Raw genomic sequence first — 144,179 nt, 5'->3', positions numbered from 1 at the left:
TTCGTCAGACTCTGATAAAGAAATTCCACAACCTGTGGCTAAAACTGCACTTGCACTGATAAGTCCAACAGAACCACAGGGGGTTTGGAAAAAAGTTGAGAAGAAAAAGGGGCGAAAACTATGATTTTCCCCCACATGTACATAATCATATCTGCATAACATGATATTTTCTTGTATTCGTACACCCTGCGCGGTGTTGACGGATCACTGCATCTTTTAAAAGCACCATTTTTGACATCTGTTTACAGCATATGCCGAAGGCATCTACAACATGTAATTTTTCAATAGTAATGAAAGATTACGATTTTTCCAGTGGAAAAAAAGGTTAGGGACATCATTTTTCCGTTGCATTATGCATACTAGCCTCCATTTGCCGATACATCTGCCATAGGGTCGATCCTATTGTGTTATGGTTCGTAAGCCATCTTCACTTGCCGATTCTTTAAATCATGACACGATGGTAGAGCCATCCTTTACATGGGCATCCTAGTTAGCACCTCACTGACATTTGTTGCCCATGCTGCTCCGATTTGAGTAGGCTCGGGAGTCCTCTGTAGTCCCGCCATGACTTATGCGTTGAAGACTCATTCCTCTTAGCTTCTCCACTTTGTTCTGGCCTTATACCCTAGAGGCTCCTTTGTGTTGAGTTGTACTACTGCATTGCATGTTGACCACTTGCACCTTTTGGCCTAGAGCCGGCTTCACTTAGACTCGTGTTTAAGCCAACTTTTGACCATGACGTCTGCAAAATCAACCTTGCATACCTTTGACTTCTGCAGCCTGACACACCTTGACCCGTGGAAGGAACATACCTTTGACTGTCACTGACCAGTTTTCACCTCCCTGCATTGAGCATAGGAACTTTCCTTTCCCAGCAACTAGATCATCTGTTTCACCGACACTCGTTCTTTCCACTGTACCATAGCATTCTTTTATTCTTTTTCCATCTTAACAGAAAAAGACAAAAAAATTAAATATTCCAAAAAGAGTGGGAATGGGACAGTATTTCCATTTATTGTTGGCAGCTAGAGTGAGTCGTGTCGCCCTTGAACAAAGCACTCAAAACAAAGTCTCCTCCGCATGGGTGGGATTTAGTTTGACTTAGGTATGCCATAACCTTGTTATTGAGTCAGTTCTCCCCCAATTGGTTATCTCTTCCAATCATATGGAGGATTCGTTCATGCCTCCTGAATGGTGAACTTATACAGAGTCATCATATGCTGCCACATAGTCACATTGAGTCGTGCTTTTATTCAAGGGAAGTTAGCCTGAGTCGGCTTCTCTGCGGTGTCTCTTGACTCATTTTTCAGTCAGCCATCCCTGGTTGTCAGTGTCATGTCTATTATCACATCAGTTATATTGGTCCTTTACTCGTGCCGGTTTGAGAAGGTCCCCATTGAATTTTTGCTGGCGGGTCTTGTCCTTATCGACGACGACATCTTGCTCTGAGGACAGGCCTAGAGTCGCACCCTGGCCCTATTTTCATTATTGATAGGTCACCTTATGCTCAGCATCGATCAGTATCATGGGTCTTTGACTGAGTGGTTTCCCTTATGTTCGACGTCAGCTTACATTATCACACATTGGGATTCGTGCAGTGCCTTGGTTTCCATTTGACCCTATTGGTGGATACCTCGCCTCTGTGTCAGCTTTCATTATTGGTTGGTTCAGAGGGTTTCTACCGTGCGCTAGCCACATCTTGTGTATGCCGAAAACATACTTCAGTTTGGTTACTACATCCTTTTTCATCCAATTCCTTCCACATTATTGCCCTATGGGTTACACTCGCGCTAGATTGATGGAGGATGCCTTAATGCCTTCCTTCTAGCGGATCTTTCCCTATCGACTCCGACTCATTGCTCTGGGGCAAAGATCTAGAGTCCATTTGGTAGTACCTTGGGGTTTGTAGTCATTAGTGGCAGATCCTTCGCTATCGACAGTGGGAAACCATCATTTCCTCCTGATCGATAGATTCTTATAGGTGTTCGACTCCAGCTCATCTATTCACACTTGTTAGATTGTACTGGGTACCTTGACGCTCATTATCATTATCGGTGAGTAGTCTCGCATTTGTTAACAGTATACATCAATGACCAGTAATCAAATTATTTCTCACATGGTCGATTTCAGATCATTTATTCCCATGGTGTAGAAATGTACCACGACGGTCGGTGAAGACCTCAAGTTGTATCAGCATTCATTGGTTCACTTGACAGTTGCTCCTGTTGCTGCTAGTTGATACCACTCCACTTTATATGTTGCAGTCAGTCATGGCGACATTTTATATGCTGGCACCTGAGTTTGCAGTGTAGTACCATCCTATTCCATCATGTTCAGTTAGTACCTTTTGGGATTAGTCTCTGATATCAGTGATCCGTTGTATCTTTCAGCATCATTAATAGTCTTATATGTGATATTCAGACATGTACTTGTTCATTATGATCAGATGATCCATTATGTATCTTTCAGTCATTTATACTTGTATACTTAGTGGATCCACTTGTACTTGATATGCGGACAAGCTTTACTTTTTTTGAGCATGGGTATGCCCGCCTTAGACAGTGTTTCTTTCTGATCCCCTTTCGTGGCTTGGCAGGCTGCATTCTGGTGAAGTCCTCCTCGGTTTTTGATAGACTTCCTTTCCATGTAGTCGCATAATATATTTCGGCCATCATGTACCCCTTCTGACCTCATATATTAGGGGGCATCTGTTATAGCTCCAAATATCACTCTGATGGTTTGTGATGTTGTACTCATGGCCTAGGGCAACCCTTCCTTCTAGACCTGGTCCTAAAATTTAAAAAACAGTGTTTTATCCCTTATACGCGACATTGCCCTGAGTTAAACGCGTGTATACACAGGTCTGTGTATATCCAACCCGCGTGTATGTATTAAAGCACTTAAAAAAATATAAAACTCCTTATTTTGGGGCGGAGATCGCGGGTTTTACCTGCTGATCACCTGTTAGTGCCCGTGGCCCAACTGTTCCCAACCAACTCCTAACTAAAAAACTACTTTGGAGATGGTATAAAAAGACCTCAAAGGGAAGGCCTAAAGGAGGAGAGAAGAGAGAGAAAGGTTATTATGCTGAGATTTTTCCCTTGACCAGGTCTGAAGTCCCTTGTGCCTTCTGCACTTCCCCCATTTTGTACAGGAAACCTTTGTTTCCTTGTGTGTTGATGTTCATCCACCATTTATGACATCATGGAGAGAGTCATGGAAGGAGTTTGTTAGAGGCTTGAGGCTGGAACGAATCCGGAAGGAAGCTTTGCTTGGAGCCTGCTGAAGGTGACTCAAGTGAAAATATTCCTTTTTATGTACTTTATTTGTCTATAATAAAAGAAACACATGTCTTGGTTCCCGAAATGAATCTTCTTTATCTTAATGATATTCATGTTTGGAACACTTAAAACACTTTGAAGCACCTGTTTGTGAAAAGCAGACACTACAACATTATTCGAAAAGGGGGACCTTTGAGCATTAAAATATCCTAAAAATGACTTAGCTGAGTAATTACCAATGATATTATTGGTGAAGGCAACAACTTCATTGCTTCCCTCAAGATCAGTGACTTTGTATTTCATGAACGTTTCTCGGTCTACTCTGATCTGGTTTGGTTTATCGTTGTATGGAAGCCACATGTGAGGCCAATCAGTTGCGAAGTATCCGTGCAACATTTCAGACCAATCCCTACTTAGAATTAAACCATAAAATTCAGGGATGTTAGCCACTAGAATATCAATTATTTGTGAAACTTTTGGATTAGAGGAAAGCTTAACTGAAACTAATGCTATTTCTCCAAGTACGTCTACTTTTTCCCTGTCCAACTAAACTATGTGTACTCGAGATTTTTGAGGTGTAATATTCAATTTGGTGCACACGGTCCTTGGCATAATATTTGAAGATGTTTCTAAATCAACAAGGAAATTATGGACATTTCTATTGAAAATCTCACAAGTAAGAAGAAATGGAGGTGTATGATAGATAGACCTATCACCTATCAAGACTAAATCTGTAGGATTTACTTTGTTTTAAGATGAGGGAGGTTCTCCCATATTGTAAGGAGCTTGAGTAACTATAGCAGATGGTAGAGGGGATACAAGAACTTCTTTTAACTCAATAGAATTTTATGTTGTTGCTTGAGTTTAGTGAGTTCGTGTAAAGAAATGTTTTCTCTCATCTTTTTCATATCTTAGACTATGTTATATTCCACTGTATCTAAGATCACCAATGTTTTGGAAGAATTTGGAGGATCTAGTGGAATAGGATCAGTTTGACTAGTCTTAGACTTCTTACTTACCATTTTCTCGTTTCCAGGAGTAGCGGTTTTTTGTTCTGATTTGTGATAGACATATCAGGAGAGCTTTTACTTCTTGTAGTTACTGGCATAGCTTTTGCTTCTTCTTTAGTTTGAAGAATGAAATCCCACATTCCATTTAATTCAACTTCTTCTTCCATTTTGGCTTCCTCTTCGGTTGGTGAGTCTTCTTCTCTTTCTGGATCAGATTCAACATTTGAAATAATATTCGGTGGTTAATATGCAGAAGAAGGGTTTCGTTTAAACGAGAGAAAAGGTTTCTTTGGAGCAGAGGATTTTGAAACCTGCTTCTTGATTTCAAAAATTTCATTGGACATGGTTTTTAATACTTTCTGAAGGCCTTCAATATTAAAAGGGTCCTTTGAAGTTTTGTTAGGCCCCTATACTACTAGTGTAACCCCTTATTGTTATTAGTATAACCCACTTATTATATTGATGTACCCATGTAGTGCCCATATTGTTACTATTGTGCCCCATAGAAGCCCACTATTTTTATTATTGTGTCGTTACATTATTATTGTTATGTCGGCTCTGATTATGTTATGACCCCTTAGACTCCTATATATAGAAAGGAGGTCTTTTCATTTGTATCATCCAAGAATTGTTCATTTATGTAATGTAAAGGAGGTTTTACCCTCGAAGAGGCTGAATTCTAAGGCGTTGATCTATCTTTTCTATCTTTTCTTGAGCTCGTTTCATAACATTTGGTATCAGAGCTTTGGATTCTAGGGTTTCGCTGCTCCAAGCAGGTCATTGTGGCATTTTCGCTATAACTTTTTTCTGTGACGTTTCAGAAGTCGCAAAAAAACCCATTTTAGAAGAAATCGCGTTGAACCTTGGGTCCGAATTTCAGAGATTTTCGCGCAATATTTGCGGAGATATGATCTGAGGAAGTTGGTTTTTTTTCAGACTCCTGAATTACATTCAAAACAGGTGACCTGGGGAAAATCGTCATAACTTTCTCTCTGGGAATCAGATTGAACTTTCGTAAGAAGGTACAGAAAGAGGACAGACTATAGTTTCTTGTATGTCTTTTTTAGAACCAAAGATCAAAAATTGTAGACGTGGCACTTCATACAAATTCGCTCTTCTGGAAAGGTCTATAATCAGGTCATCTTGGGAGATTGTGCATAACTCTTCCTTAGAGAATCCAATTTGGATCACACTGGTGGCATTGGAAAGAGGACACAGAGGGCTACTATAGGTCGCAATTTTAGAACTTAAAGATCCGAAAGTATATAGTTACAGTCGTTTCAAGGTCAAGCTCCTAAAATCAAGAAAAAGCAAGATGAGGAAGTTTGATGGCAAGGATCTGGTAAATTGGATACTTCAGATGGAGCAATATTTTGATCTACATGGTGTACAACTGTTACAAAAGCTATGTATTGCATCTTCATACTTAGAACCAGATCAATTTTTATGGTACAAAGGGCTTTGTTCTCGTAAACAACTTGTTACGTGGTCAATTCTCACGGAGGCATTATGAGGATACAAAGGGCAACACCTTCTTTAGAGCAACACCACAACAATCAGAAAGAGTAAAAGGGCTTTGTGACATAGTGGAAAGCAAAATTATGGAAACCGAGAAGCGTACCCCTCACAACTATAAAGATGGAAGTGTTGTTTCTCCTAGCCTTCCACAACCTACAAGGGTTACACCACAACAATTGGAAGAAAAAAGAGAAAAAGGGCTTTGTTACAATTGTGATAGCAAATGCACTAAAGGTCATAAGTGTGCTGAGAAGAAGTTATTTTACATAGAATATGAAGAGGAGGAAGAAAAGGATCAAGAAACATCAAAAGAAGAAGATATACGCCAGGACCCCACCCTAGAGAAAGAAGAAATGAATCAAACCATATCTTGTAAAGCATTGGCAAGAATTATCACTCCTCAAACTCTCAAGATAGAAGGACATATCAAGAAGAAAAAGGTGCAAGAAGTGAAAGATCACATTGAGAAAGAAGAAATGAATCCAACCATATCTTGTAATTCATTGTTCGAAATTACCACTCCTCAAACTATCAAGACAGAAGGAGATATCAAGAAGAAAAATGTTCAAGAAGTGAAAGATCACATCAAGCATCAAGAAATGAATCTGACCATATCTTGTAAAGGATTGGAAGAAATTACCACTCCTCAAACTCTAGAGATAGAAGGACATATCAAGAAGAAAAAGGTTCAAGCAGTGAAAGATCACATCGAGCATCAACAACAAGTTCTCCAACTTTTAAAGGATAACGCCACTTCGATGCAAAATCAAACGAAACAACAGGGAGATCAACATCGTAGTGAAATTTTTTTTGATGTAGGTGATTGGGTATTTTTACTGCTACATCTAAAGCAAGCTATTTATGAGAAGGAAATGTTGGCAATACTACATGCACTTAAAAAATGGCTAGCTTACCGAATTGGAAGACTCTTCAAGGATGAGGATGTGGAAGCATTGTTTTGTGCTATTTATATTATCCAAATAGATTGGATAAACGAAGAAAGGGATGAATGGAAGAAGGACGAAGAAGTATGGCCACTTATTCAAAGTTGCAAAAGATCCCAATTCAAACAATATTTCCAGAAATTGAAGAGGAAGGAAAAATCATATTGGAACCTGGAGCAGTCACAAAAAGAAGAACCCGCCAGCTACAAAATTGATCAATTTCAGAGTATCTCATCAAGTGGAAGAACTTACCCGCTGAATATTCCAAATGGGAGGACAGGAATTTTATACAGAATCATCAAGAACTACTCAAGCGTTGAGGGCAATGCTCTTTGAAGGAGAGGGGCATGTTAGGCCCCTATACTACTAGTGTAACCCCTTATTGTTATTAGTATAACCGACTTATTATATTGATGTACCCATGTAGTGCCCATATTGTTATTATTGTGCCCCATAGAAGCCCACTATTGTTATTATTGTGCCCTTACATTATTATTGTTATGTCGGCTTTGATTATGTTATGACCCCTTAGACTGCTATATATAGAAAGGAGGTCTTTTCATTTGTATCATCCAAGAATTTTTCATTTATGTAATGTAAAGGAGGTTGCCCCCTCGAAGAGGCTGAATTCTAAGGCGTTGATCTATCTTTTCTTTCTTTTCTTGAGCTGGTTTCATAACAAGTTTTCTTTTTCGAATCATCCTTAAATGTTACTTTCTTTGACTTCCCTTCGTCTGTCTGTGATCTCTTTTATAAAGAAATAATCCTTATTTCTATAGATAGGGCTTCTTTCATGTTTTCTACAAGGGTAGCCTTATTGGCTCTATCTACAAAAATTTCAACATTAGAAGGAAGAGAGGATATGTACCATTCTATTTGTACATCTACTGCAGGTTTTGAAGCAGCTGGGATTTTGTTTAGTAACTTGTTAAATCTGGAGTTGAAGTTTTTGATACTTTCATCTGAATTTGCTTTTAAGTTAGAAAGATCATTGATTAAGGAATGCATTGGTCTTGTCATCACCAAATTTTGCAAGAAATACTTCTCGAAAAGAATCCTAGTCTCTTATTGAACCTGCTGGAAGGGAAAATTACCAAGACCCAGCAAATCCTTGGAAAGTATAAGGGAATAGTCTGATCACAACATCTTCATGTGCAACTCCATTAAGATTCATGGCTAACATAAGGTTATTTAGATGTTCTTCACCTGGAATACCATCATCAGGATTGTACTTAGGTAACCATTTTTCTGGGTTTGTTGGGAGAGAATTTGGATTAGCAACTAGAACAACACCAGAATTTGTCCAAGGTTGAGTGGTTTGATTGGCCATATCATGAGTTGGAGACTAAAAAGATGGGAAGGCCAGTCCAAAAGTAGTTATAGATGGCGAATAACTTATTACTGAGCTAGTACTACTAGTAGCAGTACTAGTTAGAGAAGTGGATAGTTGGGAAGGAGCGGATTGAGTAGAAATGGATGGAGAAGTGAATGGATGGAGGGGTGATGTGATCTCGCTAGTATCTAATTCAAATATTGATGTAATAACTTTCCTACTTCGTGGAGGGATGGGAAACTCAAATGGAGTTACTCCAAGATTTTCACTTTGCAATCTAGTTAATACACCAGTTTATTGTAATAAGGAAGTAACACTTTCTTGAGAAGGTTCAAGCCTCTCTAGTTTCTCGGTAGAAATGGAACAGTGTTCCAATTTCTGTATCAAAGAATGGACTTCGGGAGATGAGAGAGTGTAATCTAGAGAAGGTTGTTGTCTTACTACTTCAGGAGATGAGGGAGATGTTTCTACAACTTCAGATTTCTGATCCAGAGATTTTGAATGAGATCTAGAAGGTGTAGAAGTGGCGGAGGGGTTTTGACTCTTATGAATGTTTGTTGATTGATATTTAGATTTATATGCCATTCATAGTCGGAGGCCTGCCTTCTAGCACCAAAATTTTGAGGCCTCAAATTTTTGCTGCTCCAACATGGGGGATAACCACCTAGTCCGGACCTTAAGACAACTCCTTTTCCATTTAAAGTGGTGACTCCGACTGGGGATAATGGGACCAGTTTCCCAATTTGGGTTTTAAAATGAGAGTGCCTGGTTTACAAGTGATTTCAATAGAATAATGATAACTCGAATGACCTATTCTATCATGCAAATCTTTAGCTAACTTAATCTAATATAAACCTGGGTATTTCTGTATAATATGCGATCTACAAAGATATATGCCTGACATTCGATAATAAAGATCAATCACGCATAATACTGAGATGATGATGTGTAAAGATAATATCTTTGACTAAATATTTAGTCAAATAAATGTATAAACTATATCGCATATGTGACGATATATATATATATATCTATATATATATATATATATATATATATATATATATATATATATATATATATATATATATGAAAATAAATAATCTCAGCTAGGCATCATACAATAGTGCAATTAATGCTTTAACACAAAAAACATATCTCATATTCATGAAAATAAAGTGTTGCAACTAATTAAACAAAAACATGGCTAATCATATAAGATAGAAGTACCATATATGTGAAGTAATTCTCATTTGACTAATGACATAGATCAACTCCTTTCTTCAAATCAAATTATCTTCGAAGTATACAAAAGTGCATCAACAAAGGAGAGTAGTATGATATTTAAAATAAATGATCATGTTCCATAATTTCACAAAAGCATTCACAAACTTACAATAGTTTAGTCTTTGCAATTTTTTTTGATAAAATTCTGGACCCTTCTCTAAATGCATGAGAAGGGTATAAATACTATTCTAACTAATGTTCAAAAATAGATTATACAAAAAATTGAGGAGGTTTCAAACAACATTCCTCCTAACTAGTTAACTAACTCTAAAAATAAATAGTGGCTTCATTAGTAGAGGCTATGATGATGATTTGTTGTCTGCTAGCTTGTCCTTCAAATCACATATATCGACAATCGGTTTGACTTGAGGAGGTCCCCCAAACTGTGTTCTGACCTGTCCTGCGAAATTTCCGTCTGTGAGAGGTGTCAGCATCCACTGAGTTGAATGGAGAGAGTAGTTAAGGTTCATGATGTGACTATGTGGCTTGATGAGGTATTGCCAATATGACTCCCAATCTATCTTTGCTAATTTTGCGATTACTTCCCTTTAAGTTTCCGCTCTTCCCTTCCATCTGTTATGCAAGTCATTAAGATCGAGAAGTTCTTTCGGGTTTCCTTCTTTCACCAAGTTGGTGGTAAACAAAGTATGGTTTAGTGCCTTTACTATATTCTTCGACACCACAGCCACTCTTGCCATTGCTAGTTTGGCTTGTTTAATCCTTGTGTCCCAATCCGTGAAAAGAATGTCCTTGTGTGTCTCCTCGATCTCGGGCATATTTATTTTCCTCCCCTCTTCTATTTCTTGCCATTCGATGAACTCTAAGATTCTTCTGTTCAGATCAGTAAACATAGTTTTCTAGTCAATTGCTTTATCCGTTAGTTGGTCACTAGTGATCAAATAAGGAGAGATATGTGACATCTTTTGGAAAAATTGTTCTTGTTGTTTAATTAAGAGAGAATTAAGCTCTAGCACCTCTTTGATGAATTCCTCGACAGTAGGAACATCCTTATATCTTTCTGTGGCTTGCTACAAGTCTTAGAGTTGCATGTTTTTGGCCAATATGTCTGCTTTGTGGCTTATTTTAGGCACCTCCATGCTCTGTTGCAATTGGGCCAGCTGCTCAACAACCTGTCTGTTCACACTTTCTCTCTCCATTTCGAGTTGCTGCTCAAGTTGTGCAATCTTTTCTTCTTTTTCCTTCAACAAACAAAAATTTTGGTAGCTTTGTCCATGGTAGCAATTGTGTATTCTCCTCTAAACTGTGACAATCTAGTCAAGTTTTCAGCTAGGCTGGAAGGGACGTCCTTCCAAGCTATGTCCATTTTCTCATTCCCAGGTGGAAGTTCAGGTGCTTCTATCCTTCTCCTTTTCCTCTATCTCCTTAATACAACCTTGTGCAGTGGCCTATAGAGCACGTCAAGAGGAGGGATTTTAGTCACCTTCAAGACAATTTCTAATGTGGGCAGAGCAACGATGATTTCAGTCTGCTGAGACCATGGCTGAGACTTCGTCACTTTCTCATCCATCAATTCGGACTCTGTATTCTTCTAAACATGAAAAGGAATTTGATACTCTGTATTTTCCTGGGCATATTTTGTCTTGGGAGTGTCTTGTATTTTTGTATTGAACTGATCCCACTCCCACTCGAAACTACTCCTTTTGATCTCTCGAACAATATCTTTGGGTGGGGTACTCATACCTTGCTTTTTGCTGATTTCCTACTAGATTCTACAGTAGTCTCGATGTCTTGGGATTTCTCTATATTCAATGCTTTCCTTGTATCTGCATGAGACTCTATGTGAGAATCAGGTCCCTCGCTGTTTACAGTCACACTAGGGGTAGGCTTGTCCTCGATTTTCAACAGATGTAGTGGGATTACCTCGATCCTTTTGTTTCTAAACTCCTAAAAGTTCTCAAAATCTCCAAGAATCCAATTTGTCCTCGCCCATTCGAATGATTATTCGAAGGATTGAGACGATTGTAAAAGGTCTTCAAAATTATTAGCCTCATGGTTGTAAGGCTTGATCTTTATTGCAGTGGTGATGTTATATGTTATCTTGTTTGGATCAAATTTCCTTTTGGGCAAAGTATGGAGCCTGAGACTTTCCAGGCTTACTAACTCCTTTATCGCATGATTAAAATTTGTTAATGAAAAGGAACCATGCCTAATAGGAAAAGATGGCCATAATATATTCTTGCTTTCTTTCAGAACTTTGGTCAGGCCTTTTCCCATTGTCTGGTGGGCTATTTCTCTTACTAACAATTTATCATAGAAATACAAAGGGAGGACGCGTGGGTCTACCATGCTACGAAAAACCCTAATGTAGGTGAACCATTCTTCAACAAAATATTCGCCTACAGCCAGTATGTCTATAGCGCCTTCTTGGGAAAACTCGGGGGCTTTCTTATTCAAAATTAATTGATGCAATGGCAAAATAACAACATGTCATATTTTATAGAAATGGGGTATATAATGGGATTCACAAATTTTCTTATGGCTAATATCGATAGGGTAGGGGTCCTGCAAGGTCCATTTCCAACCCATGATTGGAAATTTAGTGTAGAAACAAATGGTGTCCATAATGTAGGAACTAAAATAGAATGGAGAAAGGTTCTCTGGAGAGGACGATCTCTTCTGTCGATATTTGGTGATGATGGTGGCTAGGTTATCAGATAGGATGGTGGCCCAATTCATAATGTGGGATTTAACACAGGCATTAATCAGAGGAATCCATTCTATGGAAAACTTAGCATTATTAGGTAACCCGTATAGTCTACATAACATAGTAGCTGCATATTTGTAGGGGTTTGCCAAAGAGGCTATAGGATACATACCCGTTTTATCAAATTTGAACTTGTTCTCCAATACTCTCCAATCCTGAATCATCTTGAGGGGTTCTTCATTCTTCTTTGCGAAGTTGGCCACATACGTTTTATCATAGATATCTTGAGGGTTAGGTATATGGTACATTTGCTTCAGGTCTTCTTCTCTGAATGACCCCATGAATTCCATTCTTGAGTTATAGAATTGCATATCTTCAATGGTAAGGTTTTCCACCACCCACCTAATCATATCAGTGTGTCTCGCTCTTATTCTATGAAGGAAAGAATAGGCAACATCCTTGAATTGGAGTCCTGCTAGTATTATTGAGTCAGTTGTTGCTCTTGTGACAGTGATCTTGGGACACTTGTCCTCAAGCCTATTGTATATGACCTCCCAAGCTGTTTTTCTGCCATCAGTGCTGCAGACTGTATCAAAGAATATAGGAGACATTTATGCTAGCTCAGACTCTGCAATGCTCTTCTTTTTCTATTTTTGCTTCACCTTCCATGATAACATGCCTTTTGTAGCTTGCCTGAAATGGATGAGATATATCAGCGTAGAAAGTCTTGGGCAATTAAGGCTGAAAGATTTGTGAAAAGACTATGAATCGTGGGAGGATTTCAAATGAGATACTCAATGTTAACTAGCCATAACTTGGAAAATGATTACCTCTCCTCGGGCCACTAAACATTAATTACCCTGTCAAATTGCTCATTATTATATTAAAACATTGTTACTTCCCACGCATCACATTTTTTAAAACAATGTTATATAGTGTTACCTACTCATAATGCGAAATGCAATTGTGATTACTGCAATATCTCATTTTGCAAATCGTTGGCGGATGATATAGTGGCAGATCTTATTTACTTGTGACCCCTGCGAAATGCGATTGTGATTTCTTAAGGGGTTTTGATTGGTATGTCACAACAGGAGGTTTGATCACATATCCAAATTTATTTAATGTGTTTATGATCATCACATGGAAAAATGTGATTTGCGATTTATGATGGGGATCCTAAACTTGGGTGGTTCTAAGAGTTTTCAAGGCAATTTATTAGAGTTAGGATTTATTTTTTAAAGACTAAATTTTTTTAAAAAGGGTCCCCATTTATATGTCTAACATTAGCTATTACTATATATAAATGGGGGGGTTGTTTCATAGTACAACAGAACTCGAAGTAGACAAGCAAGATGGATTTTAGGAGATTGGACCTCCCTCCTTAACTCCTCAATCAATCGAAGATTCCTCCACCAAATCTCATCAACTTGGAGCTATAAGAAACCAAGCTCACCAAGGTCATTTGCAACCAAGCTAGTGATAGTTGAAGACAAGTTAATCTCGAGTTTGGGAGCCAAGCCTCCCTAATTTTAAGGAATTTGTTGGTAGCTTCAGTTGTATAAATAAGAATACCTAGGGCCTTATGAGGATTCGACTTTTTTTGTTTTAGCCAAGAGGCATTTTTGAGCTAAGACATTGTGACTGATTACTCTTATGTCTTTTGACTTTTTATTGAGAATGAGAAGCATTCACTTGATCCAGCACCGAGTTGACTCATAGGGTTGAAGCTCTTGGGTTAGGTCCCAACCCTAGCAACTGAGGTTCCTCTTTTTGTACATATGTATGCTTAGATTATGTTCATAGTTAGTTGCTAAAGTGACTTCTACTTTGGTTAATCTGCAAGTATTTGGATGATTACTTAGTTTTCTTCCATTTGTGGATAGATAGATCAGTGGTACAATAGTGAAATTAAATACTTCAAAAAACCTTGTTGTAGTGGCCTCTGCCTCATCTCCCTTATCATGGTTTGAGGGTTCCATTCTCACTGCCCAAAAACAGATTTATTGTTTGGTCATTGCATAACTTAGGATTTCTTGTTGCATAGACCACCATTTCTCAATTCCTTAGAAGTACCTACAATTTTCATTTTGTTTTGTTGAGTTTTCTATGGTTTAAAATCACTTCCATTCATAGACATAGCCATTAGCTATTAATAACTCTATTTTTCCTAAATTCAACTCATCTTTTCCATATATAAATGAAGTTGTGAATAAATGAATAAAATAATGTATGTTGTTGGAAGACTTTATGATCTACATGGGTACCTCATCTCACCAACCTCATCCAAGTCTTCTCCACCTACGCTGCCAAAGTCCATCAAACCCTAATCCGAATTTCGGTTTTGTAGCAAAGTGGACATTTTCCTTCAGCAAGTATAAACATCTTGAAGACTTGGGTTGAGCCTTGGGTGGTGTGCACATCCTTTGGGCCTTATTCCCCCATCAGACACCTTTCCCACACTTTATTCTACCTTTCCTACCTCCCTATAAGCTTTCAACCTATTTTCTGTATTAAGATAGGGCATCTTGTAGTAGAACTAGGACATTCTGTAGCACTACAAGAAACCCTGTAGTAGCATGTTCTAAGCCCGAATTGAGAGGAAATGGTCATCTGAGCTTAGGTTAGGCCTCCACTTGGATTCCATACCCTCAACACCATTCTAGCCTTGTTTCCCCATAATTTTCTCCCCTGCCGAGGATCAAATTGGTTAAATTAGCATTTACATTCATTAAATTGAAAATCAAAAAGGTTTTTCTACAATTTCTAGTTAGTACATGCATGCAACAGTCACAATAGTTTTAGGATAATTTCCATGCTTATTTAGTCCAGATAACTAGATGTTAGATGCAAAGTTAAGTTAGGTCTCCTTTGCAAGAAATATGTGTAGATACTTAGCTAGATTATTTCATGTCAGTTTCTAGCATTTTTCTAATTCAGCACTTTCATTTCTTAGAGTAGGCAGCATTTCCTTTCTGCATTAAGAATAGTATTCCCTTTGCTATTTAGTAGTCAGACACCTTCTAGTCAATAGAAAATTGGTTTGAAAAACCCTAGTCATCTACTGTCCTAGTTGAAAAGTGACAAGAGTAAACCATTGCATCTATTTTGTATACAACACTATCACCTACAAGTTTGTATGAACCCTAGGTTGATGAAGTAAAGTTGGTAGCCCTAGGAGTTTCAACATCCTTGCTGCAATATTGGAGCTCATCACATGCCTTGTGGACATTCAAATGGGGATGTGCCTTGTAGAGGTAGTGTGGTATCACACATAAAGCCTCCTAATATCATGCTCTTAAATAAATAAGACGTCGTCGAGTTAGGCGTCAGAGATAGTGTTGGTCATATTAATGATGCTTACAATATGGATTATCAATTTTACTCTTCTTGAGGGAACTCTTCAGTTTGAGATATGATTCTGTACTAGTCATATAATTATGAATACCTCCCTATTTAAGAGGGAGTACTGAGAAATGTAACTAGTTTCGGTCTTCATAATTTTTGTACTCATTTTAATATGTATCCTATGTAACAAACAAAAATATGAAAGAAAATTATCTTTATTAAAGCATGGGTTTCATTCTCATTATGATGGTATTTAAGGTAAAATCATGTTCTTCATACTTCTAGTGTTTCTTAGGTCTTAGGGTTTATTGTCATGAGTCAAAGGAGTTAACATCATGCTTATAAGACCCTTTCGGGCAATTTGTAATTATAAAAAGAATTATTTCTAATTCTAGAAAGTCTTGGAATATCCAAGAGTACGAGTTGGCCCTAAGAACATTATGTTTCCCTAAAGGAGGGAATTCAACCCCTTGAGAAGGTTATATAAAGAGAAATTCAACCTCATTTGGAGAAACACTCACTCAAAAGTTTTATCTATTAAGAAAGAGTTTAATTTGTAGCTGGGAAGATGAAAGAAGGAGAGAGAAGGTTAAGAAGAACAAAGAAGGATAAAATTGGGTGTTTTTTGGGTTCTATCTCTCTCACAAAAGTGAAATTCTAGGGTTTTTGGGCTTTAGTAAGAGGGAAAAAGTTGCAGATCGAGTTGCAGTAGGCTGAGGTGTAGCATCTTGTAGCCAGGAGGAAGGAAAATTTGTCTAGACCTCGTTGAACTTAGGAAGTGTCAAATTTCTTTTGGAAGGTATTAGGAAGAGGTTGAATTAGGGTTTCCTCATATGCTGCAAGGCTAAAATTACAAGGTTGAAGTTGTAGATCGAGTTGCAGTATTGAAGTAGGCAGGTTGAAGTTACATTGTGTAGTAGTATTGTACATAATAGAGGAAAGACAAAAGGAAGTGTTGACTTTGTACTAGGAGAAGGAATTGGTCTAGGGATTGAGGCTTTGTATCTCATTGGAAGCAGATTCTAAGAAGAGAAGAGTTTTTGTGTTTCCCATTGGAGGCATTTTTCCCTCGTTGAGAGGTGATATTTGTGTCCTATGTTGTTATTGTTGTTCTTGATATTGTTTGATGAAAATATCTAGCTAAAGAACAAAACAAGATAATAGATATTCACAACAAAATATCAAGGTCAAAGAAAATAAGAGTAATAAGTTGCCACTTTATATTTTCTAACACAATATTGATGACAGATGCATGTATGTGTTTGTTGCTACTAAGTGTTGATAGTCATAATGTGTAAACATTGGTGTCATGATGGTCGAGATAGAGTGTTGTTGATTAGATCATGTATGTATGTTGTTTCTATGATTTGCTAGTGATATGTATTGAGCAACGTATTGGGAAGAGCTATGGTTTGGTCTATTTAATTAGATGAGAGAGTGATTGGTGTGCTATTAAGTGTGCTTGTGAGTATAGATTTATTGTTCTCCTGTTGATATTGAATAGATGTGGATCTAGTATGATAATGTATGAAATAAGGTCCACAAGGGTTTGAAGGTTGGGCCTTAAGGGAAAGTGGCCGCTTTCTAGTTAAGGAGTAACGGGTTCCTCCTGGTGGTGGCATGAGAAACTATTTGGGGGTTCATTCCTCCAGCACACGGGTGTCAGAATATAGCTATAGAAGTGGATGCTTCAATCAGGTAGTGGCTTAGAGCGAGTGGGTTATTGCATATCACAAGTTTGTGATTGCACACTAGTGGTTGTTTATGCATTATAAGGAAGATTTAAAATTAAGAAGAAGAAGATATCAATCATTCAATGGTTTTTCTATCAAAAGGGTTTCCACCTAATATCTAGTGCCTTCCTATGTTTAATGATGTTTAAGGTGTAATGTGTTTTATATGCTTCTCATGTGTATTTCTACTCATTGATTTATAGTGCATGTGTTTTCTACTTGGTGATTAATTGCTGATTCAACTAAATGTTGTAAAGAGCTGGTAAATCTTTTTTAATACGATCCATATGGTACAATATTGGTTCACCGTGAGCCTATGAAAATGTAAATTAAATGTAAGTACAAGGTTTTGTTTTCTAATCCCTACCTCATTTGTCGATTCTTATAGTTGTCAATATATATTAAAATATAATATATAAAGCAATAACTTATGAATAATATTTAAAAATCTATTCAAACACTATGTTGAAAGAAGAACCATTCTTCAAGAAACATTTCATCCATTTTTTCACAATTCTTACAATCTTTGTTGATTTTTACTTGGAAATTCTCTCTTATTCAATTTAGACAAATCCTATTAGATTTGATAACATTTCTATGACACGAACATCAAATGTATTTTTTCAGATTAAATGGTATTTTCTTTCTATTGGTTTTACATCTACAAAGCCATAAATATGAGTTGCATATTCAAAATTATTGCAAAAAAAATTAATTTCAACATTAAAAATTTTTTCGTATGAGGGAAACTCAATTGGTGTTCGAAGTAATGTCAAATATGTGAAAACTAAGATATCCAAGGTTCAAATCCCTCTATTTATGACTTAGTTTAAATAGAGGAGGATAGGTCGTAGAGCCCTAGAGGTTTACTAGTATCTACATGTCTAGCGGGCTATTGGATTCCTCCACGATACAAAAAAAACATTACAATATTTTTATAATGTACACTAGAGATAACTTATTGAATTTGGTATTCAAAGAAAATTAACTATGCAATAATATTTTCAAATTCGCATGATAAGTAAAAGGTGATAATGTACAAAGTGAATTCTGGAAATGAAATTTCTTACTAAGTGAATGACTTAAAGACAAATAGTTTTACTTCTAGTTTGTTGTAACAAAATAGGGATGCAATGAGGTAAAAAATACTTATAATTATGTAACCTATAAGGAACTAATTCTCATTGTTTATGTGATCAAGGAAGGTTGACTGGTGATTGTAGAAATTTTGCATGTAGACCCTCCTCTGTTTCAAGTTCAATGATTCGTTAACAAGTCTAATGCCCAACCCACATTTAATATGTTGTTGTCATAAACATGAATAGTTTCACAAATTTTCTCAAATATAATCTAATTCTACTTTTTCACCTTTATTGAGAAAAAACAAGAGCATACACACAAAAATTTGACACAAACTTTTTTTATCAAATGACCCTCGAAAAAAGCCTAATGGAAAAATAATCAGAGAGAGGAGGAGGTTTTATTTCTGAAAGAATAATTTATAGTAGTAAAATTTCCTTCAAAATCACACAAATGTATTTGAATTTTCGTGCCAAACTCCTTAGAAATAGTGTTGTACTTTTCGCCCTTGATTTTCGTGCCCTTATGTACCCAAAATTTCATGCGTTAGCCTCCTCAAAAATTTTACCAGCTACTATTATACATCCATATAAATAATGATTGGAAACTACCTTGAAGTGTGTGCCCAATTTATCCGCTAAATATCTTGGGATTTGTACTCTCTCTGGCCTCTCCTCTTCCTCCTTTCTCCTCAAAGAATGTGCCTATTCCTCTCCTATTTGTGTCTATACTTTTATTATACATCCATATAAATAATGATTGGAAACTACCTTGAAGTGTGTGCCCAATTTATCCACTAAATACCTTGGGATTTGTACTCTCTCTGGCCTCTCCTCTTCCTCCTTTCTCCTCAAAGAATGTGTCTATTCCTCTCCTATTTGTGTCTATACTTTTATTTCTTATTAATGACTAAAATCTCTAACACCAATTATCAATGGTCGTGGCTTAGTCTCCCATTGGACTCAAAATCCATTCACTTTATAAAAAATCACTTTTTAATAATTAATTAAAAAATGTACACTTGTCAACTTTGTTAAGTAAAGTGTGCAAGGGAGTGAAATGTGTTTAGTCACTTCTATATGCTAGGCACCCTAATGCAAAAGAACTTGTAAGCCACCAAAAACTAACATTAATGAATTCAATTTTCTAGGTGAAAACACTTTAAACTTTATTGGATTGGAATCCAATAAAGTGGTAATGTAATATAAAAAATGACGAACATGTAATATAATGTGGTAACAAATAAAAGTGCATTACCACTTTTAAATTTATACAGTAGCTAATACTATTAAACGCGGATCCTTTTCCTGATTTATTTTCATTTACTCTTCATTTCCATATTATGTTCTTATGTTCCCACAAAATTTTAATTAAGTCAAGGTTATAATCCATTCTCAAAATTAGAGACCTATGCAGATGGGAATTTCCCTTACAATTATAAATTGTCTCTATGCAGATGGGAATTTCCATTAGAATTATAAATTAATTTATCCTTGTTGTATGTTTGTAACCTGATGATAATAACTACCCTTAATTGCAAAAACCGTGAACCCTTTGATTCATCGTACACTCATGTTCATGTGAAACAGTATGCAACTTAAGATCCGATATCATTTAGTATGTGAAACAGTATGCAACTTAAGTTCCGATATCATTTAGTAGTCATTAGATTATGGGAACACGTAATCATTTAGTAGGCAATAGAGGGAGCTTCATCTAATTCTCAAGCTTGTTAGAAATAGTAAATTACTCCGGTAGGTATGTATGTAATACATGGAGAGTTGGAATTTTGTTGAGTAGAGTTCAATATTAGAATTCAAGTGTGAGTTTGTCCAGTGTGAGTTAGTTAAAGAAAAAGAAAACGTAAGTTAAATTTTATATGATTTCATATTTAGTAAATGTGGTTTTTTTATATTCATGATTAGATCATTATGAAAAACAAAAAAATAAGAAAAAAGATAAGTTACAACTTGATAGTTGTGAATGTGAAAGTTTTATGAATAGAATTTGTGTGTAATTTTTTTTTCTGTTTTCCTCCCCTTCCTTTCTATAGAATTGGTAATAGAGTTGAAGTTGAGTTTTAGGTTCTGAGGGAAAGCTAAAGTCACAGAGCTGAGGAAGAATCAGCAGATCTAACAAACCAGAAAAGAATGTTTTCTGCAGAGCTATCAAAAGAGAGAAGAAGACCTGTGATTTTTGCAAATCATGAAGAGGTTATTGTCACAGCGTTCAAATTTAAACAATGCATCAATGTTTTCGCACACAGTAGCAGCTCTCAAGCCAATAAAAGTGTGACGTATGGTGAAACTTACTCTCGAAAAGTGCATTTTCGTCGGAGGAACTCCCTATCAAAGTGTGTCGGTTTTCACTTAATTGAAAAGGGAGCGCAGGAAGTCCATGAAGACACGTTGAAGTCAATGAAGGCAAGTTTAAAGGTTTCAAAAAGTTTATAATTTTTTTTAAGGTTAACGCATATTGAAACATAGTTTTTGAAAGGCGCGTTGCATGAAGAGTTTTTCAACTACGTTGGCATAAAATACAAAGAAAATCTTATTCTAAAGGGCCAAGTCTATACAAGGACAAGTTATTTTTAAGGTTAACGCATATTGAAACATAGTTTTTGAAAGGCGCGTTGCATGAAGAGTTTTTCAACTACGTTGGCATAAAATAAAAAGAAAATCTTATTCTAAAGGGCCAAGTCTATACAAGGACAAGTTATAAAGTGCGTGCTGGCTGGCTGGCTAACTAGCTAGCTAATTAAGGGGCTTTTATTAGAAAGAAAGTTTAGGGCTTTGCACAAGTGAATTTCTTTATAAAAAAATTTGTTTTTGTCAAGAATGACAATGTTTTGGGTTTATAACAATTTTTTTTTGTGTGATAAGGATATATGAATCTAATGAAATTTGTGCTTTACAGGGGTGCGTATTAAAAACTGTATTTTTTTTCAAGTGGAAGGAAGCCTCATGCAATAATGAAAGAAGACATAAGACAAAAGAAATATATCAATCATGGGTCACAAAGCGAGATTGAAGATGTTAGAGAGGTTCTCACCGCAACTCATGAATCTAAAAGACAAGCAGATGAAGTAGAACAAGTCGAGGATGCATGGATGGGGATGGATCTAGCAACACTGCCATAGTTTACTGGTCAAAATTTAGATTTTTTTGGTTTTCAAAATGAAACTTTTGTTCGATGTAAAGAGTTAATTGAGTACCCATATAATAACCCATATGATGAAGTGTGCAATGCTTTAGTATTGGATTTTATAAAAATAGGAATTATATGAGAAGCTTTTGTTTAAGGTAGCAAAAGCTACATATCCCCAAGAAGCATGGAAGACACTCAAAGCAAAATTTGGTACAAAGGAAAGTGGCATGAAGCAATAAGTTTTGTCACAATCTATTGAAGAATGAATAGAAAATTTAGTCATAGATCTGAGAGTAGATGAGCAAGACTCTAAGAAAAAAATAGAGCTTGGAGAATCCCACTCAAAGGTGGATGATAGTCATGGAGGCTGTAAAAGGGAAACCCATTATGCAAACATGCATATGGATGAAAAAGATGCATCAAAGATTGCAAAGAGAGAAGTTGAAGCCTCTGTGCATGAAGTAAACCAAGAGAATATAAATGCTCATGAACTCCACTATAATGTGCATGATGAAGACGCTGGTGAATCCCACTGTGATGAGACAGAGAAGTTGAAGCCTCTGTGTATGAAGTAAACCAAGAGAATATAAATGCTCATGAACTCCACTGTAATGTGCATGATGAAGATGTTGGTGAATCCCACTGTGATGAGACACATGTGGATGATGACTGCAATGTGAGATGCGAATTGGTGAATCTAGCTGCAACTGATGAATTTGATGAAGATGAAATTGTTAATGGGCACATGCATGCTCGGATATACCACCATACAGTGGATGAACGTTATGTTAATGAAACTTGTGGTATATTTTTTGAAACAAGGATTAATAGTGGAAATATGGTAAGTGTCATGTTTGATGAAGAATTGAAGGTTGAAGTTGCCATTATAATAGCAAGTTATGAAGCAGCTGGAACTAATCATGAAGTTGTGCATGATCTAGTAAGAACTGATGATCGAGAAGAGGATAAAGTGATTAAAGAATTTTTAATGAAAATATCCACTTATTGCATAATAGTGAAAGATATAGTCTCAATGAAGTTGAAGAGGCAAAGAAGAAAGAGAAGAGGAGAAAGTTCTCATTGTAGAGCATAATGAAGACATTTCTAACATTGTTTTTGAATAGGCAGGTGTTCAAAATAACATGCGAGTTGAATTTGAAAATAAAGTTACTAATAAGTTTAATGCAAATCTGAAGTTCATTTAAGAATGGATTTAGAATCCAATTAAACAAATTGATGACATACTTAAAGTTGCAGCTGGAATAAAAAAATAAAGTTACTGATAAGTTTAATGCAAATCTGAAGTTCATTTAAGAATGGATTTAGAATCCAATTAAACAAATTGATGACATACTTAAAGTTGCAGCTGGAATAAAATAATTAAACGAAATGGTGCATGAGAAAAAGGAGAGTGATTATGATTTTACATGTAAGCCTAATGATGATCTTGAGCATGCAGATTATAGGCAAAAAGCAACAGTACCTGATTATGAAAGTAAAGAGAAAGACATGGAAATTTGTGGAGAGGAAGAAGAAAATGTTGAAGAAATGTTCAAATTTTCGAGTTTTGAAGAAATTAAATTTTACTATGAGTTAATGTTATGGCAGTAGTTGAGTGATCAGGTTTATGATAATGATAAATTTTATTTTGGTTATAAGCTTGGCGATAGTGTGCATAAACGATAGCAGTTCTTGAGTGAACGAATATTCTTAGAGGAACCTATAGAAGAAAGGCTCAGAACAAATACCAGAAAAGTCAAAGAAAAAGTGCAGCAGCAGAAAGTGAAGAAATATGGATCCTAACACAAGAAAGTGTAGCCAAGAATTAAGAAGTTTTGAGGGTATAGAATATCGAAGAAACGAAAAATAAAGTACAAAACTGTAAGAATTTTGTTGAGTCAATTCTTTATTATAAGCCTAGTTGAGACTTAGGCAAGCAATTATGTCTAAGTGATAATTGACTCAATTTTTATTGTAATCCTAGCACGCATAGTTGAGTCATGTTTAAGTTATGTTGAGTCATGACTGAGTTATGTTGAGTCATATAGTCATAATTAAGGGTGAGTGCTAGAAATAGTATATTACTCTTGTATGCATACAACGCATGGAGAGTCAAGTTATGTTAAGTGGAGTCCACAATTACAAGTCAAGTATGAGTTTGTCAAGTGTGAGTTAGGAGAAGAAAAAGGCAAGTCAAGTTAGAGTTTGCATGATTCCATACTTAGTAAGGATGGTCCTTATATACTCATGATTGAGTCATTGTAACATGTGAAAACCAAGTGGCAAGAAGAAATATGAGTTGCAACTCAGTAGTTGCATATGTGAAAAAGTTTTATGAATATAATTTTATTTGCTTGTGTGATTATTTTTTGTGTTTTCCTCCTCTGCCTTTCCATAAGAGCTTATAGATATTGGTGCTAACAATAGTCATATGCATCAGTGTTATGAATTCATGATGAAGTGCATGCAAGGGACAAGATACAACAATGTACTTCTAGTGAAAGATTGTTACTTAGAAGCGGAAATGAAGATCTTTTACATGACCTATTAATATGATATTAAATATAAGAATCATAAAGAAATGTAAAAATTTTCATATGCAAATGAAAATGTGTAAATCATCTCATTTTAAAGTGAGTTTACTAAAAATTAAAAAGTGGTAAGATATTAAAATGGGGTTATAAGTTTAATTTAATGATTTATAAAAGTTAAAACATTGAAGTGTTTGAAGTTTAGCTATGTAAGCCAAAAAATTATTAAGTAATTTTAAATGAAATAAAAAGGGTGGAAAGATTTCAAAACGAGGAGTTTTTTAAAAAAGGTAAGAGAACACATTACGAGTATATGAGCCAAATTTTACCTAGAATATCTAAGATCTACCAACATATTTTTCTCCAATAATGAACTTTTCATATTGTGAATGTAAAAAAAAACTTGTGTGAATTTAAAAGGATCACAATTTAATCATTAAAATAATTATTCATAGACCATGATCATATTATGATGTTTATTTGACAACATTAACCTTTTATTAATTAGTTATAAATATATACAACAATTTCCTAGTACTTTTTTATTTTTGTGCTGGGATTTGATTAATGTGTCTTTATGGAACTTCTAGATTAGTTTGGTATTCCTTATCACTAATTTGTCGTGGTGGATAAATCTGTCTAAAATTAGTTCTTACATGATTTATAATTAATTTTTAAATTATTAAAATTAGATAGGGGATTTATGGTTTCCATCCATATAATGAATTGATTAATATAAATTTAATATATTTTATACTATTCAATCGATGGTGTACTAAGATTATTTCCATACGTGTTCTTCTATGCCCTCAATACTAATGAATATGTTATTTTCATTATTCATTTCGACATCTCCTTCTTCTTAATTTATAGGCTATTCACCTTGAATTATCTATGTTATGGGAATGATCACTCATGTTGGAAATCTTTCATCTAGTATGTATTATTTCAATCATTTAGAGTCTTCACTATGTTATTAACTTATACTTTCTTTTTTTACTTTAGGCAACATCATTAAACTAGTAATCCGATAATTTAAATAATTGTTTTGAGTTAGTTTTTAAGACAATTACACTTGGTAGCATATATAAAGCTATATGTTATCCCTTCTACTCTCATAGCCAATCAACTTAAAATCTATTGGGGAAAAGCTTTCAAGACTTACATTGTATATCATAAGTTTGTCTTTTCATTAAATTAATTTTAGAAATAAAAATATATTAGTAAATTGTTGTTAGAAGTAATGTTTTTGTGTTATTTAGAGGTTGTTATGGTGAGTATGTAGGTATCAAATTAGAAGATGTTGATTCCTATGTTATGAGTCATGTTCGAGTTATAAATCCACTTTTTTAAGATCTAGATTTGTCGAAGTCAGAGATTTATATCATATATATGTGTATGAAGTGAACTGTGTGTTTTGTGTTGTGTGTAATAGCTCTAATAATTGTGATTCAAACTTTTTGCATAGTTATTGTGAGTCTGGAGGTATCAAACTAGAAGATGTTTATTTCTATGTTATGAGTCATGTTCGAGTCATAAATCCACCTTCTTAAGGTCTAGATTTGTCGAAGTCAGAGATTTATGTCCTATATATGTGTATGAAGTGAACTATGTGTTTTGTGTTGTGTGTAATAGCTCTAATAATTGTCATTCAAACTTTTTGCACAGAGAGACTCTCTGGAGTATGGTAAAGATGTTGTAATGTAATGTTTAATATTTATACTAAGTCAAATTACATAAAAATAAATTAAATAAAAGTATTAATATAATGTAAACCTTTTAAATTGGAAAAAATAAAATAAAAATAAAAATAACCTTATAAAAATAAAATAATAATGAAAATGAAAATGATTCATGTTATTGAAAACTCATAGTATTCATGTGGAATAAAGCTTATTTGAAGAGGGAAATTAAACCAACCTAAATCCATCTTAATTCTAGATTTACCAAAGGCTAAAAATGATTAAACACTTTCTAAAGTAAAAATTTGATCTCTTAATAATTGATTAAAAAAAAACTAAACTAATTAATTTATAAATTAATTTACAATCAAAATACTAAATAAAAACATAAAAAATAATAACAATAAATAAAGAAAAACAAAACATTAATATGTCATTTTAAAAATAAATAGACTTACGAGTACAAGTCATGAAAGTAAACATAGCCTTCAAAAAGACAATAGACTTACAAGTCATGAAAGTAGACATAGCCTTAGAAAAGACAATGGCATTCATAACGCATATTATAAAACTGCATATGAGGTTAATGTTGGTTAACATCCCATTTCCCCATTTTACTAAAGATAAAATTCTGGAATGTCGTTCAATAAAATCTAAACAATGGTAATAATAAATAAACCAAAACAGTAATAATAGTTGATGCATAGTGTGAAAATATAAAAATACTTAAATGCTCATCTAGGTCCATAAGAAGCCAAAGAAGTACAATTTCTGAGAACACTACAACTAAATCATAAATCGAGTTATCTTATCATAATAAAATATCTCATCTTGTGGCCGGTGTTATGTATCAAAAAGATCAGAAACAAAGCGGCGGTAATCCTGTGGTCTTGACAGTCTGATAGGCTCGGAAGTGATAAGAATGCATATTCTACTGCACACTGTAAAGCTAGGAAGCAACCCCACAGGGAGTTGTTTGCAGTGGGATTCATATTCCAACAAATGGTATGGCATTAGCAAGCGATTTTGTTCTCCTCAGAATTTGAATTTTCTTCATCCGTTCCAAGCTTAGTACACCATGGTTGTTGCCCGAAATAAAGCCTCCGCCTGATGATCCTTCAGGAGGAGAAATTGGGCCAGATGAGCGTTTACGCGGAGGAAGAGTTGATAAGTCCACTATAGATCTACTCCTTTTCCTTTGCACCGTGTAAACTAATAACACTGTCGCTGATATCAGCCCTGCAATGACGAAAATGCCCCAGAAGTGCTGAACCTGAATTTGGCTGGTATCCGACTGATCACCATGTTTTCTGCCATTACAGTCATAGTAAGGTAACCATTGTCGTTGCAATCTGAGCAGTTCGCCGCTTTCTGATAGCTCTAGTATTCTGATAGAAATGTCCCTTACCAGTTCATAGTTCGTGCGATCAAACGCCTGCCCAAATCAGCCCATCAGTATCCACAAATAAAATTAAAAGCTCAAGAATAGTTGTTACCTTGAAACTTTCGGACATGGAAATCAAATTAGAGATCCCAATAGTAATTACTACTTACAAATGCCCAGTTTTGAATTGTGAACGTTTGGCCAGCAAAGGCTAGGCGATCGCAATGTTCTGCCACAAGAGATTCCATGTATGGACGTTCGTGCACGATAGCACCAACATCACCCCTAGAAAGAGCTTCATAATAACTACCTCGGACTATAGGAACTAGTCTGTGCTTCGAGACTCCGTAGTATTCAACAAATCCTTCCGTGGCTACAGCTTCCGAATCATACCCTATTTTTACATTGCTCGCCACTACACTGGTGATGTCTTTAAGAGATGGTTCTAAACGTGGGGCAGTTAGAATAGCCGATAAATTTGCTGTATAACACGATTGCAGAATTCCAATAACAATAAACCATGCGAGAAGTACTATACGCCCCAGCACGGTCCGAATATCATCTGCTATCCCAAATCAATTTTTATATAAAAGTTCCATAAGTTTTCAAGAGAGAGTAACGGAGGACAAACAATGAATTTATGATATGGAAAGAGAACAACCTACCCTGATTACTGAACCAAGTTGTAAAGCTGAACCTGCACGCAAACAAACAATGCTAAATTTAAAATGTTTTCCAAGCCGTTCCACTGCTACCAGAGATGCTTTGTCCTGTACCATTGATAGATATATAAAATAGGGCATGGCTAAATTTGTTTCTTACCATAACATGCTTCCTAATTTCTTGCTAGGCTGCCCTCGGAACCGCCGATTGTCTCTGCGCTCCAAAATATAGACCATTATCCCTCCGAAGATCAAGAACCCCGCCACCAGTAGCCACATCTCAGCGGTGAAAGGTTTAGCAAAAACCCAACCGTAACTAATGGTATCTTGATCTTTCAATGGAACAACTGCCACTAAACCAGAATCGAAGAAAGGTTGCGTAAATAGTACTTCTTGATAACGTTTTGATGTGATGGTGAAGTCACCTACTACTGCATCCAGATTCTGAACAGCCAAAATTAAACACAACATGGAAGTTATGAGAATGCTTGAGTAATGCCTGCTGCTACCGCTATTATTGTTAAGAATGGCAAAACAATGTAAGCACGCGCACACGGACAACACCTATACCTTAAGCACAATTTGGCGAATAATATTATCGTAGCTGGAGTTGTAATACGGGATGTAATTGACTGAATAATTGAGTGTTTTAATGGATGCTTCAAACACCTTCACGCAGAATCCCTCAACAATAAAGTTTGCTCCCTTCTTTTCTACTGAAACGAATTCCGGGAACATGAACTTGTTCCAAGGCACACCAACTTTCAGTAACCTTGTGCTTGGAGAACTCATCGACGGTGTGCTGTGATTTTGTAGTGCGTGTATATTGTTAAAAAATATATGCATGCACATCATAAACACAAGGGAGGCAACAGAAGAGGCAAATCCAACACCTTCCATTGCTAGAGTTCAGATGAGCTATGGATGAACAAGAACCAAGCATATATACTCTCTTTTCTTTATTATATAATAGAAAGCGTATTTTTCTTTTGAAAAAAGAGTTCAGATGAGCTAATGCGTAACTATGTCTACAAACCAAGACATAAATGCTTCTCACGAACGGTTCCGAATGGGGATATAAATGGTAATTTAGAAGATTGTGGACTAAAAATAGAGAGCATTTTCTCGCTTTTAGCGTAGATTTATTTGAAAGGCGTTGTCTAACTAAAATAGTTGGGAGGGAATTGGGCCTAATAATTTTGTTTTCGATTTCACATTAACATCCTAAAAAATTCCATGATATTTGAATTATCATGGAAAGTTCACACCTTGTGATTCACGAGATTCAAATTCTGAACAAATTCAACACAAAATTATGACCCGGAAAAAACTCAAAACCATATAACAGGTAGGCTACAGCTCTACGAAATTAGGACAGTGCCGACCGTTTGACATAAGGACATATGCTATCAATATTCCTTTGAAAGCCCAGCAGTGTTAACGCGTCCATGCATGAGCGGACTGCTTTGAAAATTATCTGTCAAAAGTTATTCGAGTATTGTCGACTATTTCACGGTCATTTTCTCGCTCAAGATTAATCGCCTATTCAATTGGTCCCCGTCTATTCAAGTCGTCTCGATGAGTTGGTATTCTAATTTTTATAAATAGTTTTACTTTTAGGTTTTTATGTTTGTGGCTATTTTGTGTGTTTATTTTTTGTTTGTTCCGTAGTAGCTATTACGCTTGCTTTCCTCTATCCTTCAAATTCTACGAGAGTACAAACTTTTGTGAATAGATTGCCGCCATTGTCATCACGTCACTGATCTGCAGATCCATTAATTATTTGTTTGATCCCAAGAAGAACCCCGACCATCTTTCGAAACCCTAACCGTGTTCATTCGCTGATATAAAGAGGGCCGCTAGCCCTAACCTCTCTTGTTCAGGGAGAGCATTGCTGCACTGTATAGAGAAGGATGCCTCAGCATAAATTACACATTAACTACCACGAAGCAGTATGAAAGTTTACGGGTTGTAGCTCGTTCTTATGCTGTAGCACTCGTAAAAAATAATTAATAGCACTCATTGTCTAATTCGTCGTCCGGTCAATTCCTCTGACTGTTTAGACAACTCCTATTTTTGTGACAACTTGTGACTCCAAGGGAAACTGCCAAGATTAAATTGTGGGGTTATGTGTCTGGTTTCCTCCACTGCAACGACTTCTGCCAATCGCATGCTTTATTGGGACCTCATTTTCATTGGGACCTCATTTATTTCTCTGTCAATCTAGAAAGCCGCATTCGAAGAGCTGTAGCCTACCTGTTATATGGTTTTGAGTTTTTTTCGGGTCATATTTTGGGGGTTATGTGTCTGGTTTCCTCCACTGCAACGACTTCTGCCAATCGCATGCTTTATTGGGACCTCATTTTCATTGGGACCTCATTTATTTCTCTGTCAATCTAGAAAGCCGCATTCGAAGAGCCGTAGCCTACCTGTTATATGGTTTTGAGTTTTTTTCGGGTCATATTTTGTGTTGAATTTGTTCAGAATTTGGATCTCGTGAATCACAAGGTGTGAACTTTCCATGATAATTTGAATATCATTGAATTTTTTTAGGATGTTGATCTGAAATCAAAAACAAAATTATTAGTGTTGAAAATATAATTTCAACTGCGATCGCCGACGATATCGCATCGGCAAAATGAAGTGAAGGAATTATAAAGGAGCCTTTGTGTTTGCGATAAGCGATCGCCGATATCGCATCGGCAAAGTCGAAGTGAAGAAATATAAAGAAGCTTTTGTGTTTCCGACGATCGCCGATATCGCATCGGCAAGTCGGCATATCGGCAGGTTGAAGCATAGGAGGCAGGCAGTGGCAGCGATATGAAATATCGCCGATGAGCGATCGCCGATATCGCATCGGCACATCGCTATCGGCAATATCATAGGGTCGGGGTCTTTGACATGAGTAAAGTTGCGATGCGATGGTGTGGACCCGATGGCTTCCCAAAACCAAATTGCATAATGTTTGAAATTCACCCGACGGCAAATATTAAATGTTGCGTGGAGTAAATCTAAGTTTTGGTTGACCATACGTCTTAATGAAATGTCATAGTGGTAGGTAAAATATTAAAGTTTTACATAGAGTTCGTAAGTTTTTTTATGAAAAGGTATGGGCGTATGTACTTATTACATAAATTCTGTATGGGATATGTGTATGTAATTTATTACTGTGTTGACTATTGTTTCTTGAATGGCACACGGGAGGTTTTAGCGTGAGTTCACAGTAGAGCAAAAAATCAGAGTGGTGAAGCGAAAACCATGTGTGGTTTTGCACAGCAGTGCATAAAGGAAATGGTGGAGCGATTTTTGTAAACCTGTGTTATGTTTTTATTTACAGCAGTAAACTTATGTAAACTTTTAATTACAGCAGTAAGTTGTTGTTCTTCACAGCAGTGAATATGAAAATGGTTTTACAGTGGTAAATCCCTCTCAGTAAAAGAGGATGAAGTTTGTATCGTTTTTAATGAATAGAAATCTCTTATGGTGAAATACTCTAGTTCTCTGAGTGAAATTTCTTTTAAGTCTTCTATGCACAAAAGATCCTGGAGCAAAGTAAAAACAGAGCATTGCCTCAGTGTGTTTAAAATATTGGTTTTTGGTATTTTCCCCATTTAAAGAAAAATATCCAACAGTGGTATCAGAGCAGGCTTAGGCTCTTGAAGGTGTTCAAGAAGCTGAAGGGAGAAGGTTGTTGCTGCAGCAAAACTTCTCAGGCAGACAGAAGACTCAGACATCAAAGGATTCAGGTATTTCTCAAAGATTTTTCTTTGTGTTGCTGCTGAAAGAAACAGTCAGTTTTTTTTTTAAATTCACAGTCAAGGAATGGCCAGCACAAGCACTGGTATGGGTTTGTTTAACACCCAACTCCCACAGTTTAATGGGAAGAACTATGACTACTGGTCAATAACTATGACAGCCCTGCTTGCTTCTCAAGATTTATGGGAAATAGTTGAAGATGGCTTTGAAGAACCAGCAGATGAAACTGAGTTCAATGCATTAACTCAGGGAGAGAAGGATCTGCTGAAGAACAATAGGAAGAAGGACTCAAAAGCCCGTGTGTTGTTGTATCTAGCAGTAGACCAGAGTATGTTTCCAAGGTTAGCAGCAGCTAAGACAGCCAATGAAGCATGGCAAACCCTCAAGACAGCCTATCAAGGCATGGAGAGAGTGAAGACAGCAAAACTACAATTGCTGAGAAAGGATTTTGAGAACTTGAACATGAAAGAGTCAGATAATATTGACTCATTCTTCACTCATGTGATTGGTGTAATCACACAAATGAGAACTCATGGAGAAACCATTGAAGACAGAAGAATTGTGGAGAAAATATTGAGGGTCTTACCCTCAAGGTTTGATGCCATAGTCACCACCATTGAAGAGACAAAGGATCTCTCAAGCTATTCAGTTGATGAGCTACATGCATCACTGATAACACATGAGCAGAGGTTGAGTAGGAATGAAAACTCATCTCTTGAGCAAGCCTTCAAGACCCAGATGTCCTTTGGAAGAGGCAGAGGTCAAGGCAGAGGAAACAAAAGAGGAAGAGGCAGAAGCCAGAACAGAGGTGGAAGGAACAACCCATCAAATGCACAAGGAAGAGGCAGCAATCCAAATCAGAACCAAGGTCAAGGCAGCAGCCAACAAAGACATCAACATCATGCTCAAGGACAAAGGTATGATAAATCTAATGTTCAATGCTATTATTGCAAAAAGTATGGACATTATGCTAGTGATTGCAGAATGAAACAACATGATATGAACAGCAGACAAAATGCAAATGTTACAAGAGAAAACAGCAGTCAAGACAATGTTCTGTTAGCTTGTAACATGGCTGAAACACATAGTGAGGACATATGGTTTTTAGACTCAGGTTGCAGCAACCATATGACCGGAAATATAGCCTTCTTTTCTGCTCTAGATAAAAATTTGAAATCAGAGGTCACACTAGGAACTGATAGTAAAGTGTCTGTTATGGGAAAAGGGGAGATAAAAATATTTACAAAACAAGGAGAAAGGAAAACCATAGCAGATGTCTACTATGTCCCCGGAATGAGATGTAATCTCTTGAGTGTTGGACAGCTTGTCCATAAGGGGTACAATGTTTTCTTTAAAAATGATGTGTGCACCATCATGGATATACCACCCAGCAAAAGATGCATTGCTGAAGTGAAGATGACAAGGAACAGGATGTTCCCTCTCAGGATCAGGGCAGATTTGAAAAACAAAGGTGAAATTGCAGCAGTCACCCAAGAGGCCTTCCAAAGCGTGCCAAAGGATGAAAATTGGTTGTGGCATTTGAGATTTGGACATCTCAATTTTGGAGGTCTAAATTTGTTGAGTAGAAAAGGAATGGTAAGAGGATTACCATTGATAGAGAAACCGGACAGCCTATGTGAAGGCTGTATTTTGGGCAAACAACATAGAGAAAGTTTTCCATCAGGGAAAAGCATAAGGGCAAAGGCACCCTTAGAGATTATCCACTCAGATTTGTGTGGACCAATGCAAGCACCATCATTAGCTGGCAGCCTATATTTCTTGACATTCATTGATGATTGTACAAGAAAAACTTGGATATATTTCCTTAAAAACAAAAGTGAAGTGTTTGAAAAATTCCAAAATTTCAAAGCACTTGTGGAGAACCAAAGCGGGATGCATATAAAAGTTTTGAGAACTGATAGAGGAGGTGAGTATATCTCCAAGGAATTCCTAAGATTCTGTAGAGAAAATGGAATTCATAAACAGTTTACAACTCGGTACACCCCACAGCAAAATGGAGTTGCTGAAAGGAAGAACATGACCATTATGGATATGGCAAGGAGCATGTTGAAGGCAAAGCATTTGCCAAATGAGTATTGGGCTGAAGCTGTACATTGTGCAGTTTATATATTGAACAGGTGTCCTACAAAAGCAGTCATGAACAAGGTGCCAGAAGAGGCATGGAGTGGGAGAAAGCAAGGAGTCACCCACATGAGAGTTTTTGGGTGTGTGGCCTATGCACACATTCTGGATCAGCTAAGGAGGAAGTTGGACAGCAAAGGGGAGAAATGTCTTTTCATTGGATACAGTGATGAATCCAAAGCCTACAGACTGTACATTCCATCTACCAAGAAGTTCTTTGTCAGCAGGGATGTTCAATTCATTGAAGAGGAAGCTTGGGATGGAAGTATAGAGAAAACAGTGAATGTCAAGAACTGTTTGTCTCATGATGAAGATGAAGAGGAAGTGGCCGAAGTACATCCCCAAACAGCAGCGCCAACTCAAGGACAGCAAGGTACACCATTGAGGATAAATGAGAGTGCTTCTCCAAGCACACCACAAGGAGGAAATTCAAGTGCATCTTCAAGCACTTGCACACCAAGTGAAAGAGGTAAGAAATTTAGAAATCTAAGTGACATTTATGAAGAAGGAATGAATTCCTTATTTGCCTTGTATTGCCATGTTGATGATCCTATTCATTTCGAGGAAGCAATCAAAGATATGAAATGGATAGAAGCTATGGATGAGGAGATGAATGCCATAGAGAGAAACAAAACATGGGATTTGATTGAGTTACCAAAAGGCAAAGAAGTCATTGGTGTGAAATGGGTCTACAAGACCAAGAGCAATGCTGAAGGCAAGATTGAAAGGCATAAAGCAAGGCTGGTTGTTAAAGGCTACAAGCAGCAGTATGGAAGAGATTATGAGGAGACTTTCACCCCGGTTGCAAGAATGGAAACCGTGAGAGCAGTGCTGTCCATAGCAGCACAAAACAAATGGAAAGTCTACCAAATGGATGTGAAATCAGCATTCCTAAATGGAGTGTTAATGGAAGAGGTCTATGTGGAACAACCTCTCGGATATGAGAAGAAAGGTGAAGAGCACAAAGTGTGCAAATTGAAGAAAGCTCTTTATGGGCTGAAGCAAGCGCCAAGAGCATGGTACAGCAGGATAGACTCTTATCTATTAGATAATGAATTTGACAAATGTGAAGGAGAACCCACAGTCTACATCAAGGAAAAGGATGGTGAAATTTTAATTGTTGTCTTGTATGTAGATGATGTTATTTTCATTGGAAATGATATTTATCTTATTGAGAATTTTAAATCAGTCATGAAGGATGAATTTGAAATGACTGACATGGGTTTGTTGAGATACTTCTTAGGCATAGAAGTAGATCAAAATGAAAAAGGGATTTTTATATCTCAAGCAAGATATGTAAATCAAATTTTGAGCAGATTTAAGATGGAAGAATGCAAGGCAGCAATCACTCCCACAGTGATGGGATTAAAGCTCAGCAAAGAGGACAGCAGCAAGAACTTTGATCCTAGCTTGTATAAAAGCATTGTGGGCAGCCTTATGTATTTAACAGCAACTAGGCCTGATTTAATGTATGCTGTTAGTTTAATTTCCAGGTTCATGGAGAGGCCAAAGGAGGCACATTGGCAGGCAGCAAAGAGAATTTTGAGGTATGTCAAGGGTACCAAAATGTTTGGCATATTATATAGCGTCTCAGAAAGTTCAGATTTAATTGGTTACACTGATAGCGATTGGGCTGGAAGTGTAGATGATCGGAAGAGCACTTCCGGTTATGTTTTTCATATGGGTTCAGGAGCCATTTCATGGGCTTCTAAGAAGCAGTCCATTGTAGCATTGTCTACAGCAGAGGCTGAATATGTGGCAGCTACAGTAGCAGCATGTCAAGCAGTGTGGATGAGAAGAATGTTGAGAAGCTTAGGCCAAGAGCAGGCAAAAGCGACAGTCATCTTTTGTGACAATAGCTCAGCTATCGCATTGTCAAAGAATTCAGTGTTTCACAAAAGAACGAAACACATTGATACAAGGTTTCACTACATCAGAGAATTGGTAAGCAATGGAGAAATCAGTTTACAACATTGCAGTACTCAGAAACAGGTAGCAGACATTTTGACAAAGCCATTGGATCAGAAGAGCTTTGAATTTTTGAGGAAGTGTTTGGGTATGATTGAATGCCCGACAGTTGAAATTAAAGGGGAGTGTTGAAAATATAATTTCAACTGCGATCGCCGATATCGCATCGGCAAAATGAAGTGAAGGAATTATAAAGGAGCCTTTGTGTTTGCGATAAGCGATCGCCGATATCGCATCGGCAAAGTCGAAGTGAAGAAATATAAAGAAGCTTTTGTGTTTCCGACGAGCGATCGCCGATATCGCATCGGCAAGTCGGCATATCGACAGGTTGAAGCATAGGAGGCAGGCAGTGGCAGCGATATGAAATATCGCCGATGAGCGATCGCCGATATCGCATCGGCACATCGCTATCGGCAATATCATAGGGTCGGGGTCTTTGACATGAGTAAAGTTGCGATGCGATGGTGTGGACCCGATGGCTTCCCAAAACCAAATTGCATAATGTTTGAAATTCACCCGACGGCAAATATTAAATGTTGCGTGCAGTAAATCTAAGTTTTGGTTGACCATACGTCTTAATGAAATGTCATAGTGGTAGGTAAAATATTAAAGTTTTACATAGAGTTCGTAAGTTTTTTTATGAAAAGGTATGGGCGTATGTACTTATTACATAAATTCTGTATGGGATATGTGTATGTAATTTATTACTGTGTTGACTATTGTTTCTTGAATGGCACACGGGAGGTTTTAGCGTGAGTTCACAGTAGAGCAAAAAATCAGAGTGGTGAAGCGAAAACCATGTGTGGTTTTGCACAGCAGTGCATAAAGGAAATGGTGGAGCGATTTTTGTAAACCTGTGTTATGTTTTTATTTACAGCAGTAAACTTATGTAAACTTTTAATTACAGCAGTAAGTTGTTGTTCTTCACAGCAGTGAATATGAAAATGGTTTTACAGTGGTAAATCCCTCTCAGTAAAAGAGGATGAAGTTTGTATCGTTTTTAATGAATAGAAATCTCTTATGGTGAAATACTCTAGTTCTCTGAGTGAAATTTCTTTTAAGTCTTCTATGCACAAAAGATCCTGGAGCAAAGTAAAAATAGAGCATTGCCTCAGTGTGTTTAAAATATTGGTTTTTGGTATTTTCCCCATTTAAAGAAAAATATCCAACAATTAGGCCCAATTTCCTCCCAACTATTTTAGTTAGACAACGCCTTTCAAATAAATCTACGCTAAAAGCGAGAAAATGCTCTCTATTTTTAGTCCAAAATCTTCTAAATTACCATTTATACCCCGTTAGGAACCGTTTGTGAGAAGCATTTATGTCTTGGTTTGTAGACATAGTTACGCATTAGCTCATCTGAACTCTTTTTTCAAAAGAAAAATACGCTTTCTATTATATAATAAAAGAGAGTATATATGCTTGGTTTTTGTTCATGTAAGGACTCTGGACACCACATATCTCCACAATGGTATGATATTGTCCACTTTGGGCCTAAGCCCTCATGGATTTGCTTTTGGACTTACCCCAAAAGGCCTCATACCGATGGAGATATTTGTCCATCCTTATATATCGATGATCCTCCCCACCTCTAGTCAATGTGGGACTTTGGTCATATACCCAACAATCATCCCCTCGAACAAAGGACCATCGAGCCTCCCCTCAAACGATTATCCATCCGTCCACTCTCTACCAACCAGGATTCTCCGCTCCAATGCGTTGGAAGCACACACCTTACATGGAGCACCACCTACCTCGAGAGCTTGCTCTATCCCAGGTCATCTCCTCTTCACTGTGTTGAGACCAGGACACGCCCATGAAGAATCCGAAGCACACCGCCTATCTAACCGAGCTCATCCACGGATCCCATCGTGATATTACCGGGGCCCACCACCTTCGTTCGGTATTCTGAGGATTCATCCACTTGGCTAACTTTGGGGAATGGCTTTGATACCACTTGTAAGGACTCTGGACACCACATATCTCCACAATGGTATGATATTGTCCACTTTGGGCCTAAGTCCTCATGGATTTGCTTTTGGACTTACCCCAAAAGGCCTCATACCAATGGAGATATTTGTCCATCCTTATATATCCATGATCCTCCCCACCTCTAGTCAATGTGGGACTTTGGTCGTATACCCAACAGTTCATCCATAGCTCATCTGAACTCTAACGATGGAAGGTGTTGGATTTGCCTCTTCTGCTGCCTCCCTTGTGTTTATGATGTGCATGCATATATTTTTTAACAATATACACGCACTACAAAATCATAGCACACCATCGTCGATGAGTTCTCGTTATTGTGATGTGTGCTTGGTTCTTGTTCATCCATAGCTCATCTAAACTCTAACAATGGAATGTGTTGGATTTGCCTCTTCTGCTGCCTCCCTTGTGTTTATGATGTGCATGCATATATTTTTTAACAATATACATGCACTACAAAATCATAGCACATGATCGTCGATGAGTTCTCGTTATTGTGATGTGTGCTTATAGGAGTGTAATTACTCTAGATTTAGTGTTTCAGTGGCTAAATGTGGTTTGCGTCCTAGGGACTGAGGTTGTTATTAGGTATTTGAGTTTGGCTTGGCATTCAGTGTAAGGTCTATTTCTTCTTGGGTGTATGATTTGTGATTTGTTTATAGCGAAGCTCACCAATTGTTCTGGGTTGGGTTTGGTAAATGGTATCTACGCTTTGGGACAGGGTAGTGTCTTAGTTATAGGGTATAATTTGATGTACTCAATGGTAAATGGGGTTGAGTCTTTGGATGATACAAAGTTTTCTATCTCTCTGCTATGTAGGTCTTCATCCAAAATCAGTTTATTTGTTTTTGTAACAAAATCATTTGTTGGTATCCGAGTTTCCAAAAAGTAGGTTAGAGTTAGTCTTTGTGCCCTTTTGCAGGTAGAAGCAATCTTTATAGGGAAATCTAAGAACCCTCTTGTGACTCTGTGATGCCTCCTAGGCAGAGGGGGAGGAGAAGGAGGGGAGAAGAAGGTGAAGAGATACAATATCTCTTGGAATTGTTAGAAGACATGTGAGGTTGGGTACCGAACCTTGGTCACACTAGGGGAAGGTGTAAAAAATACTTGAGCTGAGTGCCTCCCATTGGAAAATGAAGACCCTTCTTTCTTAGAGACAACTAGGTGGAAACATATAACTCTATAGAATATGTGAAGGGAATGTCCCATGAACATGAGGTTTTCCATTGACAAGATAGAGGCCTAGTTGATCCATGAGGAAATCCACATAGCTTGTGATTTAGAGAGGGGATAACAACCAACATCTCATGTTCGGAGAATGATTAGTATGTGTGAAAGGCATAGGGTGAATTTTGGGTCTCTCTTGTTGGTTTTGAGGTGGTCTGTGAAAGGCCTTATGGAATTATTCTTAAGTGTTGATGATGACAACTTAGATGGTTTGTGGCCACATATTCTCAAGTTTTATTTTATGGCTTCAAGCTTCAACCTTCAGAATTGTTTTTTCTCTATGGGGCATTATAGGGAAGATGCACGTTGATTATAGCAAAGTTTTGGGTGAAGGGCAAGTAAATGGGTTGGTATGGTGGGTGACTCCTTCTATTGGTGTTGGGGGTTTTCCTCCTTACTTTCCATTGTCTTTGAGGGTTTTAGTCTTTACTTTCCATTGTCTTTTCTGCCATGGTGTGAGGACCACATTTTTTTGTTCTTTTATGTGATGGCTTTGTTGGGCCTATAATCCAGGCACTTGTCTTTGTCGTGTGAGCTTGTGTTAATGTTTGTAATGTTTATGGTGATTTTGTGGTCTATATTGGTAGTGTGGTTTATGTTCTGCTCCACTTAGTAGATACAACTTCTATAGGGTGCAAGAGGTTGAGATAGGATTTCCTCCCTCTGGAAGAAGTCATGTTGCCTATGATGTATTTATGTTTCTGAAAATAATATGAAGTTTATATATATATAGAGAGAGAGAGAGAGAGAGAGAGAGAGTTATTTTTGTTATTTAAAATACACTTTTGAATGCATAAATGGATTGAACCTAGTGAAAAAACTCTAAGAGACTCCACATTCACAAATCAAACAACTTAAACTTATAATCTTTGAAAAATTTTATTAGATTTTGAGTAAAATTGACCAAAAAAATTCGCTGGAAAAAAACTATTTCATCTATTAATTAAACTACACATTATTTTAATAATAAAATATAACATTTACTATTAAATTAAATTATTAATATCTAATTGATAATATTATTAAAAATATTATTAAAAAATATGTTTTTTAATGAGAAATTTATTTATCTCTTTTTTATTCATCATAATATAAAATTTTATTAGAATAAATTATATATATATATATATCATGGTTACCGTTTATTAAATAAAAATATTCTATAAATTTAATATTATTGTTATTTTCTTTTTTACGCGGTCTAAATTTTTTGAAGATAACATTTAATATAATGGACAGACAACTCTGCCCTACTGTGAATGACCACTTTCCCAGGAAGGAGCCCACTGTGAATGATCACTTTTCCAACTTCAGGCTTCGTAAATCTCACTCATTATGAACATCCTCTCTCCGGCCTTCCAGAATATTGAAAAGGGAAGGGGATGGGTTCATGGCAACATTCCAGGAAGGAGCCCTACTGTGAATGATCACTTTTCCAACGTCAGGCTTGGTAAATCACATGCTCTCTCCGGCCTCACATGTTCAGCGTGTGAACACAGCGTACATCTTTGTATAAATGACAAATAACATTAAAATCATTAGTTTTAAAATGGGAAAATAATCTATTAGGTTTATGCTGATTTTTAATTTGTCAATTTTCCAACTTTGACTGCGATAAGTCACAGAATATGTCGCCTTAGGAGTTTGAGAAGATTGAAGATGGAACATGAAACATATGGGTTCAGCGTATGAAGACAGGTAAATCCTAGTATATATCTTTGTACCTGGAAACCATTGGTTTAGTCCCAAAACCAAAATAATGGAAGGTTTCGAAATAGTGATCGAAAACAGTGTGACAATTTTGACTCCATCTTTATTAAAAAAAAAATCAAAATATTAATATTTCATTAATTGTGAGTTTAAACCATATATTTTTATGCTACTATTGGGCTATACAAACATTTAATAACATTTTATATAATTTATAATTTTTTTAAATTTATACTTAACTTTATTAATAATATATAAATAAAAATAATATTAACTTTAATTACTAACTAATTTTAATATGATGTAAACCCTTAGGGGTAGTTAGATAGTTGATCAGTCTCATATGAAGTCTTTGTGAAGTATGTGGCTAGAGGTTCAAACCCTTATGATTAGTTGTATGGGTTGTGTGTTGGGGCATGCATGGATTCACTTAAAGGTAGAGTGGGAATGAACTCATGGACCCATGTGAGGAGAGGACCCACTTGTCAATTCCTCTAAATCCAAAAAAAATACAATATGATATAAATATTATAACATAATATAATATATCTAATTGATTATCATCACCATAGATTCATGTTAAGCCCATATTTATCAAGCATTGAGATGGATCAAACCTCTTTTGGTGCAAAATCTCTATTAAAGTGCAAAACATGAAGAAATGTTTGCAAAAAGATTCGATACCTCTTGATACTTAATAGATCTAGCCTTGGATTAGGTTATATATATATATATATATATATATATATATATATATCAACTTCATGCCCAACATTGAATGAATTACACATCTCCTTCATTTTGAGCAACACACTAATAAAATGTTTTAATGCAAGATTTTTTTTATTTTCATTTGCTTTATATATAATATATATATAGTTGACTATTTATTTCCCACGTTGATCAAGATGAATATCAATATTCACTGAACTATTCTAGTGTGGCAACAGTTCTTTATGTTCTTGGCACTTTTTCTATGACTTTTGAGCCCCAAACTTCTCGTGTTGTTTAGAGGTCCTAAATGATTTGTTTTGGAAATTCGAGGGAATAATTTGCCCCAATCAAAAGTTGTAGTTCTTGAATAGTTATTTCCAATGAGCTATCATCCATTTTAAATGGATGTTGTATGGGAAAGTTGCACCCTCAGGAAGTTGATGTACCAACTAACCACCTCAGGGCATGCAAACCATTTAGCATTTCATGTTTTAAGGTTAGGTTTTTGGACCTATAAAATTTTCTCTTTATTCTAAAAGGTCTTTTCGCCTTTTCTAATAGATTTTTCAAATGCCTAAAGCCACCATCTCTCTCTCTATTGAGAGATAGTAGCTACCACCATTCTAGCTAGTGTTTGTTCTACAATATTCTGCTATTTCATTTGTTATTAGAAGTTGAGTTTCCACCATATTATTGTAATCTCTACTATCTTTCTTTGTGTTTGTTCCACTTACTTTCTCGCATTTCATTTCATTCATTATAAAACCCAAATCAATGGTATGAGAGCAATATGCTCCTTTTAGTTTTAGTGCATGTCTTCAATGATGTCAAGGTAGAGAGAGTTGGGTCTTGAGCTAGTTTCACTTGAGAACAATCACTCTCACCAAACCACACAACCTCCCATGGTGGAAGAAAAGAGAGATGATGGACAATTTCTCCCAAACCCTTTGATAATTGTCAACAGTGGTCAACACACCTTCAACAATAATTTTTTTTGGAGGTGTCAAACCCTTCAAGTTATAATTTAATATCGATATCCCCTTATTTGAAGGCCAAATAGATGTAGAACCTTTAGACAAGTGGTTAAATTTGTTAGAGGGATACTACTCTATCCAATTTTTTTTCTTTTTCTTCTTTTTTGAAAATTAAAAGATCACCTTCACGCTACTAAAAGTCTCTCTCCATCTCAAATATTGGTGGGAAGGTCACCTTTACCTCCCTTGTAACCCTTGGATTACCCTGATGACTCTTTGACTGCCATATGACCTTTTGACTCCTTCATAACCTTTCACATTCTATAAGTGACACTTTCACTTCCACTTTACATTACATTTATCATATATTTAAAATTACATAATCATATCCACAAATGATGTGACAAATGATGACTCATATAATATCTTGACATGACACTTTGAGAAGACATAACATGGCATTGATGACATAGACTCAATGATAATGTGGAAACATCAAGGAATTATTTATTTTGCTATCTGTGTGCCTTTTTGAAAGATGGTACATACTTCTCTTCCTCTTTCATAAGGCTTGAATATAGGGAGTTTCCATTGTGGTCTTGATCTTTAGCTACTATCACAATCTAGTGTCCCTACATCTTCTCATTCAATGATCAAATTTTTTGTACAACTGCAAATATGTCTTCTAGCAATGTCTCTTTCCTCTTCCCATTCATCATCATCCTGTCATGAAAAGATATAGTACCTACAACTGAAAAATGCTCATGAAAATATGACATCAATCTCAAAAACTCCTTGTCTAACATGCTTCATGAAAATCACTAATTAAGCTAGAACTGGGTGTTGGACTGAGATGCAGGCTCACGGATTGTGCAGTGTGCAATTCCATAGGTCAGGAGTGTAGGACTGAGGCTTGAGACTGTGCAATGCATAGTTATGGAGGCCTGGGTAGGATGACTATGCAATCGAGGAGATCAATGATAAATTCTTGAGCCTTGAAGTTTCCAAATCCACAGTATCAAAGAGAGATAAGTCTAGGGATTGTGTAATTATGTAGTTCAAGGAGGAAGGATGACAACTTAAGGCTTTCCATTGTGTATTGCATAGACAAAGATTGAATGGGAGGATGAACTGCATAGTTGTGGAGGTCAAGGGGCTAGGGTTGAGAACTGAGACTGTGCAATGCATAGTCCTTGGAAGTAGGGTTTGAGATTGAGGGTTGACACTGTGTAGTGAGTAGTTCTAGGGGGTTGAGTAAAGTAAAGTTAATTGGTTAAGAACTTTCCATAATTTGACTGAGTGTGGGATTAGTGAGGTAGAAGTGAAACTAGGAATGAACTTATGAATGATCACACACACTCAGAACAATTGATGACATAACATTGAACGCTCAATACACAAGGACAACATGATCCCTTCAATGCGATGACAATACAACAACCACCTCCAAATGCGACACTTAAGATACACTTTGTGACGACAATGGCGAGACTTTTTCAACAGTGAATAAAACTTTAGAAATGGGTATACTACATGTTTATATGATAAGTAGGACCCATCGGTATCAAAATTATTCATTGAGATGAAACATAACTCCGTGTATGCGATGTGCGACACTTCCCATCCCAAAAGAAAACACTTTCGTTTTCCTCCAAAAGGGACTTGAAAACTTACATAATACACATGGAATGGCTCTTACTACTCGAAATGACATCATGCAAGGTCAAAGTAGGCTTTGAAATATGGATATAGGCCAAATTTTGGAGGGTGTTGTAGCATCGACAATAGGGGTATTCACTACTATTCTAGCTTTTGGATGTAGGATGAGTATTATACTTTCCTTGGAAGGGTGTCACCTAGGGATACTATTATTTCCTTGTGGATAGTAGCTAGAACTAGGTGTACACTTCTCCTTATTTTTCATTGGGGAAGGTTGGAGCCTTAGAAGGAGATGTGTGGGGATACATTCCTTGGTATGAGGTCTAGAGGGTATTGGAGAGTATTGAGGGAAATTAGATCTCCTAAAGCCATATGGCTCTAAGAATTCCTATTTGGCTTGTTCTACAATCCTATATGGGTAGTATTGAGAGTAAGGGATTGTGGGTATAAAGAAGGATGTTTTGAAACCAACTCACAAAAAGATAGAAAAGATAGATGAACGCCTTAGAAATCAGCCTCTTCGAGGGGGCAACCTCCTTTACATTACACAAATGAACAATTCTTGGATGATGCAAATAACAAGACCTCCTTTCTATATATAGGAGCCTAAGGGGTCATAATATAATCAAAGTCGACATAACAATAATAATGCAAGGGCACAATAATAACACTAGTGGGCTTCTATGGGGCACAATAGTAACAATATGGGGACTACACGGGTACAACAATATAATAAGGGGGTTGTACTAATAACAATAAGGGGTTACACTAGTAGTATAGGGGCCTAACATGCCCCTGTCCTTCAAAAAGTGTTGTCCTTAATGCTTTAGTAGTTCTTGATGTTAAATATAAAATTCTTGTTACCCATGTGGAATCTTCAGCAGGTAAGTTCTTCCATTTGATGAGATACTCTAAAATTGATCGATTTTGTAGCTGTTGGGTTCTTGTTTCTATGACTGCTCTAGGTTCCAATATGATTTTCCTTCCTCTTCAAGCTTTGGCAATATTGTTTGAATTGGGGTCTTCTGCAACTTTTGAATAAGTGGCCACACTTCTTCGTCCTTCTTCCATTCATCCCTTGCTTCGTTTATCTAATCTGGTTGGATAATAGAAATACCACAAAAAAATGCTTCCACATCGTCATCCTTTCTTGAGAGTGCATCTGCAACAAAATTTTTCTTCCCTTTTCTATAAATGATATCAAAGTCATAACCCAACATATTTGTGACCCATTTTTTCTGTTCTTATAAAGATAATATTTGTTCTAAAAAGTATTTAAGACTATCATGATCCATTTTTACCTTGAAGTGTCTTCCCATTGGGTAAGGTTGCCATTTCTTTAGTGCATGTAGCATTGCCAACATTTCCTTCCCATAAATAGCTTGCTTGAGATGTAGTCGTAAAAATACGCAATCACCTACATCAAAACATTTTTCACTACGATGTTGATCTACCTGTTGTTTCATTCGATTCTGCACCAAATTGGCATTATCCTTTAAAAGTTGAACAAATTGTTGTTGATGCTCAATGTGATCTTTCACTGCTTGAACCTTTTTCTTCTTGATATGTCCTTCTATCTTTAGAGTTTGAGGAGTGGTAATTTCTTCCAATGCTTTATAAGATATGGTCAGATTCATTTCTTGATGCTCGATGTGATCTTTCACTTCTTGAACATTGATCCAAAAATGCATCCTGGATAAACCTCTAAGTCTAAAAGACTTCATATAAGAGGGAAAAGGTGCCAAATGGCATAAATCCTTTGTAAATCAAAGAAAAATGAAAGTCGCAGGCTGCTCTCAGAAATAGTCTCATTGCAGAGACCTCCTCATTTTGAATCTAACACAACTTGAATGGGTGAAAAAGGACTTTAGATGAAGGAGTTATCATAAACAGAAGTTCCCCTTTTGTTCTTTAGGAAAGAGGCTAAAAACAGGAGAAAACAACAACAAAAAGTGAGCCTATCGTAGGTCCAAGAGGCAGTGAACAGGAACCATCAGATCTAGCTGATCAACGGTCCAGGTTCAATCGACAATCGCAATTGGCGGTGGCAGTCGGTTGGCAGTAGAAAGAATAACATGCAATTGGACCAGGCCAATGCGATACCACGATTGCTGATATCGGCAGATCGTAATTGATGATACCATAAGGAAAAGGCCCCAGGCCAATGCGATAGTGCGAATGCGATCACTGATATTGTCGGATTGCTAGTGGCGATCCCAAAAGGGAAGGACCCCTGGCCATTCAACTTGCGACTGTGATTGGAATCGGACCTGAAAGGGTTCCCGAAATATAAATGAATAATATCTCAAATTTGCCATAAGGCCATTTTTGTGGGAATTTTCAATGTTTTAGTGTATTTTTAAATACAAAGGGGAAAACCATGGAGCAAGCATTGCGACATGTGATGTCAACTTACTAGCAAACCTGATAGGAAAATAAGGTGCAGTTACGAAACTTTGAAGTCCAGAACTATGTTTTCTGTGAACTTTCCTGTGTTTTACAGCGTTCTCTGTGTAAACACAGAGCGACTATTTATGAAGCATTCAAAGAGTCGGTCACTCCTTTCATTTTGAAATAGGTGGAATTCATCCTCGAGGGTGTTTAGCAATGATTTCCAACACTCAAGAAGGGATTCAAGCAGACCCAAATAGGAAGATGAAGAGCTCGAGAGGGAAATGAATCAACAACACCATTTTGGCTTAAAAGCCATGAATGTCAAAGGTAGAGGGGTTGTTGTTGAGGGATGTTGAGTTGTAGTTGGTTGCTATTTGAGGGTTTGCTGCTGAAGGAGAAGCCAAAGTAGCAAGCTAAGGCAAAAAGAGGCAGCGTAGAAGCCAAAGAGGCAGTGCAGAAGTAGAAACACAGCCAAGGGAGTCACTTGGAGTTCAAGTGAAAAACCTAGAGAGATGTAAACAACCAGAGGGTAGAAAGAAGCCAGAGCTGAAGAGCCAATGAACTAGAGCCAGAGCCAAAGAGTTAGAGCCAATAGCCAGAACTAAGATCCAAAGAGCCAGAGTCAGAGGCAAGAGCCAGAACCAAGAGCCAGAGCCAAGAGTAAGAGCTCCAAGAGCGAGGGGATGAAATGGTGTCTGAACCCATTATTTTTGTGTAAAACAATAGGAGTTGGGCCAAGAGCTTGTAAAAAAGACTTAGACCATAATCCCAGAGAGCATAGTTGAGTTAACTAGAGCTCACGGAGACGTAGCCCAAGAGTTGTGGGTGAACTCCAAATTAATATTGTTGTTCATGTGTCTGCTTTATTGCTGCATTGTCTCTGCTGCCTTATTCACTGTTATATGAATTTATATATATGTTTAAGCAGATTTACATATCAGTTGAAACAACAGATTTTAAAGCACATAAACGGCCAACAATAAATATAAGCATGTGCTTATATTTTCAAGCATTTCTTAATTTTTGCATTGGTTAATCAATAAGACTTGGGAATATTCAAGCTTTGGAAGTGGGAGAGGTTCTTGTAAGTAGGACAAGAAGCCTAAGAGCCCCATTTTCAGATCAGGTGGTATCGGTGCTTAGGATTGATTAACCCCACCTTCAAAGAAGGTAATATCAGAATGCTTGATTGACAAAGCAAAGATTACTTGTCTGAAAGGTGTTTAAACAATCAGAGGTTGATTTTGTGCTTGTTGCAGACTGAATATTTTTTGATTTTGCAGAGGTGAAGAGAAAGCTCAGTCCAGTAAAGATAAGAAGAAAGAAGAAGTCATTGGCATAATGACAACTTCTACAAGTGGGTCCTCAAATTCTGCTTGCTTCACAAGATTCTTTGATGAAGACATGAAGAAAGAATTTGATCCAGGTGGATGTTGGTGGCCACCCACCTATCCCATTTGGATCCCCACAACTGTCTCTTTCAGTCTTTTTAGTTTCCTAAATTGTAGCACAATTTACTATTTTTAGCTGTTTTTCGGGTCCTGAACTTCCGAAGCCGTTTTGAGGCCATAAACGACGTCTTTTGGGAAATCAGAGGCAACATGGGTCCATGGACTGATGTTGCCATTCCAAAGTGGTAGTGCTCGGATAGATCTTTCTAACGAGCTATTGTAACGTCAAATGGAGATCGTATGCCAAAGTTACGACCCCGGGAAATTGATGTACCAATTTACCCAAACAGGGCCCACAATTTGGCGTTTCATCTTCTAGGGTTAGATTTCGGAATGTTAAGGGTTTTACATTGTTTCTCAATAATAAATAGGCCTTTGAGCCTCATTGTAACACAATTCAGAATAGTTCAGAGGCATGTAGCCGCCACATCTCTTCTCAGAGATAAGCTACCATTGCCCTAGCTGGTTTATTTCTATTTTTGTTTGTAAGCATATTTCAGTATTTTACAGTAATGAAATGAAGTATTATTTCCACTGCATATCTGTCTTTATGGTTATCTCTGTGTTTTATTGCGTTTCTGTTTAAATCCGGATCAGAATTGTCCACCATGCTGGATATGGTGAGAGAAATGTATGAGGATTGAAGGAAGAGCAGCATGCTTAGAAAGTTGCTGAATTCCATGAAGGAAGAGAAGCATATGCTTTCTTACAAATTGCAAGAAATGGAGAGGCAACTTCGTATTGCACATATGGACCTGAAAAGGATGCATGAGTTAGAAACACAACTCTTTGTTGCCCAAGAAACCTTAGTCAAGTATCAGCTTAAAGAAGAGGTAAGCCATTCTAGTTTGTCTTCAAATTCTTCTGAGAATGCTTGTATTGGTTCTTTTGAAAAAAATACTAAAGGCATAGGTTCCAAGCTAATTTCCAAGATGGGCTATGAAGGAAAGGGCTTGGGAAAGCATGCTCAAAGTATTGAGGAACCAATAATGGTTGAGGAAAGGCCTATGTATTTGGGTCTTAGATAGTTCCAAAGTTGCATTGAATGACGTTGAAACAGTCCTAAGAAGGAGTTTCAATTCATGTCATCTACCTCAAAAATGTGAAGGTTGTATTCAAGAGGAATGCAATGGCTTGAAACATCATTTGCAGGATGTAGGTTTTCAGAAGCACACACTTGAACCAGAGAGTTGGGGAGACTCCAACAACCTTGAAGAGATTGATGGTGTTCCATAGGGAGCCATTTCTTCATTTGCTTCACCTCCTCATCAAGGCGATAAAGGTGAAAGAGAAAGGTATAAATCTGGTTCTAAACATTTTCCTTTTGATTGTGCAAAGCATGATAAATTTCCGCATATGCATGGGAAAAGAATTACATGTTCATTTTTTGGTTTGGATAACCATGATGTTTCCAGATGTTGGAAGAGAATGACCACATACAGGAAGCAGAAGAAGGAAAAGAAGCAAGAAACCAAAGGTCCATTGGACAAGGCAAATCATGATGTCAATAGGATGCATATGTAGTGCACTTACTACCATAATAAAGGACATCTCGCTACAAAATTTTGGACTCTGAATCCAGCAATGCTTCCACCAAAGCTGAAGAAAGTGGAAAGAGAAGAGGTAGAAATGGAAGTGAAGATTCCATGAATGGTGTGTCTCAGAATGATTCACATGATGATGTTGATGTGTAGATGAAGGTAGTACCTTTGAAAGGGATTGGTAAGGAAGGATTAGAGTTCTTATTCGATTGAGATTGAATGTCTATTGATGCATCTACATTACATTTCATTTCAACTTCAAAAGTACAGTGTGCTTAAGTGAAAGTTGAAGGATGAAACACATGCATAAGCATGAGATGCATGAACACAGGGATGTTGATGATTTCCTTGTTTTTGAACATGTATGTGTAAATTAACTTGCAGGGTTGATTGCTTTGACATGCATGTGATGCCATGTTGACTTGGGAGAAGTTAACTTGGTCTCCAAATGGAGATAATGGTGAAGTGTTTCATTTATTGAAAAAGAGTCCTAATGGTCTTTTTATACATGCTTGACTTGAAGGGTCATTTGTTTAAAGGCATGTTTTGTGGGCTTGCTATCTAGTCCATTATTTGTAAGTAGATGTAAGACATGGAGGTGGTCAAAAGTTGTGAAATATGTATCTTTTGTTGAAGCAGGATTTAGTCCATCTAGTTGTTGTCTGTATGCCTGTTTTTGTTAACAGTTGTTGTTGGAAGCCTTCCAAATAGGTACAAATGAAAGTTTTGTGGAGCAGATGTACTTCACATTTGTTTGAGCCACCTTGGATCAATGATCAAGGAAAAGAAGTTCAAACCACCTTCTATGACCAATTCAACAGAAGCTCTGCAGGAAGGCAAGGAGGAAGATAGTTCTTCCCAGGAAGACTAGCCCATCCAAGGGAAGTGGTCAGAAAATATTGGTGCAGAGGCACTATGCAAAGGCAAGTGTAGCGAGACTGAAAGAAGAGGGTGAGTCACTCTCATTTACTGTTCAGATAAATATATCAATCTTTTGGAGACCAAAAGTTCTCTTAGTGGGAAGGCGTGATCCAAAAATGGATCCTGGATAAACCTCTAAGTCTAAAAGACTTCATATAAGAGGTAAAAGGTGCCAAATGGCACAAACCCTTTGTAAATCAAAGGAAAATCAAAGTTGTAGGCTACTCTAAAAAATAGTCTCATTGCAAAGATCTCCTCATTCTGAATCTAACGCAACTTGAATGGGTGAAAACGAACTTCAGATGAAGGAGTTATCATAAACATAAGTTCCCCTTTCATTCTTTGGGAAAGAGACTAAAAACATGAGAAAACAACAAAAAAAGTGAGCCTATTGGAGGTCCAAGAGGCAGTGAACAGGAACCATCATATCTGGCGATCAACGGCCCAGATCCAATCGGCAATCGCAATCGGCGTGTAGTCGGAAGCATAACATGCGATGGGACCGGGCCAATGCAATACCGTGATCGCCGATAGTGGCGGATTGCAATCGGCGATACGACGAGGCAAAGGCCCCAGGCCGATGTGATAGTACAACTACAATCATTGATATCGGTGGATCACTGTCAGTAATCCCAAAAGGGAAGGACCCCGGGTTGTGCGACTTGTAACTGCAATCAGAACCGGACCCAAAAGGGTTCCAAAATATAAATGAATAATATGTCAAATATGCCATAAGGCTGTTTTTGTGGGAATTTGCAGTGTTTTAAGGTATTTTTAAATACAAGGGGTAAAACCATGGAGCAGAAATTATGACATGCGATGGCGACTTAAAAGTAGACCCGATAGGAAAATAAGGCGCATTTATGAAGCTTTGAAGTCTGGAACTGTGTTTTCTACGGACTTTCCTATGTTTTACAATGTTATTTGTGTAAACACAGAGCGACTGTCTCTGAAGGATTAAAAGTGTCGGTGGCTCCTTCCATTGTGAAATAGGTGGCCTTCATCCCCGAGGGCATTTATAAATGATTGCTAATGCTCAAAGAAGGGATTTGAGTGGACCAAAACAGGAAGACGAAGAGCCCGAGAGGGAAATGAATCAATAACACCATTTTGGCTTAAAAGCCATGAGTGTCAAACATAGCGCGGTTGTTGTTGAGTGCTACTGAGTCATAGTTGGTTGATGTTTGACGGTTTGCTACTAAAGGGGAAGCCAAAGTAGGAAGCTAAGGTAGAAAGAGGCAGCACAGAAGCCAAAGAGGCAGTGCATAAGCCAAAGAGGCAGTGTAGAAGCTAAAGAGGTGGCGTAGAAGCAGAAACACAGCCAAGGGAGTCACTTGGAGTTCAAGTGAAAAACCAAGAGAGTTGTAAACAACTAGAGGGCAGAAAGAAGCCAGAGCTAAAGAGCCAAAGAGCCAAAGAGTTAGAGCCAACAGCCACAACGAAGAGCCAAAGAGCCAGAGTTAGAGTGAAGAGCTAGAACCAAGAGCTAGAACCAAGAGCTAGAGCCAATAGCCAGAGCTTCAAGAGCCTAGGGATGAAATGGTGTCTGATCCCGCTGTTTTGTGTAAAACAGCAAGAGTTGGGCCAAGAGCTTGTAAAAAAGACTTAAACCATAATCCCAGAGAGCCTAGTTGAGTTAACTAGAGCTCACGGAGACGTAGCCCAAAAGTTGTGGCTGAACTCCAAATTAATATTATTGTTCATGTGTCTGCTTTATTGCTGCATTGTCTCTGCTGCCTTATTCACTATTATATGCATTTATATATATGTTTAAGCACATTTACATATCAGTTAAAACAACAGATTTTAAAGCACATAAACAGCCAACAATAAATATAAGGATGTGCCTATATTTTCAAGCATTTCTTAATTTCTGCATTGGTTAATCAATAAGACTTGGGAATATTCAAGCTTTGGAAGTGGGAGAGGTTCTTGTAAGTAAGACAAGAAGCCTAAGAGCCCCATTTTCAGATCAAACATTTTTCTTCTTGATATGTCCTTCTATCTTAATAGTTTGAGGAGTGGTAATTCCAGCCAATGCATTACAAGATATGGTTGGATTCATTTCTTCTTTCTCGATGTGATCTTTCACTTCTTGAACCTTTTTCTTCTTGATATGTCCTTCTATCTTGAGAGTTTGAGGAGTGGTAATTCTTGCCAATGCTTTACAATATATGGTCGGATTCATTTCTTCTTTCTTTGGGATTGGTTCCTGGTGTATATCCTCTTCTTTTGATGTTTCTTGATCCTTTTCTTCCTCCTCTTCATAATCTATGTAAAATAATTTCTTCTTAGCACACTTATGACCTTTAGTGCATTTGCTATCATAATTGTAACAAAGCCCTTTTTCTCTTTTTTCTTCCAATTGTTGTTGTGTCACCCTTGTAGGTTGTGGAAGGCTAGGAGAAACAACACTTCCATGTTTATAGTTGTGAGGGGTAGAATTCCTTGTTTCCTTAATTTTGGTTTCCACTTTTCTTGCCAACTTGAATGCCTTCTCCAATGAATCAGGTTCCCAAAGACGAACCTCATGTTGAATGTTATCCTTTAAAGTCCCTATGGAGACATCAATCCTCTACTTCTCTGGAATATCATTTTCCCTTATATTCAATTTTTGAAAGTCCTCAATGTGCTCTGCCATTAAACACTTTTGTTTGAGATTTATCAATTGGCTAAAGAAGGTGTTTCTCTTTGTATCCTCATAATGTGCTATCATTTCCTCCATGAAAATTGACCACGTGACAAGTGGTTTACGAGAACAAAGCCCTTTATACCATAAAAATTGATTCAGTTATAAATAATTAGATGCAATACATACCTTTTGTAATAGTGGTACACCATATAGATCAAAATATTTCTCCATCTGTAGTATCCAATTTACTGGATCCTTGCCATCAAGCTTCCTCATCTCGCTTTTTCTTGATTTTAGGAGCTCGATCTTGAAATGATTGCAACTCTGTAATTTCGGATCTTCTAGTTCTATAATTAATATTTGCACTATTCCTCTATGTCCTCTTCCCAATGCCACCAGTCTGATCGAAATTGGATTCTCCAAGAAAGATTTATGCACAATCTCCCAAGATGATCTGATTATACCCCTTTTCAGAATAACAAACTTGTATGATGTTCCACGTGTCACTGTTTTGACCTTTGGATCTAAAAACTACACATAAAAAACTACAGTCCATCCTTTTTCTGTAACTTCTTATGAAATTTCAATCCGATGCTCAGAGAGAAAGTTATGACGATTTTCCCAAGGTCACATGTTTAAGATGTAATTCGGGAGTCTGCAAAAACCCTAACTTCCTCAGATCATATATCCGAAAATATAGCGATACAAGATCTGAAATTCGGACCCGAGGTTCAAACCAATTTCTTCACAAATGGGTTTTTGTTTTAGCTTCTGAAACTTTGTAGCGAAAATGTTATAGCGAAAATTCCACGATGACCTATTTTAGATGAAATTATGGAGCTTGCAAAAACTATAACTTCCTCAAATCATATCTCTGAAAATAATCTGAGGCAAGCTCTGAAATTCGAACCCACGATTCAGAGAGATTTCATCTCAAATGGGTTTTATTTTTAGCTTCTGAAACATCGCAAAAAAAATTTATAGCGAAAATTCCACGATGACCTGTTTGGAGCAGCGAAAACCCTAGAATCCAAAGCTCTGATACCAAATGTTATGAAACCAACTCACAGAAAGATAGAAAAGATAGATGAACACCTTATAAATCAGCCTCTTCAAGGGGGCAACCTCGTTTACATCACACAAATGAAGAATTATTGGATGATACAAATGACGAGACCTCCTTTCTATATATAGGAGTTTAAGGGGTCATAATATAATCAAAGCTGACATAACAATAATAATGTAAGGGAAGAATAATAACAATAGTGGGCTTCTATGGGGCACAATAGTAACAATATGGGGACTACATGGGTACAACAATATAATAAGGGGGTTAGACTAATAACAGTAAGGGGTTATACTAGTAGTATAGGGTCCTAACAAAGGAGCTACTACAAAGTGTAGGTTGGAGGTTATTAGAGTTCGATACCTTGAATTATTGCCTTTTTTTGTGTTAAATACATGAACAAATTGGGTTATAAGGAAGACTTTACCTTGGTAGATTCATAGTTGTAGCTCTAGGTAACCCACTACTAATAGTTCTTGAGTTTTTTGAGATATGCCGCTAGTTGGTGACATTTATTAAAGATAAGTGTTACATCTATATCAACATTCTTTCTACTATGTTATTATGTAAATTACATACCAATATATCATATGTGTTTATGTATGTCTAGTTATGTTATCATAGTCATGGATGTGCTACATGTTATGTATATTTCATATAGGAATTCATGGTAAGCAAAATTTTTGGTACTTAATCACGACCAAGAGTATGTTAATAACTTAATGAGGATTGGTATCGTAATTTAGCCATGTTACATATAAGATAACTATAATCGAAGGTAGAATTCAATACTATCAAGGCATTATTGTTCATCATGTCACTAGTAGGAATTTGAACCTTGATGGGAAAGATAATAGTCATTCCCCAACCACCCTAGAAAAATATTTTGAATGAGATCCTTCTAAAACATTAAATCAAATGAATATATTATGAAAAACTAGGACAATATAGAGAGGGTGGGTGAACCAATATTCTGAGAATTTTAAAACATTATTTCACAAAGTAAAGAATACTAAAACAACAACAATATCTCTAACAATAATTTAAGTAATCATCAATATAAGAAGCATATATGCACCACATAAATATTTTAATATTTTCTTTAATTTCTTTTACAAAGGAAAGCTTCAATGTGATTTTACAATTATCTTTGGAACTCACCAGAAGGAAACTACTACTCCATAATTTATCAGCAGCTACTGAAAGGAGCACCAACTCTTGCTTGCTCTTTCTAGCACCCAATAGAAGGAATCACTCACTCCCTCTTTCTAGACATCCAATGAACTTACAAGAAGCATGCACTCCTTGATTTCACAAGCACGCACCTGCAGAGGCACCCACCCCAAATCTATTCTTCAGACACCTACTCAAATAGAAGCATTCACTTGTGGGGGTCTGGGGGCCAGCTGTCCCTTGGCAGGGGTTCGGGGGCAGCGCCCCCGAAGCTAAAAATAGATGTAAAATTGCCTTGTAAAAGTCAATCTAGGCCGTTCATTAGGCAGATCATCTGACGGTAGAAGTTATGTTTAATTTAGGGTTTTTTGCCCTAGAAGGCAACCCCTCACTATATATGAGGGAATTGTATTGTGTCTATATATATCTGGATTCTGAGCGAGGAAGAGAGAGGAGATTGAGAGGGAAGAGGGTGTTACAGTGGATCTGCTGTAGGTTGTATCTCTTCAGTTTGCCAGATAATAGAAAAGGAAGGACAGGTTGTTTCTCCGTGGATGTAGCCCAAACTGGGTGAACCACGTATATCTGTTTCTCTCTTGTTTTATGCATTTTCTGTGTTTATATTTATGCAATATTTTATGTGTTCCATTGCTCTGTAATATATAATTTTCTAACAGTTCATGTGATAGGCCCTCAACGTAAGCCCCTTTATTTATATAACCACAAATTTCAACTCATTTATGCCCTGCATACATATGCTTTACAAAAGGCCTAAAATCCAAAGGTGCTTAACACTATGAACGTTCAAAAAACAAACCCTTGGCATGCCTTCTATAATCTGCATGAACTATCAACTGGTGTGAATATTTCCTTTCCCATGGTTTCGTTTCCCCAGGAATTTCAAATGTGCCTCATTTTGAAATCACTGAGGTCAAATCTCTAGGGTGACACCATCTCCTCAATCCCCTGGGAAAAAAAATTGTTGTCTATTATTACTGGTTTTTCTCTCTCGCAGGCTTACCTCCCAAGCCATTTACAATAGAGCCCTTTTTGAAATTGTAGGGGAAAAATTTTGAGGTTGTGTGTAGTGGTGACCGCCAATTTCTAACTTGCATCATTCACATACTGTATCTAGCCAATTAGAAAATTGTCAATATTACCTATCCCTACCAACGTGTCCCACAGCTCCATCTAAAATTGTCGGGGTGACATCGGTGCCACCGTGACTGTCGCATGTACACAATTTCCACGTGTCATCTATTTTTGGCCCATTTTTCCACCCAAAAATTCCAAATTAGCATGCCATTTTTCAAAATCCTATTGGTGCCACATGTCTTAATACTTTTAAATGTTGACATTATGGCTTATCGTAATGTTTGTCATCCAACCAAATCATGCCAAGTGTCCTCCTATGATTTTTTTCATGTTGTCCAGGCTCCATGTCATCGTACGACGAAGAGGGGGTTCGAGGCCTTTGTTTTTCCTTAATTTTTATTTATAAAAATATAATATTCTAGGACATCAAATTAATGGCTAAGATAGGAAGTCCTCGCTACAACTGACAAAGATATTTTCGTCTCCCTAGAGTCATCTCCCCAAAGTAAAACTTGTGACTCCAATGCAAATTGTCAGGATTAAATCACTCTCGTTATGTGTCCATGGGGTCCACCTATCCAATTACTTGTTCTAATCACTCGCTTCCTCTGGCCACCTCATCTACTACTCCGTAACTCCTAAAATATATTCTTGGGCATCCTTTCAAACTTATGATGTGAAACCCATCAGGGTGATGTGTCCCAGGTGGGACCACATGCCGTGCTTCCTAATATTTCCATTGATCCACCTGCATGCCCATGTGGGTGCTATTTCCACATGTATGTTAACTATATTGTAGGGCCCATGACTAGAAAACCAAAATTTTGACTTTTGACCGAACTTTGATCTACAAAAAATTGTGATCCAGGAAGCCTTTCTAAAACTTCAACATACGAATGGAAATCTCTTTTTAAGAATTATCCAATTCCACCATTTGTAGGAGAGTTCGATCTAATCTCCCGAGAAGAAAACATATCTGATATGCTACTCCAAAAGGAACTATTGCACTAATCTGCCTGTATACGACTAATCTTGACAAATCTATGATTTCCTTTGATGTCAATGACAACACATGTCTAACATTCTCCCCCTTTGGCATTGACGGAACGCCAAAAATATTGCAAACAATCATAAAATCATGGGTTATGTTAAACATGTAAAACAAGAAAATCATATATAAGTATAAGCATAAAAATTCTTTCAACACCTGTTTCAACCCTTGTTCTTTCACCAGTTAGTTGAATTCTCCATGAAATTGTTTGTACTTTACTTCTCCTCATAATTAGGCAATGTTTTTCTTACTTCTCCCTGTTTTTTACTTCTCCCTCTCTAACATCAAAGGGAAAATAATATTCTTCCCTTCAACCAATCTCCCCGTATCTTTCTAATCCTGTGGACCTGACAACTCCCTCTTCAGTAATAGAGAGAGAAATTGAAGCTTGTGTCTTGCTCAATCATGAACAAAGGCATTCACCGAGAAAGAAAGAACCCCCACTCGTGCTTTTTCAATCATCTGCATCATCTACCTAATTATCATAAGTAAAAACAATTAGTGAGAAATCTTTACCTATAGGATACCAAATACCATAGTCCATTGTGGCTCTTAGATATTTGAGAATCCACTTTTCTGCAAGGAGATGGCTCTTTCTGGGGGCTTCTTGAAATCTTCCAACAATACCAACTACTTCCCTAATTTTTTGTCTAGAGGTTTTCATGTATAAGAGGCCACTAATAATAAATATATATAAAGTTTGATCCACCTCTGTTGATTCATTAGTCTTGCTGAGTTTGCAACCTATAACCATTGGAGTGCCTACCAAAGAACATTCCTCCATACCAAATTTCTTTGAAAATTCCTTGAGTTACTTGCTTTGTGAGATAAAAAATCCTTTTGAAGTTTGTGCAATCTATAAACCAAAAATATAGGAAAGTTCTCCAAGCATAGACATCTCAAATTCAAACTTCATATCCACTACAAACTAACAAATTGGATGATTTAAATCACTGACAAAAATAATGTCATCAATGTAGACAACCACCACTAACAATTTTCCATCATTGAATGTCACATGCAAAATGCTATTAGTTGTACCTCTTTTAAAACTACATTTAATTAAATAACTGTCTACTTTCAAGCACCAATCCCTTGGGGCTTTCTTATAACCATACAAGGCCTTTTTCAATCTACAAACATAACTCGATTTATCTTATAGTTGAAAACCATTAGGCTGCTCAATGTAGACGTCTTCTTGCAATTCCCCACTTAAAAAATAATATTTGACATCCATCTCATATATTTTAAATTTCTTGAAACTACCAAAAGCTAGGAACATGCAAATTTCTTCTAGTTGTGCAACAAGAGCAAAAGTATCATCAAAATCCAAACCTTGAATTTATGCATAACCTTTGCAAACTAAACTTTCCTTATTTCTTACCACTTCATCATTTTCATTCAACTTGTTTCTAAAGACCCACTTTGTGCCAATAGAATTCTTAATTTTTGGACTTCAAACAAGCTCCCATGTTTGATTTTTCTCGATTTGATCAAGTTCTTCGTTCATGGCCTTTAATCAATTTCCATCCTGTCTACCCTAAGAAAAGTTCTTTGGTCGCATCATACATAGAAAATCTACATGTGCTTGAATAGGGGGATTTATAAGCCTTCTTATTTTTTGAACGCCTATATTCAAGTCAACAATAATTTGGTCAATTGGGTTGTGTTTTCACACATACCTTATAGGATCTTTGGATTGTGAACCGATGAGTTCTACAAAGTCTTCATTTGTAAATGAATTATGAACCTTCTCATCATTTTTTACTAGATCATTGTTACTGACATTTGTTGGTTTTTTTCCTTCAAATTCAATGTGCTCATCAACTTTAAAATCAATGCAATCAATTGTTTTTCTTGTATTCTTGTTGTAGCATTTATAGCCCTTGTTATTATGAGTGTAACCAATAAAAATACCTTCATCAACTCTTACATCAAACTTACCATTATTTTCATCTTTCTACTTGATATAAAACTTGATTCCAAAGACTCTAGAATGATTGATTGTAGCAGGTTTGTCATACCATAGATCATAAGAGGTTTTGTCAGTGTTTGGTCTAAGAGTGTAGTGTTAAACATCACCACTATTGCGTGAATGGATTCAGCCCAAAAATATCTGTGGTATACTTGTTTTTCCCTTCATGGCTCTAGCCAACTACTAGATAGATATGTTGGCTCTCTCTGCTACTCCATTATGTTTTGGAGTCGTTGCTATGGAAAAATATTTTTTGATGCCTTGTTCTTTGGAAAATTCATCAAATTTTTTGGAGGTAAACTCTCCACTGTTATCAAAACTTATACACATTATTTTATATTTTGTCTCATTCTGTTGATAGTGCTGGACCAGCCAACATGTCAGGGGATATCCCCAGTAAGAAGTCCCAATTAGACCTCAGACTGTTTGGTGTTGGAGTCCCAGCAGTGGGTCGTACAGTAATGCCTTGACCGTGATTTCGTACAGAGGCAAGTAAGATGTCCCTGCTGGTAGGAAGGGTGTGACAGTTGCAGCGAGTCAAGGAAGTTGTATGAGAGGTTCTAACACATGGGGAGTGAGGTGAGTGCGCGCCTTGGAAATCTGTAATAGTACTCGGCTTGGAAGGGAACACATGAGCAAAGATGCATCACCGGCTAGAAAGAAAGATAGCGAGAACTCCAAAGTGATGTTCAAACCAATAACCCATCTACAACAAGATTCATACAATTGCATACAAAATAGTTCATACACAAATGCATAAGTTAAATAACATACATTGCTACAACAACCTTAATAGTCCAACTACAATAACAACATTTGCATGAAAATGTGTTGGCTATGTTATATTAAGAAGTGTAAGTTCCATTCATACAATACTTCCATGTAAACCTGCTAGTTCCAATAGTGGAATGTTATAGCCACAACTGCCTACTCCTCCAAAGAGATATACTAGCTCTGCACAGTGGAGAAGCCAAGGCGCGTTACAATACTATCCAAGCTTTCTCTAAGATACTCCTATCGAATCTTGGTTAACCAAAAGCCTCTACAATGAGATATGAGAGACTATTTATAGAAAAGGGTGGGGTGACCCTTGACATTCCCCTTTATGACAGTTCATCTACCCTCATGACTCTTCACCTACTCTATGACTGTTACATCCAACTATCGATAGTTGAACAAAAACTTGACAAGACGTTACATTACAATGCACATGTACCCATGTGAGACAAAAATGTCTTGAGCAAGCCATGAAAGACATCAATATGACTCAGACAACCATGGTAAGTCCAACTCTTCAACATCCTCGTGATGATCAACAATAGCGAACTAATGCCAAGATTGATAGTCCATGATGTTGTTTGTGTACTCCAAGGTGACATCTTTCTGGATCCTGACTCTTGCTTCCATAGCATCTGGGTACACAACTCAGGCTCCTCTGTACAACTCATCTGAAATCATGCACATCATTGTTATCAATACGACTGGACCGATAACATACTTGTGAATGGTGTCTTCACTAATTGGCAAGTCTGGGCTGGTGGCTATGCGCATCAACATGTCAAAGTATGAGTCAAGCTCTAGTAGGACCTACACCTTTATCTTCACCTGGGTGAGAGTCCCAATAGATGGGATCGCATGTGCGTGCACCACAACATCCATACTCTTGAATACACGTGCATGGGAAGCCTATAGACTAGTGATGATTTGCAAGAGCTCTTCATAGTTCCGGATCTGACTCCGGATGTGTGCCTTTAGCTCGACCGCTTTGGGCTTCATCATCTTAGGCAAGTGAAGTGGGGCTCCCTTGTATCTCATCATCCATGTTTGCATGTAATCAACAACAGCATGCACATTCGACAAGATACGTGCTCTTATAGCACATCATTGCTGCCATCCGTTGAGATGGACGACTACCTTATGCACGTTACCAAACTTGGAATACAATGCCCGCATGACTATGTCAAGGGACAACACCTCATCTAGTATTGCCTTCTTCAATTCTGCTTGGGCAGATGTTGTAACCAATTCTCCTCCCTGCTTGGCCGTCTGTAGTTCCTTCGCCATTCACTCGTTCTCAGATATCAGAAAGTGAACACTCGAGCTAGTGGCTTCAGCATAAGCTCTGGTAGCATCGGCTAATGCTGCTGGATGTTTGCGCACTTCAGACACAATCACTCATACCTCACACTGCGTAGGAGATGTGTGATATTTCGGAGTTGAAACTCTGCGAGATTTCACAACTCTATGTTGAGGTTCGTCAAATGAGATGTTGTGCATCTCTCCTTCCAGATGATCTTCAAGGATCTCAGTGTCTCCTTAGTCACTGAGGACTTGCTCACCTTCTGGATGCGGTGAAGTTGGTGGGTCGACCTCTTGGTGGCAAGGCATGAGCTTGGTGTCTTGCTCTAATTCCTGTCGCTCCATATCTATATCCATTTTTTCAAGTGCTCTCTCTATCTCCTAAGCGAAGTCCTGCTCCTGCGATTTCTCACCCTATTTGCATGATGTCAGATGTTCCAATGAGTCCACTACCTGTATGGGAGCTGTTTCATCCATCTGCATAAGATGCACCCCCTGCTATACTTGTTCTTGTTGTGCTTCCTTCTCCTATCTGCGCAGCTCCTATTCCTTTCGGAGTTTCTCCTTCAACTCATGCAACTCCTTCTCTATTTCCTCCATTCTTTGTTTCTCTCTTTGCCTTTGCACATTTCGCTTGTTGCGCTATTGCCTCTTAGCCTCTATAGCCATAACTCCTTTCTCCACAAGTGGACCTACTCGGAACTTGCTGCTTTGCTCTTCCTCCATGCGAACGACAATCTTCCTCTTCTGTTGTTGTGCACTGGTATGTTCATCTCTGCTGTTGGTGCTTCATGTTGCTTCGCTAACCATTCCACAATAAAGCCGACTCATTCATTGACTCTGGAGGACTTGTAACAATATCTCCATGGGTCCTCCTCTGCCTAATGACATGCCCTGTGGATCCAGTTGAATTTCACTCTCGTGTAGTGATCTTCCACAAGACAATGTGGGTCATACAGATTGTAACTTCGGAGGTCGAATGGATACTTCTTCATCTTCTCTGCTTCGAAATATGCATGCTTGAAACTCCAGATCTCGTATAACCCAATGCACAGCAGAAGAGCGGGCCAAGGTGCCATCTTCTTCCAATGTAGCCTGGCTGTCAATCCTGCCAAGATGTGATATGCTACTTCCTGCATGATGAGTATGTCCAAGGAAAACTTTGGTAGAACATGCAGATGCTTCTCCACGCTGTACATTCATATGAAGGTGCTGAACAGTGAGGCATACCAATCAGCAATGTCTATCAGTGCCTCCATTGCTGCCTTCGACATGCAGGGTGGATCCTATTTGAAAATCATCTTGTAAACCAGGATGACAAAATGATCAGATAGCCATGTGGTAACTCCTCTAAAGCTTCATTTAGACAACATCTTATAATAAGTGTTCACAGTAGTCTCCACCGGTGACCATGCCCACTTCAAGCCCGAGAACTCCTGTTGGGCACAAATTGCATCCAATATGTAGGCGGACATGTAGATCTCTGCTTGCATACCTTTGGGAAATTGTTGAGCCCTTATTACCTATTCCTTCAACTCATGAGCCAACATGCTGGACTAGTTACATGCTTTTCCCTCTCTGGCCAGTTGGTCCAGCACGATCGCCCAAATCTGTGGGAATGTTTTCATGCTTTCTTGGCCATACAGTCGACATGCAAATATGACCAAGTATTGATATGCCTTCCTTAGTATCTTCGTCTTGTAGACCTAGTTGGGTGTCATCCTAAATCTAGCCGGCTCCTTCACCCAGTTCTTCAAAATGAATCTCGAGTTGTTATTGTTGCTCAGTAAGCTGAAGGGTGTCTCCATGATAGTCATGGGCTCTGTCATATGATACATCTTATCATAATCCTATGCCCTAAAGGTAGAAATACCAGTCCTGCTGATACTGATCAATGTCATTATCTCAGGATCATTGTGTGAGATGATCCAATGTATCATGTCAACACATGGGTATGCGAGGTACCTACATGGTATCCAATACAAGTTGGACTTGTGGATGTTCACATAAACTTGGTGTCTTCACGGTCTTCCCAAAATGTGCCTGTGAATGCATCATTGACCTCTTGTCATTTCAGCTTGATGTCCTTGTCTAGAAATAGCTTAGTATCTTCATAGATTGGTAGACTTGTGGACACTCGCTACACTTCTACTCCAGTTGCACTTCTGTAAGTGTCCTTTGATCCTACTCTCTTGAAAGCCATTGATCCTGAACTGCAAAGAGGCAGATGAACACCTGCTAGATCTGGAGACAAAGCGACATGCATGGAAAAAAATATGTCAGCGAAAACCAAAATAAATTTCAAGAATGACATAACAAATACTTGGTGAATGACTCGCAATGATTGCGCAATTTCTTCTGGGAGGCTGGGACACTAGCTTTCAGACTTGTGCAAAAGGCAGTCTGGGATACTGGGAGGCATGACTGGCTGCTAGAATTGCGCAATGCGCAATCCAGGATGGTTGTTGACTGCTGGAATTACGTAATGTGCAATTTCAGCTCGCAATGAGTGCAGACTCAGTGACTGCATTGCGCAATTTTCTGGGCTAGCAGTCATTGTCCCTCAGAATTGCGCAATGCAAGACTGGAGGACAACTCCTAGGAAGAAATGTGAATTTCCTGAGGGCAAGACAAAGCCTTCCCTCTCAGGATTATGAAATGTTGTCTTGGTGAGGCGGAGTCTGGGGCAAGGCTGGCCAAACCTGCCGACGGGCAACTGAAAGAAAAAGTGAAAGTGAATGCATGGTGATACTGAGTGTAAGTAGAAGAAAATGATCATGCATGCAAACAGTGAATGAAATATTCAGAAAATGAAACACCATGCATGTGGGTGAAGCGAGTCACTGAATCGGTGACCGTTCGTGCAAAATAGTTTCATGCATGTGACAATAGTGAGATGCTAATGGAAACTAAAATGGCGCTAGTACAAGATAGTATGCATGTAAACGATAGCAAGCATTCAAAGAAATCAAGAAAACAACACTTACACAAGTGAACACACTAAAAGCAACAGAAATGTTGCAAAAGACAAGTTGAGACCACTTACCCGTGAATAGCTGAGTCGAATGTGTCGAAGAGTCCTGGATGTGTTGTGGGATGATAGAGCTCCAATATTGATGTGAAGAAATGAGCTCTAAAGCATCCAATAAATAAGTTTGAAGCTCATGATGTGCATGCCACAAATCTAGGAAAAAGCGACACTTGGAGCAAATATTCTAAAACGATCTTTGCATGTAACCTCCAACTACTAAAAATAGCTCACTAAATCAAGGGATGCCTTTTGCATGTTTCCTTTTTCTATTCCAAGAAAAATAAATCCATCCATGCAAGTCAAGTTTCTTTGGTCTAGGGTGGAACTGGTCAATCCAACTGCACATGCAAGAGCATGCTCAACTGCTAGGAAAAAATGTGCATTTCTGGAAGGGAGCTAGGTTGGATGCCTAGGATATTTGCACAATTTCTAGGCAGAGCAGCTGATTGCTACCCATGGTTGTGTAATTCCTGGGTTGAGCATCCCTACTGAGAGGAATTGCACAATTTTCTAGATGAAGCTTGACTGGTAGATTTGCACAATTCTAGAGTCCAACAGGCTACCAGACAGAATTGTGTGATTTTTAGAGGGAAGGTTCATTGCCTTCCAGAATTGTGCAATTTCTTGAGGGAGCTTCTCAGCCTGCAACTGGACCAAGTTCTAAGACACAACCTATGAGGGGAATGCAACAAGCTTCCATGGACAAGTTGTCTTTCTGCAAGAAAATCACTAAAGCTTGTTTACTTGACGAAGCAAGACATGCTGCTGTGAAGGGTTGGTAGGGAGGCTCCAAAACGAAGCTAAGGAAAAATTTTGGAGGGTGTTTGTAGCTTCTACAACACTTTGCGACACACTGGTATAACTCCATCTCTCTAAATGGACCTTGTTCGTGAAAAAAAGGTCTAACACCTCCAGAAGTATTGCTCAGTTCTCAGTTCATCTTGGTTTCACACTAGCTTGATTGTAAGATGTAGCATCTGCCAAGCTCGTGGTCGATTGACACACATTTCAAGCTAAGGAAACACAATTATTTTGATTAGGGTTGAGGGGTATATTGGTGCACAAGAAGTATAGTCGTCATAGTCTTAGTTTCATCTTTGGTGTTGCTTTGTTGTCAGTAGGCCTAGACAGTACCCAGGCGGAGTCATGCAGGAACACAAGCATCGTTCCATTGCCAGCGAGCCTGGCCAGTACCCCGACGGAGTTACTTGCATCACCTCTCTACATAGGAAGCCTTTCTCTTCTTTTTCCTGATTCATTTTATTTTTTATTTTTTCTATAACTGTGCATAGAACTTATTCATTTTAGAGGCGGACAAGGGATCCCCACTTATTGAGAGAAGAAGAGGTTGTTCCTTCAGAGAAGTATTTTATTATATACCTCTGACGTGCTTCTTAAGGTTTTCCCCCTCACCTTACTCTACTTGACTGAGTTGACAAGGGTTAACCTAAAAACAACTGACTAGAGTATGTGACACTAGTTAGCGTGCAAGCATTGTGTTTTCAACAAGGTTCACTTTGAACAGTGCATATTTTCGATTGGTGTATCATGGACTAAAAACAATTTCTTCATACAGAGGCAGGATGACAGATTACCAAGTAGTGATAGCTGCATAAGGCCTCTTGTACTTTACCCAGCTTGTTTCAAGAGTCAGACATGGTTTCATGTGAAACTAACCTACGAACAAAACAAGAAAACAAACAACAAAGAAAAGTGGAAGCAGAAGCAAATGTGAAAGAAAAGTAAGCAAACAAGAAGGAAAATAAACAAGTAAAGCAGGTAAGCAAACAAGCATGCAAGAAAACAAACTGAAAGCAAAGACTACTCCTACTACTAACATAATGGTGCATGGGCTTGATCACGTGAAGTGATATTTCCAATCCAGCCACCGGCCCATTGGTTGACCCATGTTGGTGAAGGCTTGGTCCGTGAGCAACCCAATTGTGCAAACCAGCAAACAAAAAAGATATAACAACAAAGAAAAACACACTTCATGTTTCAAAGTGTCCACGAGACATAAGTGAGTGCAAGTACATGATGTGTGGTTCATGGACTTGTCACGGTGTTGTGTGACACTAAGTGAAGCTTTAAAGCACACGCATACTCTTAACTGTGAGATGCAAGCAAATGAAAGAAATGGAGATAACTTGTGTCGCACATGCATGCTTGCAATGTAAGATTCATCCAACTCATGAGTGATGGGATCGTGAAGATCAAGTGGAGGAAGCATGATATTTGTGTGGGATTGATCTTCAATGCATACATATGAGTGATGAGAAGCCTCGGGTAATTGAACAACTTCCTAATTGGAAGCGAAACCAACCTCAGGACAGTGAGGGCCTGACATAACCATCAACTTGGGATAAAGTGCCTCGATAGTTTGGGGTGTTTCGACTTCATCGTCAGATAGATCATCGTAAATTGGTGGCTTCAAAAAATCAACTGCGATAGAATTATGATCGTGATCAAATATGGGAGTAAACGGACCATGAAAGCCACGACCAGAAAATAAATGATTTCATCAGCATCCTCATGATTTGATGAATCAAATAGAGGGGTAGATGAGAAGTGAAGAAATTCATCCTCTGTGTTTCCAAAAAAGGCAGATGAAAAATCAAGTGGATTTCCAATGAATAACTCATCCTATCCGTTGTTGAATGATGGACTGACATCCAATGTGTCCTACGAGTGATCAACAATGGGTGCATCCATAGATTAAGATAGACATGCGAAATCATGGATGGCAGGTTCACCAAAGGTGTTAGAAAAGAATGGAGGAGGCTCGGATGGAAGGGAGTCATCCTTCGTCGAGTGTTAATGCTCAAGCTCCTAGTCATATTCTTCATGAATGATAGCGCAAGTTGGCTATGCAACACCAACTCCGTTAGTGTCTTGATCCTCGTTCACAACAAGTGTAGAGTCCAAAATGGAATAACACAAGACAATATCATCTAGAGGAACAACCAAGTATGAAGACAAAGGTTGTGGTACAAAATTCATATGACAAGTCGATGGACTCACAACCAAATTTGTGCGAAAATTAAGCGAACCGATGTTGGGAGGATGTGACAGCTAAACAAATGTGTGAGCATGATCTCCCGCATCACTTTGCAGTGGTGGAGTTGTTTGATGAGGGGACAGTGGACAATCACTTGTGACAATGTCCGCATCCATCTGTGATTGCGTAGCTTCATCGCTGAATAATACTAAGCAAGGCTTGATTTCAAACCTCATCATGGGATGAGAAAATTTATTAAGGCAATACTTGAATCGGTCCCAAAGATATAAAAATTTCATTTGGCTCTTTGGAGCTTGAAATTACAAATCACGGAAGTGCTGCCAAAAATCCATAGGCGATTTATGCAGAGCCTTCCGTTGTTGTAACAATTTTTGTTCAAGATGTTCTAGAACAAAATGATATCATTGAAGACACCTTCAACAAGATCACAGAAGTGCTCAAGTGAGTGCACGTTATCAGTTGGTAGGCTTCACAACCATCGATGTGGAGATTCTTGAAGTGTGTATGCAAGCAGCAGACTAGCTTGTTTGTCAGAACATCCATCTTCCTCATGAAGCATGGAAAGAAAGTCATGTAAGAACTCAGGCCAGGCCAATTCACCTTCACCATCATACGTGTATGTGGACAAGAGATCGAAAAACTCCCTCGTGATGGTAACAGATTCAACATGCGAAAAACATCACGGAGGGAGAATAGTGCAAGACTCCATGATAGATATGAAAAGTTTCAAAACAGGATGAGAGGAAAAATTTTGTCATCTGGCCCTCCTTCTAGTGCCATAAATTTTGACGGTTTGGGACCCACCAACATGTCAGGGGATCTCCCCGGTAAGAGGTCCCAATTAGACCTTAGACCATTTGGTGTAGGAGTCCCAGCTGTGGGTCATACAGTAATGCCTTGACTGTGATTTTGCACAAAGGCAAGATATCCTTGTTGGTAGCAAGGGTGTGATAGCTGCATCGAGTCAAGGAAGGTGCATGAGAGGTTCTAACACATGGGGAGTGAGGTGACTACACCCCATAGAAACCTGTAATAGTACTCAGCTTGGAAGGAAACACACGAGCAAAGATGCATCACCGGCTGGAAAGAAAGATAACAAGCAATCCAAAGTGATGTTCAAACCAGCAACACACCTGCAACAAGATTCATACAATTTCATACAAAATAGTTCATACACAAATGCGTAAGTTAAATAACATACATTGCTACAGCAACCAGAATAGTCCAGCTACAATAACAACATATACATGAAAATGTGTTGGCTGTGTTATATTAAGAAGTGTAAGTTCTAGTCATATAATACATCCATGTACACTCGCTAGTTCCAATAGTGAAACTTTACAACCACAATAGCCTGCTCCTCCCAAGAGATATACTAGCTCTCCACATTGGAGAAGCTAAGGCGTGTTACAATATTGTCCAAGATTTCTCTAAGATACTCCTATCGAAGCTTGGCTAACCAAAAACCTCTACAATGACTTATGAGGGACTATTTATAGCAATGGGTGGGGTAACCCTTGACATTCCCCTTTGTGACAGTTCATCTACCCTCATGACTCTTCACCTACTTTATGACTATTACATCCAACTACCAAAACTTGAACTTACACTTGACAAGACGTTACATTAAAATGCACATGTACCCATGTGAGACAAAAATGGCTTGAGAAAGCCATGCAAGACATCACTATGACTTGGACAACCGTGGGAAGTCCAACTCTTCAAAATCCTCATGATGATCAACAATAGTGAACTAATGCCAAGATTGGTAGTCTGTGATGATGTCCGTGTACTCCAAGGTGACATCTTTCTCGAACCTAACTCTTGCCTCCATAACATCCAGGTACACTGCTTGGGCTCCTCTGTTCAACTTGTCTGAAAGCATGCACTTCATTGTCATCAATACGGTTGGACCAACAACATACTTGTGCATGGTGTCAGCACTCATTGGCAAGTCTGGGCTAGTGTTATGCGCTTCAACGCATCAAAGTACGAGTCAATCTCTCATCGAACCTGTGCCTTTTTCTTTGCCTAGGTGAGAGTCCCAATAGATGGAATCGCATGTGCGCACACCAAAACATCCATACTCTTGAATACATGTGCATGGGAAGCCTGTAGACTAGTGATGAGCTGCAGGAGCTCTTCATAGTTTCAGATCTGACTCCAGATGCATGCCTTTAGTTTGACCACTCTGGGCTTCATCATCTTAGGCAAGTGAAGTGGGGCTACCTTATATCTCATCGTCCATGTTTTCATGTAATCAACCACATCATGCACGTTTGACAAGATACGTTCTCTCCTAGCACATCATTGCTGCCATCCGTTGAGATGGATGACTGCCTTATGGACAGTACCAAACTTGGAATACAACACCCACATGACTGTGTCAAGGGACAACACTTCATCTAGTATTTCCTTCTTCAATTCTTCTTGGTCGGATGTTGTAACCAATTCTCCACCCTACTTGGTCGTATGTAGTTCCTTCACCATTTGCTCGTTCTCAGCTATCAGAAAGTGAACACTCAAGCTAGTGGGTTCGGCATAAACTATGGTAGCATCGGCCAATGCTGCTGGATTTTTGTGCACATCAGACATAATCACTCATTCCTCATACTTCACAGGAGATGTGTGATCTTCCGGAGTCGACACTCTGCGAGATTGCACAAATATATGTTGAGACTCGTCGAGTGAGATGTTGTGCATATCTCCTTCTGGCTGATCTCCAATGATCTCAATGTCTCCTTGGTCACTGAGTACTTTCTCATCTTCTGGATGCGGTGAATATGGTGGGTCGACCTCTTGGTGGCGAGGCATGAGGTCGGTGTCTTGCTCTAATTCCTGTCACTCCATATCCATATCCATTTTTTCAAGTGATCGCTCTATCTCCTGAGTGAAGTCCTCCTCCTGCGATGCCTCACCCTGTTTTCCTGATGCCAGTTGTTCCAATGAGTGCAATACTTGTATGGGTGTTGTTTCATCCATTTGCACAAGATGTGCCCCCTGCTGTACTTGTTCTTGTTGCGCTTGCTTCTCTTGTTTACACAGCTCCTATTCCTTCTGGATTTTCTCCTTCAACTCATTCAACTCCTATGTTTCCTCCATTCTCCATTTCTCTCTTTGCCTTTGTGCGTTTCACTTGTTGCGTTATTTCCTCTTATCCTCTGTAGCCATAGTTGTTTTCTCCACAAGTGGATCTGCTCAGAATTTGCAGCTTTGCTCTTCCTTCATGTGATTGATAATCTTCCTCTTGCCCTTGTCGCGCATTGGTATGTTCATCTTTGTTGTTGCTACTGCTTTTGGTGCTCTTCGGGATGATGCTTCATCTTGCTTTGCTAACCATTCCACAACGAATACGACAGGTTCATTAAGTCTGGAGGAGTTGTAACAATATCTCCACGGGTCCTCCTCCGCCCAATGACATGCCCCGCTAATCTAGTTGAATTTTACTCTCCTGCAGTGATCTTTCACAAGACAATGCAGATCATACAGATTGTAACTTTGGAGGTCGAAGGGATACATCTTCATCTGCTCTGCTTTGGCATCTACATGCTTGAAACTTTGGATCTCGTATAACCCAATGCGTAGCAGAAGATTGGGCCAAGGTGCCTTCTTCTTCTGGTGTAGTCTGGCTATCAATCCTATTGAGATGTGATTTGTTACTTCCTGCATGACGAGTATGTCCAAGGCAAACTTCGGTAGAACATGTAAAGGCTTCTCCGCGTTGTACATTCTTATGAAGGTGCCAGACAGTGAGTCATACCAATCAACAATGTCTATCAGTGCCTCCATTATTGCCTTCAACATGCAAGGTGGATCTTGTTCGAATATCATCTTGTAAACTGGGGTGAAAAAATGATCGGATAGACGTGTGATAACTCCTCTGAAGTTGCATTCGAACAACATCTTACAATAAGTGTTCACAGCAGTCTTCGTCAGTAACCATACCCACTTAAATCCTGAGAACTCATGTCAAGCATAGATTTCATCCAAGATGTAGGCAGACATCTAGATCTCTCCTTACATACCTTTGGGCAGTTGTTGAGCCCTTGTTACCTCTTACTTCAACTGATGAGCGAACATGTTGGAAGAGTTACATGATTTTCCCTCGCTGGTCAATTGGTCTAGCACGATAACCCAACTCTGTGGGAAGGTTTCTATGCTTTCTTGGCCATATAGTCAACATGCAAAGATGACCAAGTATTGATATGCCTTCCTCAGTATCTTTGTCTTGTAGACCTAGTTGGGTGTCATCCTGAATCTAGCAGGATCCTTCACCCAGTTCTTCAAAATGTCTCTGGAGTTGGCATTGCCACTGGGTAAGCTGAAGGGTGTCTCCATGATGGTCACAAGCTTCATCATTTGATACTTCTTATCATAATCCTGTGCCCTGAAGTTGGAAATATCAATCCTAATGACACTGCTCAATGTCATTGCCTCAGGATCAGTGTGTGAAACGATCCAATGTATCATGTCCGCGCATGGGAATGTGGGGTACCTGCATGCAATCTAGTACAAGTTAGACTTGTGGATATTCACATAGACTTGGCGTTCTTCAAGATCTTCCCAAAATGTGCCTGTGAATGCATCATTGACCTCTTGCCATTTTCGCTTGATGTCCTTGTCTAGAAATAACTTAGTATCTTCATAGATCAGTAGAATTGCGACACTCACTCAACTGCTGCTCCAATTGCACTTCAGTTAGTGTCCTTTGATCCCACTCTCTTGGAATCCATTGATCATGAACTACAAAGAGGAGGAAGAGCACCTACTAGATCTAGAGATAAAGTGACATGTATGGCAAGAAATCTATAAGCAAAAACCAAAGAAAATTTGAGGAATGACATAACACATACCTAGGGAATGACTGGCAAGGATTGCGTAATTTCTTCTTGGAGGCTGGGAGACTGGCTGCCAAACTTGTGGAAAAGGTAGTTTGGGCTATCTAGAAGTGATCCAAAATGGATCTTGAATAGACTTCTAAGTTTAAAGTGTTCCTCATAGAGGAAAATGAAAGTCCAAGGATGCTCTTGGAAATAGTTCCATTGTGTAGATCTTTTCATTTTGAATCTACTATAATTTGAATGGGCTAAAATGGACTTCAGATGAAGAAGTTATCGCAAAAAGAAGTTTTCCTTTATCCTTTGAAAAGGAGGGAAATTCTTATATAAATGGGACTTAAGGGAAAATGTGTTTTTAAACATAAAAACCCTTAGAACCCATCACATCGCATTCCTTTATTGCATCGCAATAAACAAAGACTAAAGGACTTAAAACAGGTGCAAAGGCCTTCAGCAGACCCGATGGACTTATAAATCAACCAGGAAACTATTTTGAGTTCCAGAAGAAGGGAAGTAAGCAGGATTTCGAGCGGGCCTCGAGCGGTAAGCGGAATTGGATGGGTTGCGCCCAAATCCCTACATTGGCTGACGCGTGGCACGACGGAGGAGAGAGGAAACCGCTTTTTCGGGTAGTTAATTCCTGTGCAAGTTACATGCTTGAAATGGACTGTCAGTCATTGGATTAACGGTCGTGGATCAACGGTCAGGATCTGATCAGCGGATCGGCGATTGACGTGACCAAAGGGAAGACCCCCATGGCCATTGCGACAACGATATGCGATATGCCGATGTTCCAATGGGCCGATCGGCGATATCGACGATTGGCAATTGGCAAACCCCCAATACCAAGGCCAATGCACATTGTGATTGCGACTTGAGATATGCCGATAAAAAGGCGTACCCGATACGAATTATCAATGCAATTTCATAAGTTTTGAAATCCAAATTTTCGGATTTTCTGTGTATTATCTGAGTGTTGGGTTTTTCTGGCCATTATGCCATGCGATAGTGATAAGCGATATTTGGATGAACCCGATAGGTTTATAGGGTCAATTCCATAATATTTGAAGTCCCGGCTAAAGGCCCATGATGTATTTTCCGTGCATTTCCTATTTATACTGTTATTTTGCTATTTTGACGAGAGGAAGGAAAAGCGACCGAGTTTTCTTGCCTGCCTGTTCTTTTCCATTTGTAAATGGATTCTTGTGAGGAAACAGTCAGGTTCTTCAATGATGGAGGACTGTAACTGATGCATGATAAAATCACAGAGAGGACAAGTGTTGAAGGTAGCTAAAGGTTGGTGAAGGAGCGCGAGGAGTGAAAAAGGTCACTGGAAGGTTGCTGAGAGTCGCTTGGAGGTCAAGTAGATTACAGAGGCACGCAGAGGCCGAGAGAGAGCTTAGAGAAGCCAAAGCTAGAGCCAAGAGCCAGAGCCATAGCCAGAGCTAGAGCCAGAGCCAGAGCTAAATCCACGAACAAGAGCCAAGAGCCAGAGCCAGAAAGCCGAAGAGCTTGAGAGCCAGTGATAAGATGTTGTTCTAAGCCCATTGTGTTCAGTGTAAACCAGTGGAGTTGAGCATGGAGCTTGTAAAAGGACTTTTCCATAATCCCAAAGAGCCTAGTCGAGTTGACTAGAGCTCAAGGAGATGTAGCCCAAGAGTTTTGGGTGAACTCCATATTATATTGTTTTTCTGTGTGTTCATTTTATTGCTGCATTATTTACTGTCACATGTATTTACATATCAACATAAACAACCGAATTTAAAGCAATCAATAGTAAACAATAAACACAAGCATACACCTATTTAAAGCATTATTAATTTTGAAATTGGTTAATAATAATATCTTGGGAATATTTAAGCTTTGGAAGTTGGAGAGGTTCTTGTAAGCTTGACAAGAAACCTTTAGTGCCCCATTTTCATATCAGGTGATATCAAAGCCTGAGATTGATTAACCCCACCTTTAGGAAGGTTATATCAAAGCTAATTATACTAGAGAAAGTGGTATCAGATCATAATGCTTGATTGATAGAGCAAAGATTGCATGTCTGAAAGGTGTTTAAACAGTCAGAGATTGATTGTATGTTGTTTGCAGACTAACTGTTGTTTGATTTTGCAGAGGTGAAGGGAAAGCTATTGATAGCTCAGTCCAGGAAGGAAAAGAAGGAAGAAGGGCTGAAGGCATTCTTCTTATGCCAAAGGACCTCAAAGCAATCCTTGAAGCACAAGAGGTTTGTTGCAAAAGGTTGCTTGAATAATCTCTTTGTTAATTTTGTTTGATTTTTTTGTTCATTGGCATAATGACTACTTCTACAAGTGAGTCCTCAAATTTTTATTTCTTCACAAGATTCTTTGATGAAGACAAGAAGCAAGACTTTTTCACCATGATGGATATGGTGAGAGAAATGTATGAGAATGGAAGGAAGAGTAGCATACTTAGAGAGCAGTTGAATTCCATGGAGGAAGAGAAGCAGATGCTTTTTGACAAATTGCAGGAAATGGAGAGGCAACTTCATATCGCAAATATGAACTTGAAAAGGATGCATAAGTTGGAGTCACAGCTCTTTGTTGCCCAAGAAGCCTTATTCAAGTATCAGCTTGAAGAAGAGGTAAACAATTCCTATTTGTCCTTAGTTTCCTCTAAGAATGATTGTATTGGTTCTTTTGAAAAGCATACCAGAGGCATAGGTTCCAAGCTAATGTCTAAGATGGGCTATGAAGGGAAAGGCTTGGGTAAACATGCATAGGGTATTGTTGAGCCAATAATAGTTGAGGAAAGGCCTAAGTATTTGGGTCTTGGCTATGGACAGTCTTATGAAGAAAGTTCCAAAGCTGCCATGAAGGCCATTGAAACAGCTCCAAGAAGGATTTGCATTGCAGGTCTTCTACCCGAAGAGTGTGAAGATTGTATTAAGGAGGAATGCAATAGCTTGAAACATCATTTGCAGGATGCAGGTGTTCAGAAGCACACACTTGAACCGGAGAGTTGTGGAAATTCTAATAGCCTTGAAGAGACTGATAGTGTTCCAAAGGGAGACACTTCTTCATGTGATTCACCTCTTCATGAAGGCAATAAAGGTGAAAGAGAATGGTATAAATATGGTTCTAACCATATTCCTTTTCATTATGTTCAACATGGTAAATTTCCATATAAGTATGGGAAAAGAATTGCATGTTCCTTTTGTGGTTTGGATAGCCATAATGTTTCTAGATGTTCGAAGAGGATAGCTAGATGCAGGAAACATTTGGAGGAAAGGAAGCAAGAAGCCAAAGGTCCATTGGACAAGGAAAATCATGTTGTTAAGAGGATGCACATGTAGTGCACTTACTACCATAAGCAAGGACATCTTGCTGAAAAGTGTTGGACTCTGAATCCAACAATGCTTCCATGAAAATTGAAGAAGGTGTGTCATGCGGAAAGAGTCGACTTTGTGAACAAAGCCAACCTCCCTAGAAGCTTAAGGCTTTCTAGTGACAAACAAGACAATTAAGAGCAATCCTTCTCTAAATATGCATTTACAATATAAGAAATCAAGTGTTTAGATCCTACCTGTAACCCAACGCTGTTGTAGTAGTCTAGCCTCGTTGATCCGGATGAGCTCCTCCTTCTCTTCGAAACCTGCATTCACTAACAATCAAACGATTAAATAGCACCTGAAAATCTCATAAAATAAAACATATTTAACATATAGACCAAGGAGTATATGAAACAACTCATAAATAACAAATTGTTGAGAAGAATGGACTTATTTGTATTAATAGGAAACAAAAGAAACCATTACAACCTGAGCCTTGGTGTTGTGCAGGTCCCTCCCAAGGTCCAACAAGAGTTCTCCTTTACTTTGATCAGCTCACCCACTTCCAAATGAAACAAGAAAGGATGGGAATCTCTCCTCACAAGCTTCTACAAGGAAGTCCTAATTCCAGCAGCATCTACCCTTAGGAATGTTCAGCTTTCAACCTCCCCTCCTTCTGGCCCAAAGCCTGTATTTATAGTGCTCTAGAGGAAGTTATTCAGGTCCACCATCAATGGGATAACCTTTAGGTTCGGAAGACCCACCTTCAAACATACGATCATGATAGATGGGTGAGGGACCACATGGTTGGCTCAGGGGGGGGAGAAATGGCACAACGAGCTAGTTGGTGGCTACAAGGGGCTGTTGGTTGCCCATTGAGGACCATCTTGGAGAAAAACATTCTCCTAGGAATATCACCCAGAAAATAGTGGGTGACAAACACCTTATACTTTTTGAAGCATGTTCATACCCTCCGACCTTTTTTATAAGACAATGTGTCTCTATCTTTTCGAAAGAGAGTATTAACATGAGGAATACCTTTGTCCCATGAATCCTGTAATATCCAAGAAAAATAAGTAAGTGTTGTAAACATAGTAGTTTCAATAATTATAAATAGAATATAGTAGAAAACATACCTCAAGATCCTCAAGAGTTAATTGTTTATTTTGAGCATGTGCTTCCTACCTCTTTAAAGCATATTTAGCCCAAACACATTGATAGTCTACAAATTCACTTTCCCAAGGTTGCCATAGACCATATTTCTATCCCAACACACAACTTTGTACCTGCACTTTTAAAAAACTTCAACTAGAAACGAATTTCCTACACTTACCTGTATGTACTGATACAAATTTAGAATAAGTTGTTCTTCCTCATAACCCATACCACTACGAAAGTGCGTAGCTAAAACATACGTTTGTTGACTATAATGTAGGTCACTTTGTGGGATTAAAATACGGCCCATAGGTAACATTCCAAGCCCTCCAATTTCCTTGGATGTATAGAAGATAACAAGAGGAAACCTAATTTACAAAACATAAATTTTTAGAATAATATTCAAATCTTACCAAACAATTTAAGTTTACCGAGTATTTCCTTTATGCATATTATTGTCATTTTCCTATGAAGAGACACAACATATCTCCTTGGCATCTTGGAGTTAAAACTAATCTTTGTACATGTTTGAATTTTATTTTCACATTTGACAAGGAGATCAAGAAGCTCCTGTGTATGCACTGTTGCTTCACGGAAATAGGTTATGAGTCTTGCACCAATCAAATAAGACAAATTGGCATGTAATAAACGTCTAAAATAAGAAAATGTATTCAAATTGATAATCTAAAATAGCTTGGGGCATCATGCAATAAGAGGCATGAAAAACCAGTATAGTTCAAACTGCCATAACCAAAATCACCTACCTATTAGTGAAATATTCCATTTGTTTACGATTTTGGTAAAGGATATTGACCCTAATGACATGAGGATCTGCATAACATGATTCTCGAATACCTTCATGTGTTCATCATCAACTAACAAGAAAGAAACAACAATGTGCTCTTTAGTCTGCTCATTTTGCAAATTCCAGACTCCATCCTTAATATTGTTAAATGCTTCTTGAGACATTCTTATAAGCTAGTGTGTCTATCTTTTCGAAAGAGAATATTAATGTGAGGAATATCTTTTTCCCATGAATCCTCTAATATCTAAGCAGAAGAATTAAGTGTTGTAAACATAGTAGGTTCAATAATTATAAAGAGAATCCAGTAGAAAGCATACCTCAATATCCTCAAGAGTTAATCGTCTATTATGAGCCTGTGCTTCCTGCCTCTTTAAAGCATATTCAGCCCAAACACGTTGAGAGTTTATGAATTCACTCTCCCAGGGCTTCCATAGACCATATTTCTATCTCAACACACAACTTTGAACTTGCACTTTTAAACAACTTCAACTAGAGACAAATTGCCTACACTTACCTGTATGTATTGATATAGATTTGGAATAAGTTGATCTTCCTCATGGCTCATACCACTACGGAAGTGTGTAACTCCAACATCCGTTTGTTTACTATAACGTAGGTCACTTTGTGGGATTAAAATATGGCCCATAGATAGCATTCCAAGCCCTCCAATTTCCTTGGATGTATAGAAGATAACAAGAGGAAACCTAATTTACAAAACATAATTTTTTAGAATAATATTCAAATCTTACCAAGGAATTTAAGTTTTCTGAGAATTTTATTTATGCATATTATTGTACTTTTCCTATGAAGAGACACAAGATACCTACTTGGAACCTTGGAGTTCAAACCAATCTTTATGCATGTTTGAATTTTATTTTCACATTTGACAAGGAGGTTAAGAATCTCCTGTGTATGCACTGTTTGTTCACAAAAATATGTTATGATCCTTGCACCAATCAAAGAAGAAAAAATGGCATGTACTAAAAGTCTAAAATAAGAAAATATATTCAAATTGAAAATCTAAAATAGCTTGGAGCATCATACAAGAAGAGGCATGAAAAACTACTACAATTCAAATTGCCATAACTAGAAGCACTTAGCTATTAGTGCAATATTCCATTTGTTTACGATTTTGGTAAAGGATATTGACCCTGATGACATGATAATCTGCCAAACAATATTCTCAAATACCTTCATGTGTTCATCATCAACTCACAAAAAAAGCATCAACAATGTGCTCTTTATTCTACTCATTTTGCAAATTCCAGACTCCATCCTTAATATTTCTAAATTGCTTCATGAGACATTTTTATCTTTGGCAATATTCAAACTTCAAATCCACACCTACACATAAAAATGCAACAAAAAAATTTATTGTTTCGTCTTTTTCATAAGACATATAGCTTGTAAATACATGGAAATGAATAAGCTAGCTGGGCAAGGAGGACATACATGCTGAAAAGAAAATTTGGGTTGTCTTTGCTATAAACAGAGAAAAAATTGTTCTCTCATTCTAATGTTGTGATACTACGAGGGAATTTGTTCTTTATATCCCAGAAAACACTCCTCCCAAGATTAACTGCAAAATATTCAAGAGACCAGACACAACTGAGTATAGATTTGAGTAAACTCAGGTGCCTCAAGATTTTGTTGAAAGACATAAAAACAACAAACTAAAGAAAAAAACACCACTTTACCATCATGTTTCATCAGCCTCATGCGAGCATCTCTAGGCCAACACTTTTTGTTGTTGTAACCAACCATGTTTTCATTATTCAGATCTGGATTTTCTGTAAGGTAGTGTTGGATAAGATCCCTTGCCTCTTCATGAGTGAATCTAAAAATAATGTGCACCTTGTCAATATAACAAGAATACAATCTTATAGGATGCCTCGTCTCCACTTTTATATCCTAGTAAGTAATAAATTCATTTGGAATTTGTGGAGGACCAACTATTTCACTTTCCTGAGTCAAACCAAGGACCAAGAGATCCAAGACCAGACCATAATATTGCACAACAAAGGAGGCAAACTGAAGACCTCGAATCAACCCATATGAATTGGTATGGCTCATATCTTTGTATGGTAGCACAATATTTTTTTTTGCAGTGACATAATCAACAATGTTGTGATCAAGCACCAAATGTAGAATCCTACAATAATTATTAATTTAGATTCTAGAAAAATAACTAAATCAAAAGAAAGATTTTTAGTACTCACAAACTACCAGCATAAAACAAAAAAAAATCCTGTTTAACATTGTCAAACCTATTTTTTCAAAGAACTTTTCAAATTTGTCTAAATCATCACAACATATTGACCTTCACTAGTATTCTATATATCCTACAAATTATTGATTCCTTGACACCACTTATATACCAAAAGTGGAGGTGGCTCTGAATCTGCAGGTTTGATCCAGTTTGGAAAGAGATGGTGTTTGTCACCTTCATACCAAAGATATTGATCAAGATATGCATCTGTAATTTTCTCAAGAGATTCAATTTCATACACAGGGATTAGATAGCTATACAAGTCCATAAACTCAATGCCCACCTATAATGTGAAACACAACCAGTCATTAGAAACCTAGGCAGACAACATCTCAACGCCATTGATTTAGCATTTAGAAGTGATTAATTATACAACTTACTTATTTGAAGGCACACTGTGTAAGCATATGATATTTGATACATGATAATGCCTCATGTGGATTATCATATGCCTACTCAATAAGACCCATCTCTTCCCTTTGTTGTTGATTTAATAGGACAACAACACTATAATATTCTTTCAATCATTCGAGTGCTAGTATTAGGAGTTTGGTATCATGTTTATATGACAGTGGTGGAAAAGGAATTAGAGAAAAAATTCTCGATTCTAGCCAATGCATTGTAGTGGTATAGATGGCCACAACTTTCTCAGGTGTTACATAGGGGCCATATTTCAAGTAATTATGTTGTTGTTCCTATTAAGAAATCAACATAATTGATTATTAATTTATAAACCTCTTCGATCTTGACATTACAAACTATGTAATGTTCCTTTTTCTGGTGTTCCTTATGACATCACTAGGATGGAATTTCAAAATTAGGCGCAGACAGGTCACAAGTGCAGGTTGGTGTCATCAGCGGGCCTAAGAGGCTTTTGGAGGGGTTTTGAGGAGTTTCTACGAGGGTCGATGGCATTAAATTGGCATATTCCATCACCTGCACAATTGTCATTTCGTTCCGGTGCATTCCGACAACTTTCAAAAAATAGAGTTATTATTGGGCTTGACTCAATTAATTATGCTTAAGGTGGCATTTCGGGAGGAATACTTGATATAACACCTTAGTGTAATATCTTGTTGGAACCAGAATGAGAATATCTACAAGATGTGATGGTCAGGTGTGAGTTTCAGTGAGTTCGGGAGACATGGTGGCCTATTTACCATTTCCCCGCATTAAAAAGAATATTTCAATTGAAATAAAAGAGGGAAAAATGCTCCATGATTAAAATAATAATAAAATAGGAGGTTCTAGAGGGGTCCATCAGATCTATAAAAGAAGAGGAGGAGTCCATTAGAGGACATCTTAGATTTGATATTTCTTATTGTATGAGAGGTTTGGAACTTGGTTCTCTACTTCTTTGGTAGTTCTAGGATGGAAACCCTCGGGTGATTTAGTGAGATTGGGTGAGCACCCATCTCCCCTTGGTGAATTCATAAAATAATCACAAGAGAGATTAGTAGTGGCAATTCAAATCAGGTTTGGAGGTCAGTGCAGTGCAATAGATTATCTTGGAGGCCAATGTTCATCTAAGCTATTTGAGTTGTATATGCATGTAACCCAAACTTATCCATTATAATAAAAGCTGAGAATTTCCCTATTCATTGTGCCATTGGATCGCAGTGCTTTGTTTGTTTTATTTTACATGGAAATCTTCTATTAAATGAATGATAATTTAATGGCGAAGCGAAATTTGAGTTAAGTTCAATTTTTGCAAATTAAGCAAAATATCCTGTTTGAGACATTACAATTGTATCAGAATATTGCTATTAGCTCAGCTTGCAGGTATTCAGTTGTATCAGAGCATTGCTATTAGCTCAGCTTGCGGGTATTTAGTTTTCAATTGCAACTATTATAGTTCGATAAAATAGCCAACAAATTGTTGGCCCAAGAGAAAAATGTGAATATTTGAGTTAAACTTTTTCAGGACGAAAAAGCATGATTGTATTTATATAAGATATATAAAAAAGCATATATGTACATTCGCTTGACAATTGAAAATGTCCCATATAGATCTGGAGCAGCATAGACATGGAGCATATTCCAAAAATGGCAAGACCTTGCCATGAAAACCGACAAAACCTGGGCTGTCAACCAGCAACAAGATTTTCAAAGATCATAGGGGAAACATAGGAGGATAATCCTGCGGAAATAAAACAAGGAACAACATCATATGAAAACAATACAGACGGAGAGAAATAGAAGGCAAAAGGAAATTTGAGTTAAACTTTATTATTAAGGGAGATTTTATTTTTGTGAAAACCCAAGTATTTGGTGGTAAGCTAAACTGGAAGAATTCTTATGGTGGGGCCGTGGCATATTATTTTAAGTGAGTCAAATTTCAATTTTTTTGGGTTTCAAATTCAACCAAATTTTTAAAGGCCGAGAGCACATGGAGTTTCACGAAGTTAAATTGCGGCTGAATTCCATGGACACATTTGATCTACGGGTCGATTTAATTTTGTTTCAAGGCCGACTAAACTATAGGATCATGAGAATTTTGTAAAGGCAGAGAGCATCGTCAAAATTTGTTTGACAGGGTTCAAGTTCTTAAGAAGCCGAGAAGAAGCCAGAATTATCGATCGATTTGCCAAGGTCGTGAAATTTCCTGAAGATCGAATTATTTGGCCACTGCGTTGCATTGATCAGTCTGAAAGATGAATTATTTGAAACTCACATCGAATTGTTATCGATTGATTCCCTGGAGCGAAGTCTGATAACGTCGGATTTGGGTCCATAGTTACTCTGTTCAGTTGTAATCGACAGACCATATCGCAGTGGGATTTTGCCGGCGAATTTCCGTGGGACCAAGGATTGAATTTTATAAATCCTAATATCAAAAGGGGTCCACTCATATACTTTGTGAAATATGTAAATTTTTAAAAGGAGCCATGGTTTAATTCGAAGCCCGCAACAATATTATTAAGTGGAGGAGTAATTTTTTTTTTTATTGGAGGTAGCCACATCTTTTATGAATGTCGTGAATAAACCAAATCGAGGTGTATTGTCAATGGTTATGAGGCTGAAACTCTTGAGGAGCCAAAAAATTGAAATTGGTTACAGATTTGATATTTTGTGGGCTGCAATTTGCTAGAGTAAGATCATAGTATGGTGGGACCAAGATCAGAGGAACCGTTAATTGCAACAGAAGAATCAAAGTATAAAATAATACACCAGTAGCAGAGCACTGTTTGTTGGTCCAACATAGAAATGCCCAAGAGGACATCAGCAGAGAAGCAATCTAGAAACTTTCTGGTTGGTTGTGCACATAATTAAGGCTTATTTGGGAGGCTATACTAGTGAGTTATTGCACAGTACCATTGACGTCATCTACCTTGGGAACCCACTGCTGAAGATCACATTGGCAGTTGACCAGAACACTAAAGAACATCTTGTACTACAAACTAGGTTCTTTTCACACGACGTTTTACTGTATAACTCCATTATCAAGCTATTGTATGGTTTGTGCACTTTCCTGCTAATAGTAAAGGAAATCTGTTACATTTATTTGTGAAACTTGTTAACTATGGTTGACGATGAAGATATCAATTGAAACTCAGAAAACAATGGCCCCATTATCACCTTTGTACTTTCTGTAATTGAACAAAAACATGGATCAAAACTTTATAAACTCCCCTAATAAACCAGAAACAACAAAATACATACCCTTCTCAAAATGGGTCTATGCCATTCTTTAGAGAGAACAACCAAAGGATGTGCAAAAGGAGTAGGAAATAGGGCAAAAGATATTTGTAATTGGAACATATTTGAAGCACATGAGGGTTACATGGAAAGTACTTTTCAAACTATATGAACTAGATGCACTCCTTTCAGAAGTGAACCAATTAGAAAAGAAGAAACTCATTTGGGCACTGAGACCAACTATGCTTTCTCTCATACCGCCCAATTTCTTGGAGGAACCTTGTGAAGGGGATAGACTTCTAATTGCATTTTGTCTACACTAACCACATCTATACCTCCTTTCAATGATGATGTTATGAGGAAAGTTTTCAAGTTGATAGTAGAGACTTTTCAGGACTTGGACAATAATATAGGTTCTACGTTTGGGAAGAAACTTGAGGTTTTATAAATCATGGCCATTGTTAGAACATATGAAATCATGTTTGATCTGGGGTATGATGACTTGATCCATCAGATGTTCTGATGCTTCTTTAGCATTAAGAAACATCATCTTGATACGGTCAAAATAAACATGTTGTCCATTTTGTCTGCAGTTATGGGATATTGTGATGCCATTTGCAAGAAAATGCAACTTGAGTTGTTGTCCATTTGGAGGAAGGAGTAGTCGATTTCACCTGCTGCTTATGAACTAGCCAAAAGGTTGGTTGAGCATAACATTGTTTTGTTCAGAAGACATTTGACTAGTGAGGAGTTGCTTAGGATTGGTGTACCACGTAGCAAGAATGAGTTAAGGAGGAGGGGTCCTTGTTTAATCTGCAAAGAACCTTGGGGACCTGATCCCTCATGCTTGAGTGACACTAAGGAGATGATAGAGGTAGAGCAGGAGGAGATTCCTTCTGACTCTTAGGATGGGAATTCTTTTTTGGATGAGTCCATGGGTTCATTCGAGGATGTCTCTAAAGAGCATGAGTCATGTAGAGTTGTTGACAACATGTCAAATTTATATTCAGGTGTGTATGGTGAGCAGTTAGTGGATGCTATGGGAGTCATTCAGGATGATGAGTCACCAATGATGATTCAGCATGAGCAGCATATGGTGGAGCATGAGTCAGTTGAGGAAGATAATGCGCATAGTATGCTTGATGAGCCTTTTGGGGCGAGCTAGTGCGAGGTTCATATTGAGCCCATGATGGAGGAGGATGAGTAGCCACCCTTGGGGTCAACGATTGATGAGGAGAATACAAATATACGAACACCTAGCAGGGTGGCAGTGTTTGCAGACACTTGTCCTCAGGAGGCTAGTAGATGGTAGGAGTGCAAAGTTTCTGATCATAGGAGGGAGGATCTGTTGGAGATGGTGGTGCATCCATATTTGGGCCTACCCATTGATGCAATGCATATAGGCGCAGTGGCAGCCGATAGAGCTGTAGTATTTCTAGGACACAACCTTCTCCAGGAGTACATAGACAGGTCTTGTAGCACATCTTTCCCACTTTTGCTATTATAGTGAGAGGGGTAGGTTTTCTTAGACAAATTTGGTTGATTGACCAAATAGAGCATCATTAGTTGAGAAGGGACCCATATCAACCTAGTAGACTTGTTCCTTACACATGTGTCCATGCATTGGATTGGTGAGAGATCATGAGATGGTACCCTATTGATGGAGTATCATTTTTAGTCAGAAGCATTGTACTACAGGAGCCCTTAGAGGTGAGGGATATTACATGCTTCAGTTGGTAGCAAGATGTAGGTTGGCCACTCATCAATATTTTAGCACAACATCAACATGGTGAGATTGACCTTGGTCTATGCCAAGGGTTGAATTGGAGAGAGGTGATGAGTTGGTATGTGGTGGATGGAGCAACACTCATGGTTAGAATTATAACATAGCAGGAGCCATGGAGCCTTGATACTTGTATTGGGTGGCATTGGGATCTAAGAGGATTTGTTGATGACAAGTTCAATTAGTTATTGGTTTGGGATTTGTGTATTGAGGGGTCCATTCATGGTGGGTTGACACAGAGGCAGAGCATCACCCAGTGGTTCGTATGGGATCCGGGCATTGGGTCTAAGTTCCGTTGGGCCACTAGATTGATCCACAGGTTTAGATTTCTTGAGGGCAAGCACTCTTGGGGTGGGAGGATTTGTAATGTTTGTTTTTTTGGTGTTCCTTATTACATGGTTAGGATGGACTTTCAAAGTTGGGAGTAGATAGGTCACAGTTGCAGGTTGGTGTCATCAGCAGGCCTAAGGGGATTTTGGAGGCGTTTTGAGGAGTTTCTATGAGGTCTGATGGCATTCACTTGGTATATTCCATCATCCGCACACTTTTCCTTTCGTTTTGATGCATTCTAAAAAATTTCAAAAAACATAGTTATTATTGGGCTTGACTCAATTAATTATGCTTAAGGTTGGATTTTGGGAGGAATACTTAATATAACACCTTAATGTAATAGATCGTTGGAACCAAAACAAGAATATCTAGAGGATGTGATGGTCAGATGTGAGTTTCAGTGACTTGAGGAGACATGGTGGCCTATTTAACATTTTCCCACATTAAAAAGAATATTTTAATTGAAATAAAAGAGGGGAAAGTGCTCCATGATTAAAATAATAATAAAATAGGAGGTTCTAGAGGGGTCCATCAGATCTATAAAAGAGGATGAGGATGCCATTGGAGGACATATTAGATTTGATATTTCTTCTTGTATGAGAGGTTGAAAACCTGATTCTCTACTTCCTTGGTAGCCCTAGGACGAAAACCCTCGGGTGATTTAGTGGGATTGGGGGAGCACCCATCTCTCCTTGGTGAATTCATCTAGAATTCACAGGATAGATTAGCAGTGGAATTTCAACTCAGTTTTGGAGGTCGGTGTAGTGCACTAGATTATCTTGGAGGCCAACATTCATCTAAGATATTTTGGCTGTATATGCATGTAAACCCAGCTTATCCATTATAGTAAAAGTTGAGAATTTTCCTGTTCATTGTGTCATTGGATTGCAATGCTTTGTTTGTTTTATTTTCCATGGCAATATTATTTTAAATGAATAATAATTTAATGGTGAAATTTTGGTTGAGTTTGATTTTTGCAAATTTAGTAAAATATCCCATTTGGGACATTACAAACTGTCCATTCAATATAGTGTAGGGGAAATAAAAGCATGCTTGCTCTACTTTCAACCAAAGATGTGTGAACCTTCCTAGATTTTTCCAATAGACCATCTTGTCCATAGTTGCACCACGCCTTATACGTTCACGATTATAATGAGCAACATTAGTCGACCAATTTGCTTTGATTTTACATAACAAAGAATCATATTCTCAATTGGCACTCGTAGGCTAGGCACCTTGAGTACCAAATAATGGCAGAAGTGTCCTCAGACACGTAATTTTATTAATCAGAAAAAATAATTACATAATTGATTTTGCAAGAGTTTACACCCGAACAACACAAACACTCTTGCAATGAGCTATTTATAAGCTCCATGTCCTAACTACCTCTAATTATGGATCACTTATTAAATAACAAGTGTCCATTTACAATAAATGCTATTCAAACCAACTAGCTAACTAATCTCCTAAAATAGAGCCTAAGATACAACACATTTGGAGAGTCATATCTAGTTACAACAATATGCTAATTCTAAAAGTCTCCATTAAATAATTAAACATTCTAGAATAATAATTATTAATTTAATATCTTAAATTAATAATTATTTTATTCTAATTTTATAACCTATGATAAAATTGTATTTTTGGATCATCTAACACCAAAGAAATTATCTTATTTATAAACTTGAGATATAACAAAGAACATAAATAAAGAAAACAATCAATTTTTTCATTCTTAATTGAAAGCTCTATTACAACATGTACCTTCCAAGGGATGTTTTCCTTCCAACAACACCAGGCTTCACTCAAATGTTGCAAAATGGTGCAAGCTTTGTTCTTATTGATGCCCTCTATCACAATATGACCGAGTATGTCAGCAATTAGATAAGAGAATCACTAAGAGACTTAAAAATTGCATAACACTAAAACAAAACAGAGGGAGAAATAGGGATGTAGAAACTTCAAAGTAAACAACCAAATTAATCATTACAAAATGAGCTAGGAAGAGGAGAAATAACATGCCCATCAAGGGCTAAACATATATAGAATAGATTAAATCATGCCTCTTTACTATCAACATCCAAGTGATTTCAATCTAATTGATGCATTCCAAACAAAAAAACATCCCTTTCCTGCCAGTTATCAAAGAAGGAAAAAATTAAAATCACCTGGCATTGAATCAAGAACATCATGCATGACAACTGCTCTAAGCTCCAAATCAAAATGACTTTCAACCCTTTGTTTCGTCACAGTGTTTGCCACTCCCTTTGAATGACGACCTTCAAACTATTGTGCAAGCAAGTTTCCAAGCCACCTTTCTAGCAGTGGTACTATACCATGTAGGAAAACAACCATACTCTCCACATTGGAGCCCAAAATCTACATTCAGGTCCTTTCCCAATAGGCCCAATGTTAAAGCAATAATAAATCAAATTTTTTATATCTTTACACATTCTTATTTTCCACATAAGACAATACTTGTAACGATACATACCAGTCAACTTCCCTACATGTGAAAATGTATATTGTAATCCATATGCCAATTGGAAAGCATCTACATTTCCCAGTCGAAATTGGATATTTGCATCGACAACTAGTTTTGTTAGTCGCAAAATTTCACGACATAAATGGAAAGAATTTCCAAAAAATGACTTCTTACGCTCCTTCATTGTGAGTGTCTTCACATGCTTCAGATTGAAATTGTAATCAAGATGAAGATAATTCAAGTTCTTTTGGTGAATAAGAAGATTCAGCATATTGTAACATTGTCTGCAAACTTGAAGCCCAACCTCTACCCAATCTAGCTCAGTTGTCTGGAAAAAATTGGTAGCTTGTAGGGAATGAAACAAGTATTTCTTCTTTTGATCCTTTGGAGGCCTGTGATGAAGTTCATTCAACACATAACATTTTAGGAGCTTCTGATAGCTCACATAAACCTTCATTGGATATGTGGGAGGATTGCATGACATGAAACATTCAAGGAATCAAATCCATGTCACATGAAAAACACAACTAAAGAACATGAATATAAGTCATGCATCGAAAAGATGCATATCAGTGTTCCTTGTACCAATCAGAAACAAGAAGAGTGTATTTTGCTCATTACACACAGCCTGATTGCATATTGAATAGACATGGAGCAAACAAAAAATGAAATACCATCAATTGTTGTATTTGTGTAAAGTGGTGTATCATGCAACAAAGGTTCCACACCTTATGGAACAAAAAAATCATCATCATCATCCTCCTAGTAAGTTTTCCTCTCATGGTGATTAGTCTTATGAAAAGAAATTGGATGAATCAGAGGATCAAAATAAAATGCTGGTAAATCTGGATCTTCAGTTTTTATGTACATCACCATGGGACTGTGATATACACAAAGCTTAACTTTCCTAGGCCTATTGTTGTAGAGATGAGGAAATGCAATTCTATACTGTCCGAAGTGAAGAGAAGATAATGAGCTTATTAATATCATTGAATTCATTTCAGTCTACATCACCCTTCTCCATATCTCAGTACAAAGGATCAAACTTTGGTCCTCCTATTGTTAAAATAAACATGTAAGTAAAAGTCTAAAATTGATTGCAACAATAACATTTATGATAAGAGAAATAAAAATAGATGACCAAAGATTGACCCAATAATTTTCTAGGCATAGACTTTATAATACCTAGTATGCACATGTTCAATGCTTTCACTGTGAAAATGAGTCCATATCAAAGAGATAGAAATAGTTTTAACAATCAAGTTAAAAAGTAGTTGTCCTGCGAAACAATGCAAAGTTTCCATGATGGGAAGCGATAATTTTCATCTTCTATAACTAGGCCAATTTATAAGTTTTTTTTTTCACTAGGGTCTTGTGGTCATAAAGCCATGTGTATACAACATAATCTTCTTCCTCATACAACTCCAACTAGATAGGTTCAAGAGAGTCCACATCAATGTTTTAAAGCTCTGAATTAGACTCCGAACCGGTCGAGGGTCAACTCCAACTTTGAATCCGACTCTGTATCGACTTGGCCTAGTTGATTTCAGTGACTCAGTCTTTGTAAAAAATACATTAAATATTTTTATTTTTATTTTTATAAAAAACATAATTTTAAAGATTTTCATTCATGTTTCCAAACACAAAGTGTTATAATATAGAGATAAGATAACATATCATCAAATTAGGCTTATGAATATATCCATCATATCAAAATGGCACCCAATGCACTGTCCAATACATGTAATATATAGAAATCAGAACAAAAACACATAACCAAGGAGGCTCTAAATGACCTCTACAACAAACGTAAAACATCACTAGTCACTAGTCCCTATTGGCTATTGCTAGAGAAGCAAACATCATTTGGCTCAGACTCTAAGTCAGAGTCAGATGGGGAAACCCATGGCTCTTGCTCATCATCATGATCACCAACTAAAACTGCATAAGTAGTAGCATGAGCGGGTGCAGTAGCCGAATGTTGAGATAGACGAGCTATGTGCTTGCGTCATGGCTAAGTGGAGGAAGTGCCTGCGACTGGAGGACTTGGGTCGGGCTTGGTACTAGTGGATCTATATTTAACTGAACATTATGTTTAACTAATTCCTCCATCTGTAAATCCAAATCAATACCAATATTCTCATCAGAATCAAACTCTACTAGATGACTCTCCACTGCCTAATATGATGTTGGATCAATATCTTCCAACACAATGGGATTTGTATCAGGTCTTTTGTTCAACAATTGGTTGCATCTTAGCTAGAGGTTGTATTGGACATAGACTAGACCATTTAACCATTTTTGTTCCAAATAATTTCTCTTCTTTGTGTGAGTCCTCTCAAAGACAGACCAATTGAAATCACACACAAAAGCACTCCAAGTTTGACTCAAATATGGATTGCAAACTTTTGCAATTGAGGACAATGGCTAGAAAACGCCTCCTACCATTGTGCTACAAAAAACATAGTTGTGTAATGAGTTATCTCAAAATATTATATCCAACTTTCAAATTATAAAAAATTTAACAAAATAAGAATTTGAAAATTGAAATTGTTTGTTTACCTGGTTCATCTGCTTCTCATGAAATCCTTTCTAGGTTCTTTCCAAAGGTACATTTGGCTCTGCTTAAACAAGTGATATGTTGGTGTATCTCCACCTGGTCACTCTCCCTAGGGACCATGCACTCAAGGCACTCAATCAATCCATCTCTAACCTCCCCAGTCAAATCTTCTGCCTCTAGAGCTTTATAATGATACCTTGGGTTCAGAAAAAACCCAGTTGCATGTATAGGGTGATGGAGTTGATTGTTACATCTTTGATAAATGATTTCCAAAATGGGCCCATACTTAGACACTCTATCCTTGTATGCTGACATTATTTTCTCCTTTTCTTGATCCATAGCCTTGTAAATGAAGCCCATAGCCAACCTTTCCCCATCCACCAACCACAACACCTTAACCAGTGGCTCAACAACCTTGACAATCTCTGGTACCTTTTACCAAAATATTTCTTCATTAACTTTCTTTCTCACATCTCTTCCATCTTGTTTGTGATCCTATTGACATTCATTCCATTCATCACTGGAAAACACCCTTTGCAAGTTTCTGTGTTGGGAAAGCAAAGATTGCAATGTCAAAAAATTAGTTGCAAATCTAGTCATGGTAGGCCTAACAATATCCTTGCCTCATGTTTGTTTCCTCATCAGGTTCAAAATCCATGAGTGATTGTAGATATATTTTGTTATGCTTTTGGCAATCTCTATAATGTTCTTGATCAAATCTATTTTACCAATATCCTCAAGCATGAGGTCTATGCAATGTGCAACACATGGGGTCCAAAAGATGGTTTTGTGTTTTTCCTTTAACATTTTACTAGCAAGAACATAGTTAGAGGCATTATCTGTGATGATTTGAACAACATTGTCCACCCCCACCACTTCAGAAACCTCATCCAAAAGCTGAAACAAATGTGCATATTTCACCCTATTAGATGCATCAATTGATTTTAGAAACATGGTTCCCTGTGGGAAAAAGATAAGAAAGTTTATGATGGTACGATTCCTTTGATAAGTCCGTCCATCTGACATGATGGTACATCTTGTTTTTTCCCATGAGATTTTGAAATATTTCAAATATTTATCAATGGAAAAAGCCTCTTTTTGCAAAAGAAATCCCCTTAACTCATGCATAGTAGGGCCTTTGAAGCCCTTTCCAACAGTAAATATGGAATCAAACATAGGTTCATAATATGGTGAACGAGAAGCATTGAAGGGGATATCAACATCGTACGCCATCTAGCTATGTAATCACACACAATTTCTCTTAATTCTTTCTTCTAATGGTCATCTAAAGTGGGTTGCATTTGACCTCTATTAGCTTGAGGACCGTGTGAAATAACTTTTGATATCACCCTTATTTTTAAATTTACCCTTACATTTTCTTGAATATATTCGAAAGAGGGAGGAACACATCGAAATGGGTTAGATGCATCAGTGCAAGGGATAGATGAAGAGCCCTCATAATAAAAATTTGGGTTGGCAACTGTCATGTGTTTTACACTCCTATTCCCCCTAATTTCAGCCTCTATTTCTTTTTTCCTAGCTTTTTCTTCCTCAAACTTCTCAATTTTTTCTAGCAACTCCTTCCTAATATCCCCAATTTGTTCTGATGGTTCTACACATTGAGAAATTTGACCTCTAATACCAACCAAGTGTTGTTTCAACCTATGAATGCCCCCTCCACCTCCCTTAATTTTTCTATGACAAAATTTGTAATGCATTTGACTATCATTCATCTCAGCATATGCCCAAGCAACATATTTCATTCTAGGACCCGTTTTTTGATATTTGGACTTGGAAATGAAAGGAAAGAGATCTCAAAATGAAAAGAAAAAAAATCAACTCTTCAATGCTCATTTCTTTTACAAAAATTACTCTTTTCAATTTTCAGATTTGCAAAAGAAAAACACAAGCAAATGAAGATTTCAGAAGTGAAAAAAAATGCCTCTTGGCTTTAGCCTCCTCAATGCTGCTCCAACAAACCAAATCCTCAATATGGCTCTAATGACTACCCAAGAAGCTCCTCACTACTGTTCCAATGATTGCCTAAGAGACTCCTCACTGCTGCTCCAAAAACCAACTCCACAACTCTTCACAAACTCCTTAAAAATGCTCACACAAATGCAATGAGATAGCTGTGAGGAAATGTTAGGGGTTTGGGTAAATTTTATAGGCTTGGGATAGGTTAGATGGATATAAAAAAACCTAAAACAAAAAAAGAACCTAATTTGGAGTTCGCTTTCCCTCCCTTTTCCACCATGGATCGGGTTTGACTGGCTCGGTCGGGTTATGTCGGAATCGGTCCAGCCGACTGGTCTATTACCGAACCGGCTGAGTTGATGACCAACTTGGCCGGTTCAGTAATAGACCGACCATTGGCCCTATTTTTGTATCGAGTTGGCTCGGGCAAGGGTCTGACTCGGTCGGCTTGACTAATTCTGAATTGGTTCGACCATTTTTTAAAACACTGGTCCACATCTAACAAATTGTTTGCATAATATAAAGGAGGTTCCTCATCATCAAATGGTGGAAAGCACATTATTTTAAAATGTCGCTTGTCCCTTTTTTATCTCCACATCATGATCCACATTGTACCCCATTGAAAACGAGCTTCCATTTAGGCACAAGTATTCATCATAAGACTAAAAAAAGTAAGAACAAAATCCAAATGTCAAAATAACATAAACTTTACCTATGCTATATATATGGGCCCAACAACCCATGGTATTTCTTAGCAAAAGTGATAGCCCCAATTATGTGATAGAGTACCTTCACATCCTAAACCTGAATAGTAAACATTCATCAAATACATAAATCATAATGCACCAAATGCACTCCTCTATTGCTAGACTAGGAAACTAAATAATATAAATATACAGAAGGATTACAGTTTAGCTAAAAGATATGATGATAAAGCATTAAATAAGTTTAATACTTGCTCCTGAGGAATGGGTATGGGCATGTTTTCAGGAAGTTTGTACACTGCATGAGGTACAAATTTAAGTGGTCCTAGATAAACATACTTGTCGTGGTGATATTTTTCTAAATACATGTCTCCATGATCTCTGTTCATAGTCAGAAACACAGATCACTACATAATGCACAAATAACAATGTTGCAATGGCATCAAATACCTACAGCGAAAAATGTATGTAACTATGTAATATCATTGAATGTAAAAATCACATACACAACAATATCAAAATTCTGCATAAGTCAAAGATGAAGATGAAGTGAGTTCACTTAGGTTTCCAGAAGTGTAAGACATAACACATCCAATCAAAATTTGAAACATGATCCAATACATGAAATCTTTCAGCTCTCTTTGAGTTAACATTTTTCTAATGAGGATGGTATACACAAATAGATGCATCATACTACAGAACTTGCTCCAAATATGTAATGTCCCCATTTTTATTCTTCTTCATACTACAACCAGGGTGGATTTCCAGGGCAACGGAGGGTCAGGTTAGTGGAGCAAGTTTATGTCATCAGGGGTTTCGATGGAGTTTTGAGGATTTTTTATCGGGTCTGATGGCATTCGCTTGGCATATTCCTAATCATGAGCAGTTCCACACATCTTATTTTTGGTTTCGTGTTTTTCTGATAATTCTCGTAAAACAAGGTTATTATTAGCATAAATTAATTAATTATGCTAGAGGTGGAATTCCAGAGAGATTAATTGATGGAACTCCTCAATATAATAGCTAATTTGAACCAAAACGAGAAGATCTACCGGATGGGATGTTGAGAATTTACTTCCAGTGGCCGAAGAGAGCATGGTGGGAAATTTACCATTTTCCTTAGTTAAAAATGACTTTAATTAGTCATTTAATTAAGGAAAAATAATTAATTGGGGAAATTGGGCCAAAAGTGACTTAAGTGAAATAAAATAAAATTAAAAGGTCACTTGGTAAATTCAATGGATGAGATTCTAGAATAATAATAAAATAATAAAATAAGATGCTTCTAGAGGCTTGGAGATCTATCCATCATATCTATAAAAGAGGAGGAGGAGGACATTTGGAGAAATCTTTGAGTTGAGTTTTTGTTCTTGTGGAGAGGTTCGAGAATGTGGTTCTCTACTTTAGTAGTAGCCCAAGGATGGAAACCCTTGGGTGATTTAGTGAGAGTGGGTGAGCACCCATCTCTTCCCTTGGTGGATCCATTCAAGATTCACAAGTTGCAGTTATTGATATTTAGTTGTTTGGAGGCCAACTGCGCCATTATTGTAGATTTATTTGAGGCTAGTTTTATCTCAACTATCTCAACTATTTTGTTATTTTAGCATGTAAAACCCTAGTTTATATATTATAATAAAGATGAGATAGTTTTTTGTTGATTTTGTTATGGAATTGCATGCATTTTATTTGTTATATTTTACATGGCAATCCTCTATTAAGTGAATGATAATTTTTTTGAAGGGTTGTTCCAAATTTTCTTCGTTTGGGACATTATAGTGGTATCAGAGCCATAATCTTGGCTTAGCCTGCGGGTTTTTAGCTGCAGTTACTATAGTTCGAGGGTTTTCGGGCTCAATTGAAATTTGAAATTTGAGGCAACAATGTTTTATGATGACCATGAACTCAGATGAAAGGGCCAAAATTGTTATAAAAAGGTGATAAGGATTTACCATGGGAAATTATTTGCAAAGTGGTGTCTTGTTGCATGAGAAATTTCAAGGAATTAAAATTTAGAGGGACCAACATAAGTATTAATCTTGTTGTTGAAGTGTCGTGAGTGAATTTTTTAAAGTTGTGGCACATTTGTTCTAAAATGTGACCACAAATAACTTGGAAGAGGTTTATGATTTTATTTTAATATTTAAAAGGGGCCATAAAATTACTGTAAGTGGCATGGGAAAATATTTACGAATAGGGCCCACTCTTTGATTCAATTTTGTGAAAGCCATCCACTATTTTCAACATGGAGTGGCCATTTCAAAATCAATGAGAGGTGGCTGATTATACCAGCATGCATGAGGGTCATTTTTATTTCAGTAACATGGTCGCTCAACAAAAGGGGTTTGGTTAGTGCATGTGGTAATTGGGATGATAATATTTTTGGCAACACATGTAGGGATGAAAGTGAGTTGCATGATAGATTTATTAGTTCACACAGATTTCATGACTGGGAAAAGAAGGGTTTCATTATTAGATGCCCGAATTATTTATCGTTAGAGCCTATGGATTTGAGCATTGAATATATTAGGAATCATGCACAAATTTGGCTGGACCTATAGTGAACACACCTCTTAACCTGTGCAAAAGATAAGGGATAGAGCCACAAGATGTGTCATGCCTTGCTTAATCAGAGTCGATCTCCATACATGCATTAAAATTCCACAATGATCATCTGATCCATCGGTCGTGGACATTTGTGGTCATTGGTCTTTTCATACCCATCACCGATGTGAAGTTGAAGGATGTGTGTGGCCGTGTTTGATTAGAATAGGATTTTGGTACTGTTGGCCAAAAGGACGAGTTTTGTTTATATTCTGATCACTGAAAGGAAGGTCGAGTGTCACATTGAAGGAACATCACTTCACCAGGATGTATCAGGTTACTTATGCGAGTCTGAGTTTTATTTCTTCCGGATTGAATTCGCAGTACGTTGCTGGTCATGCTTCTTTGCTGATAGAAGGAGATGCGTTTCCATTAATCTTGAGATGAAATATCTTATTTATGTTGACTACATACATCATTTCAAGGGTTGACAAGCTGCATATTGTGCTGAGCATATAAAGTATCCATGGTTGTAGCAGAAGTGGGAGACTGAGGATTCCAACAAATTGTTACTGCATTTGGGATCATTGCCAAAGCCGAATTTATTATCAATAGAGGTCAAATTATATGTTCAGAACACTTTCTTGAGGTCAAATGACCACCACGTTAGCTGTCTAGTTGAGAATTATTCATAGGGACGTGTTTTCCTCTAGGAATAATCCCAATTAAATTACTTTACTAAGTGTATGACTGGGCTGTATCTACCTCATAAAAAGGGTCGATTTATGGAGCTGTGTATTGAGGCCAAATACTATTTCTTGGTGGTTATTTGTTTTATAAAGTGATGTGGAATTCTTTTTCAAATTTTGGAAGGCTATGTTTATATTCCTGTAACAACTTATGGTGCAGAAGCCGAGTGTATTATTCTTGTAGACGCTTATTTGAGGAGCCATGTTGATCACAAAAAATTCCATATCAGTCTCAAATCCTTCATGAAGCTGAACACATCGATTGTGCAGGCACTAATATTGGGTCTGTTCCTTTAGTGATAAGCTATTACACTATGGTTGAAATTTCTAGGTTCTTATTTTTGCATATATATTGTGTATGGATGTGTTGAAAATTAAATTCCAAGCCTGCCCATTTGTCATTACCTTTTCACTAGTTTAGAGGCATGCTTGTAAGTTGTATTTCTGAGATGAAGGTTTGGTTTTGATATTGTATATGGTCAAAGGTCTGGAGTCCTGGAAGATTTCATAAGGCCTGTGTAAGATTTGTTGTGGGTGATAGAGTATGCATAAGAAAGTTATCATAATATTTTGTAAGAGACAATTTGTCTAGGTTGTATGGTGAATTAAGTTGTGAATGATTGATAGTCAAAACATGCTTCATGTGTCAAGTTTGGTATAGGGTAAATGTCAAATTAATTGTTGTCTTTGAATAAGTTTGAGTGCATTGGGTCAAGATGTTGTAAGTTGAAGGAAGGTCTCATATTGTAGAAAGTATACAACTCTATTATATTTTCACCATAACCTTGTATATGCCACTGAATAATGGAAGTTTTAGAAAACTTCATGAACCAACACAATAGTACCTCCATGGACTCCCACATAGACCAGAAAACAAAACTAAACAACATACCTTTTTCAAGAGGGATTTATGTTATTCTTCAGAAGGAACAACCAAGAGATGTGTAGAAGGAGCAGGAAATAGGGCACAAATTATTTGCAATTGGGACATATTTGAAGCACATGAGGGTCACATGGAAGGTTCTTTTAAAACTTAATGAACTAGATGCCCTCTTTTCCAAGTGAGTCAGTTAGAAGGGGATAATCTAATTTGGGCTCTAAAACTAGTGATACTTGCTCTCATACAACACAAGTTCTTGAAGGAACCTTGTGAAGGGGTTAGAATTTCAGTTGCCTCTTGTCTTAGTAGCATCATGATGCTGACCGCTCCTATAGCTCCTTACAATGATGATGTTATGAGGAGAGTCTTTGGGTTGATGGTAGAAACCTTGCGAGATTTGGATAGAAGTGAGGTTCCTACATTTGGGAAGAAGCTTTAGGTTCTGAAAATTATGGCCATGACTAAGACTTATGAAGTCATGTTCAATCTCAAGTGTGATGATCTTATCCTACAAATGTTCCAATGCTTCTTTAGCATTAGGAAACATCATCCTGACACGATCATAACACACATGTAGTCCATCTTTTCATCATGTATGAGAGGTCGTGATGTCATTTGTTGGGAGTTGTAGTCTCGATTATGAGCTAGCCGAAAGGTTGGTTGAGCAGAACATCGAGTTGTTCAGGAGACAGTTGACGAGGGAGGAGATACTTAGGTTTGGTGGATCATGCAACAAGAATGAGCTGAGGAGGAAGGGACTTTTCTTCATCTGCAAAGGACCTTGGGGACTTGACCACTCATGCTTGAGTGACACTGATGAGATGACATCGGTAGAGTAGGGAGATATTCTTTATGTCTGTCAGGTTGAGGAATATTCATTGGACGAGTCCATGGGTTCATACAATGACACCTCTGAGGAGCATGAGAAATCATGTGGAGTTGATGATAGTAGACTAGATATGCATCCATGTGTGGTAGAGGAATATGAGGAACAATCAATTGTTCCCATGAGGGAAGGAGATCAAGGAGTAGATGAGTCACCAATGGTGATTCAACATGAGTAGCATATGGTGGAGCATGGGTCAAATGAGGAGGAGGATGTGCATAGTATGCATGATGAGCATTTTGGGGAGAGGTAGTTGGAGGTTCATATTTTTCTGTGGTGGTGGAGGATGAGAAACTGCCCTTGGGGTTAGCCATTGATGAGGAGAAGGCAGATGTACAAACAACCAACAAGGTGGCAGTATTTGTAGACATGTGTCTTCATGAGATGTTGGAGTATGACAGGACAATTTGGCAGGAGATTGGTGGATTGGAGGAGCGTGGATTTTCCTATCAGGTGAGGGAGATGGAAGTGCATCCATCTTTGGGTCTACCCATTGATGAGGTGCAAACACATGTAGTGACAACCAACCGAGTTGCAACAATTTCATGCAGCAACCCTCTCCAGGAATACACAAACGGGGCTTGTAGCATATTTTGGCCACTTGTACCCATTACAGGGAAAGAGGCAGGCTTTTCTTGATGGATGTTACTAACCAACTAGGTAGAGCAACATGAGTTGATCATGGGACAACATTAGCATAGTATACTTATTTCGTACACTAGAGTCCATATCTCATATTGGCGAGATATCATGAGTTGGTATCCTATTGATGGTACAATATTATTAGTCAGGGGAATAGTGGAGCGGGTACCCTTAGACATGACATATACTTCATGTTCCAGTTGGCAGTTTGATATAGGTCGACAACTCTTCAACATTCCATCTTGGCATCAGGAGAACATGATTAGCATTTGATGGAGTTAGGGGTTGGATTGGAGAGAGTTGATGAGTTGGTATTCGCTTCATGGAGCAACAACTTTAGCCAGAGACAGAGCACAATCTAAGCCAAGGGGCTTTGGTGATAATTGGCCACAGTGGCATTGAGATCTAGGTGGATCTAATAGCAGCAGGTTGTGTTAGAGATGGATATGGGATCTAGGTATTGGGGGATCTAGTCATGTTTCAATCACTTGGAGGCATGACGTGGACCAGTGGTTTGTATGGGATCCGAGTATTGCGTCTTAGTTGCGTTGGGCCACTAGATTGGTCCACATGTTTGGATTTCTTGAGGGAAAACAATCTTGGTGCAGGAGGACTGTAATTTCCCCATTTTTATTATTCTTCATAGTTCAACCAGGGTGGATTTCTAGGGCATGGGATGGCTAGGTCAGTGGAGTAGGTTTATGTCATTAGGGGTTTCGATGGAGTTTTGAGGAGTTTTTATGGGGTTTGATGGCATTCACTTGGCATATAGATCATCATGAGAAATTCCACACATCTTGTTTTTAGTTTAGTGACTTTCTAATAATTCCCATAAAACGAGGTTATTAGTAGCATAAATTAATTAATTATGCTAGAGGTGGCATTCCGGGGGGATTAATTGATCGAACACCTTAGTGTAATAGCTCGTTGGAACTAGAATGAGAAGATCTACATGATGGGATGTTGAGAAGTGACTTCTAGTGGTCAGAGAGAGCATGATGGGAGATTTACCATTTTCCTTAGTTAAAAATGACTTGAATTAGTCATTTGATTAAGGAAAAATAATTAATTGGGGAAATTGGGCCAAATGTTACTTAAGTGAAATAAAATAAAATTAAAAGGTCACTTGGTAAAGTCAATAAAGGAGCTTCTAGAATAATAATAAAATAATAAAATAATATTCTTCTATAGGCTTGGAGATCTATCCATCAGATCTATAAAAGAGGAGGAGGAAATTTGGAGACATCTTGGAGTTGAGTTTTCTTTCTTGTGGAGAGGTTTGAGAATGTGGTTCTCTACTTTAGCAATAGTCCAGGACGGAAACCCTCAGGTGATTCAGTAAGAGTGGGCAAGCACCCATCTCTTTCCTTGGTAGATACATTCAACATTCACAAGTTGCAGTTATTAATATTTGTTGGGCATGGAATCCGCCCCATAGCATGTTTTGGGGCTCAAAGCCCAAGTTTTGGTCAAAGGTTTTATAAGACTCCGCGAATTTCAGGCGTAGAGCATGAAGTATAGGATGAGTAATATTGTTGTCCTCCCTTAATTATTGTAATGTAATGTAAAGTCATGTCAACCTACCCATGGTCCGTGGACCATGGGAATGTATAAATAGAGCAAGGCTTTAGGTGTAAAAATAGAGATTCGGGAGAAAGAAGAATAGGAATGGTTCAATCTTAGAGGAAGAGTCTAAGTGTAGTGGGTCATAGTGATAGGAAGAGGCTCTGCAGCTGAGTGTGCAGAGGCCTAGTAGAGTTTGCAGCTGAGTGCGCAAGGCAGTGTCAACTCTGTAATATGGATCGAAGATTAATAAAGAAAAGTTGATTCCTATTTTGGTGTATTTGTTGTGCATTGTCTTCTTTACATTTATATTGGTTTATTTTATCACGTGCTTTGATATGATTGCTGAATATGCTGTAATAATCATTAATCTTATACACACAAGTTAAGTAATCGGGTAATAACAGATTAACAGTGAGGAACTTGGGTATTATATGGGTTGCGCCTTGGGTAGGGTTGCGTAAAAGCAGCATCACAGGCTACGAAGGCTTAGCAAGTGAGTGTAGCGATGTGCACACAGGATTAAATTGTGGATCTCTAAAAGCTAATCAGATATTCCCAGGGTGCAGAAACGTGGTTCTAACACCCTCCCATACTACTTCGGGTGAGACCTTAGTCCGCGCTCCATGGACTGTTGTCAAAAGGGCCAGTAGTACCGGGATTTGTTTGGCTAAATCACCTCTGAACCTGGGTTAGGCCCATACAAGCCAACAAATGGTTCCATTTCCGGGACCGAGATCTTCATAAGGGATGTCCGATGTTGTGCCACTAGAACCCAAGAAAGAAATAAATTGAAGAGTGGTTGGACAATAAGATTCACGAGTTCGTGACATAGGAAAACAAAACTTCGTGAGTATTTAAGGAACAGTGGTAGGAGCGCTACTTGTATATGGAAATCCACGAAATTTTCTTTGCATCCTTTCCTTCTGAGCTATATGAGTGGATGGCGAAGTTAAAGGATAGCTAGGGAAGGTGTAGGCTTGATAAACCAATAGTGTGGACTCTGGAATTAGTGCGCAGACTAGAAGTGTTAGAAGATAAGATCACGCGAGCTGTGGACCATTGGATCGACCGAATAATAGGAGGATTTATCATTGAGTTTGTGGTAGACACGATCATTAGCTACAGTGAGGCAGAACGACATTTTCTTAAGGGACCATGAGGTAAGTATATTAAATCTTTGAACACTTGGATTAAGATGATATTGTGTGAAAAGCGGGTTATGCGAATAAATTAATGTTTGGGACGGAGTGGGGATATCTACAAAAGCGGAAGTAGTGAATAATTAGAAAAAAATCCCTTAATTTCACCCTCACGGGAGAGCGAGGAAGAGCTCACGAAGGTTTCTCCAAGGAGTGCGGTCAGTTTGATAAGGCAATGAATTCTGCATTTACCACATCCACCCACACAGCCACCCATTTCACCCCCCTCACCTCCATCTCCACCCACCCCACCTCCGCCACCACAGTTCAGTATGGTGAGCATGATCAAACTACTGGTATTCATAGGAGTGGGGAATGAAGATCTGGACCAATTTTGGTTCGTGGTAAGAGCAGTATGGGAAGCACAAGGTGTCACGGATGACAATATTAAGAAAGCCATGATGGTGAGCGCACTGCAGGATCGTGCATTAACATGGTATATCAAGCATTCTAATGACCACCCAAATGTAGGAATTGTAGAGATCTAGGTTGCATTGAATAGGGAATTTAGCAAGCCAAAGTCAGAAACACAATCAATCATCGAGTTTAAAGAGATCGCGATGCTCCTGGGCGAGACCCCCTGGGATCTGGATCAAAGGCTAAAGAGTACGATTCGTGAAGCCAATATGACGTTGATGGATGGACAACATCGCGTATGGTTTGTAGCATCTCTGACACCACACTTGAGGACAACGCTGTCACAACAGAAACTTTCCACCTAGGCCGAAGCATTGGAAATGGCAATGAGATTACATGAGACCCCTATACAAGACCCTGGGTTGGGAGTCCAACAAATCCATGCGCAACTACAGAATCTGTGTCTGGAAATGCAGAGTTTGAAACAGGACAAGGCACCTTAGCCGAAGGTGTGCGAGGAAGTATGGTGTATAAAATGCAAAGGCCAGGGCCATGACAAAGATCACTGTCCAGTGTTCACGAACTACTTGGCAGGAGGAGGGCCTATGGCATTGAGATTGGAGGCATAGGCAAGGTCGAGCGTGGCACCTGCTTTGTGGTGCGTGATTTTTCAGATAGGAGGGAAACACACTATGGATAATTGTCATCTACTGCAGAAGTATACGCAGACGTCCCAACAATTGTTTTGTAATTTTTGTAGGTCGGTAGGCTACGATGAACGCACCTGCCAAAGTTAAGAAGTAATGATGGATCAGACCCCTGCCTACAGGGTGCAGGGTGCAGATTTAAACACAAGCCCTTGACCCAAATACAGGGATGGTGCGTGCTAGATTCCAGGGGCGAGGTCAAGGACGAGGTGGAATGGGACCCGTAAGGGGTCGCGAACAAGTAATTTGTTACAATTGCGGAGGGTTAGGGCACTATGCTTGCGATTGTACCAACCCAACAAGGATATCATGTTTGTATTGTGATCAGTTTGATCATGAGACAGAATACTGCCCTTCGTTGATCACAAGGATGCGTGAAAAAGGGGTATTCCAGCCCCCTTCGACTTAGAATATACAAATGATGAGGTCTGAGCCATGCAAAGAAGACCTGAATGTAAAAATGATGCTTAGAAGCTGCATGACCATGGGAGATGATAAGGGGAAGCAACCAGAAGAAAGTGCATGGGTTTTCAAGACTCCTACAAAGGAACCCGAGTTTGACTTAGAACACGCGAAGGAGACATTCATGAAGCTAAGCAGAGCTTCACGGAGGCCTCCACTTTAGGTAGCAAGGATCAACTAGAACCAGGAATGGATCCTTCTGTTATCACCCTAAAATCTTTGTCTCTAAGCTTTGGAAAGTTGCCTTGTTTCTAGTCATAGTATTATAATTTTTGAGTCATATCATCACAATTATTGTCATTCTCATTTACAAAACCTTCTTCTAGTCATGGTGTTAAAGGGTCTCTAGGTCATTTCATGCTTTAAAGGTTAGGTCATAAGGTTAGAAGTATTTTAACGTCATATCTCTTTTCCAAATAAAGTTTGACAGCCTCATTCCATGTCCTAGAAGCCTTACCAGGTGTTTAGAAGTCATATCTCACATCATGTTGGAAATATTTTGAAACTAGCTACGAAATCACTGAACTAGGAGTTTTCGTAGCGCACTATGAAATCCCTGAAAAAGACTGTTTTAGCATAAAAAAATTCTGCTTTCTGCATTTACTAGTCAACTTCTAGAAGGGGTCTTGAGTAGATGAGAACTAAATTTTGAAAAATGAAAGAGGCTTTTCTTCCTAACATAACAAACTACAAACACCTCTTTCAGTTTCTTCAAATTCGTTCTGAGGTGGGAGGAATTTATGGTTAAACTTGCGCTACGAAATTGTTGAAAGTCAAGCTTGGTCTTCTGGTTTTAGCAGTCTTTTTCAAGATCTGTTTCTGGTTGCATGAAAAGGTATTTTGGAATTATGAAGGAGGTTGCTATTCATAAACTCTCCAGATACAATAACCTATCTCACTTTCTTCATAAGTGTTTTCATTTGGGAGATAATAAGCTTTCTTTGAAACCCAAAATTCAAAGAACGGATTTTTCTTGTTTGACACATGTTTTTCAAGGACAGATTTTGGACAGCTGGAGAAGTAATTTAAAACACCAAGAGAGGTTTTTGTTCTAGACATCGTGGAATACAAAAAAATCCTTCAGTTTTGAAAAAATGTGTCATGGATGAGGAGATAAAGGCTCTGTACCACGTGCCATTTTCAGGAATCCTAAACCTAAAAACAGGGAAACATGTTCCCTAATTTCTAGGGTTTGTCTTCAGCAGTCAGATGACCACGTGAGAGGCTTCATCAATTCGACTTCTTGAGGTTGAAATTTGTCAAAGAGTGCTTTAAATTCTTAGATAAGGTTGTTGTAATCATGATAAGGAGTTACACTCCTAGTTGTATTAGGTCTCTAGGACTGCTAGTTAGGTGTCATTTGCATTTAATAGTTAGTTTTAAGTATGAATAGGTGTCATAGTAGGATGAATTCGAATTCCCCTCATGCTTGAGGAGGAATCTAAGTTATGTAAAGAGCTCTATATATAGAAGAAGATGTAATGTACAAAGGGTTGAATATTTTTCAGAGAAACTCTCTTATTGTGCTTTGGTGTAATACTTTGTTTCTAGTAATACAGTACTAGGCTTTGCTTCTCAGGAATCATAAGGGATTCAATGTTTAGAATGTCTTGTGTTGTTATTCTCTCTTTATCTACATTGGTATGAATGTGTGATTACTTAGAAATCACTGATAGTGCTCTAACTTCCTTTACACATTTATAAACTGTGTGGTCCTATGCATTTCTGATATATTCTCCATATGTTGAATTCCTATGCCCTGACTTCTATGTAAAGCTAACATTATTGTCAATACAGAAGCATATTTGACTCCATAAGCCCAATGGGTATTTTATAATTGTGTTTCAACCTTCTTCACTGGTTCATTTGTTTCTTAGAGTTAGCCATCTTATTCATTATCAATATCTTTAATCTTGTGAGAGAGCCATCTCAGGTTGGGGAGGCTAAGCCTCAGCCAAAAGTAGGTTTGAAAGAGTTACACAAGGCCTTCCTAATCAGCAGCCTATCAGGCTAAGGTTTTGTGATAACACCTTCAATGCTCACTACCTTTCTGGAGACATGCATGAAACTACTACATGAAAGCAAGGCAGTCAAAGGACTACAAGAACTTATCACGAGATGCACGGGGTTAGGAGAACCGCGTATGGTCCAGAAGCTGGGAAAGCATGAATTGTGCACTGGAAGGGAAATGAGGTTGACTGCATAGATTGGTGAGTATGAAATAGAACAAGTAATCCTAGACCTGGGTTCAGATGCAAATGTACTACCAAAGCAAACCTGGGAACACATGGGCAGACCCGTGTTACGATGGTACCCTATTCAATTACGAATGGAAAACCAACAAAATATTTTTACCATGGGAAGATTGCAAGGGGTAACAATAGATATTGAAGGTGCGAGCACGTAGGTGGACTTTGAAGTGATAGAGATTGTCAACGACAGTAACCCCTATCCCACGCTACTGGGAATAGGCTGGGCCACCAATATGAATGGAGTCATAAATATGAAGAAGCATAAAATGATCTTTGAGAAAAAGTCACAATGCGTAGTAGTACCACTGGATCTAGCTGAAGGAGCATGCTACATTGAACCAGTGCGTGACCATGATAGTGATGATGATCTTGATTGTATTTATAAGATAACTGCGCGAGACCAGGATTGGGTTAATCCGACTGCAGATGGGAGAATCTCGTGGGAGCGCGAAAGCTCCTACACTTCAGATTTAAATGAAGAAGTAGAGTGGTGGCAGAATCGGCTACATGAAGTAACAACGCTTAATTTAAACATGATGGTTAGATCACTACGTTACGTGACCACAAAGGCAAGGGAGATGCCGACATATGATGGATTGTCAGCAGTAAACGAATTTCTGAGAAAATTTGAAAGCACAGTACTAGAACAACAACAATTTGATGTGTTGAAGTGGGCACTGTGCGCAACACCCACATGATGGTGGGGTACGCATCAAGGAAATTTTGAGGATTGGCATGGATGCTGAAGGATTATGTGCCTACGTTTTGGAAAATCCCAACTTCGAATGAAAGTAGGTCAGCAGGGGTGGAACAAATTGCATGCCCACCTTTCACGATGGGTACAGACATATGCTGTACATCCCGCACAAGCGCACCCCAACCCCAGAATAGAAAGTTGGAACAAATCGCAGCAGCAGAAAAGGCGACGCGCACGACCAATTATCCACATGGAAGCATTCGATAGGGTGTGCGAAGTACTGAACAAGATCCACCAGGCGAGACGAACTAATTGGGACCTACACATGCCAGTGGTTCGATGGGCCTATAGGACCATATGTAAAAACTTGAGTGCGGAGATGATTCCAAAGATGCAGAATAGAGTAGAAATTGAATTTTTGAAGAGAATACAAAATGGAATCCACACGTAATAGCTCCCACAGTTGTGACAGTGCGGGAAGATCAGGATGAAGGAATCACACAGAAATGCGAGGATGAACATATAAGGATTCAGGAAGCCATTCGGAGAGGGAACCTTAGACTTCGCGAACTTGAAGAAGATTGGGTATGATTGAGGAAGAAAAGCATGTTGTTGGCTGCTGAGATCAAAACACTAGAAAATGAGATCACGCAAGCATGTCTTGTCGATAAATCAAGGATGACAAGGAAATATACGGATGGTCATACCACTGCATCAAAAGATTGTCACTGAGAATTTATGACTCTGCTACCATGGTTGTGGCCGCACCTTACCAAATGCAGTAACTAGGGGAGCACACCACATAAGGTAGAACGCGCGGCACTGGCTGTCGCGAGGGAAACTGAGGAGTGTTGACGGACTATACTGAAAGGTGAATTGAAGTCTCACACAGATGGTGCGACCACCTGACTAGCCGTAGGGAGCATAGTCTCAGTGCTCCGGGTAGTTGAAAGAGAGCGCGAGACTATAAAAGAGTCTGTGTAGGAGCTGCGCGATGTCCGATTTAAGGCAAAAAGGAGAGGGTGGTGGGAATTTAAGACACAAATTAAGGACAAGATTTGGGATGATATGCCGCCAAGAAAGAATTAATGACTCAGAAGTGGGTGCAACGGTCGAATTAAAATTCAAAAGGCACTATAAAACTCCAAGGGATAGCCACGAGATAACACTTGTTCATTTTATATTTGAGCTATTACGTAGAGCACAGAGTGTTGAGTGCCAAGCGGTATTTGAGCCCCCAAGTTCATGAAAAACCACAGATAGTTCGAACAAGATGACAACTACCAGGAGAGGTGTGGGTTTTGTAGAGAGTACTGCCGAAGAAGCCATGCAGAACCCTACGGTGCAGGATGTCCCCAGAGATGTTGGGGATGCACTGGAAATTCTGAAATCACCTCGGATGCCGAGGCCCAAGAAGGATAAACAGGTAGCAGGACTAGTCCACATGTCCCCGTGAAATCCGCAGTTTGGTAAACTTTCCATGGAAGAAAAGGGCAAGGCTGTCACCATTGAGATAGATGATGAGGAGGAGGACCTACAGGCTCTCGTAGATGAGATAGAGGCAGATGAAGAAATGGAAGAAGACATCTAGCCAGTGTGTGCTACAACAAAATAGCGTGTTAGCGTGATTCAAACAGGATTGAAAGAAATTGGAAGGGCAGTGCAGGACTGCATAGGCATGTTGGACCAAACGTTCGACATCCTCACATCCTTGGAGGAGGACCCCAACATACAGCACCTGGAAACAGAGGCGCGTGAACTACAGCAGCAGTATGACAGTGTCAGGGGAAAGACGCAAACAGTCATCCTCCCCCAACGACTGGTAAATATGCAACAGGCAAGGGCATTGAAGGAGCAGGTGGATGCTATAAGACAAAAAGAGGCACTTCTCAAAGCACACATCCAGCCTTGGATTGATGAGGCCTTCACCATTACGGTCGAGATTGAGGGCAAGCTCGCGCATATGCTGGGACTATATGCACTAAGACAGATAGTGGAGCCTCACAAAGAAGAAACAAAAGAGTGCATGCAGTAAGTCCAACAAACAACAGAACAGTGCGCCGCAGACTTCTAAGTAGTACGAGACCAGTTGGATGGGCTCCGTGCCAAGATCACCGCACCAACAGAGTGACTCGGGATGAGTCGCGATGATTGTGTTGGGGGCCTGTTGGGCATGGAATCCCCCCCACAACATGCTTTGGGGCTCAAAGCCCAAGTTTTGGTCAAAGGTTTTGTAAGACTCTGCGAATTTTGGGTGTGGAGCACGAAGTATAGGATGAGTCATAGGGTTGTCCGCCCTAAAATATTGTAACATAATGTAAAGTCATGTCGGCCTACCCATGGTCTGTGGACCATGGGAATGTATAAATAGAGTGAGGCTCTAAGTGTAAAGATAGTGATTCGTGAGAGAGAAGAATAGGAATGGTTCAATCTTGGAGGAAGAGTCTAAGTGTATTGGGTTGTAATGATAGGAAGAGGCTTTGCAACTGAGTGTGCAGAGGCCTAGTAGAGTTGAAAATTGAGTGCGCAGACCCCTATAGCTGAGTGCACAGGGTGGTGTCGAGTCTGTAATTTGGATTGAAGATTAGTAAAAGAAGTTGATTCCTTTTTTGGTGTATCTGTTGTGCATTGTCTTCTTTACATTTATATTGGTTTATTTTATCGTGCACTCTGATATGATTACTGAATATGCTGTAATAATCATTAATCTTATACACACAAGTTAAGTAATCAGTTAATAATATATTAACAGCAAGGAACTTGGGTATTATATGGGTTGTGCCCCGGGTAGGGCTGCATGAAAGTAGCATCACAGGCTATGAAGGCTTAGCAAGCACACATAACAACGTGCGCGCAGGGTTAAACTGTGGATCTCCAAAAGCTCATCAGACATTCCTAGGGTGCGGAAACCTGGTTCTAGCACCCTCCCATACTACTTCGGGTGAGACCTCAGTCTGCGCTCCGCAGACTATTGCCAAAAGGGCCAGTAGTACCAGGATTTGTTTGGCTAAATCACCTATGAACCTGGGTCAGGCCCATATAAACCAAAAATATTTAGTTGTTTGGAGGCCAATTGTGCCATTATTGTAGCTTTATTTGAGGCCAATTTTATCTCAGCTTTCTCAACTATTTTGTTATTCCAACATGTAAAACCTAGTTTATATATTATAATAAAGATGAGATTGATTTTTGTTGATTGTGTTATGGAATTGCATGCATTTTACCTGTTATATTTTACATGGAAATATTTTGTTAAGTGAATGATAGATTTTTTGAATGGTTGTTCCAAATTTTCTTTGTTTGGGACATTACAAAATCCCTCATTGAAATGTTGAATATGTAAATTTCAAGAGATAAACTTCTTGAACCATCCAAACCTGAACAAAAGTCAATTTGAGAAACCTTTGCATAACATCGAACTGTTTCATTGAGTCATATTTGTGTCAGATGTCAACCATGTTGTTTTGAGTCTGAGTCTCTCACAAAAAACATTTTCTACAACTCCAAACATTGAAGCCACCAATTATAAAGCATAATATGTTGGCATGATTACCTTTCAATAAAATAAATGTAGACTACTTGTCTATAAAACCATTAAATCTGAACAGAAAATGAAGGTTCCACATTGAATTATATTTGACCATAATAAAAACCCCCAAATTGTACAACGCTATGGAGCTAGAAATAATCATTGAACATTTTGATATATTTTATGTCACTTAACAAGGAATTGTAAATTATTTAAAGAAGTTTGTCACAAACTTTAGCTTTGAATTTTATTGCAAAGCGAGAACTAAGAGCCATTTTTCTGTAACAAGATAATGAAGATGACATAGTATGTGATTCCACTTCACATTACAGCCAAATTTTAAGGAAAACATTAACATAAACCCCTCACCAATTAAGTGCATATTTAATAACTATGAAAGTATCTCTACAATGTAGTATATGGACTTCACACTTTTAACTCATATGCCTACAGATTAGAAAGGAAAAGATGTGACCATCTTATGTCCCATGTCCATCCATGCCTAACCATTGATGAATCAATCTTTCTAGACTGCCCTGAATCCTCCAGGATATGGTGGAGAACTATCTGAAATCTCTTCTTTAGGCCATTTTAGGACCTACAATAACAAACTCCAGGTCAGTTCCTTCGATATTATTCTATCCTTTTCGTAGTTAAGGCCTCTATCTCACTAAAAGAATCTCCAATAAATTAACTCTAGATTTTTTGTTTACTTTCCTTTATTAATTGTTGGTAAAACATGATCTAAAACCTAAGTGAAGTACCTTAATAATTTACACCTATATGTTAATATAATCAACATATAAAATCCTAAATAACTTAGTGGTTCTCCCTCTCTTTTTGTTCCTCTCTTCCCTCACCCTAAGGTTTCTCAATATCGACCTAAAATTAGGTGGAGGCTCCACTCTATCCTCTTCCCCTCTTTAGTAATGTGTGTGCATTAGAGTGGTCTTCCATCCCTACCCTCACACTATATGTGGTAGCACAAACCCATTCATTTGTTACATTTTGGAAACCATAATAAGAAATTTCCATCAACCCTTCTCCTCCCATGTAAAGGCTCTTGATGAGCCCCAATTTTGGTACAATTTGGGCTCATTTTTGGCCTATTTTGCTTGCTCAAACCATTCATTTTTATTGTTTATGCATACACTTCTTAGTTTATTCATGTTGTTTGTAGGAGAAAGGATAGGCACTTTATCCACGTAGCTAATGCATTGTGATTCCAGGTTTTGGCACCAAAAAGGGAGCAAAAGACAACGAAAAGGTGGCAAGGAGACAACAAGTTGGCATTGCTGACATAAGGAGAGGTTGTCCACGGTTTTGGGGGAAATTCCTCGTGATCCTCACCAAGAACTCCGAGCCCACTTCAGCCTCCCTCCGAGCTTAATACACGGCCAGCTGTTCTACAGGAACAGCAGTTCAAAACTGCTCTACAGGAAACAGCATTTATGACCATCCTACAGGATCAGCAGTTAAACTATAGATTGAACAGCCGAGCTCCTAGAATCATGGATATCTGTTGGAGCATCGTTTTGTATAAGTATAGAAGCCTTAGCCTTGGTTAGGTTGTTGAAACTCTCGTATTACTATTGTAATTTTGGAGCACAGCTCAAGTTTCGTTCTCTTTTGTAAGCCAATTTGGCATGTTATCAGATTATGAATAAAGAAGGCCACTTTTGAGTTAGTTCTGAGTTTTCTCAAGGAGCTATAGCTCTCAGGTGAGGGCCCAACCTGAGAGCCATAGTCCTCCTCCATGTTGTAATGCATTTACCATTAGTTCCAGCACTTGAGTTTGTTTAGTTTCCTATGCAATTCGGATTTCCAGCTTGTTGGTTTAGTTGTTTTCATTAGCATAGATAGGACTGGTATGATGCTTTGCTTTCAGTATTCGAGTTTGATAGGTTGGTAGAATAAATCTCTTGGAGCTCCATCAAAAACAGGTTGCAAAAGGCTCACTGCCATCTCACCGTTGGGATTGGGGTGTAGACCATGATCAGCCACCAAAAAGAACAGCAGTCGTTTCATCTCCACGCAAGTTGCCACATGAACGTTTTTATTGAAAATCCATTCATATATTCTCGACATTGATCCATACTGCACTCTCACGCATTAGTTTCATTTCTTGTTTTCCATTTCGGATTTGTAGGTTTCATGGCATAATAGGTTAATGAATCTCTTGTTTTGATGCACAGGTCATTTGTTTCATTTACGCTGCTCTTTCTCAAGCCACTTCCTTCGTCGTTTTCTCCATCCACCTGCAAGTTCTATTCATCCTCTACCTCACTCACTTGCCCTCCAACTCTCTCAATCCACGTACCGCTCCATTTCCTTCACTCTCGTTGATTTCACCCTTCCAAAACATCAAACCATTGCATGCACCCTTCCTTCGTCTGACTTTCCATTTCCTAAGACATCATTAGGTCCATCTCCATCTCCCTTAGCCTCCCACACCACTCCAACACTCCATCCACTCCTAAAATCTCCACGACCAACCATCCCGTAGACGTGCACAGCCATCCTGTAGAAAACAGAGTATCCTGTAGAATTCCCAGCAGCCTTCCTGTAGGAGGCCATTCACTTCGTTGCCGAGCTTCTGAACGTGAGGGACCTCTGTGGATGGGTGCTGAGGATCCTTAGGAACCTCTCCAAGCCTCCCCAACATGTCCCACACTTTCCTTCCATCTCCATCCCACCTGCACAATCAAACCCTAGTTAGGCCAAGGTCACAATCACTCCACACACTTAAAGGAAAAACACAAAAACACATTTCTCATGATGCCAGTAGCTTAGACCCATGCATTCATACTTGTTAGAGGCAATGACAACATTCATAAGAGTTGCACCCACATTCTTTGCATTATAGAGGATAGACTAGCTAAATTAGGGTTTCATAGATTTACATGCTTTAAGTTGCTTTTGATTCAGTTTGTCAAGTAGAGTAGCCTTTCTTTGAAGTTAACTTTCGTCCATCATTGATAAAGCTTCTTCTGTGAGCCTATAGAAGTTGGCTTAAGCCCTAGCGGGCTTGTGCCAGCTGACCAAGTGACAGCTGCGACAAGGGCTAGTACTTGTGCATACAGCACCGTCGCTTCCAAGTTTGTACGAACTACCGGGTTGATAAAATTAAGAGACAGGAAGCCCCAGGAGTTGTAGCATTATTGCTACAATACTGGAGCTCACCATTTTTTTGGCGCCATTGCCGGGGAAGCGTCAGAGTATTAGCACCTGTTGCTTTTCCTCTACTTTCCTACTCTTACCTTCTGCTAAGTAGTTTGCTTCATTTCCATTCTGCAAAAGTAGCATAGACTTTCCTGCTTTCTTAGACTAGTATTTCCTGCTTTCTTAGATTAGTATTTCCTGCTTTCCTAGATTAGTATTTCCTGCTTTCCTAGATTAGTATTTCCTGCTTTCTTAGATTAATATTTCCTGCTTTCCTAGATTAATATTTCCAATTCCGCAAATTTCATTTGAGCAATCTAGCTAGTTGTAGATCACTTTGTTTCAGTTTTGCAGGTACAAGAAAAAACAAAAGCACTAAAAACAGAGAAGAGTCCTTTCCCTTTCATGCCTCGTAGGAACCGAGATAGATCAGGCAAATTCCTACCAAACACCCCCACCACATCACTAGGTCACCCTTCTCTCTTCTTTGGTGACAGTGACCCAGAGGAACCTATAGGTGAACATCCCGAGATATACCAAGACCCTATAGACGAAGAAGAGTTAGAAACCACTCCATCTGAAGCCATGGCTGATAATGGGAGAGAAGATGAGAGAATAGAAGGAGCTTTCCCCATCCGAGAAACCAATGGGGATATGAAAATGAAAAACATTAGCCCCTCTGCCTTGCCTCACTTCCATGGACTGACCACTGAGGATCCAGATACCTTCTTGTTTGAGTTTGCTCTCCTTTGTCGAACCTATGACTATACTGAGGATGAGCAAAAGTTGAAGCTTTTCCCTTCCACTCTCAAGGATGCAGCACTACGTTGGTTCATGGGATTACCTGGGAATAGCATCACCACTTGGGCTCAGATGCAGCAAGCCTTCAATACCAAGTATAGGGATTATTGTAGGTCCAAGGAAACCAAGGGAGAAATCTTTCGAATGACCATGGGGAATGATGAGTCTTTAGAGGACTATGAGGAGAGGTTCCAACTTAGCTATAAACGGGCCAGGTGCACACTTGACCCTGAATCCCTCAAGTTGGTTCTACTCCGAGGAGTCCCTAAAGATCTCCTAGACACCCTTCACATGTTAGCTGGGGGGGACATTTACCAACTGCCTTATGAGGACATCAAAACTGTGTTTCGAAATCATTCCAGGGCAGCTAGAAAACGAGGTAGAGGAAACCTCCTCTCCACCGGTGTCCCTTTCTCCAAACATGAGCTTACAAACCAATTAGAAGATCTTAAGAATGAGGTGAGACACACCATTGCCATGCAGCTGGACACATTTAGGATCCAGCAAAAGAAAGAGGAAGCTGAGAGAGCCTTGGCTGTCTTCTGCCCTAGGTGCACCAGAAGACACCCTAAGAACGAATGTCCATTGCATTCGGTTGAAGTGTGTTTCGTTTGTGAGGAGGACCACCCAACAAATCAGTGTCCAACCTTGCCTGGGTTTAAAGCCATGTACCAGGGAACTGAAGCCCCCACTGAACCTCTCTACTTCATCAACCAAAGGAGGCCTCAAGGATCTAGACCTTATCAGCAGGGGATGCAAGGGGCATCTCAAGCTTATTACAACCCCAACCACTTGACTCCCATGCCTTCCTGGGTTCCCCCTGCTCATCCTTCCTGGTCAATGCCTCCTCCATGGTCTTATCCACCTCAGTACCCTACTCAACCTACTTCTCATCCATATCACTCACATACCCAGTCGCAACCTCAATGGAGTGCTCCTCAGTCGGGGTGGAGGCCCCAATACAACACTCCTCCCGCCATTTTGCCTCCACCACCAGTTCAACCTCAGCCTTTACCTCCTGCTCCTCCAAGGCAACCTCAGATGCCTGCTCAACCGAACCCGAACCCCAACAATAGACAGGCTCAGCAGGTATATACTGGGGAGACCTCGTGCCCTACCTATGCTGTGGAGATCCAGGAAATCAATCTTAGATCTGGAAAGATTCTTCCAGATCGCCAACCTCCTCCCCCAGAGGATGAGGAAAACCATCAGGAGAGTGAACCAAAGCCTACTCCACCCTTTCCTGAGAGATTAACCGCCACCACACAACCGAACCCAGAAGAAGATGAGCTTTTGGGTGAGCTCAAACAGTTGTGTGTTAAAATCCCACTTCTCCAAGCCATCAAGGATGTGCCAATATATAACAAGCTGATTAAGGAGAAGTGTTTCAAACACCCAGGCAGACGGAAGAAAGATGCCTCAACTATCAACGTCATAGGAAAACTGTCTGACCTTATGCTAGGACAAGTCATCTGCCCAAAATACCTAGATCCTGGAAGTCCTGTAGTAGATGTACACATCAATGGCACCATTATCCCCCACACCTTGATTGATCTGGGGGCAGCCATCAATGTGATGACCAGGGATACCATGCTTAAACTCAATCTTCAGGGTTCCTTGAGAAAGACTTCGACAATACTGCAGTTAGCAGATCGCTCCACCGTGACTCCCGAAGGGATTGTGGAGGATGTCTTGGTCTCAATTGATTCTTGGGAATACCCTGCAGATTTCCTGGTCCTGCAACCAAAGGCCAAGCTTACTGGATATCCTCTCATCTTGGGGAGGCCTTGGTTAGCTACTGCAGATGCTTACATAAGTTGTCGGGCAGGGAACATGACCATCAAAAATGGTCCCATGTCCAAGCAGCTAGTCCTATACCCTCCTGCCCAACCTTCTTTAGAGCATGATTTACCACTCTGGTTGGAGGACGGAGAGGAAGACGAGGTGTACTCTGCACCTCTGTGCACCCTAGATACCGCTAGAAGAAATTCTCCTACCGAGGATGATTTAATTGAGACCCTGATCCAGAATCCACCTTCCAGTGCACTATCTTTAGAGAAGTTGGTGGAGGATGCCCAAGCTAGACCCTTAGTGGACCTTTGTACAACCAGCCCTGTAACTCCCAGAGTCAAAAGTGTGGAATTCGACCCTGAGAGAGCGTTAAAGATCCACTCCTCTCTGTCTCCTTCCCAGGAGAAGGAGTTGTGTAGCCTATTGGCCAGCCACTTAGATGCTTTTGCTTGGAGCTATGAGGAGATGAAAGGAGTCCACCCCTCGGTCTGTACCCATCATATATACATCAAAGAGGATTGTAAACCAGTTAGGTAACCCCAGAGGAGAATGAATCCAGCCCTTAAGGACATTGTCAAGGAAGAATTGCAAAAACTGTTGGACGCCGGATTCATTTACCCCATCTCAGATAGTGAATGGGTGTCCCCTCTGGTGTTGGTTCCCAAGAAGAATGGGAAGTGGAGGATCTGTGTAGATTACCGGGAGCTGAACAAAGCTACCAAGAAGGACCATTTCCCTCTACCCTTCATAGATCAAGTGTTGGATGGACTGGTAGGAAAGAAGTTCTTCTCTTTCCTGGATGGGTTCAGCGGGTACAATCAAATCCAAATCAGCCCGGAAGACCAAGATAAGACCACCTTCACTTGTCCTTGGGGTACCTTTGCCTACCGAGTCCTTCCCTTTGGGCTATGCAATGCTCCTGCTACTTTTCAGAGAGCTGTCTTGAGCATCTTCTCGGAGTTGGTCCATGATGCAGTGGAAATCTACATGGATGACTTTACCCCTTATGGGGCCAACTTCCAGGAAGCATTGTCCAACTTGGGAAAGGTCCTAACCAAGTGCATCGAGATGAACTTGTCCCTTAGCCCTGAGAAATGTGAATTCCTAATGACTGAAGGGACAATGCTAGGCCATACCATTTCTTCTCAAGGATTGCAGGTGGATCCTAACAAAATCGCTCTCATCAAGAGGGTTCCACCTCCTCAAAAAGTAAGGGATGTCCGGAGTTTCTTGGGATTAGCAGGATACTACCGGAGGTTCATTAAAGACTTCAGCAAGTTAGCCTCACCGTTGTTTGGTTTGTTGGCAAAAGATGTGGAGTTTAATTGGACTGACGATTGTCAGAAGAGTTTGAATGAATTAAAAGACAAGTTAGTGTCAGCTCCAATCCTAAGAGGTCCAAACTGGGCCCTACCTTTCCACATCCACACTGATGCCTCGAACAAAGCCATAGGTACAGCCTTAGGACAAGTTGAGCAAAAACTTCCATATGCCATTTACTTCGTTAGCAAAAACTTGTCCAAAGCAGAGCTGAATTACACTGTAACCGAGAAGGAATTCTTAGCTGTGGTTCATGCACTGAACAAGTTCCGACATTACATTACTGGTTACCAGAGTTTTGTACATACTGACCATGCTGCTATTAGATACTTGATGAATAAACCAGATGTGAATGCTCGTATTATTAGATGGTTACTTTTATTGCAGCAGTTTGATCTAACCATTGTTGATAAACCAGGAAAAGAAAATGTTGTTGCTGACTTCTTGTCTAGATTGGATTTGTCTGCAGATGAAGATGGGATGGTGGATGACCAGATGCCTGATGAGCATCTGTTTGCTATCTCAGTACTCTCTCCATGGTTTGCTGACATAGCAAACTACCTCGTTTCAGCTCAGTTTCCTCCGCACCTCTCCTCAAAAGAGAAGAGCAAAATCATCAGAAAAAGTGCCTCATTTACATGGATTGGGGGCAACCTGTTCAAGCTTGGCCCCGATCAGATCTTAAGGCGTTGTGTAAGGGAGGAGGAAGTCTTTGACATTCTCCTCACCTGTCATGATGGGCCTTGTGGAGGACATTTTGCGGCAAAGAGAACTGCCTTCAAGATCCTGCAGGCAGGCTACTATTGGCCCACACTTCATCAAGATGTCAGAAGATATGTTAGCCAGTGTGACCAATGCCAAAGAATGGGGAAACCGACCCAAAGGGATGAGATGCCTCTCCAACCTCAAGTGACTCTCGAGCCATTTGAGAAGTGGGGCATGGACTTTGTGGGCCCAATCAATCCCTCTTCGAGGCAAAGATCCTACATCATAGTGTGTACTGACTACTTGACAAAGTGGGCAGAGACTAAAGCAATCAAAGCAACAACTGAAGAAAAGGTGGTTGAGTTCTTAAGAGAGAACATCTTCTACAAGTTTGGCTACCCAAGAGAGCTAGTGACCGATCAAGGGAGCCAGTTCACCTCTAACTTGGTTGAAGATCTATTGGCTCATCACAAGATCAAGCATAGGACTTCCACCCCTTATCATCCTCAAGCCAATGGGCAGGTGGAAGTCACCAATAGAGCTCTAGAAGGGATCTTGACCAAAGTGGTAGACAGCAGCAGAAAAGACTGGGCAGATCGCCTAGTTGAAGCCACATGGGCTTACAACACCACTTGGAAGACCACCACCGGTTTCACACCTTATGAGCTGGTCTATGGGAAGAAAGCTTTGCTGTCCATTGAATTTGAGTATAACACTTTGAGGTTGGCAGCTCAGCTGGACCTAGATCTCAGCCATGCACAGCAAGAAAGGCTATTGCAGCTGAATGGACTGGATGAACACCGCATGCAGGCCCTCCTTCACTCAGAGGTGGTTCAACTTCAGAGGAAGGTGTGGCATGACCAACATCTCCATGACAAGCAATTTCAGCCGGGAGATTGGGCTTTGTTGTATGATTCCAGATTCAAAGATTTCAAGGGGAAGTTGAGAACCAGATGGCTAGGACCATATGTGGTGGAACAGTGCCATGACAATGGATCTGTCCTCATTCGAACCATTGATGAGGAATCCATTCCCATGCTTGTAAATGGGCACCGATTGAAGATCTATAGAAGACCTCTCTCAAGACAAGAGTTTATCAGCACTATGGAGAAATCTATTTTGGTCATAGAGAAGGGTTCTGCATCCACTTTGGGCATACCCTGAAGGATCTAAAACACAAAAAAAAAAAAAAAGAAAAAAGGAAAAAATAAAGATCCTTGGGTGAAAACCTCTCTGAGGCGCCCAAGGCAGGCAGTAGGGGTGAAAACCTCATTGAGGCGCTCCTATTGTCTTTCAAGAAAAAAGAGGAAAATAAAGATCCTTGGGTGAAAACCTCTCTGAGGCACCCAAGGCAGGCAGTGGGGGTGAAAACCTCATCGAGGCGCTCCTATTGTCTTTCTAAAAAAAAAAAAAAAAAAAAAAAGAAGAGAAAAAAGAAAAAAAAGAGAAAAAACAATCAGCACAATAAAAAGGTTTGCATGCAGATGTTCTATGGAGGAGAAGAAGCCTCTCCGCTCCAAGCCAGGGGCCTTCATCATGCTAGCAAAGGATGTCATCAGCACCTCCTCCAAGAACAGCAATGTTTTTAAGGTATGTGCAGTTATTATCATGCTTTGGATCTTCTACAGGAGGATACAGTTTTTCTACAGGAACAGACAGTCTTCCTACAGGAAGACGTGGATCTTCTACAGGAAAGTGCCAAATTTCTACAGGAAGCTCTGTGTTCTACAAGAAACTTCCTGTAGAAGGTTACGATGGCCGAAATGTGTTTCAAATGAAGATCTAGCGACTGAGGAGTGGATTGAATGCATGCATATCAATGATGGCACCCCTGAACATTGCCATTATTGTCCTCCACCACCCTCGTCGCCATGCAACCCAGATCCCTGCAGCAGCACACCAAAGTAATCAGTTCTCGTGAGAAAGCACCTGTCAAAGAGAAACTAAGCACCGAGAACCATACCACATCCATGTTGATACATCAGAAGCGCTGGGATCATGATCGAGAAGCCAGAACCGCCAGCATGCAGCATACACCCGAGAAGAAAGAACGGTGACAAGACCCCTCGCGGGGATCCTGTAACAGTTCGACCTGCTCAAGTGAAGACCGTTCACAGCACCGCCATCTGAGATCAAACACGGGCGCATGAACGCAGATCCATCCACTCCATCGCCAGCATCCTGTAACCACGAGCCTACAGGAATGTGCAGCCACATGCGGCAGGTGGATCCATCGCTAAAAAAATCTGGAAATCATGTGCAGCCGCGCGCAGGTAAGTGTTCTAATCCTTCTCTCCATCAAACTACATGATTATTACTTCGATTTGTTTTGCATGGCATAAAGGTGAATGGTTGAGCGGCCTAAAGGCCAGTGATGGGCCACGTCGGTTAGTAAAGGGATAGTCAGAGGACGAGGTGGAAGCCACGACGAGAGACACACGCAGCAAGCACGTGAAGATCAGTCCCGTCAACCGAGAAGTGAAGTTTAACCGAAAAGGGCGGCGGCAGATCTGTGGGAATGAATGCGGCAACAAACGAATGTGTAGGCGGATGAGGGGTGACGTCACCCAACGGTCCGGCGGGGACAGCTCACCCCCGCGCCACGAGCTGCGCCGATTTAAAATCTAATCGGCTCGATTAAGCGTGTATCTCCATCAACCTCACTTCAAAACTCGAGTAGATCCTCTGCTTACCTCTGCATGTTGACACGCCGAGCTCTCGGCTACCTGAATGCTAGTAAAGCACCTCTCGACCGCCAGCCAGCTAAAAGCTCTTCCCGAAGCCTGCACACTGCTCCTACAGGAACAGTTTCTACAGGAACGCCGTCCTACAGGAAGCAGTTTCTACAGGCACGCGACTCTACAGGAAGGTGAAGTCTTCACGTAAAAAAAAGGTGGCAGAAAAGAGGTAACCCTGCAACTCCTTCCGCAATTGGTTTTTAAAAGGTGGCAAGGCAATTAGTCACAGTGTGGTCAAAAAAAAAAAAAAAATTTTGGTTTGCCGTGCCTATACTATCGCTCCTACAGGATAGCTGTATAATCACACTGTGGTCTGAAAATTCATTGCATGTTCTGTCTTTAAGACCGAATTTCCTGTGTATCCACCACCTCGGGTACAAACACTGTGTTCATCATGCCTGGCGGGTTTATCAGGCGAGAGCCCACTAATTCAAATGCATTAAGGAGAAACCCGGCAGTGGTTGAGCTCTTCACTAGAGCACAATGGATGCCTTTCTGTGATAAACTACAGGGCTACGATGAGGAAGTAGCCGAGGAATTTTTGCATGCTCTGCAGCCTAAATCACAGACGTTGGCCACGGTAACCTTCAGAGGTCTCAGCCTCAAACTCACCCCCGAGCATATCAGTCGGATTACAGAGTTGCCCATGGGTCTGCCGTGGGACAAAGAAGAGCGGAAGTAGAGCCAGCAAGCAAAGAAGGAGTTCTTCCCACCGGAAGAGTCATTCACCGAAGACAAAAATGGAGTCAAAAGGGCAAGCCTGTTGCCGCCATGGAACGAAGTCAGTCTACAAATTATGAAATATATCACCTGTGAGGGCCGATATAGCATTGTATATGCGTATCCCTTCAGGCTGCTTAACGAACTAAGACACCAGATTGACCTCCCTGCAGCACAGAGGTTGAGCATTCCTTACTTTCTACTACAATCCTTAATGGAGTGTTCCACCAAGCTCAAGGACGGAATTCCGGACCAGATAGCCCACCATGGGCTAGTCAAGCTCCTCGTGGAGGATGCTCTCCGCTCATATAAAGTTCCCCTCGCTTGGGAATCATTTAGGAACTTATCAAGAACGGGGAACATAAAAATGTTGCTTGAAGAAGCAGAATCCTCTAACGGAGAAGAAGATGAGCCGGCAGCCGGGAGTAAGAAAGGAAAAAGCCAAAAAGTTCCGGCTCCAGCACAGAAAAAGGAACGAAAGAAGAAGGAGGAGGGAGAAGATGACAAAGTCAAAGAGGACACCCTCATCCTATCAGCAAGAGAACAGAGGTTGAAGAGCAGGGCAGTCAAAGATGAGGTGGCCCCTGCCAGCCCAAGCACCTCGTCAGCTTCTGCAGTCAAAGCCAAACGCAAAAGCCACGCAACAAGGCAAGAGAAGGGGGTGAGAATTGCATCTGCAGGAACACAATCACAGGCTTCTACAGGAAGCCCGAAAACGCAAACTCAGGCTTCTACAGGAAACCCGAAAACAAAGGCAAAGGTTTCTACAGGAAGCCCGAAGATCAGTAAGGAGCAGGCATCTACAGGAAGCCCAAGAGCGACGACCAAGGCTTCTACAGGAACCCCGGAAATTGCTGGGAAACAGGCTTCTACAGGAGGCCCAAAGATGGAGATAAAGGCTTTTACAGGAAGCCCGACAGTACAACCACAGGCTTCTACAGGAAGCCCGAAGACAGAGACAGGGGCTCCTACAAGAATCACTAGGCTGGAAAGAGGGGTTCCTACAAGAGGCCCGAAGGTCATTGAAAAATAGCCTCCTCTAGAGAGCCCGAAGACAAAGGAGGAATCTTCTACAGGAGGCCCGAAAGCGGGCAAAGCAGGGTCTTCCACAGGAAGCCTGAAATTTAAAAAGGAGGGGCCCTCTACAAGGAGCTCCGAGAAAGCAAAACACAAGAAAGAGAAGGCTGACATCCTCGATAAGGAGGCAGCAGCGGCACTGGTTGTCCTCAGCACTCCTCCAAAACCGAAAGAGAAAAGGGAGAGGGAGACCCCTCTGCCACCTGAAGCCACGAGAAGCAAGAGGATGTCCTCAAGCAAGCCACAGCCTTCACCCAGTGGCCATACCACTTCAGGGGATGTACCTACTTCACCCACTGCAAGAACCCCCTCTAAGCAATCAGCTACCCCCGAAAAAGGGAGCCCAAAAATAACTTCCTGGACACGAAAGATAGGCCAGTCGCCTTCTGAAGCCCGACTCAAGGAAATAGAAAAAGGGAAGGAAGCATCACCCTCATCACCATCAGGGGCAGAAAAGGCAGGACCATCAAAAGCAGAAAAGAAACAGCCTGTTCCGGTCCCGAGTCCTCGGCCAAGGACTAGGAGCAGGGGCAAGGTTGCTCAAGGATGAGCAAATGGTTCAGCTGGGGGGTGATGATGAGCCCCAATTTTGGTACAATTTGGGCTCATTTTTGGCCTATTTTGCTTGCTCAAACCATTCATTTTTATTGTTTATGCATACACTTCTTAGTTTATTCATGTTGTTTGTAGGAGAAAGGATAGGCACTTTATCCACGTAGCTAATGCATTGTGATTCCAGGTTTTGGCACCAAAAAGGGAGCAAAAGACAACGAAAAGGTGGCAAGGAGACAATGAGTTGGCATTGCTGACATAAGGAGAGGTTGTCCACGGTTTTGGGGGACATTCCTCGTGACCCTCACCAAGAACTCCGAGCCCACTTCAGCCTCCCTCCGAGCTTAATACACGGCCAGCTGTTCTACAGGAACAACAGTTCAAAACTGCTCTACAGGAAACAGCATTTATGACCATCCTACAGGATTAGCAGTTAAACTATAGATTGAACAGCCGAGCTCCTAGAATCATGGATATCTGTTGGAGCATCGTTTTTTATAAGTATAGAAGCCTTAGCCTTGGTTAGGTTGTTGAAACTCTCGTATTACTATTGTAATTTTGGAGCACAGCTCAAGTTTCGTTCTCTTTTGTAATCCAATTTGGCATGTTATCAGATTATGAATAAAGAAGGCCACTTTTGAGTTAGTTCTGAGTTTTCTCAAGGAGCTATAGCTCTCAGGTGAGGGCCCAACCTGAGAGCCATAGTCCTCCTCCGTGTTGTAATGCATTTGCCATTAGTTCCAGCACTTGAGTTTGTTTAGTTTCCTATGCAATTCGGATTTCCAGCTTGTTGGTTTAGTTGTTTTCATTAGCATAGATAGGACTGGTATGATGCTTTGCTTTCAGTATTCGAGTTTGATAGGTTGGTAGAATAAATCTCTTGGAGCTCCATCAAAAACAGGTTGCAAAAGGCTCACTGCCATCTCACCGTTGGGATTGGGGTGTAGACCATGATCAGCCACCAAAAAGAATAGCAGTCATTTCATCTCCACGCAAGTTGCCACATGAACGTTTTTATTGAAAATCCATTCATATATTCTCGACATTGATCCATACTGCACTCTCACGCATTAGTTTCATTTCTTGTTTTCCATTTCGGATTTGTAGGTTTCATGGCATAATAGGTTAATGAATCTCTTGTTTTGATGCACAGGTCATTTGTTTCATTTACGCTGCTCTTTCTCAAGCCAATTCCTTCGTCGTTTTCTCCATCCACCTACAAGTTCTATTCATCCTCTACCTCACTCACTTGCCCTCCAACTCTCTCAATCCACGTACCGCTCCATTTCCTTCACTCTCGTTGATTTCACCCTTCCAAAACATCAACCCATTGCATGCACCCTTCCTTCGTCTGACTTGCCATTTCCTAAGACATCATTAGGTCCATCTCCATCTCCCTTAGCCTCCCACACCACTCCAACACTCCATCCACTCCTAAAATCTCCACGACCAACCATCCTGTAGACGTGCACAGCCATCCTGTAGAAAACAGAGTATCCTGTAGAATTCCCAGCAGCCTTCCTGTAGGAGGCCATTCACTTCGTTGCCGAGCTTCTGAACGTGAGGGACCTCTGTGGATGGGTGCTGAGGATCCTTAGGAACCTCTCCAAGCCTCCCCAACCTGTCCCACACTTTCCTTCCATCTCCATCCCACCTGCACAATCAAACCCTAGTTAGGCCAAGGTCACAATCACTCCACACACTTAAAGGAAAAACACAAAAACACATTTCTCATGATGCCAGTAGCTTAGACCCATGCATTCATACTTGTTAGAGGCAATGACAACATTCATAAGAGTTGCACCCACATTCTTTGCATTATAGAGGATAAACTAGCTAAATTAGGGTTTCATAGATTTACATGCTTTAAGTTGCTTTTGATTCAGTTTGTCAAGTAGAGTAGCCTTTCTTTGAAGTTAACTTTCGTCCATCATTGATAAAGCTTCTTCTGTGAGCCTATAGAAGTTGGCTTAAGCCCTAGCGGGCTTGTGCCAGCTGACCAAGTGACAGCTGCGACAAGGGCTAGTACTTGTGCATACAGCACCGTCGCTTCCAAGTTTGTACGAACTACCGGGTTGATAAAATTAAGAGACAGGAAGCCCCAGGAGTTGTAGCATTATTGCTACAATACTGGAGCTCACCAGCTCTCACATCGGTACAAGGAAATTTCTAAAAAACAATTGGGAAACAACTGGTGGGCCCCGGTATTACAGCAGTAATGCTGCAACTTTTCGGACTCCCTTCTTTAATTTTATCAACCCGGTAGTTCGTAACAAACTTGGAAGCGAGGGTGTTGTATGCACAAGTACTAGCTCTTACTGCGGCTGTCACTTGATCAGCTGGCACAAGTCCGCTAGGAGCTTAAGCCAACTTCTATGAGCTCTTAGAATAAGATTTTTAACTGATGGATGAAAGCTAACTCAAAGGAGGCTAATCTACTTGCAGAAAGAAACTGAAAGCAGAAAGGAAATGCAAACCCTATCAAACCCTAGTTTTACCGACTGACCCTACTGGTGCAAGAAAAATGATGAAAGCTACAGAAAGGAATGCCATTGACTCTTAGAAAGGTAAAATGAATGTGACTAAGCTACTTATAAAGTGAAATCTAAAAAGAAACATCTTTTTGTATTTTTGAGTAAGTTGGCAGAATTATTATGCATGTGCTTTAACTGTTTTTGACTGTGCAAAGGTAGATTGGCGAAAGGAAATGCTTGCAGGAGGTTGGGAAGGTTAGAAGAGGGCCTAAGGGGTCCCTAGAACCCTTCTAGAGAGTTTCACAGTGATCGGATCTCAAGAACCACTTTCGTGAGCTTCTACAAGAAGTCTGCAAAGGTTCTACAGGATGTTCCGAAAAGAGGATTTTGGAGGGTTGATGGAGGAAAAATGGTGGGAAAGTGGAAATGGAGTTTGGATAAGGATGTTAAGGGGTCTAGGACCTGGTGAATGAGGCTAAGGAGTGATTGGATTTGTTCAAGGATGGAGGGAGCAATGATGCACAAGAATGTAGAAACTAGGGCAAAGTGAGAAAATGTGGCAAATGAGAGGCAAGAATCTGAGTCAGAGGACGAAGCATGTTGCATGGATGGGGTAAGGATAGATGAGGAGGTATCACAGGTGCTTTGCAAGTTATTTCCCAAACTGAATAAACAAAGACTCAGAAAATCAAGGACCTAGCTACTTTAACCTAATTTGTCCTAAATAACAGCAAAGAAAATGAACAACAGTTTATTTGCAACGAAATCATGTGAAGTAGCTATGCAAACTAAGCAATCATGAACCTGAGCATGTAATCAAAACTGGTATCAACTTCTGCAAATGATAATCTAACACTAAGAATTGCATGATGAAGCAAAAACAATGTTTTTGGTGGCAGCAAGGACACCTTGGTCCTAGCTCATGGTCCCACTGAGGGAGAGGTGAGATAAGAGGTGCTTGACAGCCTTTTTCTGAAGATCTTCTTTGTTATTAACCTATCCAAATCAATATAAACATGAAAAACATTTTTAATCATCAAAAGCAACCTAAACAACAAAACAAGATTTAAATATAAATAGCAGATTTTATTCTAAGAGTGCATCAAAACACATAAAAGTAAACGAAGGAAGTACTGGGCACTTGGGCTGGGCCCAACCCCAAGAGCTACAGCCTCCTAAGAGAGATTACAGCTGGTGCAAAGTTGGATTCATCTTTATTGATCAAAAGAATAATTACATCCCAAAAACTGTCCACAAGGAAAAGCTCGAAAATGTGCTGAAATGCAGAGCTAACCTACTGCCTAAACAAATGACTAAAATCGAACTACAAACTAGCTAACTTCTGCCTACAAATTGACTAATTGAAATGAGGCCCTAAGCCCTCCTATTTATACAAATTGAGGACCCCAACAGTCCTCCTAAACTTTAGGAACTCGGCTGCCAAAACTTGTAGTTAACAACACCTTTACTAGCCCTTGCTCGGCTACCCTTGTGATAATTGATGTGGTGGCCCTTGAAATCCGAGCTGATGCTGGAGAATTCGAGGTAAGGGCCCATAAATGAAGGGGACACCTTCGTACAAATCCTCTCCCTTGTTCTTCCACGAATTTGGCTGCCAAGTGCTCATTAAAACCTTTGATTTTGTCTCAAAATTGACCAAAAAACTGCACAAAGCACCCATTAGACTTGTTGGCATAATGACTAACCCAATTCACTCTATTAGCATAAATATAATAAAAAACATGCAATAAACTAATGAGAATGGTGGATTAAGTCGAATTAGGAGGCTGAATGAGCCCATATAATTATCCATTTTTGGGGCTCATCATCACCCCCCTACTGAAAGTGTTGCTCATCTTTTGAGCAACTAATCTATCTCTTCATCTTTGATGGCCCTGGTGGCCTCCTTGTCATCCAAAGCTTCTGAAGTGATGTCCTCTTCTCGGTCATGAAACCATGCTTTTCTCTCTGCTTCTTCCCACTGCCTGTGCTCCTTTTCTTGTAGCAGTTTTGTTAACGCTTCAACCTCAACCTGCAGCTTGTCCTCTCTTTGCTGTTCATCAGATGTTTCCTTGTCTTTCCTTCTTCCTGTGATTGTTTGGCTGCCTTTTCCTCCAATTGCTCGGTCTCTCTTAGCTTAGCCCGAGTTTCCTGTAGAGAATTCTCAACTTCCTGTAGAACTGCCTCAGCTTCCTGTAGAACTGTCTCAGCTTCTTGTAGAGCTGTCTTTGAGTCCATCATCTGAATTCTCTCTCTCCAAGTGAAGGTTTTTGGCTTCCTCATTCATAGGTGATGGTTATATTTGAATGAGAATCCTCCTTTTGTTTAGTTGTGGCATCCTCAATAGTAGTTGGCTCTTTTTACTGTGGTTTGGATCTGCCCACTTTTATCTGTGTCCTCCTTCTTGCCTTAAAGTACATGGGGGTCTCCCTTTTTCGCTTCCCTTTTTGCTTAGGAGATGTGCTTAAGGCAGAAAGCACAACTGCTACCTTCCTAGCTAAAATCTCAGGTAATTTCTCCTCTTGCTATTCTATTTTCATGCTTCCTGTAGAAACTGTGTCAGCTGTTTCAGTCTGCTTGGCTGGGTGTGTCTTTTCTTTCAGCTTCTGTGTGGTTGCCTTGGTCATGCCATCCTTTGTGTGGACTTTTTCAGTCCTCTCTGCTGTACTCTGCAACCGTTTCTCCCTGTGTGTTTGTGCCATTGTTCCTCCCACAGTTTTAGGCTCAGCAATTTGGCCCATTTCTCATTTTCCTCTCTGTTCTTGCTGTTCCTTAATGTCTTGCGTTTCTTCATCACTGGTTTTCTCACCTTTTTCAATGCGTTCTTCTTCCTCACTGCTAGATGGGGTGATATTTTCGGCCAAAACTCTAATATTGTCATCCCGGAACATGTTTCGAAAAATTTCCCATGATATGGGGACAGTGTACATGTGCAGGGTGTCTTCTACTAAGAATTTGATGAGCCCATGATGGGCCAACTGGTCTGGAATCCCTTCATCCATTTTTGTCCCATATTCAACCAGTGACTGAAGAAGAAAATAGGGAATTCTTAGTTTCATTTCTGGAGGTAAATCAATTCCATGTCTAAGTTCACACAACAACCTGAAATGATAACCATGGATAATGCTGAGTTATGAATCCCCTTGGCATGGTGAGAGTGCTCTGTTTTATGCTCTGATCAAAAAAGGGAATGTTGTTTATGTTTTCCTCCTTTGAACTTCAGGAAATGATATCTCGGGTGTTTAAATTTTAAATTGCACCAATTCCATGGTTCTAAGGCCTTTGCTGCCTAGAACTTGGCTGTCTGTGTATAAAAGGAAGCATTAGGTTTCCACAGACAGGGCACAGAGCTCAATTTTCATCCCCAACATACATACAACCATGTAAATTCGAATTCTTCATGCACAGGTTAGCCCTCACAGTGCTTTATCTTTTCTACAGGAGAAATTTTTTTAATGGGAACCATGGAGGAGAATTTTGACACAAAACCAACTGAGAAATTCTGTGCAACACACAGGCAAACTGATATTTTCGACTCACAGGCAGATTTGTCTCTAACCCTCCAATTCAAGATAGTTTAATTCACCACTTTTTCGAAATATACCATTCATGGAAGAGTGTTTTTGAGCCTACCTCTCTCGGAACTCCAAATTCGACGAAGAAAATTCCAGGCTTCTCTGCTCCAGAAAGCTGCCGTACTTCCTGTAGAAGACCCCCCCCGGTTCCTGTAGAACGCTACTGCGCCTCTGAGCGAGCCCGATAGGCAACAAAATCTCGAAGATAGGTAGAAAAATTGGTGGAGGACGACTAGTTAATCATTTTGTGGAAGCGGAGGATGTATACTTCAGTTGCAAGTGCAAATGAACAACAGGTGGTTTCAGCCGAGCATTTTTAAATTGCGGCATGATTCGTGATGAGGGGATGAGGTGGCCAAATGTGTGTTCGCTCCATGCAGACAACAGTGTTGTCCCGAGACTTCATGTTTTCTACCTGTGATCACTTCCATCAATTACATTGAAGTTTAAATAGTCACCACTACCTGTTTCTAGATTTCCTCCTGAGATGGCTGAGCACACGTGTCGTATTCACCCACAGGGCACTGTTGAATTGGCTGAGGGTGGCCAGTTGGTTGGCCACCAATTTTTTTAACCACAACCATCTCATTGTTCACGCAGTTTTCAAATTACGTTCATGCAATCAGAGGAACGCGTTTAGTCACGTACCTGGAAGTCGAGCGTGGTTGCTGTGAGGTGTTGTGGCCTTTCATTTGCTGCATGCATTTGTTTCTATGGTTGCATGATGGCTTGGTTGCTGATTCATGGCTATTTTCCTTATGCAGGTGTCCTTTGGCCGGATCTAAGCTACAGGAATTTGTTTCCACATTCAGACTTGCACCCTCAAGCTGCTGATGTTGAATTTTTACAAGGCAACGACTTATTTTCTCCATTGCTCCTGAACGATAGACCGGATCGATCTGAAACTTTCTGAGCATGTTCCTATCATCATTATGCACCTCCCATAGCAAAATTGTGGTCAATGGATGCACAGATTTCAAGAAAAATGGAAAATGGTTGAAGATTACAGAGGTCAATTTCTCAGAAACCGTGCATCAGAATCGGCTGAAACTGCTTGGGTGGGTGACTATCACCCATATGCATCTCCCCATGAAATAGGTTTTCAAACGGATGCATGGATATGGAGAAAATGCAAAAATGGATGAAGGTGATGGAGGCTGATTTCTTGGAAACCGTTCACTAGAATTGGCTGAAATTGCTCGGGCATGTTGCCATCATCCCTATACAACTCCCCATAAAACGGTTTTGTAAATGGATGCACGGTTTTCACGTGAGGGAAAAAACAAATTTCAGCATTATGTATTTTTGCTTCCAAGCATTCTGCAACTTTTTGCATGGTAAGAAAAATGAGCTTGGGCTATGATGCAGGCATGGAATTGATGGGAGAGAGGTTTGAGGATTGTAGGAGGACTTATGAACCCATGAGGAAGCTATCATGTTCGCCAAACTGCCTTTTTGAAATCCATTTCTAGCTTCCTGTAGAAATCCTGTAATTTCTATAGGAACTTCCTATAGAACACGCAGTTTTTAGGGAAGAAGCACAATGAAATGGAAAAAATGATGGAGAAGGGTGAAGGATGGAAACATGGATGCTTGCAGGCCTCATGGACATATTCATAGCCTTCTGGTCCTCTTCGGAGATCAATTTTGGCTTGTTTGTAGGTTTCCTGTAAAAGACACAGAACTTCCTGTAGAAGGCACAAAAATTCCTTTGTCTTTGTTTTGAGTGATCCTACTAACCTGCAATGCCATTGCTGCAACCTGCAATTATTCAATGGAAATTAGGTTTATTTTTATTTTTCTTTTTCTCTCTCTTTTTTTTTTTTTTGTTTTGAAAACAACTAGGGCACCTCATGGAGGTTTTCACCCTAATTGCCTGCCCTGGGCGCCTCCAAGGGAGGTTTTTACCCAGGGATCTTATTCTCTTTTTATTTTCTCTTCTTTCCAACCCATTGACCGCTTCATGGAGGTTTTCAATCAATGAGCCAACCTAAGGCGCCTCCGAGGAGGTTTTCACCTTGGATTTTTATTTTCTCTTATTTTCTTTTTTTTTTCTTTTTTTCTACCCTACCCTACTTGAAAAAGAAAATCATTTTCAAGTATAAGAATACTTCCAATATAGCCATGTGCACATCGATATTAGAGACAAAATGATGTGGAGGCTCGAAATGCATGCTTTGACAGGTATCCGGATTTCAGAGACCAAATGATTTGACTTTGAAGGGATCAAACATAGCTTAGGAAGAGAGTATTGCTACAACTTAGTGATCGCCTGGAACCATATCTCAATATAGCTCTGATATCCTTGTTCTTTTTGCTGATCTGGATCATTCTCCATATCTTCTTCTATCATGACCTTCACATCTTCCTCTTTTTGCTGATTTTTCTCTTGACTACATGGAGGATTTGATGGTAACCATGAGGGAGCTCTCTCGATATCTGATTCTGATGTCTTCTCTTCATCTAGTCCAGCCCATGGTTCTTTGCTCTCCTCTTTTGAATCTTCTTTTGTTGGATGTGGTCCTTCAATGCCTTCAAGGTAATCTCTTTTTTGCAATACTCTTCATGAGCTATGGTGAAGGTCATTGAGCTCAAGAGGAGTCATTTGGACATGTTGTGCCTCAGCTTTGCAATTGGGTTGAGCTATTCCAATGTGCGGGTTTGGAAATGGTGGTATAGGTAGTTGAGTAGGGGTGTATATTTGAGATGGATGTGGATGGGGTTGTGGTTGGGCAGGCATTTGGGGTTGCCTTGGTGGAGGAGGAGGCGATGGTTGCGGTTGAGCAGGTGGTGGAGGCAAAGGAGTGGGAGGAGAGTTGTATTGGGGCCTCCACCCCTGATGAGGTGCATTCCACTAGGGCTGTGGCTGAGCATAAGAGTGAAACAAATGAACAACTATTGAGGAGGATACGACCAAGGAGGGGGTGTGGACCAGGAAGGATGAGCAAGGGGACCCCAAGAAGGCATGGAAGTGGCTTGATAGGGGTCTGTTGTGGGGAAAAATGCCTATTTAGGACGATCCTATCCACCTAAGGTGTGACAGCGCCTTAGCAACAAACGAATACAGCTATCATGATTTCTTCCTTTATGAAATATGAAAGAGAGGAGATCGGCAGACTTACCATTGTCTTTCGGTTGTCCCTCGAACTAGATCCTCTTCTCTTTGTGTGTCCACAGCTACTTGCTTCCTCGCTTGATCAAGAGAACAGCTACTTGAATCCCACGAGATCACAAGAGAACAGCTACCTGTGACAAGAGAGCAGCTACTTGCAACAAGAGAGGAACACAATACAAAGGCAAATATACATATTCATAAATGATTCAGGATTAGGAATAAATCAAATATACTAATGCAATCATACAAAATACACCAGCATATAGGAAAGAATCAAGATAGCTTTATTGAAAGTAATAGGGTTCAGGAAGAGATACAACCCATAGGGCTCCAACCCAGCATCTCCTTCCCAGTAGAATGGAATTCCTTCTTCAGCTCCCTTCAAAGCATAACACACCCAATGTTTCTAGCCACAAACCAACAGCAATTCTTTGCAAATACCAAATTCTAGCCCCCCTTTGATCTCATGTAGAAGAGATCTATATATAGGGATATTGGAGAGAGGATGAGTCAGCTTGAGACTGGTCTGAGACTGACTAGTGTCCTCTCCCACTTCAGTTCTTGAGTCCACTTGGAGGTTCTTGCTTCCACTTGGAGATTTGGAACCTCTTACTCATCACTAGTCGAATTCCCTGATCCAAGTGTCATTTTGGAAGCTTCCTGGGCATTGACACCTTGAGAAATGAATCTGCCACTTGTCCAAACTCGCTCAGCGCAGGTAGACTTCTTTGCAGTTGACATTCAACGCAGGTAGACAGTGGAGCAGTTGACATTCAGCGCAGATGCTCAGTGGAGAAGTTGACATGATCCAGAATTGCCTTGTTTTTGAGTGTTTTCAGGTGGAGAACTTTTGTTAAGTGCTGTGGTTTGCTGGCCTTGTTCCTCTAGGGGTAGGAACAACATGTTTAGGGACTTTGGATCCCTTGATTATTGACATTTCATGCTCAGTGATGCAAGGCACAAAAATGTCTATAACAATTGCCCCCTAAAGTATGAGGCCGTTTATCGGGTGAAATGCTTTATCCAGGAGGGTCCGAAGTTCATCCATCTGCTGGGAGGAGACCTGTAATAAAATACAATACAATACATTATGATTCATACTGCTTTCACGATCTAGCTGAGGCGGGCATTCCCATGCTCAGCTTTATAAATTCATTTTTGTACATAGGACAGACGATCGTCTGATGGTAGACTGATAATTTTAGTGAAATTATCATCCTTTGAGTAGGATGATCATCTGCTGCAATGATGTACATGTCAAATGTCTTTATTTTTCCTTAATATATATCGCAGCCCGGATGGATGAAACTAGATCCGGGGTCTTCAAACTCGTTCGATCTTCACTCTAAGTACAAGTCGATCCATGTGAGAATTGCGCTGAAGTCGAACATGGAAAGACATCGCTTGATCACCAGTCAATGATGTAAACCGTTAACAAGCGCAAGAGGAATCACCGATAATGATAATGACCCTCAAGGTACTGCATTACAATTCACGTGGTGTGAATAAAGGACTTGGCGTCGAACACCACGCAAAATCTTCCGGTCGAAGGTCATTGATGTATACCTGTCGCCGGAAGTGAGAAGCTTGCCATTGAGGCATGCAAGCTTCAAAGTACTGAAGGGGTTATTCCTAGATCAACTCCTTGGATAATGAGCTGATGTCGACAAGGAGCGATCTGTTAAGGGAGGGCCTTAATGAATCCCACATCAGTGACACAGAACAAAGCTAATGATTTTAATGGAGGTGAAAACAATCTGTGACATATGATTCAGGGTGGCGGTCATGAATGGATGAAGGATAATGTATGGCAGTGGATGGGACCCCGTTGACTCTTTCTGAATGACTTCTCTTGAACATATGGCGACACTGATGCGATGGATCGGTAGCATTACCCCAAATATGGATGGTATGGAAAGACCATGGTGATGTGACCGGTGAATGAAACAACCCAACCCGAATGTGATACGGAGGAAAAGTGTCATGTTCAAGAGCGACCTGCTACCATCAAAGTTTTCTTGATTTTTTCCCAATTTTTCCCCAGTCATTGCTGACCAGTACCTCTTTATTTTTGTCAAGCTTGAGGAGGATAACATATGCTTGTTCTATAACCTGCCCTTCGGGCAAGCCCATCGCTATGTTTTAACGAGCCTAGCGATAGTGAAACTCGTTCTCGTCTAAAGACAAGTTTGTCGCTATTTATCATTTTAACGAGTCTAACGACAAGGATAACTCGGTCCTTTTCATTTTTAGAGAGTCTGAAAAGGTACATAAAGTTAACTCCAAAATTCCTTTTTCGTCATCTAATCCCTTAAGTCCGAAAAAGTATAAAACAATACAGAAGGGATGAGTTTTCGATATCTTTAACGAGCCGAACAAAACAAGCGCTCGATCTTTTTGTGCAATAATCCCTCAGGTCCAAAAAGATTAAAATCTAGAGGAGGGATAGCTCTTCCTGTCCTTTAACGAGCTGGAAGGCCAAAACTCGGCAATCTTTTCATATTTTACGAGTCAGTTGAAAAGAGCTTAAAGAAGACTCGTCTTTTGAGGAACGAGTGATAAACAGGGATAGCAACTGATTCCAGGTACAGGTTGGAATTTTCCAATCACGGCAGTGTCACAAGGATGGCTAGGTGAAATCACTCTTCGCCACTGTTCCTCAAAAAGGGTAAACAATCATATGGAGGTGAACGATCGGCCAAATGAAAGTGGAGGTGGCAGGTGCAAACACGACCAAGGCTTTTATGGCTGATAAATTTACGATCACAGCGGTTATTTACCGGGATAGGTTCATTTTTTAGATAAAAATGAGCTTAAACTCTGGAGGAAACATTGCTCACTGCTTATATTTATTTTTTAACGAGCATGAAGACCGCGTTAAAACTGCTCGGATCTTGCGTTTATTTTTTAACGAGCATGAACTTTATGCTAAAACTGCTCGATTACCCAGTCTTTTGATAAGAGTGTCTCATGAAAGATCCCATTTTTTATAGAGCTTGCGCCTTACCAAAGCTATGCTCACTCTCCTTTCTTTATGCAAGTTAGGAAACGACTAACCCAAAAAACAGATAAATAACCGCTCTTTGCTTGCACTCCAAAAGGTTTGCATGCCCCCAGGTATAAAACAGAGTTTCAAGGTTACCTCTACTTACCCTCCGCCAAAACATTTGTTTTAATCGAGAGAGGCTTACCTCTTTCAGGTTACCCAAAGATTGTCTCGTTACTCTTTCAAACAAGACACTTCCTCGGCAATGTCTACCGAAATAGACAAGGGTGAATGACTTTGGCGCCAAACACGTAACTTTGACAAAAGAATCTTATTCTAGAACAACCCCTCTTCCATCCACGGACGGGGTACGGACTAGTCATATTCTCCCACGGAAATCTACCCTATACCCAAAGTTTCCCTGCCGAAGCAGGCCAGGATGCATGCCCCCTGGGTTCCAGTCATATCCTCCCGGATTACTCGCGCTCATCAGGAGGACGGACCGTGAGTTGAGACACTTCTTGCATGAATAGACCATTTAGGGATGGCACATGACTATTTGTGATGTGTGATCCGGGAAACGGAAGTTGGTCCACGAGCTTGACCATTCTTCCTTCATGCGGAAAACACATTACTCTAAAGAGTGAGGAGACTACAGCTCCCATGCAATATATATAGTCTCATCCAAGGAGTAGGTTATAATCCAAGGGTCCTTAAACGACCATCACGTTCATTTGAACGGTCTTCCCTTTCAATGTTATAGGCACATTGGGGAGGATCCCTAAAGGTCGACTGGTTCCTTTATCAAAACCTGATAGACTTCTCATCTCAGGTAAAAGCGCTGGCAAACCAAGCGCTCTCCAAGCAATAGAGGAAAGGATACTCACATATGCCCCCTCATCAATGATAGTGCCATCCATTACCATTCTGTATATTTGACAAATAATTTTGAATGGCACACTGGCTGGCAACCGGGGTCTGCCTAGTTGGTTCCAATCAAAGGACACAACCAGGTTGCTTGGTGGTGGGACCGAATATACGGCCGGATAGCGCTCTGATGAACTTCCTTCCGGCGACAAAGGAATGGTGGCATTGCTCCCTTGATCATGAGAGTCAGTGCTGATGAAGAGAACCTGGACGGTGTCGTCTGTATTCTCCTCTGTGATGGTGTCATTTGAAGATGGAGCCTCTGAAGGCAAAACCGGGTCAACTGCCGTATCGACCTTTTGACTTTCGTCAGGCATGGATCCAGACGATTCTTCTTCAATGATAGGTGCTTCGGCTGACCATCTAAATGGCTCAGCCGGATTCTCAACTAGTGAGGGACTTGGCAGGAGTCTTTGATATCCAGGAGGAAGATTCGCTCGTAAAATCGGACGATCTTCCAGAACTCTTTTTGCCTCGTCTAAGAAGGGACAACGGTGGATGGCGTGATCACCTTCACACAGTCTGCAGGGAAATTTAACTTTCCCGTTCTGTCCTGGAGCTTCACTCCCACTAGTTGACGGTGAGTAGTCGACATGGCTATCAGAGGTCGATGCTCCCGAATTGTGCAAACGGGGGGACCAGTCTCTTAGTATCCGTGGGATACAGAGACAATCTCTATGGAAGTGGATTCCCCTGCATATGATGCATGGCGATTTAGGCCTTACAAGTGCGGTGTGTGGATTTTTGTTAGATGACATTTGTTTGCCCCCAGTCGCCTTAGGCTCCTTCTTCTTCTTTTCTTTCTTCTTCTTCTCCTTCTTCTCCTTAGGAACCCGATTTTTTGATCGACCAGTTCCGTCAAGCGAAGAGGAAGGAGGGGAGGAAGATGAAGTGGAAGGCTGGGAGGCAACTCTTGTCTTATCTAACTGTTGACTCGACTGTTCAGGAGTGGTGGTATTCTGAACGACATTGGTCGAAAAGAGCCAAACTGGTAGGCCAATTGTTAGTCCTGGAAGCGACAATGTGGCCATGTGGGGCGCACCAACATCTCCCCAAGAGGAGAAGGGACTAGGATTTCCACCCAAGGGAACTCCTTGGTTGGTGTGCTCCATCTTTTCAACCTAAAGATCAACGCAGGATTAAAGGGTGATTGTTCCGTTTAAAATAAATTGTTAACGACGCTTTTAGACACAACTTGCTTTTTCAGTTTTAAAGAGTCGAGAAAAAGCTAAAGATGACTCTAGTCTCCTTCGATGTTTTAACGAGCCCGAAGTGACAAATGCTCGGATGGACTTTTTCTGTTATAGAGTCTAAAAAAGGCCAAAAGGAACTGCTCTGGAGATCTAGGCAGAGGGTGTGCCAAACCTTTCACAAAACCACAGAATACTTTTTATGGTACGGGTGGTCGATCTTCGTGAATGTTGTGTTCACTGCATCGCGATCAGTAGGGCGGCCGACACGGCTTCCTAAGGATAAAAGATATATGCCTATAGGGGTCTCCCAATATATACGCGACGGTACGTGGGAGCACAATCCGTATTAGTGCCACCGACTCTCAGGAGGAATCACCCACCTTCTTTGAGATCGACAGTCACTATGTTTAACGACGCCGGAACACGTCTCTAGCCTAGACCTCTATGTTGTGCGTTATGTTACAAAGCATTGTTAGATTCATTCAGTTTATTTTAGGTTGATCTTTTTAAAGTTCGCCTTTCAAGGTTCACCACGAGATGTATGATACAAATTCCTAAATGTAGTCTAAGATGATAAGCAAGCTTTACAATCTTTCAACTTTGAAAATCCTAGCTACTAAGGGAAAAGAGAGCGACTATCTTTTCTCAAAGAGCAATCAGCACACTCTAATGCACTTTCCCTAAATCCAACATGCAAACTTATCAAATGCAAAATGCACAATGCAGGTGTTTGTTTTCACTTTCTTAGTATAAATGCCTACAAAGAAAGCTTTTTGCACAACTTTGAATTTGCTTTTACAATGATCAAAATAAACAAGTTCACTTTCTTCGAAATCAACAAGGGTAGAAGAGATTACAATCACTTTGCGATTTTCGAAATAAAGACTCGTTTTGATACTTTGAAAAGAACAAATTCAAACCAATAAGCAAAAGTAAAACTATAATCGATCTGAACAAACAGCCAATGAACTCTCTTCTAAGATCACTTTCAATCAGATCTGAATCAAAGGCTACAGAAAGACTACTTTACTCATGCAAAGGAAGACTGTAAATGACGCCAAAAACACATAAAAACATTCACAATCTTTTTGTACAAAAATGGGGCGGAATTTAGGCAAAGAAAAGGGTTATCAGACTAGCACCTATGCTGGTTAAAGGCTGCAAAAACAGAGATCAAAACAGGGCAAAAGAGGACAAAGAACCCCAGCTGCACAAGGCCACACTGGTTTAGCGCAGGTCCAACACTGTCAGTTTGACATTCAGCGCAGGTAGCCCCTTCGGGACCTGCGTTGAAATGCAGACTGCCTTCACAGTGCCTGCGTTGAAGAGAGAAACTCTCGTTTCTCTTGGTTTCTGGGTCACAAAATGCTCAAAAATCAACTGTTTCAAGCCAAATCAGAAACACAAGCAAGGTATAAATAGAGGGATGATTTGATAGGGTACTAAAGACTATCACAAGGATCAATCAAATCATTTGTGGATCTAGTTTAGATCATAGACAAGTCCAACATACTGGATCAAAGCAACAACTTTTACTTTGCATCCGGGAAAGATGCAGTTCAAGAATTGCTGTCAAGTCTATGAAGTAAAAAAATGACGGAAACACAAATGAAATGAATAAACAAGTTCTTCCCCAGTGGATTCGCCAATTTGTTGTGGGGAAAAATGCCTATTTAGGACGATCCTATCCACCTAAGGTGTGACAGCGCCTTAGCAACAAACGAATACAGCTATCATGATTTCTTCCTTTATGAAATATGAAAGAGAGGAGATCGGTAGACTTACCGTTGTCTTTCGGTTGTCCCTCGAACTAGATCCTCTTCTCTTTGTGTGTCCACAGCTACTTGCTTCCTCGCTTGATCAAGAGAACAGCTACTTGAATCCCACGAGATCACAAGAGAACAGCTACCTGTGACAAGAGAGCAGCTACTTGCAACAAGAGAGGAACACAATACAAAGGAAAATATACATATTCATAAATGATTCAGGATTAGGAATAAATCAAATATACTAATGCAATCATACAAAATACACCAGCATATAGGAAAGAATCAAGATAGATTTATTGAAAGTAACAGGGTTCAGGAAGAGATACAACCCATAGGGCTCCAACCCAGCATCTCCTTCCCAGCAGAATGGAATTCCTTCTTCAGCTCCCTTCAAAGCATAACACACCCAATGTTTCTAGCCACAAACCAACAACAATTCTTTGCAAATACCAAATTCCATCCCCCCTTTGATCTCATGTAGAAGAAATCTATATATAGGGATATTGGAGAGAGGATGAGTCAGCTTGAGACTGGTCTGAGACTGACTAGTGTCCTCTCCCACTTCAGTTCTTGAGTCCACTTGGAGGTTCTTGCTTCCACTTGGAGATTTGGAACCTCTTACTCATCACTAGTCGAATTCCCTGATCCAAGTGTCATTTTGGAAGCTTCTTGGGCATTGACACCTTGAGAAATGAATCTGCCACTTGTCCAAACTCGCTCAGCGCAGGTAGCCTTCTTTGCAGTTGACATTCAACGCAGGTAGACAGTGGAGCAGTTGACATTCAGCGCAGATGCTCAGTGGAGCAGTTGACATGATCCAGAATTGCCTTGTTTTTGAGTGTTTTCAGGTGGAGAACTTTTGTTAAGTGCTGTGGTTTGCTGGCCTTGTTCCTCTAGGGGTAGGAACAACATGTTTAGGGACTTTGGATCCCTTGATTATTGACATTTCATGCTCAATGATGCAAGGCACAAAAATGTCTATAACAGGGTCGTAATAGGTCTGGGATGTCCCTTGCATTCCTTGCTGGTAGGGTATGGGTCCATGTGGCCTCCTTTGGTTCATATAATAAAGTGATTCAGTGGTTCCTTTGGCTCTCTGATATGCAGCTTTAAGTCTAGGCAAGGAAGGGCACTGATTTGTAGGATGGTATTCTTCACAGACAAAACACACTTCTAGGGAGTGCATTGGACTTTCGTTCCTAGGATGCTTTCTAGTGCACCTAGGACAAAAGATGACCAAAGACCTCTTGGCTTTCTCTTGCTTCCTTTGGATCTGTAAGTTATCCAATTGCATGGCGAGAAACTGCCTAATGTCACTCTTGAAATCTTCCATCTGATTTGCAAATTCATTTTTGGATAAGGTACTGCTCCCAACATTTCTTCTTGTAGCCATTTGCTCCAGAGGAATGTTTTCTTCTTCTTCTTCCCTTGAGGTTCTTCAAATATGTCTTGCTGTCCACCTAAGAGTTCTTTAATCATAACCATCGAAGAAGAGAGAAGGTTGGCTGTGTGAGCAGTGGGGTGTTGTGCAATCATTTTTCTGAATGATCTCTACTCCTACAAGGCATGAAAGGAAATCTTTTTGGTTGATTTTTTCTTTTTTCTGCTTGTCCCTACAAAACTAAAATAGATTGAACTACAACTAATTATCTTGCTGAAATGAAAATGTGGAATTGAAATGAAAGCAGGAAAGGACTAATCTATTTTTCTCAAATGAAGTTGCAGGAATGAAATGCTAGTCTACGCTTGTAGAATTGAGATTGCGGAATTGAAATGCTAATATATGAAAGCAGGAAATGTCTAATCTACTTTTTCAGAAATGAAATTGCATACTGGAAATGAAACAACTACTCTACGCTTGTTGAAATAAACTACTTAGAAGAAGATTGTAGTAGAAAATAGAAGAAAAGATGATGCTTCCTCGGCTACGCCGCCAAAAAGATGGTGGGCCCGAGTATTTCAGCAATAATGTTGCAACTCTTAGGACTCCCTTCTTTAATTTTATCAACCTGGTAGTTTGTAACAAACTTGGAAGCGACGGTGCTGTATGCACAAGTACTAGCTCTTGCTGCGGCTGTCACTTGATCAACTGGCACAAGTCCGCTAGGAGCTTAAGCCAACTTCTATGAGCTCTTAGAAGAAGCTTTTTAACTGATGGATGAAAGCTAACTCAAAGGAGGCTAATCTACTTGCAGAAAGAAACTAAAAGCGGAAAGGAAATGCAAACCCTAGCAAACCCTAGTTTTACCGACTAACCCTACTGGTGCAAGAAAAATGATGAAAGATACAGAAAGGAATGCCATTGACTCTTAGAAAGGTAAAATGCATGTGACTAAGCTACTTCTAAAGTGAAATCTGAAAAGAAACATCTTTTTGTATTTATGAGTAAGTTGGTAGAATTATTATGCATGTGCTTTAACTGTTTTTGACTGTGCAGAGGTGGATTGGAAAAAGGAAATGCTTGCAAGAGGTTGGGAAGGTTAGAAGAGGGCCTAAGGGGTCCCTAGCACCCTTCTAGAGAGCTTCACAGTGATCAGATCTAAAGAAACCACTTTCGTGAGCTTCTACAGGAAGTCTGCAAGGGTTCTACAGGATGTAATGTAATTTCTACAAGATGTTACGAAAAGAGGATTTTGGAGGGTTGATGGAGGAAAAATGGTGGGAAAGTGGAAATGGAGGTTGGATAAGGATGTTAAGGGGTCTAGGACCTGGTGAATGAGGCTAAGGAGTGATTGGATTTGTTCAAGGATGGAGGGAGCAATGATGCACAAGAATGTAGAAACTAGGGCAAAGTGAGAAAACGTGGCAAATGAGAGGCAAGAATCTGAGTTAGAGGACGAAGCAGGTTGCATGGATGGGGTAAGGATAGATGAGGAGGTATCACAGGTACTCTGCAAGTTATTTCTCAAACTGAACAAACAAAGACTCGGAAAATCAAGGACCTAGCTACTTTAACCTAATCTGTCCTAAATAATAGCAAAGAAAATGAACAACATTTTATTTGCAATGAAATCATGTGAAGAAGCTATGCAAACTAAGCAATCATGAACCTGAGCATGTAATCATAACTGGTATCAACTTCTGCAAATGATAATCTAACACTAATAATTGCATGATGAAGCAAAAACAATGTTTTTGGTGGCAGCAAGGACACCTTGGTCCCAACTCATGTTCCCATTGAGGGAGAGGTGAGATCAGAGGTGCTTGACAGCCTTTTTATGAATATCTTCTCTATTATTTACCTATCCAGATCAATCTAAACATGAAAATCCTTTTTAATCATCAAAAGAAACCTAAACAACAAAACAAGATTTAAATCTAAATAGCAGATTTTATTCTAAGAAGGCAGCAAAAACACATAAAAGTAAACAAAGGAAGTACTGGGCACTTGGGTTGGGCCCAACCCCAAGAGCTACAGCCTCCTAAGAGAGATTAGAGCTGGTGCAAAGCTGGATTCATCTTTATTGATCAAAAGAATAATTACATCCCAAAAACTGTCCACAAGGAAAAGCTCGAAAATGTGCTGAAATGCAGAGCTAACCTACTGCCTAAACAAATGACTAAAAAATGACTAAAATCGAACTACAAACTAGCTAACTTATTCCTACAAAGTGACTAACTGAAATGAGGCCCTAAGCCTTCCTATTTATACAAATTGAGGACCCCAACAGTCCTCCTAAACTTTAGGAACTCGGCTGCCAAAACTTGTAGCTAACAGCACCTTTACTAGCCCTTGCTCGGCTGCCCTTGTGATAATTGATGTGGTGGCCCTTGAACTCCGAGCTGATGGTGGAGAATTCGAGGAAAGGGCTCATAAATGAAGGGTACACCTTCCTACAAATCCTCTCCCTTGTTCTTCCACGAATTTGGCTGCCAAGTGCTCATTAAAACCTTTGATTTTGTCTCAAAATTAACCAAAAAACTGCACAAAGCACCCATTAGACTTGTTGGCATAATGACTAACCCAATTCACTCTATTACCATAAATATAATAAAAAACATGTAATAAAATAATTAGAATGGTGGATTAAGTCGAATTAGGAGGCTGAATGAGCCCATATAATTATCCATTTTTGGGGCTCATCACCAACAAAAATTAAGGCATTATTCAATTCATCCCCAAGCCAAAAGCCATAAACTAATACCAAGTCAAAAGTAAATTATCCTCAAGAATGTTTCGTAAGAGATGTTGGCTAAGGCATTGGCCATGTGGATCAAGCATATTAAGCCATACTCATTTACCCAAAAAACACGTCCATGAATCGGTGCAGTGTGCTAAACATATTTGAAAAATAATCTGAAAATTCTATCATATAAAAATTTAAAATATAACCAATGAAAGAAATTCTCCACACTTTATTAATATCAAAGCCCTTATGCTAAGTTACTAGGATTTAGATACAGATACAGATATAGATTCAAATCCAAATCCTCCATTGTTTTGAAAAGTTAGGATCTGGATACGCCAAGGAAACGACAAGTACGAATAATATAAATATATTTTTTATAATTTTAAAAGTAAAAATTATAAATTTTATAATATATAGTTTATATATATTTGTAAAATGTAATACTTGTATAAAATAATTAATATATTCCATTAATAAGCTTAGAATTAATATATTATTTATGTATTAAATAGTAAGTATTCATACAAATCAAGTAGTTTATAATTAATGTAAAACAAAAATATTAACTATTATAAAAATTATTATTATAAATTACCTATTATAAAAAATATTTAATTATTATAAATTAAATTAAACAACAAAACTATTTAGATTCCTTTATAAATTGAATTGTATTTGAAATTTAATAAGATAAAGTATCTGAACCAAACACTTTGGAGTTGGGAATTTAAAATCCACATTAAGTGTTTTGCGGGCATAATAAATTTATGTGGGACTTGGCGGCTAATAATTGCATGACACACCAATGAGATTTTAAAAAATATGTCAAGTGTCCATTTGAATAATTGTTTGACACACCTATGTTCTGACAAACATTTATCAATATGTTTGGTGTTGAAAATGGCAACAAGAAATACTAAAAAATAGAACTACTATAAATAGTAGTTCGGGTACCAGTGTTGGACATAGCAACAAGGAATGAAAAATTGAAGTGCTATTCTCCCCAGTGGAGTCGCCAAATTGTTGGAGAGGTAAATCCCCTCTACGGATAGAGGCGATCCCTCCTAGCCCAGCAGGGGTCTAGCAACAATCACACAATGCTGCTACGCATGTTCCTAATTACAATTAAACAAGAGGTAAAGAGCACCTACTTGGATTCCTGCGCTGTCGTTTGACGAAGAGATGTTGCCTTCGCTCCTCCGCTTCGGCTGGTCACAATCCTCCGCGATCTCCGCGAATAGATACCTGCACACACGAAGAGGAAACAAACACAAGCGTGAAATCTAATAAAAGCAACCATACATCAGTCAGAAAAGATGTAATTCACATTTAACCATTGCAAGTACAAATGAGAATGGAACAATAATAGCAGTCATCTATTATTAATCAGAATAGAGAAGAGTACAACCAAATGTTCTGACGTCGGTAACCTTCTCAGGAGGGGCCGGTCAGCATGTATCTCAAGCATTCACCTTTGAGGATGATTCTCCCAAGACAAACAACTCTCTCTCACACACTAGCAACACAAAACAACCTTCCCTAAGCAATCAATCACTTCCACACCTAGCACACCAAATACCTATAGTAGCAGCAATCTGAGCACTATAAGCTCTATACAATCCAAGCTATGTCTAACTCTGTCTAACCATCCAAAAGCTAGCTGCTCAT

At 39.3% G+C, this 144,179-nt stretch overlaps 1 pseudogene; it reads right to left on the bottom strand.

Annotated features, from left to right (window-relative positions):
• Positions 1-29,429: 29,429 nt before the first annotated feature.
• LOC149147447 (pre-mRNA-processing-splicing factor 8A-like) lies at positions 29,430-93,398 on the bottom strand (annotated as a pseudogene).
• Positions 93,399-144,179: the final 50,781 nt, after the last annotated feature.

Source organism: Pinus tabuliformis, chromosome 9, assembly GCF_031772625.1.
Source record: "Pinus tabuliformis cultivar Carrire ecotype Pingquan chromosome 9, CPIR1, whole genome shotgun sequence".
Taxonomy (NCBI): domain Eukaryota; kingdom Viridiplantae; phylum Streptophyta; class Pinopsida; order Pinales; family Pinaceae; genus Pinus; species Pinus tabuliformis.
The sequence above is the reverse complement of the archived record's forward strand: the minus strand, read 5'-3'. Positions and strand labels throughout refer to the sequence as shown.